Source organism: Cyphomyrmex costatus, unplaced genomic scaffold (assembly GCF_001594065.2).
Source record: "Cyphomyrmex costatus isolate MS0001 unplaced genomic scaffold, Ccosl1.0 scaffold18, whole genome shotgun sequence".
NCBI classification, from domain to species: Eukaryota; Metazoa; Arthropoda; class Insecta; order Hymenoptera; family Formicidae; genus Cyphomyrmex; species Cyphomyrmex costatus.
In genome coordinates this window covers 1,514,408-1,637,289 of record NW_017275824.1, presented here as the reverse complement: position 1 = coordinate 1,637,289, position 122,882 = coordinate 1,514,408, and the positions used below count along the sequence as shown (strand labels likewise).

Sequence of the window (122,882 nt, the reverse complement as noted above, 5' to 3'; positions counted from 1 at the left end):
ATCTCTATTTGAATATTTTTCTCGTATTCGATTATGATTAGTTAATTTTTACAATTATAATTACTGTTATATAACTACGCAATTGTAGAATGAGCTTAAGACATATGAAAATTCGTAAAGGTCGAATCTATTATGAGCTCGATTAAGTTACGTTTTATTTCTCTTATAAGTGGTTTAATACACATTTGATTGGCCCGTTATGATCAATAATATAACATAAAGAGGGATGATAAAAACGTTTTAATTTATCGTAATACAGTACGCGAATATTTCTTATGAAACTATATACGCTCTAAAATGTTCTCTATATATTATACAATATATATTTTTTTAATTTTTTTATACACGAGACAGATTTTTTTAATGTAGATTTATTTCAAAATATATTTGTGTAACCACAGATGTGATTGCGCTCGTAATTAACTTTTTTTTTTTAATTTATTGCTGTGTTTCCCGTGCCAACATTTACATGGCTCTTTTTGATTGTTATTTTTATTGTTTAAATTAATAGATATCTTTTAGTGTTGAATTTGAAATTTTTATTTCACTTTCGTTGTTAGTATTTAATTTTTTTTATTCGTAATGAATAAAACAATGCGTCTCATCATTCAGTTTATGATAGGAAATATCGCGTGCAGTAACTGTCAACGACAGTTCACGATATAACAGATATCAGTCGGCTGTGAAAACATTTTGCAAGATACAAGAGAGCTTGTCGAAAAACACAATGTAAAATTGTATGATTTATCATTCTATTTGCGCTATCGAGAATTATTTACATTATTCGAATAGATTCCGGTAGAGAGAAACGATACGCAAATTTGAGACATAAAACAGATTTCAAACTGTCGCACACATTGGTTTAACGTTACGTAAACAGAGAGGCTCTTTTACAGCAATATAACATTTCGACAAATGCTCGCTCGTTAAGCAACCAATCAAATACGCAGTAACTCTGTATATCGCCAATGCAAATAATACGAGCGGTTTTAACCAAAGTAATATCATGACAAAATATTTTTTGGAACAGGCAACGCGCACATTTTTTTTTATACGTTATAGTTTTTTTTTAATAAAATTGTAAATGTTTCTTTATGTTGCATGTTCTTTCATAATATTAATTTTAATTTTTTTATGTGTATTTATTAATAAGGCTTCTTTTTAAGAAGAATATACGTTATTTATTCGATATGAATATTCCACTTTCGCATTATTCCAAATAATGCATTATTTTTTGTAATATTAAATCCGATATAATTTATAAGTTGAGTGATATTGAATAACATAATTTTTTTGTGAAGCTTTAGTCTGTAAAATACCGGTTATTTTATTCTTAAAAAAATGTTAATTAGAATGTAAGTTGAATGTAAGAGGAGAGTAATAGAAGCGTAAACGAAGCTTCTAAATTAAAGTAACAAAACGTAAAAGAAGCGTAAACGTCTCTTTCATACTTCGTTGTCTTAATTTCCGCCAGAATTAAGCTTTGTTTACGCTTCTGTTATATTACTCTCTCCTTGCATTCAACTTACATTCTAATTTTTATTTTTTTGCCAGAGCGGATTTAATACAGTTTAAATTTAAGTATGTGTGCTTAAAATTAATGTAATTAAATAATTTTTTTTCATTTTAAAAGTCAAAATTTGAAGAACCAGATAATGTAACTTAGAATTAGGTAAAGTTATTAAAAAAACATTTGTTATAAACAATTATTTACAACGTGTTAAAGAAAATGTTCGGATCTACTAGATATCTACGAAAACCGATTAAGATTAAATTAAATTTTACGATTAAAAAAATTTAAATGTAATTTTAATTGATAGTATTTTTTAACATGAGAAATCAACGCGGATTGTTTAAATTTTCGCAAATAGCTATAATTTAAACGTACAATTTTTTCATTCGTGTCGAAAGTTAATAGAGATTGTTATCATTTCCGATCAATAAAAGGTTCGTCGTGCTGAATTGGCGCCTGTCTTGTACAAAAAAGGATCTACCTTTTATTGGAACGAATATCACAAGTTCTTTAAATGATCACATACAGTTGTCTCCCTTTTCTTCCGGATAGATAATTTATAGTAACAGAATCTGACAAGTTTAGGAGAAATTTATTTTTTCCTTGTAGAAATATTGAGAATATTCTTCAAGTTTTATAAATAGTTAATGAAAATAAAAAACAAGTAAAACGAAAAACTAAAACTGCAGAGATGCACAAAAATTATGAAATTTTCTTATAATTTATATCTTAAGTTTAAGGAAATCCTAAGATAGACTTATCGAACATTACAAATTAAAAAGTACTTTAAACTAACTGTATATATACATTGCAAATTCCTACTATACTATTCAAATACGCATAAAGAGATGCGATCGATTTAATGAAAAAATTCGAAAAAAATTTGAAAAAGATTGCAGCACGCACCTTTGTGCATATTTTAATTATGTAAAAAGATTTTATAATTTATACACCCAATTCGAAGTACTTTCTACCTTATTTTAATAATTTTATATCCTGTCTTCTTATCATTGTTTTTAATAATTTTATCGCTTTGGAGGTTTTCCTTAATAAATATTAACTTATTTCAACACAAAATTATTTTAATTAAAAATATTTACACAAACGAAAATAAAAATATTTAGTACTAAATAAAGTACAAAAATAGTGCAAATAAATAAATAAAGTACAAAAATTTAGTACTAAAGCTTAAAGAATTATTAATATTTGTATAAAGATTAAAAAAATCATTAAGTTCAATATGATAATTATTGATTTGATAAATGGAGGATGTTTTGTATGCTTTTATCCAACGATTTATTTACTTAAACAGATACATACTTGATAGTTTTCATATGGGTATACATGTATTGCTGGATTAGCATTGGGCGTGCTGTGCAATAAATCATTCAGGTGATTAAATATTTCCTGATGAGCCGCTGCGTGAGCAGCTTTTATTCGAATCTTTTTTGTGCATTACTATTGACAAAAATTGATTCTCACACATTTATAATACTTGGCTAAACCACAAGAGCAATACTAACAATAAAATAAATATGTCTAAAAATACGTTATATATTATCAATTAAATCAATTTTTAAAAGTCTTAGTAGCAACGTTTTAAAAGTTTAAAAGTTTAAAAAAGGTTAAAAGTTTAATTTAATTATAAAATGTCACAAAATATGCATTTATTTTTATTTACAAAGATCGAGAAGACAGAAAAAGAAGGAAATCGTATAGTGAAAGCTCATTTGATAATTATGGAATTTCCTTTAAAATATGATTTTTTAAATATTATTTATATATCTATTTTCCTACAATATCTTTTACTCTAAACTTATATTAATATGAGAAAAATCGCGGAATTGTATGCAAATGCATATATGAAGATATCCTAGAAAATTATTCGGATACATTACAAAAGAACATTCTAAAATAACTGTATTGTAATTATTGTGTACCTATGTTAAGACGAAGCAAGCTTAATGAATTAAAAATAACGTAATAGTTTATATAATTAAGCAGCTGCGCTGTGCATTTATTTCTCATTTTCTTTCATTGACGTCGCAACTACGTTTGCGGTGCCCTTCGAATGCGTACTTGCGTCACTTGTGGATATGATCGAGCCTCCACGGGGGCTAGAAAGATTGTGGCAATTCGTAAGAAAACTGATGACAAAAAGAATATTATTCGAGCAATTAATATCAATTGTATTAGCTCTGCTCTCCGTGTTTCAATTTCAGAGCATTAAAAGAAACTTCTCTAAGATTCTCCTCTTTCGTATCTCATTGCACTCGTAGATTGAATAAAACTATTGTCCCGGTTGATTTCACCCTATTCAATTTGTAATTTTGCTATTTTCCTTATTCCGAATGTGACTCCTTTACTGATAAACTCTCGCTAACACAAGACTCTTAAGCCTAATCTGTGCTTTTTACTTCCTTTCTTGCTTTGTATTACTTTTCTTGCCTTTTTTCTTCTTATCCTGTCTTCGTTTTCTAGCAGAAACAGGAAAAATTGATAAAAGTCGACGAATTTCGAAAGAGACAATAAGAAACACGATTGTCGATAAAACGGTCGTAAGGAGAGTAAAAAGTAAGAGGTAAGAAACAGCAAGCAAAGAACACTATAAATTATACTTTATTTTCACGATTCTCAAATCGAGAACCGCGATCCTTCGATGTCGCTATGCAGCAAACGTGCAGCAAAGAAATAATTTTGAATTCTCATGGATTTTACTCGACTTAGGATCGTTTATTCCATCTTTGAATAAACTATGTGATAATTTACCTGTTGGATGAACAAAAAAATAAAAAAGTAAGAGACTAAGACAATGAGTTAAAGTTTCTATTGAAAGGTGGAACAACCTAGCTTTACTCTTGGTTTTTTTTTTATTAAAAATCAAATAATATCTTTACTAATGTTTTTCCGAGTTATCACATAAGCAATCCACGAACAATCGTTGCAATTCTAATTTGTTACTTTCTTGTTAAACAAAAAAGTACACGTCAACGGACATGCTTATGTAGTCTGACGGCCGGATGTTCTTGATTCGACCAATGGTCTTTGAAATTTGATCCGGTGCTCGTAAAAGGGGACGAATTGGCATTTGTCTTCAGGAAATCCACGAGATTTTCTTCACAATGATACTGGTTATTACCCTAAAATATTTGATGGGTTCATATTTTTATATGTACATACATATACACACAAATGGGATTATTCGTGTGGAGCGTATCGGTAAAATAATAATACAACGTTTCTTTATTATTTTAAAATATTAATCAATGATACTATCTATACTTGTCTATACACTTATCTAGATACTTTTTCTACTTTTAAATTACGGAAAGAATATTAAGAATTTATGCTAAATATGGAGATTTTAAGATTAAATCCCAAATAAAATGTAATATTTCGTACATAATACAAGTGTGAGATAAGTTAAACTTTGTGAGAATTATTTTATTGTTCCTCCTTCAAATAACAAGAATAATAATATTCGAATAATAAAGCTTTTGCGCCGCTCTCGAAAGATGAAATTTGCTCAGAGCAAAAAATATCTCACAGTCTATTCAATGGAACTTTGATCAAACTTCGCAACAAAAAGATAAAAGAAACATTACACGCGCGCGTTGTTATATCGATGCGCTACAATCGCAGAAAAAGGAATGAAGAAAATGAGCATCAAATTGACGAGGGAAGCATTAGACGACATAATGAAATCGCGAAACAGACAATTCACTCCTAAAAGAGCACTCAATAAAAAAGCATGCAATAAGAAAGGCGCCGCAAATACTAGTACATTCGACTACATTTTTTATCTAATCAAGAAAAAAAGCATTACATAGTTCTACAATAAAAAATTTCAACTTAAAGAATCAACAAAATGATATTTATTTTGTAGAAATAATAAAAACGAATTAGTAAAAACGATGAGTGTATGTTACACGTGATAAAATATACATATACATAAGTTGTAACATTGTCTGTTACCAATATTCAAACTTTATCATTTTCGCCTTTTTCATCTGAATTTTTATCTTACTGAGTTAATAATGCTGTCAAATAGGACAGTTTAGAATTGCAAACGTCAAAAGTTTAAAGCGATAGCAAAAGTAAAGCTGTCCTATTAACAATACTAAAGTTAATAAGCGATTTATCGCAATTCTAGTTTCTCGTTTATTGCAATTTGTGCAAATAAAAATCCTTTAACAAACTCCAGCTAATGAATATAATACCTTACTCATGACGAAACAACGACCTTTAATTAAATTAATTAAAACGATCAAGGAGATTTAACTTGTTAGAGTCGCAAATTTCATTACTTTACAATTACATGAAATCCCCCGTGAAATCATCGTCTTGCGTAGATTATACAATATTGAACACTTCGCAAAGATAACCAAATTATATTTATCAACTTCCCCAATATTAGGCTTGAAGATTCGCCGACGAATTTTCTCATACTATTTGGAGCTCGGTGTTGCCGTTAAATGACTTCTCAACTTCAGTGGAAAGTCGTTCACAAGCATTACCCCTTTAGTCATTTCTATGATTTTCAGACGTATTATTCTTGTGGAGATAATTTGATTTCTGTCGAGATTGACATATTTGTCGAACAGGAATTCTACTGTCTTTATTATTTCGCTTATTAAGTGAAGAATTAAAAAGGAATTAAAATCGAAACGCTTATTTCTATTATATTTTTTTTTTCGTCATTATTTTACTGTATGAGTAATATTAATTTACAATTTTTAAGCATTACAATGCTGCACGCTCGCAACGTAAATAAATTTTCAATTATCTTCTCGTTTAATTGCGAATATTTAATTGGACTACATGAAAAACGATTATTGTTTTAGATCTTCCATTTTATATTTTTGCATTATATCTTGCCGCTTATTTTGTATTGTTTTATTCCAACATATTTTATTTTGTATTTACCTTATTTTGTATTTTCCGCTAACCTGAATGTATTCGGATCAAAATGCATTTTAATATTTGAAATAGATTTGGAATACATCCTCTCGTTAAGGTTGATTAGTACTAACTGTTGTGAACTAAATCCGATTGATCACTTGCGTTAGCCATTTAAACTTTAATATCGTACTGCGCGTCGTAAATTTTTACGTTCGCACGTGACGATTATAAAAGGTATAATGGGCAGTTTAGCAATAAAAGCTCGGATGCTAGGATAGAAAAGAAAATAAATGAATCTATATATATTCATCTCTGCATCATGAAATGTCATTTCAAATGCGAAGATGGCGGTCCTGACGTTTGTCGAGACTATGTCGCGTCTACAACTTTAAATTTGCCTCATAATTTTCTTACAACGACGCAATGAATAGCCCAAGTATCACATCATTCAGCAGCGTCACGCTGCGTCATAGGAATTTTATTTTTATGATAGTTTAGACTAGTCTGCAGTTCATGTCTTTCACAGTAAGGTCATGAAACAAGAAATAACAAGATACAGTGGCGATTTTTCGACGTTCAAAAAGGTGATTTATATCAGTTCGGGGGGTAGCATTAAGTTATTTCTATTATATTATATTTTTATTTTTTTTTTTAATTATAACAAGCATTCTGATAATAAGCTGAAGCCCGAATTTTAATATAACATGCGATGAAACATGAATAATATAAAAACGATTATTTATATCGCTTTTCGTAGTAATTAAAACGATAATTAATTTAGTTATACGTTACGTTTACATATTACGTGAATTAACATAATGTATGTAAAGTATAAAATTATATTGCTTATAAAATTGAGAATAAATTTTATTATTTTTCTCACACTATTTTACTATTGATAAATTTAATCCGTCTATAAGTCCGAATAAAAGTGTACAATCCATTCTCGTAAAAAGTTTTGTCGATACGTTAAGCTAAATAAGTAATTTCTATTCAATACGCAGGGTGAATTTCACCTTTTCATCTGCAAATAGACGATAGCGATTAGAGGTATATAAAGGAAGAATCGAAGGAAGTCCAGGTGGATATTATTGAGGGGAAATAGTAGAAACAATAACAGGAAAAGAACGAGAAAATAGGATAAAGCACAGTGGGTCACGTAGAATAAACGAATAAAATTTGCATCGATAGGACGTGCTGCACGTATACTAATTGGTCCATATTAAAAATACACACGATTCATATTTCTTCATTTATGAGGTCTTTTACCTTGGTCAAAATAAATTTTCTTGTTTTAATCTGTTTGATATATACTGGATTGTTTTAATCTTTTGTCCTCTTGTAAAAAAGTAATTATTAAAATTAATTTAATAAAGAAACAAATATTTTTTATAAATTATTTGATTATACATAACTTTGCATTTAAATTTTTTTAAATTTTATTAGTGCAAAAAATTCTGTGGAAAATTTTCATATCATTTTATTTCTTTTTCTCTTGTAATAATAAGTGCTTGTACGTTAGCGTACGTTTTGTACTTTTTATTTATCTTATATATGATTTCCATTTCTGGTTGATTTCATAGCGGCAGACTTGCAGGTGCCTCACCTTCCTCACTATTTGCGTATACCACATTTATCTTTTGTATATTTCTTCTCGATTTTTAATTTCTATATAACCTGGCATGTACATTGCAATAAATTATTATTATTATTATTATTAACTAATGTATCATACACGTACGCACACATATTTAGTATATAAAAAATCAAAATATATACTTTTTCTTTAAATAATGGAAATCATATAATAAAATTGATATTGTATCAACGTATAAAATTGCGCGTTATTTTTACAGAAAAATAAATTTTAACGACAGAGTTTTTTACAATTTAATTTATGATAAATTTTAGAATTTTACAATTTTTAAAATAACTTTTATTCTTGTATTTGATACATTTTGTAAAGTTAGCTATTATTTTTAAACCTTTTGTAACATTTCTTTTAAGAGATAAATCATGAATAATTTGGATCTCTTTCTTAAAGTCACTTCTTTATGTGAATATTTCAAGCATAAATAATATGCGTAATATCGAGTGACTTTTAATTTCCTGGAGGGAATGGTTTTAATCGATCTAGAAAATGCACTCTGTCACGTCGAAGTGGAAGTCCGACGAATACGAAAAGTACGGCAAGCTTAAACGAAGATAAAGGTCACACGTGTAAGTTCACAATATTGAAAAGCGTTCTTTAACGATCAATTGACCGGAAGCAGCGATGCAAAAGAATGGACACTGCTGAGGGAAAGTTGTTAATTGAAAATTACACTATTGAGGGAACATCGAAATTGGCAATTAAGCACTGTTACAGAGGGAAAACAAAAATTTTCAAGTAAATGAGATGTCTGCGTGATTTTGTGTGACAGCGAAGAGAGCTTAACTTTATCTTCACCATAAATTTCCCTTTACTGCGTCACTTTAGATCCCGCGAACGCAGCAGGTGTTTACGGACCAAGTTTACGATTAAAGCGCCTGCAGGATTTCTATAATTGCGTTGCTGCGACTTTCTCGACTTTTCTGTCAAACTTCCTTTTTTTCAGACGTACATATAATATATGTATAATGAAATATAATATTAAATTTAAATAAATTGCTTAAAATTTGTGATTCATATAATTTTTTTAAGAATAACGTTTATAACATTTAATACCATTTAACAATATTTGTTACTTTTAACATCATTATCAAAAACTTCTGCTCAAGTTTTTAAAACAACGGCTAAGTAAACGAAAATCTCTTTGATAAACTTGATGCTATTTTATTTATATACATTTTTATTATGTAAATTTAAAATATTGAATCAAAAATATAGGATAGTAAACTTTATAACGATATAAACTTATTGTATAAATATAAACAATATGTCTACACTTATAGTAATTAAATAAAATATTTACGACACCATAAATCGAGTTTCACACGGTGATACGATATAAATGTATAGATAATAGGTGGTCGAGATCTTCGCGCTGGCGCAAAACTCCCACCATGAATGTCTTTGGCACGCGCTATAGGGGCGATTCGACGTTTCCACGCCAAATCGAGTTCGGCTTTTTCCCCGGCATGATGTTGACGTTCTGATTTTGCGATACAGTGAAAGAGAAAAAATTACAAAAACACTGTGCGCGATCGTGTAATACAGTATGTACGCGTTTATTATTTTTCAATTTTGAATTTCAGTCATCGTCAAACATCAATAATAGTAGAAACTCCATAAAAAAAAGTGAAGAATTATATTATTATAGACAAGCTGACGCGAAATAAAATATTGCGATTGATGCGCGGTTAATTATCATATTGAATAAAATTCATGTATAACTAGAGAGAACAATTTTGTTTCCAAGAAACAAAAGTAAAAATAAAAATATAAACTAAAAATCGTACTCAAAATCTCACGTTTTAGATGTGTTCAAGGTATTGTTGTTTTGTTAAAGAAATGATACATGCTACATATTTTTAAAACAATGATTCATATCACGCGATATTGATGCTGTCACAAGATTAACGTTTGGCCTTCGTTCTCGTTTTATTTTTATTATCGTGAATGAACAGAGACATACAAGTGATGATATACCGTGAATCAAAGAAGTCAACACGAGTGCAAGGAAGTGCATTCTATTGCAGGGTGCACTTCTACACAGGTAACGCAATATAGAATATAATATATAACACATTTAATGTATAATATACATTAAAAATGAATTTTAATAATATTTTTAAATATATTAGATATCTTTCTATGTATATGCGTATTTTTATTTAATAAAAATTTTAGATCTCTTAACAATACTATATCGCTACTTTATTTAAAAAATAATACAATTAAAAAAACGTAACTTTCGAGCTATTATTATTAAGTATTACCATAAATTACAATTTAAAAAGGATAGTTTTTATTTTAAAAAAATTTTTTTTACATCTCAAAAACAGAGTTTTTTTAAAACAAGAATTTTAAAACAAAAACAAAAATGGTTGATTATGTTAAAAATGTATTCGTTTTGCTTATATTATTTAAGCAGTCTATAATTTTTTATTAAATTAAAAAATAATTTTTCTCTTTTTTCTGAAAAACTTAATTTTTTTAGTTGTGTTACTTTTGAAGTGAGGGAATAATATATTTACAGAAACAAATTTACAATTAATATATATACAACTAATATATTATATATTTACAGAATTAAATACAAATCTTAATTAGTATAAATTAGTGCTATTAGAATTGTCATAATAAATAATACGGGAAATAAAAGTAACTTTATTGGCGTATATATCTAATAATTGAAAACAATGAGCTAAAAATTGTCTTCTGGATGTTTGCGAAATCGCAATGCAACAGGTGACGCCAGACATCCAGGTCCGGATTAAAATTTATGATTGTCGCATGCATCATGCTACTCAATACGTGCGAGTTCGCTCCAGTTTCGAAGTAGATCGTCATGAAGATTTATGCGACCGAATATTTCCTCATGATAAACGATGACTTGGATATGTAAGACGCGTCCCTTTCCTAGAAAATAATCTAAAAGTGACCACATCATTGATCGATAATACATTCCGATGATATATCATCAGACACTCTTTCTAGCAAACTACCCTCTGTGTAATAGAAACACGGTAGATTATTATATCTGTAATAGTAAGGCAATTTCGTATTCCATATATATAAAAACGAAAAACTAATTGAGCATATACAAAAATGATATACATGATCAATATAGACAAAGCAAAAGAAACGGACTAATACATCTTGATGCCAGCGTTGCGAGAAAATTAGAAAACTTTAAACAGTTTAAAAATGATCTTACATTTTTATTTATTTTACTACAGAGATAAATGAGGAAAACGGTCGTTGTGATAAATAACTTTACTCGTTTGTGATAAATAACTTTGTTTTCCTACCAAGTACAGTTATCTACATTTCTGTGCTGTCAGGTCCATTCGATTTCAGTTCGCAAGATCTTTCCTTCTCATTTAATGCATAATGTATAGATGAAGTATGTACCTATAGACGAATGTATTAGATGCAGCGATTAGCGCTTTTTTTTTTATCAAGCAAAATGGATTGTATTTTATTATTTCGAACCACACAACACAACACAACCACACACACACACACACAACACACACACAAGTCATTATTTACATTTATACCGAATATTATACTTATGGTATTGCTGCAATAATTGGAACAAGCATCATATTATCGCATATGCGTAAAATTAAATATATTCAATCCAAGCTATAATTATTTTTGTAATTAAAATTGTAAATAAAATAAACAAAATCGGTATATCAAATAATTACAACTTGAGGAAATATAGAAAATAACTTTACAGTAAGTTTTACATGGTAAATGCAATTTGTATGAGATTCTAATTTATTAATAGGTAGTCCATGTTATTGATATTTAACGGTTTCAATGGCATTGGAAGCTGCAATCATGAATATTGCGCGCGATCATATCTGAGAGATTCCAATAATTGGATACAGAAACTATAATTGTCTTATAAATGAAGGAGAAGTTCATGAAGCTTGTCAGTAAACTTCTTTCTTAACATACTTTATGTAATAAAACTGAAGCAGAAGTTTATAATGAGTTTCATAATATTTACAATAAATTTCCTTGCTAATAATAAGTTTTATTTCTTTATGACAAATATTAATGTCCAATTTTTTATCCATTATAACTAAACATAAACTCAAGGAAGAGCTATGAAATTTTATTGTTATTTTAAATGTTAAATATTTTATTTGTATTAATTATATCATTACTGATGATGGTGCTAATGCAAACTATTAAAAATACCTTGCTAGAAAGATTAACGTTGTTTAAAAGATGTAAATTTTAACCTTGAAGACCGAATTCTCTAAAATAAATATAATTTTACAGAAAGAGCAATTGTGTCTCTGTCACAATTAAATCATTTTAGTTTCACTGTACTAAAACGTACAATATAATAATTTGATTGACTTCTCTTGAACTTGTTTGCTTGCGTTAGAGTCAAAAATATGATAGGATTTATTTTATTTTTAACTCTCCTAATTTCTTTTATAAATTTTATTAGTAATTTATATAATAATATGAAATATAATAAAAATATGTCTTCTTGATTTCAATGAAAAAAGGACTTTATTTTATTAAATTTATTATGACACTTTGATTTATTACAAAACTGCATAAATTTAAAAACTAAAGAATTACGACAAACTGAAAAATCTATTCGAAAATTTTACTAATTAAATCTTAGTATTACATTAATTTAAAAAAAAATTTTACATACACATTAAGCGTTTTATATATATATAAGTCATAATCCAATTATAATTGATATAATTGATATTCAATTTGCATCATCTCAATTAAAATCTCTTTCGAATACATATTGTGCAAACCAAAAACAAAATTCCAAAATTGTTAAATTAAAAATAACGCATAAGAAATTCAAGATTATAAAATAAAATTCAATTAAGTGATTGCGATTTTTAATACAAAAATAATTGTTCAAAATTTGCGTAATAATTTCGAACGATTCTTACACATCCTGTTCGATCTCAATTGAACAGAAAATTGCTATGCGCACGCATTATCAAGTGCCCGTGCCAATTTCACATAAACATCATTGTAATTAGAAATCGATCGGTCGAGACTGCATTTTCTCGACGTTTTGTTTCAAAAAACTCAGTTTAACGCTCTCGATTATCATCCATGGCTGTCAATCGATGTCACATTCTCGCGTTTCTCTATCATATTTGCACCGAGTTCGGTGATAATACGAATCCAAGTCGGATCAAATGACAGATTGAATTATGTTCAGCGTTGACGCCTTCCGAATGAGGGATTAATTTCCCGATCGATAGTAGTTGTTCCAACAAAGAGCTCTGTATGATAATGGAACTATAACATTGCTCGTTGCTCCAAACAGGATCAATGTGCGTTAATCTGGACCGCCTGTTGTTCCAAAGAGCCTTGTACATTGTATTGTATTATATTACTGTTACTGGGAATTATTAATATTTCCAAGATAGAAGTGCGAGGACTTGGTAATGTAATCGCGTAGACAATTTTCTTTTATAGAAGCCATACGAGAAAAGTGATGTTCGTAGAATCGCACATCAAGCGTTATGAGATTGGCTCACATCGATTCTATATAATACAACGTAAAAAAACAAAAGATTCTAACTATATGGATCTCGACAGCTTAACCGAAAACAACGCAACAGAATTTTATTACATTTTACTTATCGTGATCGAGATACATTATAAAATGTCTCGAGTGATTGCACTAAATGATTTTTCATTTTGTCATTTTAAAATCCTCGCATACGCCAATTTGTAAATAAAACCTGAATGAAGACAATAAATACTGCCATGAGTTGGAGCGTGTTTCTAAATCTTTAAAGCTTGACAAAGTGCGACCGTGATCTACTGACCGAACGACAAGTCAACGCCTGAAAGTTTGTGCCAATAAATTAAGAAGCGCGGACATGTTAGTCAACTGAATGAAGACATTTCTGTAACTCCGGAAAATTCTAGAATAAGAAAAGCTATGTGTGGTACGTGAGGAGGCACTTAATGTAGAAGATTTTCGAAAATTTTGTTAAAATAAATGATCAACTATATGCATTTATCGAGGAACTTTCCATTAAAATTTAATGTGATGCAAGTAGGCCAGATTATATATGTGTTATTTATAATCCAATCATAGCTTTTTGTTATTAAAATGTAAATTATTCGAGCTGACAGCATTCTTTGCATTTAAACACGTCAATGCAACAACTAAAGTAAAATTAAAGATCGCATGCTTTGAAATTATAATATTATGTAAAAAAAATTGAATCCGTTATGTTTAAATACTTTAAAAAAGAATTAGATGAAGATGTAGTACATAATGAAAATCATCAGCTTTATGCCCGAAATACACGACAGTTCGTTAACAAGATGCTCCAAAGTACAAGTGAATGAATTATACCCAAGAGAAATCATTCGCGTCGAAAATTGTATAGACGATGGAACGTAAACCAGATAAATCAGAGAATTTCCCGTCCTAGTTTTGATGAGCGGTTTCCAGATATTGTTCGACGACGAAGAAATTAACTATTCATTGTGAGCAATTAGAAATGTTGAATGTCAGTTGAGAGCACGATCTGCTTCAGAAATAGCTCCATGTGTTTCCGTTCTGTTCGATGAACGGCGTTCACGAAAGCATCGCGTCGCTGATTACAACACCGATATGAACGCAACAAGCGTGGAGATGAGCATACTCGCGCGCGCGTGGAAACGATTTGCGGACGTGATGACGCAGAACGAGTTTAGGACTCCGCCGAGAATGCAAGGTGGTGTGCCGTTCGCGATTTGTGACTTTTGTAAAGTGCTGGAATGTGTCTAGTTTTGTTTTGTCAAAGCACAATTGCCGATTGTATCTGCAGCTCATGTGGCTCGGATAAAGTCGGGATTGGTTTGTATCGACAGAATTGTTTAACCCTTAGTTCCGACTCCAGGGTCGTTTACGACCCTGCCGAATTTTCAAAGTGCTGTAGTTTTTGAAAACGGGTAGGGAGCGCGCATAAAAAAAAAATATAAAAATTTTTTTTTTTCAAAATATTACTATTGGGGCTTCAACTTGAAGGTTGAAGGAAGTTACTTGAATTTTTTCAGATTTTTTGAAGCGTTTTTATTGTCCCAAATAACGCTCGGACGCGAACGACCCTGGAGTCGGAATTAAAGGTGCCGAAAAGGACGGTCGGAACTAAGGGTTAAGTAGATAAATTTTTGTTCAGTGTTAAGAAAAAAATAATTACTGACAATGAGAGTGTTATTATTATTATTGGAAATATAGCCTTAGTTTTTCTAAACAATTTTTCGTGTAAACTTTGTGTATTGTGTACGTATATTGAAATATTATAAGATTAAAACGTGTCATAATTTAATAGCTTTTACTTTAATTAAAAAGTATCAAATGATCAATATAATTGATTTGTTTTTGTTAAATTATTTGAATTTATCCTTTATTTTTTTTCAAAAATGTATATGTATATTTATAGCATATATAAAAAATTAATGTATTAATAAAATTAATCAATAATTTTAGTGTTAAAATGTATTATAATATATAAAAAAGTTGCAATACATAAAAAAATTTCGATTTATGTATGTCTAACCACTTTTGCGCATTAATGCCGCGATTTTATTTTGATAAACAGGATTATACGCGTTTCTGTATATTTATAATCTCCATGGCATTTGTCGTTCATAGGAAAATGTGATATTTTAAAGACTAAATAGGTGATGGTACATGTATGGCTGAGAAATGGACCAGACTAAAGGCGATGCGTTAAAAGGTCAGAGTATGGTATTCGAAAAGCCATACTCTTGACAGAACAGTTAATATAATTGTAACAATGTGGAAAGCGGATCTTTGTTAACAAACAGGGATATCATATATGACTGGAAATCACATCGCATATTATCAAGATCTTTTTGAAGGCATCCACTTCTCGTTAGCGACGAATTTTGTGAATATAATTTTACGCGTTAATGAGATCATTGAGAAAGACAGTGTTCCTGGAAAATAGAAACTGATCCACCACCGACGTAATGAATGAAACTGTTACAATGCGTGCACACAGCGTGCACGTCACAGGCAGATGCTGTGCATTAGCAGCTACATTAGGATTCATCATATAATTAGCATAACGGACATAGATAATTGACCAAAATGAAATGATTGCGAGATTCACGATGTAGCAAGATAATCGACTTATTTCGTGTTTTGAACGATTCATAATACACAGAAAAGTTTTCTAGCTAAAACATCTAAAAATTTAGCTAGGCACAAATCTAAAAACAAGTTTCTGTAGAATGTTCAAACTGAATATTAAGATCTCGATACAAATTCTTGCATAACGCATAATTTATGAGAAAATGAGCCATCCAAAATTCATTTATTTCCTTCCTTTCCATAAAATAAAGAACTCTGATTGGTTGATTCTCTTATCTTATGTATTATGTATTATGCACAGGTCTGTGCTCCGGCTTTTAGAATGACAAAACTTTTTGCAGTAAGGCTCATCACGCTCGAGTTTCTTACGTAATCATTTTCACGGTTCAACACAATTATTTTCAAATGTATATCTAAATTTGTAGATGATATACCTAAATTTAACTACATCGTAGATTTATGATTTTGCTATAAAATTATAAATCATTCAGCAAAATCGTTCTTTCCGTGTGAATTCTTAAACGTCTCAGTCGACACTAACTGAAAGTAACATAACATTTAATTTCGCGCTCAACAAAATAAATGTACCATATTTTGTTACGGAATAGTTACATCATTAAGTGCGAAATTATTACGTAGGCGTTATACGAAATTTTCTCTAACAAAAATTTGCGCTACAGCTTACATCAATTACGAAACGTGCCATAGAGAGAGAACAATATTGCGTTTGTCTAATAATTGAGAAATTTACAGGCGGCTCTTTAATTCTCGCGTAAATTGACTGAAATTAATCGAAACATCAGGGAGGATACGAAATGTCGTCTTGTTAATCGACGGATAATGGGAACCGCTATCAATCCGTAATATCAGCGCCATAGTATCTTCTATAATACATTATTACTACATAAGTGCGGAAGTTGAGATAATCGTGATAGTCTTGCAAGATATACGCGATAATCTTGCTTTCAAATCTCAGTTACGATCATATCGCTCGATGTTTGCTTTCTCAAAACGTAAATCAGCCGTTGTCAAGCTGAAAAAGACACTTGTAATTTCAGATCAACACGAAGGTAAGCAGCGCTAGGATCTTATCGTGAGAAGCTATTCAACTCGTGGAAACACATTTACAAGATGTAGACTGTCAAGAACATCCATGGCGCATGTAAGCCGAGATTTCACTGACGGATCTTCACGAAAACGTCGATATTCTTCGGAGAAGACATCGTAATTGCATTCCACAGAATAAATCGCCGCTACGATGATCTTGAATACTTATGGACGAGGTTAAGCAACAAAAATATCGCAGAAAAAATACTCGTAACGCGGAGATATCTGCGCGTTCCAGCAGTCGATTTGAAATTTGACCACGAAATCCCAAATATTAATCTGCTTACCGTCTTTGCGAAGTTGACGCGTCTTGTGAAGTCGATTTTCGCCAATCAGAATTTGATAAAGGAAATAAGATGATCTCGACTACAATAGCAAATATCACCAGTACCCTCCATGGTGCGGCGGATTCCTGGAGATTCTCGAAAGATGAGAATCTTCAGGAACTTCGTTCCACGATCGATAGTATTATCCATACGAATCCGCGATACGAGAACTATTCGAGCACGATCGTCGCTTTTCTCAGAGATGAAAACGTGTTGGACCGTCGAGATTCCCTGTACATCGTGCTGCCGGTCACAGTGATCTACGTCGTGATCTTCTTCACCGGACTGATCGGCAACATCTCCACGTGCGTGGTGATCGCGCGCAACAAGTCCATGCACACCGCTACCAATTATTATCTCTTCAGCCTCGCGGTGTCCGATCTGCTGCTACTCGTGTTCGGACTGCCACCAGAGATGTATTACATATGGTCGCATTTTCCGTACATCTTCGGCGAGACATTCTGCATTATCCAGAGCTTCGCCTCGGAGACCTCGGCTAATGCCACCGTTCTCACCATCACGGCTTTCACCATCGAGAGGTGAGCTAAGAAATATTAGGATATATCGCGCGTACATTAAACCTGACTGTCATGGATACAACGACACTCGCCGATCCCATATCCTGTCAATCATTCAGTTTTTATCTATCGATATCATGTTTTTCTTTCTTTTTTTCACGAATCATGTGCAATAACTGCTGATGTAGGTATTTCAACTGAAATATCTATATCGCCAGTTTGATGAAGAAATCGATAAAATAAAATACGAATATAGAGAGAGAGTGAAAAGCTCGCGCCAGTTTGTCGGTTCTATCTGCGATTTTGACTGCGTGTGAACATCGATAATCCGGCACACTCACAGGATAGAACCATCGACGAATTTCAATCTTCTGGGAAACAAAAAATGTTTGCGCTTTTTAATATTTTCACTCCTTTTTTTCTTTGCAGGTATGTGGCGATCTGTCATCCCTTTATTTCACATACAATGTCGAAACTATCACGGGCAATAAAGTTTGTGGTGGCGATATGGTTGTTGGCCCTCTGCCTCGCCGTACCACAGGCTATTCAATTCGGCATCGTCTACGGCATCGACTACGCCGACAACGGCACCGCCGTCCTGGACAGTGCCAGGTGCTCCCTGCGCTGGACGCTGATCGAGCATGCATTTGAGATCTCAACCATCCTGTTCTTCGTGCTGCCGATGACGATCATCATTGTGCTGTATGTGTTGATCGCCATCAAGTTGCGACGTTCGAGCCTGCTATCCACCACCGTTAGTAAAAGGCATCATGTTCACGGTGTGTTGAATCACGTAGACAGCAGTAGAGGGAAAACGAACGCTCAAAGGAACGTTATTCGCATGCTGGGTAAGTGATGCAGTTGCTTTGATAGTCGAAAATTACAACTTGCAATTCAAGTATTTTTAGGGACGCGATTTGAGATAATTAAAATCGGTTTATCTTGATTCTAAGTCGGAACTCGAGAAGCCACTAAAGACTTTCAAGATCTGTCAACGAATTTACCGAATAATAATCGACGATACAATACAAAATTTGTAGTCATTGGTAAAAATTTACAAAAAATTTTGATCGCCTTATCTCGAAAAATGCTTTGAAAATCACAGTACGCCTAAGAAAGTATCCTAAGACAAAGAAAAAAAAGACAAGTAGATATTAAAACTATAATCTCCCATTAATTTTAAATAAGTTTTAACAGAATTTCAGTTTGAAACTCGATTCTGTAGACATAATTAAAACTTAGCAAACTTTATTTAAAGAAAAATTTAAACTCTAAGAAATTCGTCATTGTAATATGTCTCATTTGTTTACTTTGCACATAGATAATACTTGTGACTATATTTTCGAAGAAATATATCGAGCGACATAATTTAAGAAACTTTATGGCAATTAAATAATTAGTTACATTAATAAACATGCTAGAGCTGCGACAGTTGAAAACGAGTTACATATTCATCATAGTTCAAAATTAGTAAGAGAGAGAGAGTTCGCATAGTTTTACATGCAAATCATTTAAACGTATCACGCCAGACGTTCTCTTCTTATGAAAAGTTTAAATGAGCTTAAGCCGCTCAGTTGGTATATTGCAAATGCTTAGCCAGATATTCCTGCAACAATCTCGTGAAGCATTCAAATCTATGCTTAATTCTTCGAATTTCGCTTAACAGAACGTATCTGAATAACGTATATCTGGATAATGCTGCAAACACCTTGCTGCGCCTGTGATAATATGCAAGTAATTTCGTAAACAAGCAAGTGCTTTACGACAGAGAGATACTGAAGTTTCGGCTTGTTTATCGAATAAACCTGTATAAGTATTGCGTGTTTTCCATAAACTTTGAGAATGTTAGCGATATAAAAATCATACGAGCATTAATTGAATTTCCTAACTTTCGATTATAACATGTAATGTTATGTTAACCGTCAGTTAACATATTAATGTAACTAATGATTCGATGTTATTATTTTTTAAAGTTTATTAAATTATATATTGCTGTTGAATATATTTCTTTAAAAATATATTGTCACAAGTATTGCATACAAAGTGAATAAATACGATATTTTAACAGATTTTAATGATTGATAATTTTTACATAATAAGAATCACAATATTACAAATTATTTGATAATTTTATTGTCATTGTAAATATCATCTAAATGATATAGGTCTTGCATTTCATAAAAACTATAGTATGTGACACAAATTGAGTAAAATTATGACAAAGAATCGAGAGTCACGCAAAATTTAGCCCAAAGGTCGAATGTTTCCAGATGGACATCTTAAATAAAAGTCGTAGAAACGCTATTTAAAAAAATTAACGACTCCATTAATTCCAATAATTGCTATTAATTGCTTGATGCAAAATTAAATATCGCTGTGTTCTTAAATAAAATATGAGAATCAGATAAAGATAAAAGCCATTTCCAAATATAACTTGGGCTGCTAAAAGAGAACAACATTCAGAAGAAGCAGTCATAGTACGCCAACGATCGATTCTGACGGGATGTAACCTCCTGCATCAACGTGCCAAGCTTCGCAATTTTTTTTCAAAACAAAAGTGTATATATGTGATATCTGTTTTTATCGAAACGCACAGAGAGATATCAGAAAATATCTACCGATTCTTAGGAGGGGAACCGATCCTGAGAAGGGGAAAGGAGGATCAGACATTTGATCGGGTTTTTACGACTTCGCATAAACTTCTTCTTATCTCGATGTCGATTCTGTTCATAACGATGGAGCTTTATTACATGACTTCTACTTCACCTTACGAATTTCTGCTGTGTTCGACATTTAATGTCGAATTTAAATTGTAAGAAATTTTTCTTGGATATTTAAGTTTTATTTTCTAATTATCTTGATGTTATTTATTTTTAATTTTTTGATAAAGCGATATTATAACTTTGCAAATAAAAATTTAAGAAAACTATATGTGTGTATAACACAATTTTTGAAAAAAATGGCTTTCTTTCGCGCGCACACACATACTACAGTTTTTTTTTAATTCTATATTCAAAAAATTAGTACAAATTTCACTTCTCCTTCGCACATTTTCTCTTTTTAAAAAAATTTTTCTCAAAGAACTCTCTCTAATAAAAATTTAAAAAGTTACCTTTACAAAAATGAACATGTAAATGTTTCGACATCTTCAATTTTGTTTTGGATTGATTATATGATTTCACATTTCTATCCTAGGTGATTTATTAATAAATTGCCTTCTCGGAATATCTTGGAAGAAGAAAATTTCTATGCTATTTCCGTATTGTCCTCGAACACGTAATAGATCTTCTATGCCTCATTCTTACAATACCATGATTCGTTCGTGATACGAATAGGATATCGACGAACTCGATCTCTAGAAAAATCCATTGACAAGTGAGACAAGTCTCTCGAGACTGACCATTTTGTTCAGCAAGACAACGAGATCTTCAAACGCAAGGAGATTTGAAAACAGCCTATGTCTTGGCAAATTAACTAAGTGATTTCAAACTCGTTTAATCTATATCCGTATATTTTCACGACTATTGAACACGCAGTTAGATGAAATCAAATAAATATCACAACATCAAATGAATAACAAGAATGTATAGGCTATCCTAGGTGTTACGGCTAAATCTTTCATCTTTTGAAAACGTATTGTTGTATTTCATTTAAATATCTCGTATGATACTAATAAATTTTTTTTAACAAATTTTAAGAATTTCGTCTTATCTAAAAGTAAAATTGTAAATTCCAACGTTTTAATTATTTCAGAGTTAACCGTAGATTAAAATAACTCGAGCATAGTGTAAATCATTTTACAATGCCGTTGCTCCACTTTCTTAAAGAATAAAATTATATATTTTTTGTAATTTTTTAAACTTAACTAATACTATTAATTTGATGACATTTCAAAAATTTTAACCCAGAGTAACCATCGTATAACTCTTTTGAAGTATGACCATGAAAGGTTAAAAGAACTAAGCTTTTTTCAATAAAATTTTATTTTTTGCTGGATTTTAAAACGAATATTATATGAACGTAATTCAAAATTAAACGTATGACTAACATAATATTCACCAATAATTCATTAATTTGAATATGTTCGCTAATCTCATTATTTTTCTTGTAAAGAAAAGTCGCGCGCCGTCACATTCCCAGCGAATTGATCGCGACGATATTAACGTCAGCGCAAAGAAAAAAAGTCATTCAGCGGCGCCCCAACGCGTAGTGATGAATTTGAAATATGAGGGTGTATAAGACCCGAATCGTTATAGACATTTCTCTCATAAATTATCTTCTTTTTTTTTTTCTAAGTCGCTACGAATAGCTTCAAATTCGAAGGCTTGCATCTAAAATCCCAGAGAATTATTCCACTCGCATCTGCTATAATAGCTATAGATAAACGACATGCTGTTCTCGTCAAGCTTCTATCATTCACGGTGTCATGTGGCGTCGATTTCATTCTCAGTCTCATCGACAAGTCGCGTCCTCGATATCGTCAGACTATTTTTGATAATGTCAGTAAAAGAATTAAATCAATTATAAATAAGCCGTCACAACTTAATTCTAATGACAATAACATAATAAGAAAGAATATAAATTGGTTAATTATACCTTACATAAAAGGATTTTCGGAAAGATTCAATAACATTGTTAACGGACTCAATCACAAAATTGCTTTCTTTAGTATTAATAAATTGAATGATTATATTAAGGTACAAAAAGATTCTATTCCACACGATACAAAAATGAATGTAATATATAAAATAAATTGCAATGATTGTGGTGCAACCTATGTTGGACAAACTAAGAGGAAATTGATAACAAGAGTTAACGAACATCGTAATCATATACGGAGGAATACTTCTTCCAAATCTGTTATCACGGATCATAGGTTGGATCATAGTCATGAATTTAACTGGAATAATGTGAATATTTTGGATTGCGAAAGTTTTTATCATAAACGATTGATATCAGAAATGCTTTACATTAAGACACAAAGTAATGGTCTTAATTTAAAAACAGATACCGATGGTCTTGATCGCTCATACGCTAATATTTTAGACAAACTAATAAACATTAATTTGACCTACTTGTTTGTGGTCTGTTGATTTGTAATAACGGTCTTCATTATATCGTTGTACATCGTCATATACAGACATATTGACGATGAAATTTGATCAATGCGATTTCTGTGATATAATTGATTTTATGTCTTTTGTCGATCAACTTGAGGTAAGCTTATTGAGTATTTAATTTTTACTGTTTTATCAAATTTTATAATTTTTTAAAAAAAGTTTTTAATGTAATTTATAATTCTTGATTATATAATTCACAGACATACTCAATTATTCGAACTAATGTACATACTTTCACGTGAAGAAGTGATAGTCTTGCCTCAGATTGGTTGTATATTACATACTGCGGGACAACATCATTGTTTGCAACTCTGAGTAATTTTTAATTTATATTGTATTGTCGCTGATGATGATCCGAAACGAAGGATCGAAACGTTCGACATAATATCTATGTTATAGATTTTAAGATTATATTTTTACGCACTGCTAACAGCGTTGACTCTTAATAGCCTTTGTATTTACTTAAATTTTTGTATTGTTTTTGCTTTCAAGGTCAAATCTAGAGATAAATTTGAACGAAGTAAAAAGGAAAAGATATATTGGATAAAGTAAAATCTAATTCATAACTTTATCGATTTAACGCTTCTCTCTTGTAAATACAAGACAATACACATATTATAAAAAATTGCATCATTAAACCTAAATTTCGATTTTTTTATTATATTTTCTTAGATTATAAATTTATTAAAACAAATGTAGTCAACAACTGTTTATGTCTTTGCGTTTGGTAGTATGTAAATAATATATTTATAAGATGTAATTCGTAGACAATTGGAACTGTATCAACAAAATTAATTTCAACTCTCATCTGAGTTATCTTTAATGCAAAAGTCAGGTACAAACTTATACTCTCATTTATTAAAATAGTTATATAGAGTTCAACCGGAAATAATTTTTTTTTATTTTGGTTAAATCGAAAACGAATATCTGATATGTGTCAATTTCGGTTGAAACCGAAAACCGAAATTTTTTTATGGGAATTTTAGAAAGATCGTATGTTTATGCGCATGTATACATATATTATGTACTTCTTAATTCATTAATATCATAATTTAATTATTGAAACAACAATTACTGTATCCTATTAATACCACAATTTGTAGTAATTGTATACATTCTTAGTAGCAAAATTATACATTATATCACACAAATAATAAAATTACACAAGATATAAAATAAAAATCTTTTTTAAACGAGTCTTTGAGAAATCATTGGAAAATAAATATTTCAGTGAATAAGTTTTTAAGATTGTAAGAAGTACTCATTACAACTCGATCAATTTTGACTACATCACCTTTAAAATACCCTTGTAATTTCGATGGAAATCGAAACCTAATCGAAACTTCGATCTTTAACAGAAACTGAAACTTCAGTCGGACTCTGCAGTTATATTTACATAGTACATTAAAATCCTTAACGTACATATGATACATGGCTAGGCAAACGCAAGACGCGACTGTCATTGTTATGTATGTGTCTACAGGAGCATTTTGATGAACGACTGGTTGCATACTTTTGCTCGCGCTAACCGGAGCGATTCCAGTCTATTTTCCGACCAATCGGCTTACGTAAGACTCGAGTAATCCCCCAAAGTACCGAAGCTTTCACGTGATCGTAGGTCGCATCCAAATTTACTCCGCATTATTGTGGCAGTTTGTAGATCTTCCGGGTTGCAATTTATTGCTCGCGTAAGTACGTATCAAAAACGTTGTAAACTCCCGTTATATCTTTATTTCTTAAGCTTTGTTGTGTATCATGAGTCAAGGGGAAGTTATTTTAGAATCTCAGCCTCAGAAATAAACTAATACGATAATTATTACGTCAATGAAGATATAAACGATTATATATCTAAGGTCTAATAATTGAGCGAGAAACTGGCAACAGTATTTGCTATATGTAATTGTAATACAAATACTGTGTTTAAAATAAAATTATTTCAAACACATGCCCAGTTCTGTCAATACTTTTGCAGGTATTGTATACAATATACTAGAGAACCAGAAATACAATACAATTGTATTTTGTATTGCAGCGGAGCTTATAAAAATATTTTGTATTTTTTATTTTAAATTGGAAGATTAAAAGTATTTTATATTTTTTAATAATTTAAATAATAAGATTGATTGACAATCTTAACTTTACTTTCAGTCTTTTGTTTCGAAATAATGAAATATAAAATATTTTTATGTGCTACGCTAAAATATACAATTGAGTTAAAAATACTGTTTTTCAAATAAAAGTATTTCAAATACATGCTCAGTCCTGAGAATTGGTCTAATTCTTTGTTCTTATGTAAGTCTAACTCTTATGCAAGAGTACCATTCAAACATAACATCGAAAATAGCTGTAACTATGAGTAACACAAATCGGACATGGCAAAAAGCTTTATTTAGGTTTCTCTTATCAAAACATGAAATGTGTCGATCTCGAGCTTAATGAAAAAAAAGCGTATGGTAAAACACGTTTTTTACTTCGAAAATACGATTAGTATTTTTACAGTCCCTCTATGGTATTCTTACAGTCCCTCAATGTGTAAGAATTCTAATAGCGCTCTAGATTCCATACATCCTATCTCAAACATTACGTAGTAAGCGTAGTAAGCGTTACGTTACTCAGATAATCTCGATAACAACAGAAGGTTAACGTACTAAAAATATCTAAACGTTTCAGCTCTAACTTTTCATTTCTGGATATCGCAAAGGATTATCGGAATCGGTAATGATTGTCTGTTTGATTCTCATTTGCTATTTATATGTATTGATTTATCAATCTAGCTTGAAAAGGAACATTCAAGCGTATTTCGATAAATCATATCATTTTTTTTTTAACACAATAAAGAATTCTTTTTTTCTTTATCAAATCTGTCGAAAAGATAATGCGTATTTTTGAAAGAAAGGAAAAGTTTGTTATATCTTCTACACGAACATCTACGTTTCCTTTTCTCTCGCGCCGATCGAGGACAGAAATCAAATCCACTTCTCACAAAGATGAAAATAAGTAGAAGATATATTTGATTGGTTTCGAAAAGTTATGTCTATATTTAAGTGCGTAGTTATAATGGATCCTAGATGTTATCAAATCGTTTATTCAATACAAAACAAATCGTGTAGGGGAATTCACTATTCTTCATAAATCGTGGAGAGACATTAATGTTTATTTTGAGTTTTTGAATCTTCTTGAGATATTTTTCATTAAGAAATATAATTAACAATTTATTACAAATACACACGTACATAAAATTATATATATCTCTAAAAATATACATAAATTTGATATTAATAATTAAATTTTCACATATAATTAAAATAAAAAATTAATTTATAACATCTATCTATATCCATTTTAATAATAATTAAATTAATTTTAAATTTAATTTATGCTTATTTTTAGATATTTATAATAATTTAATTCTAATATATACAAATAATTATAAATTAAGATATATATATATTGATTATGTTTGAAATCACTCTTCTGTTGAGAATGGAGATACGATCGTGAATTGTCGATGATAATCAGACAACTCTGTTTGCACGTGGCGCATTTACTGACATTTATATAATAGAGATCACGTGCATGTATGTACATTTAAAGCCGCAAGCTTCCGCGCACGTGTATAATAAAATAAAAGTTTTATTAATCAAACAGAGCTTTTATTAACAATTGCGAGCTTTTAAAAATCATAATTACCGCTCGACATTTTTTCATAATAATTTTCTATGAAGTTATACATTTGAAGCTATACATATAGGTATAATGTTTATATATATATATATATATGTATATGTAACATTTACGATACATAACAATAACAAAAATATTTAAATGTAAATACACGTTTATCAAATTGACACAGAAAGCAATAAAAGATTTGATAACGGATGTCACATTGACACATTTTTACATTGACTCTGCATAGTATCCTCGTTAAAACGTTAAAACGTGCAAATCTGAATGACGACTAGATTCTTGCGCGAATCTGAAAACGAAAAATTGTTCCGATATAATTCACCTGAATTTACGATCACAGCGGGATCACTTATTTCGTTCTCGACGGCTAGATGTCTCGGCCGAAGCAATAATCGAAATAAAAATGTCGACCTTCATACCATTGATCGTGTGGGCGAATCTCGTTTGTCGACAGTACGCGTGGCAATAAAATTGGTTTCCTATTTGCAAAAAAAAAAAAGAAAAATACACATCCCTACCTATTTCCGTATCATCGAACGTTTTCCACCATTGCGACAAACTGTGATGAACGATGTTTCGAATTAACGCATCGATGATTCATTTGTGTTTTCAGTCTCACGACAAGCACGCGTATCTACGGTCGCAGTATCCCACAAATTGTGAAAGAGTTAGTTATCGCGATGTTTTTCAGAAATTACGAAACGTCTCTCCAAAGCTATTAAAGATAGAAGCTTTTTCATGAAAGTTTTAAAGTTTGAAAATGTCATATATAATGTTATAAACATTTTCCAGAGTTTGGCAAACGTTCTAAACAATTCTTAACATTCTATTTTTGTTGTATTTTAGCGTAACTTAGAAAAAAGCAAAATTCGTCAATTAATTAGAACGGTATTATTATATCAATTATTTATTTCTGAGTTTTTTGTTTGCTAATAATTTTTTCTTACAATTAAAATATTGCAACTGTTTTATAAGAAAAAAAAGAGTAAAGATTTTCTTAAATAGTGTGTTCTTTTATAAAATTTTATTTAAAAAAAATAATTTTATATAAAATTAGCAAGTGTTTTTAAAACGATTACATTTGAGTTATTTCTGTATATTTGCTGAATCTCGAAAATTGGCAAATATTTTCTTAATGCACAACTTTCTAAGCTTTTCCATTGCTACGTAGAAGTTTGTGTTAGATCTGGAAATATTATTTCGTCCTACATAACTCATTCGCTTTTTCGACAGCCGTCAGATCCTTCAGCTTTTAACATTTAAGCAAATGGTAAAAGCTGACGCTCTGCCGAGGACGAACGGGCAAAGGGTAAAGCTGCTCTTTTTATGTACATTTTTACTATCCTTTTCCAAATTTAGTTTTAATAAAATAAAAAATATTCGCACAGCGAATTTAGCCTCTTTAACGTTTACGTATTCACGCTTGTGATCGCTCACGCTTTTTTTTGTACATCCCAGTCATTTCCCGTAAAGCCTTTATTAAAGTCTTTTTAAAAACCTTCTTCAAGGATATGGCTGTGAAATTGCACAGTCATTTTTTCAAGATTAAAGTTTAGATCCTCTTCGTTTTTGTTTCTCAGATATACATAAAAGTAATCAGGGTTGGCAAAGACTAATATTTTTTTTTAATAGTAAAACATTATGTTTTTTTAAAACATGTTTTTAATGCTTTAAATACGCTTTAAGTAATAATATTATAAAAAACATATTTAAAATATATTAAAAACATTGATTAAACATGTTTTAAACTGTATAAAGCATCTTTAAAATATGTTTTTTACCAAAACCCTTGAAGTATATAATATGATATTTCGTGAAAAAATCAAGTTAGAATCGATGTTTCGATTTTCCTAATTTCTAAAGTTAAATTGTCTTATCTCTTGAAAATTGTTGTCAAATGCTCCAACAGTATGGATAGTGCAATGTAATAAAAGTTCATTTTCTTGGTAAGTTTCATTACAGAGTAATGAAATCGCGAAAGAGGTGACTTGAAGAAGCACTGAATGAAGGCAAATGGTCTCTGCGATGTTACTTGTCTGTATATTTTCCTCGATACATTACGGGAATCGTGAGTCGAAGTGGATTTGTTCGCATCTCATTATTGAAAAGAGCTAATTTCTTATAAATATTCTACAAAATTATTTACAATTTTGAAATTAATGACAATAAAGCGCACATATTTTACTTGTATTATTAATTGTTGTAATCTAAATTGGAAAAAAATATTTTTTAAATATTTTAATTAAAATATATGCTATTTTAATTAAAATTACGATAATTTTTTTATTTTATAAAAATTATAATATTTCGCTTTATATTTTATCTCTTACATGAAGAATCAGTAAAATCGTTTTGTTCTGCTTCTCACTAGTATTTAACTGAACAGGACGTCATTATTGTCTTTACAGTTGCGGTGGTGGTGGCCTTTTTCATCTGCTGGGCGCCGTTTCACGCTCAAAGGCTGTTGGCTGTGTACGCTCAGAGCAGCTCATCTGAACCGGAAGCTACCGTGGTTATAGTCTACACTACGCTCACATACGTGTCGGGAGTGTTCTACTATTTATCTACCACAGTGAATCCGCTCCTCTACAATATCATGTCTAACAAGTTCAGAGAGGCTTTCAAGGTGAGTCGCCTCTGAGAACTTTAATCATTCTTCATAGCTTTATTTCCCACTGGCAATTTCTGCATGAACTGGTTTATAATTAAATACTTATTATATATTTGCAAGAAATAAAATAATAAATTTTATATAGTAATTAAAAAATATTTTATCAAATATAATTAATATAGATACTTGATATTAAATATAATTACTTTTCATTATTTTTAATATTTTTTAAAATTTCTTATATCCCCCATATTTTGTACAATGAATTATTATAACATAGATTCTATTACTATAAATTTTGTTTTTTTCGGACATTATTATTAAACATCCGTTATACGGTCAGAATAAAATTAGAAGAATTAAAAATTTTTTGTAATTTTACTTTTTATCTTTTCTTCCAGTCGATGCTGCCCAAGTATTGCATCAGGAAGTTCTCGTCTCACAAAGTCATCCGTCGACAGCCGACTTATAGCAGCTTGTCACGGTATCAGAGGTCAATAAGACATCGATTCGACGATGCTCAACACTCGCCTTCGATATCCATCAGCGACGAACAGCAACGATTAACGCATATCGCACTGGCGAACATGAATTTTTGCGAGCCGAATGGATTAGTAAAATCGCAGAACGAGCGAGAGGGACGGCCTATTAAAGAAACTGTAGGCTGCCGAGATTATACCAGAAGAGTGTCCAGGGACTCCGATTGTAGCCAACTTACTATGATGACGACGTTAAGCAAGCAAGGTTTGAACAATGAGGGTAACAATAACACGAACGAGTGTCTATTGAGAATCCACAGAACACCAAAAGCAGTCACTTTAGGTAGCGTCTCTATTTATGCCCTCCACTATATTAATTAATCTTGTACTAATCAATGGCATGAAGTTTCTTAAATTTACTGAATTAATTATTGGACAACTTTTTTCGAAAGAGACACATCTATATAATGCGTTATACATACATAATTACGTTTGCGTAAAATATTATCTCGCGAATATATAGATAATATTTAGAATACTTTTATTTAATCTTATTTTATCAAAATACGTATCTTAAAAAAATATGATGTAATGCATACATATTAAAAACTTCAAATAAGTATAAAAACACTGCTCTTGAAACGCAAGCTTATCATTTTGAAATTAATAAGCAAACTCTCGCAAATTTACACGTAATTATTTAGAAGCACCCACGGTCCAGCTTAGACCGCTACGACATTGTCTCATAATTTAGCGGTCCAATAAGAATTGATTTTTGATATTTTTACTCTTTTTTTTTATTAATACTTCTTAACTTTTATTCATATAAATCCGACAGATTAAGAAAAAATTTCCTACCACTATTTCTAGCAGGAATCTTCACGGAAAGACTGGGCTTTGGTACAAAAGGATTCTTTGCGCAGCATCGAAAAAATTTATCGGACAGCCCGTTGAAACTAAAATCGGAAAACGTCATTGCAATGCGACCACGATTTCACAGTCATCCAAGCATTGAAAGCACCAATACAATTAGTAACTCCAGTCTTCAGGACTTCGACGAGACCGAGTTCACAGGAACGGAGTCGTCGCCTTATATGGGTGAATTAAACTTCGAACTCGTGACTTGACGTCCATTTATCCCAGGAGAATGCCGTCTCTCGAATTAAACGCCGAGCTCAAATCAAATAATACTCTTTGGTTGGGAAACCGCAGGTTTGTACAAAGTTCTGATCCAAGAAGAGGCCACAATCGAGGCAAATTTTGATGCAACACAGATTTAGTTGTGTACTAAACGATGCATAGTTGCATTATAGGGATGAATCAGCGGAACTTGACTATCAGAGATGAGAAACTATCACACAGAGTTATTGCAAGAGGAGAAACCGATCCAATCATTACTATCATATGAAAATATGCAAAATATGTGGAAATTAAAGATAATGTAAATAAATGACATCAAAGTCATTACTTGTGGTTTGTGAATCTAAAAGGAACGCTTATGCGTGTTTATACTTCATACAAAGATCCCAGCTGGAAATTTTAACATGGACACAGGATGTAAAGCATGCGTGGATGTTTAATATCTAAAGTGCGTATGTATACGAATATTATACTTCTCTGTTTATAGCACGGCTGTTAATAAAGCTAGTCTTCTCTGCAAACGCGAGAGAGAATTTGCAGATGCAATTTCAGCGTTCCTAAGAATATATATATTATAGTAAACGTTATGATATTTTCGTTAATAAGATTCTCATTAATAAGAACGTCATTATAGAGGTAATCAAAGAGAACGTTCTGTCAAGACCGGCATGTAAATACATAAGCTAGCTTTTTATTTCCTATCCGTCGCTGATACTTATATATTTTGTGATAAAACAGATTGCACAATGGCTTTAATGTTATCGCAAAGACTCGTGCAGTCGTACACAACGTATGCAGCCTGCGCAACTTATTTATCTCAAGATAAAGAACTTGTGTAAAATCGGAACTGCTGCAAATATAATAGATGTACACTGCACAAAGGCGCAATAACAACTGCTAAATTAATTTTAATTGTTATCAATTCTCCATTTCTATAACATTAATTGCGTATGCTTGCTTCTGTTAAATTTATTTTGTTTTGAAAAAGAGAAACTATTATAAAATCTGAATCTCTCTTTTATTGGTTGTTTATTTCCCGATAAAACTAAAATCCTTCAATACATACAAAACTATACCAAGCTAATATTAACACTAAAATATCGATCATGTAACACTCCCTAGGGCGAAAATATGAAAAGTGAAAAATTGCTCCATCAGCTTCAGTGGTATAAAAATTGTCACTCTTTTTCCAGATTTTCGCCTCAGGAAAAAGTTAAAATATCTTGCAATTAGAACGAAAAGTATTGCGCTTTTTCTAAAGATATTAAAAAATTTAATTTGAAAAATAACTTATTTAAAAGATTGGTAAATAAAAATATTAAGGACAGCAAAATTTTGTTTACACATGGACGCTTTATATGTGAGTGGTGGCCTTGCACAAATTACTTTAACGTTCTCAACGAAAAGTATGTAACTGCAAAATCATATATATAATTTCTTTAGCACCTTTTACAATAATTTTTTTTATGTTTACTCTTGTTTATCAATTATAATTATAGTAAAAGATATTTTTAAAAAATACAAAGTTATTCGCGCGCGCGTGCGAAGTGTAATATTTTTTCGAAGCACACCGTTAATAAAATTGCATTGAAAAATATCTCTGTTACTACAAATATCCAAAAATATAATTACGATGTTTATTATTGATATTGTCGATGTAAATAATTATCGTACATATATGTGCAACTTTGAAAATGAATTTTAGCATTTATTTTTATACATATATATGATCAATGTTTTTCTTTTGAAAGAATAAATAAACAATGAATCCATTTGTATACACAACAGAACTGTACAATACGTATGTATATATTGATTAAATAAACACATGTAACAATCGTCCTTTCCAGAAGAGTGCTTTTAAAGTAGCAAATATACTCACATTATAAACCTTTGTCATTTCAAGAACTTTATATAAAAAATCCTTAATTGTAGAGAAAACTTTATTTCAGTCTCTCAACCCTAAGAAATAATAAAACATTATTCTAAAAAGAGATAAACAATAACAAATTCTCACCAATAAGCAGACAGTTTTATTAATTAAGAAAATATAACTTTTTTGTTTGTTATATGTATATAGAAATGTTAAAATGTAATGTTAAGTTACGGAGAAACTAACTTAATACACGCTAGATTTTTACTACACAAAACATTTTGATCTAAAAGACTTAATAAAGAATGACATTAATAACATATGGCAAGAACAAAAAGTACAAAGTTATAAATTTTACGTACTATTAAATTTTGGGTCGCTTTTCAATGTAAGCTTTAACCTTGGGCAAAGCGCGAATCTTCTCTATTAGTTTCTTCAATTCTGGATGATCCTGATTCACATCTCTAGTCAGAATAAAGCTTAGACGTTCAGAATATGCAGCCCACATGAAATCCGGCCACGACAGCTAAGATAACAAAAATGTGTCTTTAGACTTTTGCAAGGTAAAATTAACAAAATAAGCATCATTATAATAGTTCGACATAATCGATAATAATCGATCATTACTTTGCTATTGACGAAATATCCGCCATTATTCTTAACTTGAGCTTCGAATTTGTCAAGGTAGAAGAGCAATTTTTGGAAGGCGATCTTCTTTAAATTTGCTTTGAAAATGGGGTCTTGTTCCCAGTAGTATTCGCCCATAACTACAAAAATAAATCTGAATTAAAGTCAAAGAATCATCGATCTGCGGTATATTACTGTGAGAAGAGCTTGAAAAGCATTAGAGCAATAGCGATAAAATACAACAATCATTCAGGAAATGCACAAATTGTGAATTCTAAATAATTTCCGTTCTTTTACGACACCTTATCTCATGTAGGATCGCTAGCAGTTACAACAAAATCAATACTTAGTCCGACTATCAAATGAAGACAAAAGTTCTGATAATACTGGGTTATCACTGGTAAATGAATAGCTAACAAATGACAGCCAAATTTCTGTCAGCCAGCACTGGATTATCACTGGCGAACTAAAATAACTGATTAAAATACTTGGCCGATTGTAAGACCCTGTATGGATATCTTGTAACAACAACATTGAATTTCTCCGTTTATACAAGCATATATTGTGTCGTAATAATTAATCTGCCGCCAGTGTGAAAGTATTGAAAAGTTGTGTGCCCGTTTTCAATTAATTAATTATTAGGTGGTCATTCTTCAGCTGATCACCGACATATTTTTACCTCGTCTTATATCCTCCATAGAATCAACTGTGGCATCAATCTCCATAGCTTCGAACTCGTTGGACCCGTATAAATTACCCTTCTTAGCAATAAAGCGAGCGATAGCTCTGGATTGATGGTATATCTTATCGTCTATTTTTAAAATTGGCAGTTGACCCATGGGCATATCTACAATTTGCAAATACGAAAATATGTTTGCTGTTAAATTATTATTACTAAATGGTATTTCTTTCTAGAATATATTTACGATAGAAAACATACCTGGTTTATGCTTCGGCCACTCTTCATTAGTAAGTCTAATATCTTCGAATTCAATACCGCAATAACTTAACAAGTATCTGGATGGTTCTCCAACGGCTCCATCCTTAAAGTACGTTAACTTGTACATCGACATAGTCTAAAAATAGTATAGACATAAAAATAAATTCAAAATATAAAGATTAGCTTGTTTTATGACAGTAAACGAGGATACTAAGACCATGGTATAAATACTATAAATCACTAAACACCGATGTCGTATAATATTATTATTGACAAATTATATATATAATATATTCACAGTAATCACATCAAATATCACATTGGTAACTTTAATTAGTACTTCAGTTCTCTTTAATTAACAATAATCAATAACATTAAAAAGAGCGAAGTAAGAGTCAAATTACAATTAAAAATCTAAATTTCTCTGATAATTTATTTTAATATATTGCGAAGAATATCACGCGATTTTGGCGTTTCGTCTCGGCTTCCACTGGACTCATCAGTAAGGCATTATAGTAGAAGCCTATCTTATTCTGCACACCGAGAGGAGGAATTTTTCAGATTATTAGAGTTGCGTTGCAAGACCGATAATTGGCGGCAGTAAACTTTTATTTTAGATTCATGTATTATCTTTTTACGTATTATCTTCTATCTGAACATTTTATATTTATTTTGTTATAATACTTTTAAGAAATATTAATTTATAAGTGTATCTATTTAATCAAAAAATTAGTATTACCAGGAAATCGTAATTCTATTATTACTTTTGACTTATCTACTTACTCGATGTAACACTATTATGTTGAGCTCGCTGAAATATAACTAAATTATTATATTATTGTGATAAAGCAATACTTCTTATCTAACTGTTCAAGGATGTATAGTTTCATCAAAACTATTTTCGTAATATTTTGTTATCTAGTTAAAAATTACATACAGTTACAAATGAAATTATATACAAATTAATTATTCTGTCTAATCTGTTATTGCAATAATAAACTAATTTTTTATTGCATATACTTTTATGAAATAAAAATAACGATAAATATAAATATTTATATATACAAAATAGATTTTTTATATTATTATTTTTATTTATATTATTTATATATAATTTAATGATGTTCTGATATAGACCGAAACGTTTATATTATATTGACTATTAAGAATTAAAATTTATAATCTGCGTTTTAGTTCAATGTTCTTTCTAAGATTTTAATTTTAAACAACATATTATTTATGTATGAATGCAATCATAGTAATAAAATATCGAAATAATTTTGCGCTCTTATATATTATAAAATAAAACGACAGTACTATGCAGTATTATTGAAATCATATGTTATCATATATGGTGATATACATTAATTGATAATTAATTGATAATTATACACGTTTTCAAACAAATGAGTAAGAAGGGAAGAAATATAAGAAGCAAGTAGTACATACTTTTATTGAGCACAAAAGATTTTATTTTATTTTTATTTCTCTTTGGTACGTAATAATATTAAATATTATTAAATTTTGTAGAAGAAATTAATGAAGCTATTCGGATGTAATATATAAGCAATTCTTTTATAAAAGGTAGCTTTAAAGTAGAGTAATTAGTGACGAATAATGTCGCAACACATGTAATAAGTCAAAAAAATAAATCTAATCTAAAATTATAAATTGTTTTATTAAGTAGTGCAGCGTAGCAAACTTTACAATTTCATAGTCTGGTCATTCGTTCGTTTGATTGTCCATCTGTAAGATTGTTCAAAATAGGTATTTAATTATTTTAAATTCTAAAAAAAAAATAGGTCAATAAAGAGTATGTAATTTCAGATCACAATTTTATAATAGCTTGTAGCCCTTCTCAACATATTTTTATTTAATTTTAGAATAATTTATTAATTATTTTAAAATTGTGATCTAAAATTACACACTCTTTATTGACCTATCTTTTTTGTATTGTTGTTTAGTAAATTAGAGCTGGATATTTAAAATTTTTTTAAAATTCTGTTTTTGTAAAGCAGGTAATTAAAAACCTTTCGTCGAGACAAAGTATGAATCGAATTAATTGACATAAAGGAGTCAAAGATCAAAGCCAATAAGATCTTGAGTAATGTAAGTAATATAAATATATACATATATATGTATACACATATAATATATATATATGTATACATATAGCTTAAATTTTTCCTGTTTTCAGCGGTAAATATTTAAGATTCTTAGATTTACTTTACTAAAAATTTTAGATATCTTAAATATTATATTATAATATGAGAGTCAAATAAGTTGATTGTGAAAAAGCCAAAGATCAAGGTCAATTTGAATTTCTCCTAATAGTTTATTATAGATTTTTTCGCTGCATTACTTACAATTAATTACTCGCGTGTTACAAAGGGTTTATTTAAAATTCAGTTTTAGGTCGCTTTTCAATGTAAGCTTTAATCTTGGGCAAATCGCGAACTTTCTCCGTTAGTTTATTCAATTCGGGATGATCCTCGTTCGGATTTGTAGCCAGGACAGATCTTAGAATGTCACAATGTCCAGCCCACTGGAAATCTGCCCACGACAACTAAATAACAAAAAATATTTTAATTTCTTTACGAAGATAAAAGTAACAAGTCTCCCACTACATTACCTTACTGATGAGTCTAGTAGTGGAAGCCGGGACGAAACGCCAACTCGTGATATTCTTCACAATTCTTATTTTTCATAGATTTAAATTCATTTATACTTTAAATATTATAATTTAATAATTTAATATGTCTTTCAACATATTATTAAGATCCAATTTTAGATGCTATAAGCATCAAAAATTGTGATATTACTACGGTAGTTGATTAGATTTGCGTTTAAAGTTCGACAAAAAGTTCGACGCGCAATAATGGGGGGAACTACTTACGTAGTATATAATATTCACATTTTAACATATCTTATATGATCGCACTAACAACAGCTGAAGGGACTCTCATTTGCCGGTATTATTCTTGTTATTTGAAACTTTCGAGAGTCATCTTTAATTGATTTGTTGAATAAATTATTACTTTGCCACCGACGAAATATCCGCCATTCTTCTTAATTTGTTCTTCAAACTTGTCGCGACAGTGGTACAATTTTTGGAAGACAATTTCCTTGAGTTTTGCTTTGAATACGGGATTTTGTTCCAAGTAATAATGACCCATTGCTACAAAAATAAATTTGCTTTTTGATTTTTGTATTGGAAGAAAAAGAGAATTTTTATGGTAAACCCCGAGAAAAGCAATAATTAAACAACATGTAAAAACGTTCAGAAAATGATTAAAGTATTAGGTGTGTCGGAAAGTTCCCTCTATCTAGCGGCGAGTAGCTATAGCTGGAACTATCGATAACTCTACCCAGTAAGCAAGGAACATTACATTAACATTTTGAAACATTGATTTTATATGAATTTTATCAACGTTATTACGTAATGTGATATAAATATTGTTTAAATATTGCCGAATAATATGATATTTTTCAATATTTAAAGAATATTTCCGTAATATTATTTGAAATGTTTTATAAATGTTGCTCTAATACGTTTATTTAGATGATGTCAACATATATGCAATGATATAAGAATATATTGTCAACGTTCTTACATAATATTATATACCATAAATGTTTTTAAAATATTGCCGAATAATATACCATATTTTCGATAGTATCAGTATCAGTTCACCCCTTCCCCTCATGAAGTGAACGGCATGGTTCACGAAACGTTAGCATTAATAATGAAGAAAGATACGGCGATAACCCACAAACTTGGATCCTTATGTAACTGATGATCTGTAATTTTCTCGTATTTGCTGACTACCGAATTTTTTACCTTGTCTTATATCCTCAATGGAATCGACTACAGCATCAATCTCCATAGCTTCAAAATCATCAGACCCATATAAATTGCCCTTCTTGGCGATAAATCGTCCGATGGCCCTGGACTGATGATATTGCTTACCGTCAATTTCCAGTACCGGCACTTGTCCCATGGGCATATCTGCAATGTATACAAATGTTATTAGATTATTGCAAAATAAATGCGAGAATAAAATTTAAGATTGTAAAGTAAAGAAGAATGTAAAAAATGTTTTGCCCATGTTTAGCTTAAATACAGAACATAAATTAATTACTAGAAATTATCCATATGATAGTAAAAAAAAAACAATTCTTTGGTATAATTAAATACTTAAAGTTATTTCTCAAAAATAGACTTCTTTGCATCCTCCTCTTATAACACGAATTAATATATATATAAATATATTATTATATGGATTTTCAAACGTCTCAAAATTATAATATATGAAATAACATACCTGGTTTATATTTTGGCCAATCATCGAAGGAGATTCTAATATCCTCGAATTTGATGCCACAATAATTTAGCAAGAACCTAATTGGCTCCCCAACGCCGGTAGCATTAAGATACTTTAACTTATACGTTGACATGTTCTGAAAATTATTAATATATAAATGTGGAAAGTATAAAATATGAATACATAAAGTAAGATGAGATTTTTTATAAACATATATATAAACGCAGACATTCGCGTGACATGTATAAATACAATATAATAGCGTGTTATTTAAAACATTTATATATAGTAAAAGTATTAATACTATACATTTCACTCAATATTTAACTGGGTCTTCTGAAAATTGATAAATATAAAAACAAATAATATATATGTATATATAAAATAAGATTTAGTTTGCTCTCTTAGCAAGTCTAAACGACAGCATACAAAGTCATTTTGTAATGCGATAAGCACAGGCAAGCAACCCATGAACGCATCAATTGATGCTTCTATATAACAGTTCCATATAACAGTTCGGAGCTTCTATGTGACCACGTCAATGCTTGATTATCGTATTACAAAGTAGCCTTGTGTGTAATAATGCTTCAATATTAGCTTTAATTTTTATTGAGAGTTTCTGCAAATAATTATTGACCATTAACTATAAAAATGATAAATATAATCAAATTCAGTCTTTATCGTTTAATTTAATAATTTCATTAATGTTCTTATGATATCAATATTTTATATTTATTTAAAAATAAACCATTTTTAGAAGTATTAGTTCATTAAGCAGTATTAAGATAAGTGTACTCGATTATCAATTCTAAAATTTCTCGTTACCTTGCAGTTTGTAATCTTTGTTATCGAGACTTTGGTAACCGATGCTGACTTGATCACGGATTAAGAATGACTGGAGAGCGTTTCATTGAAACAGTACTGCGTATTTAATCACTTGATGACGTGTCTTTTTCATAGAAAGAATTATACAGAAATGTTAATTTTACACACACACAATTACAAAATTATATGTAGCAGAATGCACGCACGGAAAGTTGCATTCTAAGCAGAACAACAAATCGCTATATAATATAATGTCGTAAAAATATTAAAATGAATAGTAAGATTTATAAGTGATCGAAAAGTAACTTTAATAAGCATTTTGGAGTCATTTCAATGTTATTTTAATATCATCATTTATCTTGCTTAAATATAACACAAAAAAAAAGAGTAAAATTTTTTATTTTCTAGCAAGATGCGCGCTAATCACAGGATAATCATGCAAATTATATTATTGCCTGTAGTAACAAAACACATTATAAAAATAAATAGAATTATTGTCGCATGTAACAATATTTGATGCGTATTCTCATTTTCTACATCAAAAACAAATTTCTTGGTAGTTTTTAAATTTTATTTTTAACAACTGTATACGAACATTTAAAATATTAACCATTTTGCCGTTAGCTAATATTATATCATATTTAAACCGTCTTTATATAGAAATTTATATGTTAACATATAACAAATCTCTCTCTCTTTCTTAGATATTATAAATATGAATTATATATGTTAATATACTTTAGATATTATAAAGACGTCCAATTTGAGAAATCTTTTAGATTCATCATTTTAGTGACATCTTTTTGCTGTCAAAAAAACGTCACATCAGATAACATTTAGATATCTTTATGTAATCTTTTAGAGATTTCTCTAATGTGCAATTTTTGAGAAACCTTTTAAACATATTATTTTTGTGATATATCTCTCTGTTCTCAAACAAAGGCGCATTAGATAACATTCATAGTTATCTTTACGTAATCTTTTCGAAATTTCTCTAAGTTATCAGATTCAAAAATGAGATATCTTTTAGAAACCTTTTTGATAACATATTGTTATTTGGATGATAATAAATGCCAAAATTTGACATTCGGACTTTCGCAATATCTTCATTCGTAAGGTATGTAGGTAAAAAAAAACAGTTTTATTATATAATTTGAAATTTTAAGTAAATTGAGAATACTGAATTAATCGCTTAATTCAGTCATTCATATTGAGATTCGATAATTTCGGGTACTCGGAAGTCACCGACTCGCGTAAAGAATACGGTGCGATCTCGCTTCGCGTTCACTTGGCGCGAGACTCTACTGTACCTTTTTGAAATTATATAATGTTTATAATATATATAATTTGATAATTATACACAATATCTTTAAACAGATAGAAAAGAGGGGATTTTAGAAATAAGAAGCGACAAGCCGTATACTTTTATGCTGCGAATGAAAATATTTTATTTCGTTCTCGTATTATATTATTATGTTTAATACAATTATGTAGTAATACTATTACGTTTCGCAATAATATTGATTGTTAGACTGTAAGGAAATAGAAGTGATTTGAGAGTAATACATTAGCACGCTATTCATTTTACAAAACGTTTTGAAATAGAATAATTATTCAAAATGTTGACGCATAATAAATCAAAGAAAGAACATAAAAGTATATAAACCGTTTTATTTACAATTGAGTCGTAGGTCGCTTCTCGATATAAGCTTTAACTTTGGGTAAAGTGCGAACTTTCTCCACTAGTTTCTTCAATTCAGGATGATCTTTATTCGGATCCCCGGCCAGAATAAAGCTCAAATAATCAAAATATGCAGCCCACACGAAATCTGCCCACGATAGCTAAAACAATAAAAATGTATTTTTGTTTGTTTACGATGATAAATAAGATCAGTTATAGCTTGGCATGTCATTGAAAATCATTACCTTGCCACCAACAAAATATCCGCCATTCTTTTTAACCTGAGCCTCGAATTTGTCGAGGTAATAGGGCAATTTTTCGAAGGCAGTTTCTTTGAGTTTCTCTTTGAAAGCGGAATCTTTTTCCCAGTAATATTGGGATAGTGCTACAAAAATTAATATACTTTACGATTTTTACTTTGCATGGATAGAGAGCTATTATTGTAAATCACTACAGGAAGAACATTTAATTATACAACGCACGATAATTAATAAAAAAATATATATTAGTAACTTTAAAAAAACAACAGCTCTATGAAGCGACAGTAACACTAAAGTCCTATTTAATATATGCGCAACATGTGTGCAAGATGTACTGACTACGTGTATAATCCCGTCGCGTCGCGTCGGCGCGAAAGACACGAAAAGTCATAGTGTGTGTAATTATCATTAAATCATCAGATATGATGATTTAATGATAATTATCATCTTTTCACGTTTATTGTACTAGCATATTTACCATGTCTTATATCATCCATAGAATCAATAGTAGCATCGATCTCCATGGCCTCGAAATCATCAGATCCGTATAAATTGCCCTTCTTGGCGATAAATCGTCCGATGGCCCTGGACTGATGATATTGCTTACCGTCAATTTCCAGTACCGGCACTTGGCCCATGGGCATGTCTGCAATGTGTAAAAATGTGATTAGATTATTGGAAAGCAATATTTGTTTCATGCATATGTTAGAAATGTGACTGAATGATCATAAAACAATAAAACTTGCTGACAGATGTGAGAAATTTACTTTGCAAAGTGAATATTATTCAGGTAAAAGTAATTGAAATTATGATCTTGTAAATATGCTGAAAATATTATAATAGCGTATATAATAACATACTTGATTTATGTTTCGGCCAATCATCGATGGCAACCCTAATGTCATCAAATTTAATGCCACAGTGATTTAACAAGAACCTAATTGACTCTCCCAGACCGGTAACGTTGAAATATGTTAACTTGTACGTCGACATTTTCTGAAAATTGTAATAATATAAAAATATATATACAAGAATGTAAGTATAAAATAAGATTGACTTTTAAACAAGTCTAAACGAACATAATGTGCCAATAAATTCGTGCGATAAAACATTATAAAACATTATAACATATTATTCGAAATACTCGTGGTTAATACAATATATAATATACCATTTTCAGTCTTTATTTAGATCTTTGTCAAACAATTGTTGACCATTAACTGTAAAATATTGATTAGAAGTACAAGATTATTCAAGATAATTATCGGTGTTTTATTAACTTTTTCCGGATAGTGAATTTAACATATGATTCCCAAACAAACAATTTACATTTAAAAAACGTTTAAAGTGTTTTTATGCTGTACAAAGACATTATAAATAGTTGTTATTAATATTAAAATGTACATTTACTAAATACGATAGGAATATCTGTGTAAAAACGGTATTTTAAATTGGCATAAAAAATCGTTTAATTTAAAGACATTATAAATGGTCGGTATTATTTTATATCTATTATCAAGAGTATACTTTATAATACTATAATAATAACAAGAAGAAAATTTAATTTGGCTAAAAAGGAGTCAGCGCGGTAATATGAACGCAAATTAATAGAAAATATCTTTAATAAAACATATGTTGTGTAATTACATCGACGATTGGACATTTCAGCTTTAAATTTTTAGCCATCCTCAGCAAACATTAACACAGAATATCCTATTATCCGTCTGGAAGCACAATTGTCGGCCAAAGAAACCATGCTTATATTGATAACGAAATCAGGAGACGCGGTAATGTCTCCTGCCATGTTCAAAAAATTATTAGTTAATTTAAGTTTAAAAGATTAATAATAGACTATCTCGAGCCACCAAAGTCCATTTTTGGGAGTGCATAACTATTAAAATACAAAAAATTTTGAATTGTTCGTAACGTCTCTTTCTTCTCTGTCCGTCCGGTCGTATTATAACTTTGTAACGTCCTCTCTCACCTTTCACTCACACCTCCACCAACTTCGATCCACCCCACCCCCACCCCCACCTCTCCTCTCCTTCGTCGTATTTTACTCTCAATACCGCGTTGACTTCTTTTTAGCCAAATTGAATTTTCTTCTTGTTATTGAAATATCAACAGTTCCTTATTAATTATTGTATTCTTTATAATACTAAATGTTGTTTTACGCGTTTGCGTTTTCGATTATAACATCTCATCTCCAAATTGTGCACACACTTTATACAATATTTTGGTGGCTGTAACAATTCCGTTCGTAAGAAACTTGATCGATACGTAAACTTAAACCACGCGTTGCATAATTGCATTCGATGCATTTTATTATTCAGATATCGCAACAACTACTACAGAAATAACTGCCGCGAATCCACAACTATGCAAGGCAATGGACTGACACTCCCACCTGTCATTCACAATCAGTGTAAATACGTTTACTAACCTTGATTTTATTAATACAAAAAGAAAAAGTTTTGTTCATATTTAACTGAACCACCCTGTATATTTAAATGCAATATTTAAATTAAAGTTTTACCATGTATAAGAAGAGAAGATGGGTATATCATGACCCATACAGATATGATTCTTCGAAATACCTCCACTATTAGATAGCGAATTCTAATGAGTATTTATGAAATCATTTGTTTAGTGGCTCGTTACTACACAATGATATTAATACACTTATACACTAATAATAGCAAGCATACACTTATACACAATAGCAAGCATTTATTTAAATGCATTTTTATTATACTTTCGAGCATTTTGAAACGTGAGATATAATTTTGCTTGATTTTGTTTTAAACTCATGTGCATTATCACATGAATATATTATATGTAATTTGGATGAGAGTTATTTGTTATCTAATATTTTATCCGGCTGTACTATTTTGAGATATGCAACGTTAAATAATAGAGTAACAATTTGCTAATGTAGTTTCCTAAGCGTACTGATAATACGACCTATTTTAAGGTGTTCACGTAATATTTACCAAAGTATTCGATAAGCGCATAACTCTGTTGCTAATTTACATATAGTTCACTCACATTAGATTCCGTGAATTTTTAGTACTAACAGCAAATTATATTTATAAAAATTTATATATACGTATATACATTTGTATATATTTTGCAATATTTTTAAATATAATTTTAACTAAGTACTGTTTTTAAGGAGAATCAATTTTTTGAAAATTTGTTTTTGTGTAAGGGGCCACATTACCGCCACTGTTTCTTTTTCAATCTTTTTTCTTCTTTTACCTTTTCAAGATAATTCTACAAAATTTAAATGAATAGCTATAGCCTCTTCCTCTAATATAAGACATTAATTTGAATATTGTATGGGGGCGCCAAATAATCTAACGTCGTCCCTGCTCTCACTATTTAAGGTTTGTTCACGTCACATGCTTCAATGTATTTCAGTATACTTCTAACATAGCACCCACTCATTTTCCAATGCATGTTGACGCATGTGACGTGAACAAATCTTCAGTTTAAGTCGTATTATGTTTACGATAATAAAAATTATTCCGAGATATCGTACGGAGGAGGAATTAACAAATCATATTTCAACAATTTATCCATTTAAGGCAATTTAATTCTTTCTTTGTCTGAAATTTCGAAGCGATTTAATTCTATAGCAACGTGGACTTTACGCAAATACATATAAGTTAGCGCGTAGTTCAAAACAAAATTTTCAAAATCCACCAAGTATCTTTATAATTGTACTATAATCGTATATTAAACGTATTTTTATGTAACTCCGAAAATCATTTTAAATAATACTGTCAAATTTTATATTTAACATTATATGTACCTGTCTTTGATATTTAATTACATAATTTAATTTAATCCTTATGACAGACGCATACACACACACGCACACAAAATTCTATTTTACATTTATTTAAAAATGAATTAATTTTCAAAGTATTAATTTAAGTAGTATATTCAATTAAGCATATTTACTTACCTATAATTATTCTAGAAGCAGGTTACGAAATGAAGATACAATTCCTTATTACCTTCCAATTTAATCTGTATAAACCGTTCTGTCGTAAAAACTGAAGTTCTGACGATCAATGCGGAGCAGCTCGCGAACCAAGAGCGACTGAGCATTTGGTTTGAATGATATCGTGTTCCTATAGTTACTTGGGAACATACGGCCTTGTATTAAGAGGAATTTATACGTCTTGTTTTTTGTCACTCTACACTAGATTTATACTGAAACCTTTTACTTTTACCAAACTTCAAATATACAATATATATCTATTAGATTTTAAATATATTGTATATTTAAAATCTATTATCTATATATTTTAAGTACTACAAACGTATTAATTCATCCATAGAGACAGAGAGATAGAAAGAGAGAAAGGAAGGAAGAAAGGGAGAGGGGGAGAGAGGGGGAGAGAGGGGGAAGGGAAGAGAGAGGGAGAAAGAGAACAGACCTCTGGAAAAACACTGAACGCGCACAATCACATATACAAAATTATACCTAACAGATTGCACTGCACATTAAGCGTATAACACATTGTAACATAACATAAAAAAAGAATCTCTTATTTTCTCACGAGATCGAGATGGTAATTACGGATCTGCATAACTGTGACGCATAAAATTATGTCGGAACTTATCATTGTAATAATTAACAGAATATTTATTATAGTCCCATGTAACTTTTTAGTGCATATTGATCTTTTTCCGTTAGATTACAAATTATTTTTTAATCATTTTTAGCTTTTTATTTACTAGCAGATGTTCAAAAAATGAGTATATTTAACTTTTAATACATTTATATTTATTTGCTCTATTTTTAACCATTAGCTCTTATAAGCCCTTAATTTTTTAATTGTTTTAAACTTCAAGAATCCTTTATTATCTTTTTTCTAAAAAATTGGTATTATATGTATTATAGCAATGATTAAAAAAGTAGCATTAGCCAACATTACATTATAAAATCATATAATAAAAATGAAGATAATTTTATAATACTATTTATAATACTATGTTATTAGATATTATTAAAATTGTCTGTGACATACACAACTTGATAATTATTCGCAAACCATTCATCCATATTGATTATATTATTGAGAAGAGCAATTTTTTAGAATGATCTTTTTTTAAATCTTACTAAAATTTCTTAAAAATGATGTAAAAAATAGTCATTCTGTAAGAAATTTCCTAAAAGAGCTCTTTGTATCTGTAAATACTATTAATAAGCAATTACGCGACACCGATAGTAGATAGACGCGACAGAGGTCTGCTTCTTGTAAGTAAAAGAAAAATCATACAGAATTGAATGAAATTAAAGGCCTGGCATAATGAAATCTTTTACTCTTATTCTAATTAGGAGAAACGATTTTCAGAAACGAATCCTCATAATTAGAGTCTATGATTAAAATGAAGAAGATGTATTTTGACAAATGTAATGTCGTTAATGTAAAAAATTATTTTAGAGATCTATGTGATATTTACATACAATATTTCTTAATATAAACATTTTCTTGACATAAAAGATCAGATTTAGGCATCATTTAAATGACATCTTTTTTCTTCTAAAATTGTTTTATTAACACTTGTTTATAACAAGTGGCAAAAGATATTGTTTAGTGACGACCATTGCCGTTTGTTGTAAACATTGCGTGCTTAGAGATAATGAACGCGCGAGGGCGGTTATACCCAACCGCGCGCTGGGTATGTTAAGTTAGCATCCCAACTATAGTACTCAGGAGTTCTGATTAGAGTTCCCACTTCCTTTTGACGAGACGAAGAGTTCCCTATAGTTAATAACAAGAGTTCCGCCCAATAAACATTTTTTTTACATTTTTTAAAAATGGGGTGCTAACTTTTTAACGAAATTCAAGGTCGCATAGTTCTGATCAGCTTAACAGAATTATTTTGTGAATACCTAGAGTTCTTGATATATAAAAAACATTTTTGAAATATAATAAAGTTTAAAAAAAATAGTGGAAACCTTTGAAAATTTTTTTGAGAGTACCGAGTAGTTCTGAGTAGCGTTTCTTATAGTTCTCGACGAGTTCTATCGAAAACTGTAAGGTGAAAAAGCGATTGGACCAACGGTTTGCAAGATACAGCGACATTTGTCAGAAGATCAATAATTTTTAGAGTATATCTCGGAAACCGTTGGTCCAATCGCTTTGAGCCCTGATACTTTTCGACAGAACTCGTCGAGAACTGTCCAGAACTCCGAACAGAACTACTCGGTACTCCCAAAAAATTTTTGATCAAAAATTTTTTTCCAAGTCCCACGTCGGAAAATTTTTTCATTAAGCAGACTCAGAATTTCGACTCAGTTTTTAATCAGGTATAGCGCTATATAATTAGTTGGCGTTATTTCGGTTACACCATGTACATAACAATATTAAGAGCTATTTGAAATTAACATTAGTATGTGTGTGCACGCTATTCTTCTACAAAACGCTTCAAAATAGAATAGTTATTAAAAGATATTAAAACAGATCAAAAAGAGAGCATAATATTATTGGTGTGAGTTCAGAGAGACATTATATTTTTGTTATTATATCTTAATTCGTTATTTATTAGAAGTTGTAAAACAATTGAAAAACAAGGATAAAATAACACAAACAGTGCTAATATAAGCGTCGCACCTCATAAATCATTTTACTTAAAATTGAGTTTTAGGTCGCTTTTCGATATAAGCTTTAACTTTGGGCAAAGTACGAACTTTCTCTACTAGCTTCTTTAATTCGGGATAATTCTTGTTCGGATCCCCTCCTATTGCAGAGCTCATATAGTCATAATATGCAGCCCACAGGAAATCTGCCCACGACAGCTAAAACAATAAAAACATATTTTTGTTTGTTTACGATAATAAATAAAATCAGTTATAGCATGGCACGTAATTGAAAATTATTTACCTTGCCACCAACAAAATATCCGCCATTCTTCTTAACTTGAGTTTCGAATTTATCGAGGTAATAGGGCAATTTTTGAAAGGCAGTTTCTTTGAGTTTCTCTTTGAAAACGGGATCTTTTTCCCAGCAGTAATATTGGGTTAGTGCTACAAAAATTAAATTACTTTACGATTTTTGCTTCGCATGGATAGAGAGATATTATTGTAAATCGAGAAGAACAATATTAATTATCAAAGACAAATTGGAGAGAATATAGGGCAAGAGGAGTCTTAATTGAGTCTTAATCTTTTATTATTATAGCGAATATTAATTATACAACGCACGATAATTAATTAGAAAATATATATTAGTAACTTCAAAAAAACAACAGCTCTATATGAAGCAACAGTAACACTAAACTCCTATTTAAAATATATGCGCAACATGTGTGCAAGATGTACTGGCTACGTGTATAATCCCGTCGTGTCGCGTCGGCGCGAAAGACACGAAAAGTCATAGTGTATGTGTCATGATTATTTAATGATAATTGTCATCCTTTCATGTTTATGTACTAGCATTTTTACCTTGTTTTATATCGTCCATAGAATCAATAGTAGCATCGATCTCCATGGCCTCGAAATCATCAGAACCGTATAAATTGCCCTTCTTGGCGATAAATCGTCCGATGGCCCTGGACTGATGATATTGCTTACCGTCAATTTCCAGTACCGGTACTTGTCCCATAGGCATGTCTGCAATGTGTAAAAATGTGATTAGATTATTGCAATGCAATATTTGTGTCCATGCATGTGTTAGAAATGTGACTGAATGATCCTAAAACAATAAAACTTGCTGACAGATGTGAGAAATTTACTTTTACAAAGTGAATATTATAGTATTCAGGTAAAATTGAAATTATGATTTTGTAAATGCTGAAAATATTATAATAGCGTATATAAGAACATACTTGATTTATATTTCGGCCAATCATCGATGGCAATCCTGATGTCATCAAATTTAATGCCACAGTGATTTAACAAGAACCTGATTGACTCTCCAAGGCCGGTAACGTTGAAATACGTTAACTTGTACGTCGACATTTTTTGAAAATTTCTCTAAATATAAGAATGTATGTATGAAATAAGTTGACTTTTAATCAAGTCTAAACGAACATAATGCCAATAAATACAATAATACGTAACTACGTATAAGTCAGCGAAAAGTTCAAAACGATTCAAAATTTTGCTATCCTCCAATATCATTATAATTATATTATAATCGTAATCCTTATGACAGACACACATATACACACACACACACAAATTTTCTATTTTATATTTATTTAAAAATGAATTAATTAAGTATTAATTTAAGTAGTATTCAAATAAGCATGATATTTGCATACCTATTTATTCTAGAAGAATGTTACGAAATGAAGATACAATTCCTTATTACCTCTTACAGTTTAGTCAGTATAAACCATTCTGTTGTAGAAACTGAAGTTCTTACAATCAATGCGGAGCTGGTCGCGGACCAAGAACGACTGAGCGTTTCGTTTGAATAATTTGACTGCGTTCAGCAGAGAAAGCAGATTTGCAATTAATGTAAAATTTTTTAATATGATTGGTCTTGCCCTTATTTTCTCAATATATATAAATGTATAAGCCAATCATATTCAAGAATTTTACAACAGTTGCAAAGCTGCTTTTTCTACTGAACGCAACCATTGTATACCCAGTTACTTGGGAACATACGTCCTTGTATTAAGAGGAATTTATACGTCTTGTTTTTTGTCACTCTACACTGGATTTACACTGAAACCTCTTACTTTCACCAAACTTCACATATATATCTATTAGATTTTAAATATATTGTATATTTAAAATCTATTATATTTTGAGTACTACAAACGTATTAATTCATAGAGACAGAGAGATAGAAAGAAAGAAAGGAAGGAAGAAAGGGAGAGGGGGTGAGAGGGAGAAAGAGAGAGAGAGAGAGAGAGAGTGATAGAGGAAGGAAAAATGAGAGTTGATAAGAGGGGGAAAGAGAGAGAGAGGGAGAAAGGGAAGAGACCTCTAAAAAAACACCGAACGCGCACAATCACATATACAAAATTATATCTAACAGATTGCACTGCGCACGAAGCGTAAGTATAACACACTATAGCATAACATAAAAAAAGGATCTCTTATTTTCTCGCGAGATCGAGATAGTAATTACGGATATCTGCATAAATGTGACGCATAAAATTATGTTGGAAATTATCATTGCATATATTAACATATAATATACAGAATTGATAGTTATAACCCATATGAAAAAAACAGTGAAAATTTTGAAAAAATTTTAAAAATTGAATACGTAACGTTTTACGGTATGTAAAAGAGGATTAGAAAGAAGAAATCAGCGATAAATATGCATTTTTATTAGATGGAAAAAATTGTATTTCCTTTTTACATATATATTTTATACATGATGTAACCGAAATAACGTCTACTAATTATATAGCGCTATTCGAAAGTAACATTATTAGTATGCTATTCTTCTACAAAACGCTTCAAAATAGAATAGTTAGTCTCCATTTGTGTTCGCATAACTTCGTAAAGAATTAATCAAATCAAAATACCAATTACGATTTTCGAAAATAGAGATTTCAAGTTTTAGAATACTTATGTTGGAAATTACAAATTATTTACGATCATTTTTAACGAAGTTACACTCTTTTGAAATTTACCTATTTTGAGGGAGGCAGGATATGCTTTAATTTTGCTGTTGAGTGTATCTTCGTTATTTATTAGAAGTTGTAAAACAATTGTAAAACAAGAATAGAATAACACAAATAGTGCTAATAGCGTCGCATCTCATAAATCGTTTTACTTAAAATTGAGTTTTAGGTCGCTTTTCGATATAAGCTTTAACTTTGGGCAATGTACGAACTTTCTCCACTAGCTTCTTTAATTCAGGATGATTCTTGTTCGGATCCCCTCCTGTTATAAATCTCATATAGTCATAATATGCAGCCCACAGGAAATCTGCCCACGACAGCTAAAACAATGAAAATGTATTTTTGTTCCTTTACAAAAGTAATAAAACATTAAATGATCAATAGCACACGCAAATTGACATCAACGATTATATACCTTGCCACTGACGAAATATCCGCCATTCTTCTTAACTTGAGCTTCGAATACGTCAAGATAGTTAGGCAATTTTTGAAAAAGAGTGTCTTTGAGTTTTGCTTTGAAAGCGGGATCTTGTTCCCAATAATAAAGAGTCATTGCTACAAAAAATAATTTACTTTACTTTTTTACATTGCATAGGAATATATAGTTTCCATTTAAACCGCCAACCGCGAGAAGAGCGATAATTATTATATAACACGCAACAGTCATTCAGGAAATATATATACATATATAGCTTGTTAACTTTAAATAACTGCTTTATACGAAGTACTTTACAGCAATAACATTAAACAGAATCTTAGTCGATATATGCGCAATACATGCATTAAATTGACTAATTCCGTTAACATGGAAAATTCGAGAAGTCATAATCGCATATTGGTTTGATGGTTATATAATTATAGACAATCTCTGGCTCTCTCGCGTTTCACCATCAAAATTTTTACCTTGTCTTATATCTTCTATAGAATCGATTGTTGCATCGATTTCCATAGCCTCGAACTCATCAGATCCGTATAAATTGCCCTTCTTGGCGATAAATCGTCCAATGGCCCTGGACTGATGGTATTGCTTACCATCAATTTCAAGTACCGGCACTTGTCCCATAGGCGTGTCTGCAATGTGTAGAAAAAATGTCATTAGATTATTACAGAATAATAAATACAAAGAGCTTTAGGAATCGATGCAAAAACAGTGTGCAAAAATATTTTAATAATTTACTAACATCAATTTGTTAAATTCACATATAAAAGGCTCACATATATATATATTTTGTCTTTATTTTTTTTTTAATTAAGAGCGAAGTTACTTGTTTATTTTTGCTTTATAGCAGAATAATCTATTCCGTGTATGTGTTTAACCTACAGTTACGTGACTAATGCGGTCGTAGAACAATAAAACTTGACGATAAATGCGAGGAATTTATTCTGCAAAGTTTCATGAAACACAGTTTTATTTTGCAAAATTTTATAACCCGAATTAATATTTAGATGGAGGAGTAATCGAAATTATGACCGTTTTATAAATTTTAAAATAATATCCTATGAAAAGTAACATACTTGGTTTATACTTCGGCCATTCATCGAAGCTAAATCTAACATCCTCGAATTTGATGCCGCAATAACTGAACATGAACCTAATTGCCTCCCCAAGGCCGGTAACGTCGAAATATATTAGCTTATACGTTGGCATGTTCTGAAAATTATATAAATGAAAAAATTGTAAAATATGAATACTTAAAAAAAAATATTTGATATTTTTAATAAAAGTCTAAGCGTAAACATTGACGATAACACATAATATCTATAATGTGTTATTTAAAACATTCATAGTAAAAATATTATCACTGTACTTCAAATATTTTACATTTATTTAAAAATAAACAATTTTTAAAAGTATTTCAGTCAGGCGTGTCGAATTAGCTGCGAAACCAAAACACAAACTCATCAACAACAAAAATTCAATATATTGTAGTAATGTAAATAAACGAAGGTATAATCACTTAATGTAATCGTGAGATAGAGTGTCCGAAATTATGAAATTCATATCAAATCTCTGTACTACTGTAACTAATAATTATTACATAACTACGAGAAATAATTGTGCAATATTGGATAAAAATCGTTTGTTTTACTAAATAATTTTATATATAGTGAATAATTAAAAAAATGATTTGTTATCAGATGAAATTAAATAAAATCATATAATCTATAGGACAATATTTCATCTAATGATTATCCAGATTTCGAGAAAAGTACAAATTGTTGATAAGCGTCGCTCAACGCTTTATGGTTTCTAAAATCTTACTTAATCGAATGTTTTTGCATTATTATTGATAGCCTTGTGTTTTACTCCGCAGCTAAAATTATAATAGATATATACCTGATTTTAATAGTATTAATAATATTCGCTTATATATATTTATTCTAAAAACAGGTTATAAAATGAAGAAGATATAATTCCTCATTACCTTGCAGTCTGTAATCCAATCTTTCGTAAAATCAAGACTAGCAATCGACCCAGAACTGTTCGCAGACCAGGAACAACTAACAGTGAGCGTTATTTCGTAATTTGTGAGCGTTAGATCTGTAATTTATATTCCCCACCGCACATTTTATATTCTATGAAGATATTTTATATATATATCCGTTAAATTTTCAAGTGCAATCCTAGAATTAAAACATCTCAATAAGAAATATACAAAATATCTAATAACCCAATCAGCACATAGTATTAAAAAAATATATATATTTCTAAAATATTTTTTTACATTAAATATTTAAAAAACGTTTTAAAAGCATTGCCTGCTGATTGGAAAGATATATAGAGATTTAGAGTTAACAGAAGTTGAGATTGATTATAATGAATTATAACATAATAATATAATAATTGTGTTATGTATAAGCTTTTTTAAATGCATAGATATATAAGTTTTCTAAAACATATATTCAGACATTTGCAATTGATAATAAAATGATTATGAAATATTTTATCCGTAATAACATGTTATGTATAATTGTGCAATACATTGCAATTTGCATATGTATTTTACAAATACTTGTTATATATTTACTTCAACGATCATATAATTATTACAAGATTTATCAAAATTTATCAATGAAGCGCGGTATTGACATTATCTATCATGTAATACACATGCTATATACCATTACATAAAAGATAAATGTTTCATGATTCCTCGCCTTGCTATTAATAACTTGTTATGACTTGCAAATTTTATGTGCATAAAACTCAAAAGAAAAATATGATGAATATAACGATAAAAATTGATTATAAATAAGCACTGAATATATTAATACCAATTAACACAGTGTATTATTTTAATACACTATGTTATATTATTATATATAACATATAGTATTAATATATATATATTAATATAATTAACAAAATTTTAAAAAATTATGAAATTAAAAAATTACTATTATTTTATATATTATTATATATACATATATATGTATATATATAAATTATTAAAAAAGCACGCATATACTTAATAATATTACAAAAAATAAGTGACAGATGATGCAAAGAATTGATTAGCTCTTTTTTCGGTTCTTTTCTTGAATTCGAATTTTTATTTTCTTATCAATATGTCTTTTAATATTAATCGATCATTATATATTATTAAATTTGTAATTAAAAATATTTTCTATATATTATTATTTCTGTATTTATAAAATATAGATTGTAATAGATTTTTGAGACATACTTACAAAGACGATATATGTATAAAACTTGAAAAAGAAATTAATTAGAATATCTTTTTTTCGAACATTTAACATATTACAAAAATATTCTTAAGAAAAAAATTCTGTTATTGTGTAAATTACAATTAACATTTTATCATATTTTCTTGTAGAAAGGCCAGTGTATTCAATGTAATTGTCACATTACGGCATAAAAAAAATATGTACACATAGCCTTCTCACGTTACTAGTTGCTCGTTGTCGGTGAATAGTCATAGATCCCCCTCAATTGTATAACTATGTTGTGTGACCTTCAGTTGCATTACAGTTATACGCAGAGATAATATAGCACCTAGCAACCGCGAAAGCTATATTATGATACTGAAAAGACACTTTCAATGCTCTATCTGTGTATAAAAGTAGATAATGCATTATCAATGTTTCGTAATTGTTAAATTAATTACGTAGCATTTATTTTATTTACCATACACATCTCTTTTATCAACAGCACTTTGTGAAAGCAGATATCTTTTATGAATTACATATGCGACCTTATGGCTGTTAAATACTTGATTGCGCTTAACATTGCTGCTGATTTTCTTTGACGTAAACATTTAACTGGATGCTTAACTGTAACTAAACTATATATTTATAGCAGTTTAAATACAAAAATAAGTTTATTACGAAAAAATAAGAAAAAAACAATGATAATATAATTATATAAGGCTCTGTAAGTATAAAACAATATAGATATATATAATAAGGGCAAAGAATCAGTAATGTAAAAACGGTTTTAATTTAAATAATCATAATATAAAAGTTACAAAAACAAAACATATATTTCGACTACGATCGGATTACAAATATTAATATCATTAAATTTCGTGTTACAATTAATAAGAAAAAGTAATGATATAAGTGAATACAGAATCGTATAGATGGATGATAATAAATTAAACGGATAGAAAGATATAAGACCTTGTAAATGCGAAAGAAATCAACAAATTATCGATTTGTTGAACTACAAGATTACATAATAAAAAATGTTTTAAGATATAATCTGACGTTATATTTTTATTATTGTCAATACTCGTAACAGTCTCCAACAAAAAATTAAATATTCATTTGTATCTCAAAAATATTGATTTAGATCCATATAAGTGCATGCCTGCCGTAGATAAATATAAATATTTAAAAAAAAAAATTTTTTTTATTCACGAATCAAACATCATTGAACAATAAAATAACAACTATTCTTTTTTACCTAAACATTCAGATACTAAATATGATATAATGGCACCATCTCACTAGTAACTTCAAGCTTCTGTCCGCAGTTTACAAATTAAAAAACAATAACATTAATATATGCAACAAAAGAAAGATAAATAAAATGATACATAGTCCAAATCGTTTTGGTAAAGGAAATTTTCACTATTATTTATGAATATATGAATTCGTCTATTCGAAATAAAGATCTCAATACATCATGATTTGAATCTGCTTTCAAAGAAATTTCTGTTTCTGATACGAATAGAAATTAAATACATAGAATATTTACTAACTTTGTCGTAAGTCTCGTATGATATTGATAGTTTACTTCTGATTAGTCGATTTTCGAAGATTCCCAATCGTTTTTGCCGGTAAATCCGCATTGTTCCATATTATCAATGGTGATTCTACTGATAGTAGAATCAACTGCTCAGCTATTAAATTCTTCTACTATCTCTTTACTGTTTTAACACACCTCCACCTTGTATCATTGAGACACGACTCATTTTCAGGAGAAAACTTTCGAAAGATAAAAATTGCTTGATAAATATAGTCTAAAAAATTTTAAAAGCAAGGACAGTCCAATTTTTCAAATGTGCATTAATCATTCTTAATTATAATACATCATCTCCTGATAATTTTTTATTTAAAATTAGGAATGAAAATGCATTATAAATAAGAAATTAAATAATTGGAAAAGTAAGTTTCGCAAATATAAAAGAAATCAACAAGAAAATAGTAAAAGTAGATTTATTGAAATACAAAATTATATAAAGAAAATAATAGTTTGTTTTTCGAGATTTAATTAGAAACTATCTTATTACAGTTTTAACATTATATGACATACAACAATATGAGTAATATTCAGCCTTCAACGCGTGTTAAAAAAAAATATATATATTCAGTGTATCTCTTAGTTTATGAATCAATCATATATGCCTTCCAAACATAGATATAGACGCGTTTAAAAAAAAAATCAATATTTTATTAATCATTAAGGAACACTGCTGAAAAACCATTTTACAAAATCCACGGAATTATTTCGGATAGACTGATGGCGGACGCTTCTCGAGCCATTTCTTGATAGCCGGTAATTCCTCAACTGTCTTTTGGAGTTGTTTCAGATTCTTATACTTCTCGACGATGTCCTCCTTCATCATGTGATTCAAATATTCCAAAAGACCGACGAAAACGAAATCGGCCCACGTCAAAGAACCACCGACAAAGTAACCGCCATTCTTCTTTACTTGTGCGTCTAAACGCTCCAAATAAAATGGTACTGTTTCCATGGCAGCTTTACGTTTCGCATCTTTAACTGTTTCATTGCTTTCGTAAAAGAAAGCAGCAATATCTAATACAAACAAGGAAAAAGATAAATAAGATAGTGACAATTGTGACAAACAGCTTGAATCCAATATTTGAGTAAATCGAATTTAACGCAAGTATAAAAAATATATTTCTTATATTATCATTGCAAATAGATCTGTTTGTATTATTGAGATATAAAGGCATGAATATCATGATTCAAATTTATTTTAAAACTAAATCTCCCTTTCCGATAAACAAGTCAATATTGTATAAACAGAATATTATACTCACTGGCGCGTACATCATGAATGGTATCGACGGTCGCATCTATTTCCAAAGACTCCCAATCGTTCTTGCCAGCAAGACCACATTGCTTCGCCAAATAACGGCTGATAGCTACGGACTGATCGATTTGCTTTCCATCTACTTCGAGTACGGGTACTTTGCCGAATGGTGTACCTGAAAGATGAAACGAATTTAACATGCTGTTAAAATTGAATAAAATTCATAATAGATATTATGAACGTCTAGCTATCTAGATTATTGTGACAAATTTGTATCTACAGCAAATATCTTTTAAGAACATACATTAAGAACTGTGATAGTTAATAATTATGATTATATAAATATTAACAGTTATGGTAAATATGGTACAGTAAATTATGGTTATATAATTATTACATAATTAAAGTTAAATACACACAATTATATTTTCAATTTTTATATGGCTTTATGTTGAAAAGTTTATGTTTTAAATTCTATTATGTATTAATTGATTGACTAACTTGAATGTCATTAATTAAAAATACATATACACTGTATTTACATTACAATACTGGTTTTCCTATTACAATACGTAATAAAAAAGAAAAGGCTCTATTGTAAAAAAAAATATCAGTTCTGTTTTGTGTATATAAAAAAAAACTAAAGGTAAACGTCTCGTTAAGAATCAAACTGGCATAATCCCAGCATCAAAATATTTTGTATTTAAAAATATTGTAAGGAAGATTAGTCGCCGCTTCAAAAGATAATGTAACGACTATACTTTTAGAGATCTGTTATCTGTTCCTAAATCGGATTTCAAGGATTGAACTGGATTAAATTCGCAACAGGTGAATAGTAATATATACTATTAAGATTAATCAAATGTACATACTTGGCTTAAGTTTTGGCCAATCCTTTCTATCGAAACGTTCATCTTCAAACTCGATGCCAGCATAGTGAAACAGGAAGCGAATTGGCTCAGCCAATGCCGAGACAGGGAAATAAATCAGCTTATAAGAAGGCATGTTGCTAAAAGAAAATACTCATTATGTTTTTCTTTATCGTCATGATTTTAAGAATATAAAAATAATTTTATGCGGATATATATATAATACGCTTTAATATTCTCAGTCTTATTAAAGAAGTTTGTTAAGACTAGTTTCAACTTTAAATTTATTTTTTATCAAAATATATTTTATATTAAATATATATAAATTAAAAGTTAAATACTAGATTTTAATTCTCCTTCTGCAATTTGGGGTTTTTTTTGGTATGAGCGAAATTTCTTCTAAATACTACTGATTTTTGCTCAAATTTCATTTCTCATAAAAACATTTTCATTTGAGTTAAAAAAACTATTATACTTGATAATGTAATAAAGATGATGAAAAACAATTATAAATTTTTTAAAAGTCTAGAATAATAAATAAATAAAAAACATTGTTAAGCTAAACAAAAAAGACTCGAATGAGTAAAACAGAAGGAATAAAAACACAATTACAGACGGAGGGTTAAAATTAATTTTTAATTAATATTACCTTTAAACTAGATATTTAAAGCCAAAATTCAAAACCAATTTTTAATCAATATTGTTGTCCAACCATATTAAGTTAAAATTTTAATTTAAAATCTGAATTGAAATGAAATTGTCATCAGAACAAATTAAAAAAAATTGAATATATAATTATAAAATCATTAATTAAATCATTAATAATTTTATATACTATTTATTAGAAATAAAATTATTATATGCGATGTTGTAACATAATAAATTTTAAATCTGTAAGAGTTCCAATTACGTTATATAATCATTACAAGTCCTATTTTCTTATCATTCTTATCAAACTATATATACACGATTAATCATATTGCACAAAATTTTTTAAACATAGCGTATGTATATTCTTTTTTCAACTTTCATGCTTAAAACACATTATACATAGTAATATCCCAGGTAGAACACATAATGTGTGTGATACCCTAGCCGTAGAACGTCATCATAACTACATTTATCATTTAAGTGAACTTGCAAATGACAAATAGGTCATGATGACGTCCCTATATTATTAACTTATGTTTGACCTGGAATATTACTGCACAATATGTTTTACCTACAAAAGTTGCAAAAAATTCTTGTGCAATATGGTACCATATTTATAGATTGTAGAATGTGAAATCTTTACATATATAGAGTATTCATAGATTGATAATGAAACTGGATAAGAATCCATATAAAAATATGAGCTTTTATTTAAAATATATTTTGCATGAGATAAGAAAATATATGCATATTCGATTATAGTTCTCAGATTTTAAACGATAATTCTCATTAATCATTATTTATAAAATATGCTTTATGAAATAAGATTCTAATCTCGTTATTTCGATTCTAATATTGGCGACGCCATTGTTGAGGCGTTTCCTCTTGTAGTCCTCTATTCGTACTTATATTTTCGCAACAATTTTCGAATGCCATGACTATACCGAATAATTCCCCGAATAGACCTTGGCATTATTATTGCTTCGTCATGGTGATAAAACTAATTCATCCGCTACTATAAGCCGTTAATCCCTATCAATTAGCTGGGCGGTTACCACAAATTTACTTTTGCTCGACATATTAACGTAATATTGCGCACAGTAAGATCTCGGCAGTCTCGAATTAATTAGTGTCGAGTATAAGTCTGAATACGTAAGAATAACAGAATTCTACTTACAATTTAACAAATTCTGCGAAGATGAAAAGGCGTTTATTGTGCAATCACCAACGGCGTCGTAGAATCAGGCCAACCGAATAGACCTCGAAGGTACAACAACGTAGAATTTTTGCCGGCAGCCGGCTAAATTCCTCTATTTATTATCTCCCTACAACTACAGTCCTTGTCCCTACTACCAGTTCGACATCCCCACCGGTCTCCACTCGCAGCCAATAACTGCGTTTGGGAAGCCACACTATCGAGGCTATCGTGTTGCTACCTTTATCATTCATTCATAAAACAAGGATAGATTGATGTAATAGCGCCTAATGGCGCGCTCCTTGAATACAGCCTTTCATTTACAGACGTGACTCACTTTCGAGAGCCAGAAAAACGATTAAATATAAACAAGCAAAAATTGCTTGTAATAATTTAAAAGAAAAATATTTCACGTTCCAATTTTTCAAACATATCATAGCCATTCTTTAAACATCTTTCAAGTATTATTCTATCTTTTACATTGTACTACGTACACATAAAATATGAAACTATATCTATCGTCAAACCGGTCAAACAGCTCGCATCGTGAAAGTGATGCTGGCAAAAATAGACTATGTAATGTATTGTTGAAAAATGGATCAGGAAAATTTGGAAATATCCATTCAAATCTTTTTCATATTCAAACTCAAAAATTATCACCCATATTTATGATATGCTTAATATTTTAAATTAAATGTAACTTGCTTCACAGTAAAGATATTCTTCAAAATATTGAAATATAAAATAAAATTTTATTCTTATTTTCACAAATAAAATATATACATTTAAAAACATTATTTTTTGTTATAATATAAAAAAGAAATTTATGTAAAAAAAAGAAATAATAATTTTAAACAGGAATGGGAAATTACTATATTATCGTTACTTTTGTCATTATATTTTAAAACAATTTAACAAAAAACGTTGCAATTTTGTTATGACATTAACGACAGCGAACTGAAAACTAAGACTAGGAATATCACTTTGAAAAGTGACTTGTCATCATTACGCATATATTGAGAATAGTAGTTCATTTCTTATATGTCGAATCGTTATTTTTAAAAATAACGAAATGATATATTTCAAGTAATGAACTACTTTTTTCTCTCTCTCACAAAAAATAATGTATGATGACAAGTTTTCAAAAGTGACATTTCCAAAATCTTAACTTTTAATTATCATTACTGTCATAAAAAATTGCAACGTCATTACAAAATCGTTGTTTTGAAAAGTAATAGTAAAGATAACGATAAAAATAACTTCCCTGATCTTATATACATATATAAATATATATCAAATGACAATAAATATAACGTCAATTTAGTTGCTGACACGTTTGAATACTTTTAATAAGGGGATATTTTAATTTAAGACAATTCGAAAAATGAATAAGCCGCATAGGTGCAAAATGTATTTATTTTATCATGTTGTATACACGAATTAAATCTTGCTCAATATATGTATATACGTATATGTATTTGTCAGTTATGAAATTTATAAAAATTTTTGACGTAGAATAGAACTCATAAAAATTCATAACTGATAGAACTTTCCCTGATTCAACAGACGAATCATCTACGTAATAATTACATAATAATTACGTATATACAGAAGTAACAATTCAATCATTAAAATATAAAGTTATACGTACACACATATATATATTATATATATACATATATGTATATGTATATTTTTGTATAACAGCTATACAGAATAAAAATATTCTGTCGTATAAAAATTCTGTACGATAAAAATTTCTAATAATCGTAAGATACAAATATACATTCTATACCCATCTTCCCATATTGTGACGTAGGTACAATACAATATACTTATCTTAATGTTTACTGAAAGATAAAGCAGAAATTAACTTGGAAAGAAAAAAGGCACTAGGAGTGATGCACAGATAACTTTACGCAAACGCTGATATTTATCAAGCAAAACTTATTTGTTACAAAAATTATTCTTACATGTCTCAGCTCATTTTTGAGCCTTGTTCAGAGACAATGAAAAATTACATAAATAAAATCCCTTTTTCTTTTCAAGTTAATTTTTAATTGTATGGGAGTTTTTGTTATCAAAGAATTATTATATAATAAAGCAGAAAGATACGTAGCTACACTCGAAATGTAAAATACATCTTGACAAGTATTGTTAAAAAAAAAAGGGACATTTATCACAGTAGTCTTGATTCGCATTTCGCTCGTACGCTTTCCTAAGTGTGAAACATCTGCCCGATGATGGAGAAGTTCCTGACGGCGGAATTTATTTCGGAAATATCAACATTCGGGTGTAGACCCGGTGAAACAACTGTGGTTGCGTTAGTCGCTGCTTGCGCGTTCATTCGATGAATATTATCCACGTAGTCTTTGTTCGCCTGTACATTCAGAGTACTATTAATGACGTTTAGGTGAGTCTGAGGCAGCGTAGTGATAATAGGAGCAACAACTGAAGAAGTGGATGCCATAGAAATGCAGCCAGTGGTCTGAGGGGATTGATTGTAGGAAACCTGTTGCTGTTGCTGTGCATTTTGTACAACCCCCGTCTGATAATTGCTGAATTGCGCTTTGCATTTCTTCTCGTGTACGAATAAACTGCCAGAATGACTATACGCGGTGCCGCAGATCTTACATGCGTATGGCTTCTCGCCTGTGTGCGTAAATCTGTGCTCCTTCAAGTACTTCAACCGACGGAACGATTTGCCGCAGGTCTTGCAATGATAATTCGCTTCGCCGGTGTGCGTGGTGATATGAGCCTTGAGGGTGCACGATTTGGCGAACGCAGCGCTGCAGTATTGACAAACAAAAGGCCGATCACCCGTATGAGTCCTCTCATGATTGATGCAATTCGAGTTGGATGTGAAGCCACGACCGCAGTACTTGCACACATGCGGCTTGTAACCCGTATGTGTTCTCATGTGGAACATGAGGCCAGTATTCTGTCGAAACGTTTTGCTGCATATGTGGCATAGAAAACGCTTAAAGTTCGCGTCCTGCTGCTCCTTGGCGCGCTCATGAATTCGCAGATGCTTATGCAGCTTGATCTCCTTCTCGAAGGACTTATTACACTCCTCGCAAGTATACGGCTTTGACTTTTCGTTGCCTTTCTCCTGATCCTTGTACGCGCAATTACACACGGTACCGCAACTCGTGCAGTATTCGTTTTGTCCACCGTGTGTGTTCATTTGATGTTTCAACAAGGACTTCTTCGTGTCGTATGATTTTCCGCAGATTCTACATGGAAACCCCTTGCCCTCGTTGTCAGAATCCAATTCCTCTCTTATCCAAGTGTTTATCAGCTTGATGGCCGACTTATCATCAGGTGGCTTCTGCGGCTCTAAACAAATCTTGGTTTCATCATGACCGTACCGATCCATGTGGCTCTTCAACCTATCTTGTCGAAAGAACTTCATGTTGCAAACGTTGCAAACATATTTCTTCTCATCGTGTATTAGTAGATGACGTTGAAGCGACCTTTCCGTACGATAACTCTTGCTACAATGTTTGCAGTTGAAGAGCGACGCGTCATCAAAAGGCTCTGTCTTGTCATCGCTGGAATCACTGTTCACTAAATCCGAATCTCTTAGTTCCACTTTTGTATTGTTACGTTTTCGCAGCTCTCTTGTACTACCGTCGTTTTCACTTTGAAATTGTTCATCATGTGCCACTTCTTCGTCTTCGTCCAACGTAAGCGACATTTCGAAAGACTCTGGATTATTTTCCAATCTTCTTTTGTCCCGTATTTCTTTCAGTATAGAGAAAACGTCCTTAGGATATGCCTTCTTGTGAGTATTCAGATGCCTGACCATAGTGTCGATCTTTCTGAAACTCTTGTTGCAGATTTTGCATAACACTGGTTTTGGCTTCTCCTTTGTTCTGTGCAGATTAATGTGTTTATGTAATTTATCCAGACAGAAGAATTGCTTATCACAGCTATCGCATTTGAACTTTTTATCGTTATGAGTCAATGTGTGTCTATCTAAAGACTTTTTACTGGAATAAAATCTATCACATTTTTGACATTTATATTGTAACTCCAGTTCGGACGCTCTGTTCATCCTGCTGTGGACATTTCTCACCTTTGTTTGATACTCGCTATCGCTGCTGTCGCGTTTGACGTTTAAGCTCTTTTTAATGTATCGTCTCTGTCTCTCTTTATAATTTCTCAAATTTTCTATAGAGGTGACTCTTTTAAACATAGTCAATCTTCTCGTTCTACAGTTATTCTCGTTTCTGATTCTATTAGCTATTTTGTCATGTTCTATTTGTTTATATTTATTACCGAAGCCTAAATCTACTTCATTGTTAACTGAAATATCCTGTTTGATTTGATCAAAAGCATCTGGTATTTGTTCTTGTCTTATAACATTTGATTGCATTATACTTTTTTCCATGTTAACTTCATTATCTGTACTTAATTCTATGTTGTCACTCAAATTGATTGCATCCAAGATAAAAGATTGGTCAGTTTGACAACATTGGTCCTGCAAAAAAGAATATGTCAGCCTGAACAGTATTGAAATTATTATTTTAAATAGAAAAAATAAAAAAACTGTATTTTTAATCGCATAAATTATCCAAGTGTTTCAGTTTAAATTTAAACTATTATCAAGTTTATTGTTCCTTTATCTACTTAATCAATTGTTAATTCTAAACCAGTTAGTTACTTATTATTATTTTATTCATATTCAAAAATAAAAGTACTTTTGTAGAAATGCTGGCAATGTTTGTTCTCAAAACTTTTCCATACAACTTCCTGAGTTCTACGTCTGCTTTCTGACACTGTTTCCTCAATTCGTAGGCAACATTGACTTTCATCACACATTCAAGGCAGATACTAGTGGGCAGGCCATCATCCTCCAGAACCTGAATAAGAAAAGAGAGCGACTCGTGCTTTGTATGCAAAATAAATAGAAAGCGCAGGTGGAAAACAAACCTCCACGCCGCAGCATAGTTGCAACTTCTCGGACAATCCAGAAGGGTTCTCCGGATCGTCCCAGTTTCTGCGGAAGATGCATTGGTTGTTGTGATCCACGGTTAGGCAGACGCGGCAGAGGCTGGTGTCTGGATTCATCAACATGCCGCTGTCAATCTGCATGGAGATCGACATGTGCGGACGAGCTTTCTCTCTCCTCTACGTCGTCGTCGTCGTTTCCAAGGGAACGCGAACGCGTTAAACGTTCGTCGAGCGTTTTCACGAGCTCGGCGAGCCTCGGCGCAACATCATCATCGGGAACTCCGTAACACTGGCATACAATCGCACACAAACACACACGTCGTATCGTCACTGCTGTTTCTCTTTTCCTGATGATTGCATCCCTGGACGCGGTAGTTTCATCAGCGCGGTCTGCTGCCGCTTGTTCGAACTAGACTGTTACGGTTTGCTGATCAGCTCGACACAGTTTGACATTTCAAGGCATGTTGTAGTTAACGTGCCTCTGTTTACTCTGTTTTGTTAGAAGACTGTTATTCTATCATCATTATGCCTGTAAGTCCTGACACTTTATGCCAACGCAAGCAAACGATGTTTCAAGATAAACATGCAATGCTAAAGGGCGTCACCCATAACCAAAGTGCAACGTCTCTTCTTTTCCAGCATGGATTTTTGCTATTATTTTTTTTCTTTTTTTATGAAATATCTATAAAATAAAAATTTCTTACTCGTATAGATTATATTATAATTGTAACAATTTTTTAAGACTGAATAATAATGTAGAGCCAGCTTGTTAGACCAAAGTCTATAATCAATATTTATAGTCCGTTCTTATTTTAAGATAGTTTTAAAAGTAATGTCCAAACACACTAATGCTGCCTCCTAATTGATGGTTTGACATTTTAAGTATTTAAGACAGACTTAAGAATTTACTATAAATAGAAATAGACTATAAATATCAGTCTATAACAATCTGATTAGATTAGTCATCTGTCTTGTTTGTAATATCTCAAATATTTCATACCTTATACATTGCTTATAATATTTTAGGCGTATCACTCAAGTTTCACAAAGAGCCATGGTACTATTGGAAACATGGCATTGCTGCCAATCAAAACCACATTCAGGGGTCCTGCACCTCCTTTCAACAACAAAGAACAAGACATCATTGATGAGGCATTATATTTCTTCAAAGCAAATGTATTTTTTAGGACATATGAAATTAAGGTATTTAAAAGTCCGATTCTATCATGAGAGGAGATATAATTCCTATATATGTCAAGTTGTACTTTCATTTCAGAGCGAGGCTGACAGAGTTTTAATTTACATCACTTTATTCATTACCGAATGTCTGAAGAAGCTACAAAAGTGTGCGACTCAATCACATGCTATGAATGAGATGTTTTCCCTTGCTATCTCTAAATTTGATATCCCTGGTGATTCTGGCTTTCCATTGAATTCTGTATATGCCAAACCAAGCAGTCCTGCTGAAGCTGGTAAATACCAAACGCATAATTTGGAAATTAACAACTGATATATTCTATAATATATCACTTCCAATTTTAGATCTCATGAGACAATATCTTCATCAGATTAGGCAGGAAACGGCTGTTAGAATTGTTGAAAAAGTATATGGCGAGGATGGGAAGCCGAGTAAATGGTGGCTCTGTTTTGCGAAAAAGAAATTCATGGACAAATCATTATCTGGACCCGGTCAATGAGTTATTTCCTTTACGTTGTTTTAAAAATATACATAATTAAAAAATAAATCGGTTATAAAAATTATTTTTATTTGCTGTTTTTTCGTTATATTTCCTGCTTTGGATTTTTTAATTAAGATTTCATGGGTACAGAAAAGGAAATTAAAGAATCTAAAATTTTACAAGTTTTAAGAAAGAGATATTTATTTTTTTTACAGGATACGTCACGATATTGATACCAAGTAAGCAATAAAATGATGTATCTTGTAATGTACAAATTACAAACAAAATAATTATCGCTTTCTGCGGAGAGACAGTGTGTTTCGTCTCTTCCAGGCTGCACGGCGCGAACCACCAATCGTTTGCGAATAGCGATGTCCTTTACCCAATCCACGAGAGCTTCTGCCAGCGGAGGTCTTACCGCGAAGCTCACGGTGCTTATGTACCGCATTGCAGACCCAATTTACCTTAGGATCATTACGAATTGCCTGGAATGAAATCAGGAAACGTTAAAAGTATACACGACGAACAGATCTCTAAAAAATAATTCTTAAAATTTATGTTGTGTTCAGACATCCAAGGAAGATAAAGAATCATGGATCATTCATTGGTAATATAAAATGTCATCATATTATCAAATAAAAGAAAGTATTATATATCGCATATAATAATAATGTTAATAATAAGAATGATAAAACAATCATTTTGCTTTCCAAGCGAATGAAAGCTATAAATTAGTTTTGAATATTACCTTGTGAGCAGGATCGATCAGAATAACTTCATAATATTTGTACGAAGAGTCTTGAGCTACCCAGTAACTGTTAAGCACTCGCAATCCACCGCAACGGCGGCCAACGCGTTCCTGCAAGGAAACATTGTTAGTAAAAAGTCCCAGCAAAAAAGACTGATAACTATTAAATTAATAACAATTTCAGACATCCAAGGAAGAAAAAGAATCAATGTTGTTCATTATTAACAAATCTATCATCATTTTTGGAAGTATACAAATATAAAATTTAAAAAAGATGGTGTTTTAATTAATATTAATAAAAAGTTATAATTTCTGTAATTAAAATGTCTGTAATCAGAAAGTACAACTGCTTCCCCATTTTAAAGTAAGAGTGGTGCATGGTACAATTCATCATACATGATTTCTAAGATCATGTTTTTATGTTATTTAATTTTTTGTATTCAAATATCTCACCTCAGCAACTGACTGCAATTTCCTGGTTGGTTTCAACTGATTGACACCATGGCTCTTGGGCTTGCCATAAGTTGCACCCTTAGGAACTGGACGCTTGCGTCCACCACGGCGTACACGAATTCTGAAGATAACAAAACCTGTACAAAAATAAAATTTTGTGTTTATTCTCTATTTAAGATCAAATATTCATAAAATAAATTTACCAAATATATCAGTAGACATAGTAGGTATAATTCTCCCCACAAAACTGTCAGAGTGGTGCAAGTACAAATCATCATTTAATTTTCACTTAGAATCATGCAAAATTGCATATATTCTGCTATCAGCCGTAATAAGGCAATTATAACAATATCGTTATTATATTATGTGTTAAAGAATTACTTATTAGTTCAAGTGTAAACTAAAATTTACTAGCTGTGAAAAATATACTCAATTTTTATAAAATAAGTATACAAGATATTCAAATCTAAAAGATACAATATAGTTTAACAAAATCATATATCTCTCTGTCATAAATTATGAGAATATGCATTAGCTGGTATTCACAATCCATTCATATTTACATTTTTTTTTAACTGAACTCTGCATGATTTATCTATCCTCTTTTTTGCACATTAGAGAAAAAGAGAGAAGATGAAATACAAATTCAATTTAAAAAAAAAGAAAGAACAAGCGTTTTAACTTTGAATATTTGAATATTCTCAAATTGATATTTTTCTATGGGCATGTTTTCTATCTGGCAGAGGTAATGCATACCTTGCTTGGCTTTGTAACCCAAACGACGGGCCTTGTCTGGTCTAGATGGTCTAGGAGCACGGTGCATCTTTGTTAACTGGCGGTACTGCCAGCATCTGATGCGCAGCAAGAAGCGGAGCACATCGCTTTGCTTCTTGCGATATAGCTCCTGCATATACTTATATGCACCCATCGCGGATCCCTAGATACAAGTAATAAATAAGATGATTAAACAATATTATTATTTATGATTTGTATAAAAATTTCTTATAAACAATTCCTTCTTTTTCTAATAAAAGTGTATGCATTTAAATCGTTATTTTCGTCGGAGATTCGCTTCGCGAAGTTTATTCAAAGGAGAGAAACGTGGAGCATGAGTGCGGCAGGTATCCTCGAGGTTAGCGTTTCCATCGCGATGACTACGATAGATCAATGAGAAGGTCTATGAAAAATATGAGAGACTTCCGAATTAGGAAGTTTGATGAACAATCTGCCCATATTCCGACGCTAATAAAATCAAGGATGGTTATAATAAAATACGATTTACACCACATATCACTCACCCCACGCGAAATATAACGGAAGGAAAGGATCAGCTCTTTCTTGCTGAGGGAGCCACTCTCTCACTTAATTAAGATGGCGCGTTCCCACGTCACGCTCAGAGACCTCTGAGATGCGGGACGAGAATCGCTAAAACAAGCATCCGTCGATATCCGGAACAAAAAAGATAGCAGAATACGAAATATCTATATATTATACATATTTTTTTCATATTCTTTAATTTGTATAAAAATAAATCGTTATTTAAAAATAAATTATCATTTATAGATATATGTTCAGACAGTGCAGGAACAAAAAACAGATCCTGGATATCCAAAAAGAATTGTGACACCGAATATTTGATACAAATTCCCCAAAATTCTTGAAAAAAAGAAAATGCGAGAAAAAAATAGCGATAATAAATAATTATCTGTAGAACTGTAGAATTTTTTCAATACAGTTTCAACGTATAATCAAAATTTAATATTAATAAATTTGACATGAACAATAATGTCTTTTGTCGATCAACTTGAGGTAAGCTTATTGAGTATTTAATTTTTACTGTTTTATCAAATTTTATAATTTTTAAAAAAAATTTTTTAATGTAATTTATAATTCTTGATTATATAATTCACAGACATACTCAATTATTCGAACTAATGTACATACTTTCACGTGAAGAAGTGATAGTCTTGCCTCAGATTGGTTGTATATATTACATACTGCGGGACAATATCATTGTTTGCAACTCTGAGTAATTTTTAATTTATATTGTATTGTCGCTGATGATGATCCAAAACGAAGGATCGAAACGTTCGACATAATATCTATGTTATAGATTTTAAGATTATATTTTTACGCACTGCTAACAGCGTTGACTCTTAATAGCCTTTGTATTTACTTAAATTTTTTGTATTGTTTTTGAAACATTTAAGAGTCTATAATTCAATTATATTATTAATTTATTAATTTTTTATGAACAATAACATTTTAGTATTTTTCAGTGACAAATTTATTTTGATCATCAACACAAACCGCTGTACAATGAAAAAACCACATAAAACTGGACAAAAAAAAGTTCAGTTGAAAAGAATAGAATTCTGCATCAATAATGCAAACTTTCAACATAAAATTTTTACCAGATGTATTGCTGGATATTAACGATAAGCGGCTATTATGGTCGGATAATAAAAAAAGGACCGATACTGCAGGTATCTATTTTAAATATCCGATGCATCCTGAATTTCAAATGGCATAAAATATATGCTTATAATTGATTATCAATTATTGAATTCATTAACTTATTATTTATAAACAACTTAGTTTATATACATATAAATTTTACATCGAATGTCTTTTAAAAACACAACTTATTTGTATAAAGGGCAAATAAGAGTAAATAACAAAATCACCGCAGTTCTAAGTGCGTTACAATAATTTAATGTTCAAAAAACTATTCCAAGTTCCGGACGTTTCGACTTCCAGTCATCTTCAGCATACAGCAAAATTGATTTAAGCAATGGTCATTTCAAAAAATCCTCTGGTCAGTCAAAAACATGCAAGTCCACCCAAATTTCATTGATTGTTATTTACTCTCATTTGCCCTTTATATAAAAACTTATAATAAATAAGTTATGTTTGAATTTCAAGAGTCCATTCAAACTGTTATTATTTTTTGTCTTTTAAAAATATTTATAGGAGTTTTAATTTTATTAAGTCCATTTTTTTTATATCTCTCACAATTTCTGATACATTTAATTGATGGTAATTTCGATTTTATTCGATTCGTTTAATTTTCTTTCTAGCAAAGAGCAGCCATTGTATCTCTATAATAGCATTTTAATTTTTTTAATAGCAATAATTTTCATCTTTTTTACAACTCTAAATAAAACAGAAAGTATCTCAGCCAGAAATAATTGATCAATCAACGTCAAATTGATATTGATTTAGCGTCGATCAACATCTATTTGACATATCGATCGACCAATTATTAATTCGAATAAAATATACGTTTATTCGATGTATACATACATTGAAAATAAATAAATAAATAAATTATATATGAGAACTATATAAGTATTATTGTGCGATAAAAATTTATGCGTTTACACATTTACTTTTACACCTGTTTACACCCTCCACGGAAGATTCCGCGGCGACGAAACGGCGCGGTCGCAATATCGAGCGACCCGGTGACCTCTGCGACTGGTGGAATTGATTATTTTTAGGTGAGAGAGTGAATCCCCCCTTTGAAATGTACGTAACGTTAGTTAGACATAACGTCCGACTAAGTAGTCCATCATGGAGAGTCGCTCAGGTAGCATAAAGGACCCAATGTACTATCCGGAAAATGACGGTACGTCGAGTGGTGGTGGCGAACAAGACAAGAGTCAACGCAGCTCGCTTGGCAGCCAGGAGATCAGCCTGGACGACAACAATGCGCTCAAGGTACCGCGCAAATTCATCACCAACTGGCGACAGGCGTGCGATCGTACGCGAGATCGGACCAAGGACCTTCTGAAAAGATGGAGAACGACCAGCAGCAACGTTGACGAGCTCGCCGTCGCACCTGTCGTCGCCCCCGGACTGGAACAGCCCAGTTGGAGCGTGCACGTCTGGAGTGAGTCTGGAATGAGTCTTAATTTGTTAATTTTAATCGTTACTCCATAGATCTGTTATTTTCAGCTAAAGTTCTTGCACAGTTCATCTTTCTTCCTTTTTTTTCCACGAGAGAAAAAGAGAAAAGATGAGCCGTGCAAAAAGTTCAACTAAAAAGAACAGGTCTTATTTTTACTAACGTAGATTAATTTTAGTTTAACTTACTTTTATTTATATTTTTCTAATTTTAAAAGTTAGGACAGGGTAAAAAGTAAAGCTCGCAGCACACAATGTTTATATTTTCTTGCTCGATTGAATGCGTTTTACTAAATTACTAGAAAATTATTATTATTAATATATATATCTAATTGATTTATTTACTAATAATATTGTATTTTAATTATTAATTAATTTATTATCATTGTATTCTTACGTCAATGAGGATTAAATAATCAAAATTAAAATTAATTATACAATTAACTATCATGATCTATAGCGACCTGGGTGAGCCGCTTTCCGAGTGACGACAGCTTGTCTGCCATTGAATTCAGTAAAAGTGGAGGCTCAGAGACCTTAGCCCCCATTCAACGTGATAAATTCACTCACTTTTTTACGTATCTCTTAGACCACGATAGAGATGGTTACATCAACAGGAAGGATTTTTCATTACTTTCCGAGGTAGACTCTGCTTTTAAAAATTTGATTTTTTATTCGTTTTTAAAAAATAAGAGTATAATATTTTTAAAAAACTCAGTTTTTTAATATTAAGGGGTTGCATTAAAAGCCGCTGTTTTTTTTGTATTTGAGCATTAATTTCAATAACAAAAATAACAAAATATATGAATACCTCAATATTAAAGTATTTTCTTTCGGAAGCTATAACTTTTTGCCACTTTTCTGGTAGAAGTTGCATTCCGCGACGAAAGAATAATCTGTCTTTTGAGCAACCCATTTAGCAACCATTCAGTCCATTCAGCAACCCGATTTTTGACTTCGCTATAATTACGGAAGTGTGTATCTTCTAGACCTAGAGCGTATTGCATCAATCGGACAGACGATAATCGCTTGGTGTCAAGTCCAGAGATACGCTGGATGCGGAAGAACCTCCTATTTGAGATCCATCAATGTTTATTTCACAACTATAGCAACATGGGGCCGAGCGTTATCATGGATATGATCAGGAGAAGAATTATCTTTCGACGATTTGATGCAACTAATGATCGTTTTTGCATCAAATTATCATTTAAACGCTCCAATTGTTATCGATAACGCTCGGCGGTGATTGTTTCATTCGGGTTCAACAGCGGCTTTTAATGCAGCCTCTTAATACTTTCTCTTCTATATTTCTATGAAAAAAAGAATAGAAGTCTTTAGTAAAATAACGCACTACAATTGTACATAAGAACCGATATAAAAAAAAATTTTTTTATTTTAAATCTATAATTACATCTAAAAATAAAACCGATAATTGTCGCAACATTTATACAAAAAAATAATTTTTTTTCGGAAAGCGTTTGAGAAGATTTGCTGACTGGTCATGGAACGGTCCAGAGTATCTAAGGCTCCTAGAGATTGAAAATGGATTTGCCGGATTGATCCTTCAGGATAAAAAAGGGCCCGCGGAGCCAGATAAAAAGATCGATCTCGACGTCTGGTTATCCTGGTGGGCGCAGATCATCGCACCGCCGGACGGTGCTAGTTATAACGATATGCCGTTTTGGATCAAAGTAATGCCCAGAGTGTTTTTCCTCGCCATAAATAGCTCTGGAAGCGGGATGATCAGTAAGAGGGAACTCGCGGCCTTTTATGGTTCCGTGGTCGGCTTGGACACCGACAGGATAAACAAATGCCTGGATATTGCATACAATTCTATGACTTCGGTTAGTTAGATTTTTGAAATAATTTCGTAAGGAATTAAAATTGTAATTTGATGCGACTAAATTTTTTATCTGGATCAAGCAAATATATTTTTTTGAATTTTTGATAACGAGAGCTTAAAGGAATAAAAATAGATTACAATTTAGAGGATTAAGAAAAGTTATAACTTTAGGATGTAAAAAATCTTATACACAGTCTACAATAAACTATTAATCTATAGATCCACAACCTTGCTTTCATCTAGATCCGCAACCTTGTTTTAAAAGGCCGTAAACTATAAAGCTGTAAGAAATTGATCAATCACAGTTGAATATGAGAAAAATAATCGATTATGATCGGTCAATTTCTTACTAGCTTGATGTTTTTCGATTTCTTAAGGTAAGATTGTGAACCTAGACTAAAAGCATTATTACAAAAAGTACATTAAAAATTATTTTATAATTCTTTATTAAATTTTTATTATAATACTTCTTTATAAAAGCAATTAATCCTTAATCAATAAAATTTATTAATAACGATAAAAAAAATTTCGTTTCAGAACGGAGATCATCCTCTTGGCTGGGCACAATATCAATTAGTATTTGCCAATTTCCTGTTTGGCCGCGGCCCGTTTGGACCGGGAGAGCATTTCCTGGGTATGACGGATGCTTGCATAATTCGTGGTAATACCATACCATTCCCCATCGATTATTCCGCAATGAACACACCACGGGACAAATTAGAGGTGTATAGTCCCCATTGCAAGAGCAACAGGCGAAGCGTCGTAGTCTAACGATGAAATCATTGTAAGAAAAGTTCCTCTTAATTAGTGATGCAAAACGTGCACAATCGTCCCTTGAGTGCCTAATACTATGTGTCATATGCTGTACATGTTTGATACAAATTTATTTTAGTCAATTACAAAAAGAACTCGATAGGAAAGAATTGAAGGAAATTATATTGTCCATCTTGCACAAGTATGTACAAAAAGCTCGATAATCTGTTAAGAACATAATTAGTGGTATCACATCCTAATACACTGTTACACTGCCATTTATACCTTATGGGAACATCATCACGGAAAGAATAGATTGGGTGGTTCAGCAAAACTATAGTTTGCTGCACGATCAACTCTTATAATGAAAGAAAGATTTGGTGGTTCAACGAAGAAATTATATTTGCAAGTAATTACAATAAGTTGCCAAAATATTAGGAACAGTGCGATTTTTCTGTTATTTTTATGTATGCAAGTGCTTTTTAGTGAAAATATGGGTTATTAATAAATATAGAAATTCATTTTTATTATTGTTTACTATATATGATAATTTTCATTTATAATGGAACAAGTTTTCTTTATTACATTTACAAAAGTAAACGCTATTTTAGCATGTTTTATTAAAAAATTTTATCTTACATATATGTATATTAGATTGACTTTTATAAAAAATCATTTTTGCGGTATTAAGAGTACTATTTTATTATAACTAATGTGATTACCTATAATCACCATTTTATTCAGCGGTATAATTTTGCTATTTTAACACATAAAACTGACTGTCCATATACATATATAATACTACGATTATAGATTTGCTGAATCAATAAAATTTTTAGTTGTTTTAACGAATCTGTTTTTCCGTGACAAGTATTCCTTACACATTACGTACGTGTGTCTAATTCTAAAAATAGAACACAAAGAGGTTTAACTGATTAAATAAAAAAAAAACGCAATTAAACGCAAGTGTTTGACTCCGCAAGTAGAAGTATTGTATCGTTTAACGAAGTGAAAAAAGAGACTATTACGTACTTAAAAAATTTATTTCAAGCGCTTGGCACTTAGTACTTCTTACACATCGAAGTCACCGCAACACGTGGATGATATCACGTGAAAAAGACATAACTTTTACTACAGCATATCGATCATCGACGCGTAACGGTGAACGCGTTTCTATGTCAAACGATTATTATTATCTACGAATAATCAGAAAATAACGATGACATTTTTTCGACTATCCACATATACTTATATTAAATATAAACAACTCTGTCCTCCTTTCGTTTCTGTCTCCTTTCCTCCCGATCCAACGTGTAATAAGGCAATATACGGATCAGGTAATTGGATCACATACTTTCGAACATTGATGTATCGTTCATTGTCCCCGATGGCAATCGCATCATTGCGCATGACGACGAACCGACGACGGAGATTCAATAAATGCACCAACAGTGTTATGACAATCGGATATTCTAGTACTTTGGCATTTTCCTTGTTTCTTTTTTTCTTTTATGTCGTCTTGGCCCATACCGCCAGCACGTACGACTCGATCTCGCATTCGTTCGTTCCCTTTTGGATCTTAAAGAGCCCGTTTTCTCCCCAGTTGTACCCCCAAGAGTTTACAACCAGCTGAAAAAAAATTAAATTTAAATTATTTATCATTTTACATCGCAATAATTTGCAACACGTTCTAACCAGAAATGATTAGCCGTTCAAAGTCGATTTATCTAATTATTCCTAGCGGAGTTAATTGTTCTTAAATTATTTCCAACTTTCCAAACGTTCAGATATTTTTATGGTATTCAATGATCACACGTATAAAAAAATGATATACACTTGTGTGCCACTTTTTGAACCTTTTCTTTTCTTTTTTAGACCGTTACAAATGTTATCATGTGATATGAGTGTGATATCGTGTAAACTTACCCAATATTTGAGCGGTGGACCGCGATAAGACCTCTCCTCGCCCCAACCGATTATTCTCACCGAGTGATAACCGGAATCGTGTAATTCCGCACTTTGAGAGTGCCTATATACGCCGCTTTTGTAAACGAAGAAGTCTTGGTAAACTCTCATGGTAGCTGTAAAAAAAAGACATTACTTTAAATAATATTCTCTTAATGTCGCAATATTATGCCTCCTTTAGCGGAACATAACGACTTTAAATGTTGATGCATCCTATAAAGGAAAACAAGAAAATTAAAATAATGCCATACTGACTGAGTTATGAATAAAAAAAGAATGACATAAATTGTATCAGTAATCGGCCAATATGATGTCACATTGACATTATTTTGATTCTCCTTGCGATTAAAAAATTTCAATTAATTAAGTGACCATCCGACAATGAGTTGTAGCGGCTACCTTGTACTGGTCCAGAGGTCAGGATCTCCTGCATAATGTCAGTTTCGTTGCCCAGGCGGTAAGCCGGCCCGACCTTGTATAATTCTGTTCTCAGTGGATTTGGTGGCTTTCGACAACCGGCGGCCTTTAGGTTGCTTCTTTTACGTAGTTTGCATCGCTCGTTCTTACCGATCCAAGGATAACACTCCTTGTCCACCAATCTGTGACAGGAGGATTAATGATATTAAAAAAAATCACGTGTTTGAACAGAAACTCACTATTGTACGTTATATATTAAAGCGCCTTTTTAGACGTAACATAAAATAGTAATATATTAAGGATTTCTTTAATCTCTTTAAATTAATCAAAATGTTGAATCAAAATGATTTATTTTATACATATATGTATACTTATAGTTAGTACATAAAATAATAAAATCTATGATCAAGATTGTGTGTACAATTAAAAATATTGTTTGACATTTAAAAGAGAATCTCAGCAAATTCAGTCACTTGCATTACAATGCATATTGAAAGTTATTATACATGAAATGACAACGTTAAATGTAAAAGCATAAATATTTTAAATGACTAAATGACATAATTATATTATTTAATACAGTGTACATGTATTGTTTCATTGAAAAGTTCATTATGAATATTACGCCATTACATTTTTTCTTAGATATCTTATATATATATAAAAGCAGCCTTTAATGCAAAACTGAGCCAGTAATGCAAGTGATTGAATTCACCATAAAATTATAAAAAAAGTACCCGAATTTTCTCATGAAGAGCCAAGCGCGATCAAGATAACCGCCTCTGCAGCCTTGTTGTCCTCTGTTGTTGCAAGAGAGCAGATGTTGGGCACTCAGCTCTGCGTCCTCAGCACCTTTGCTCATGATCGAGAACCTGTCAGTCGCAACGTTGGCTGTGGATATGGCCCAGGACGCACCGCACCATCCTTGATCGTGGACGCCAGATATGTCGCGTGACCAGCGCGTCCTGGAGTCAAACTCCCGTGGTAGTGCATCCGGGTCGTAAATGCGTCGCACCGGGATCATTTTGTACACCTATGCAAAAGAAAGCAGTGCATCATAGAACGAAATGTATTTATAGACACAACATTGAATCAAATAATAATTAAAAATCTCTTTAATTCTTCAAGCCAATCTATTGTCAAATGAAAGTGATTCATTTTATACTTGTAGTTAATGTATAAAATAAAATCTGTGATCAAGATTGTGTATAAATTAAGCGAGCTTTAAATGAAATGGCCCTGGGGCCTCGCGTGTTCCATTCACCTACATATTATACATTGACGGATTTCATTTATGATCGGGGAAAAGATATTCGCGTCCTCGGGCAATGAGTTCAGATATTTTGGAGGACTAAAAGACGCTGCAACGTCATTCTTATTCATAAGAGCCCCGCAGCGAAGTACAAAAGATTACTTTACCCATTAGAATTTTAACTTTGATCGCGCAAGCCAAGCAATTGACCTAATCTTACATGCAGGTATTGCGACAGTTACGTGTTAAGGTTGCCTTATTTTGAATTCATCGAGTATAAAGAGAGTTTCGTGCACAAGTCCGCTGTATAAAAACTGTTCGTACCTACAGCAATTTTTAAATTTGTCTTCTTGAATAATTGATTGCCGCTCTTAGACGTATTCTGCTGTGATCAAGGCGTTACAAAGATTCATTGTCGAAGGAAGTATCCCGTAAATGTTTTATGCAATAATTTATGGAAAGACTTTTAATTATTTAAACTCAATCTCGATAACAACTCTAAAACACCTACGGATTGTGAGGGATTGAGAGTGCCCAGACGAAGCTCCACACCTTCCCGAAGTGTTCTTCCCCAGAATTCGGAATAATTGCCTGCTTGCCAACCTAGGGTATGCCCTTGTAAATTAAGTTCCTCCATTAATTCCGGCTCGATCAAACATCGATTCTCCTCGCAGAGCACTTCGGCGCGCTTACCAAGCGAGGAGCATTTACTGCAAATAAAACTTACAGAATTAGCACGCATATTTTTTTTCTCATTTATTACATTAAAAAGCAAATATATTACCATGTGTTACAATTAACTTTTAACGTTTGCCCGTGATTGTACTCCCTTCCATGGAAAAAGCATCCTGGATTAACACACGAGACTTAGAAAATACAAACTTAATATATCAATAATAAAAGTTAACAATTTCAATTATTCATATATTTGGGACTTATTTTCTTCAAATACATCAAATTATTATAGTAGATTACATAAATGCACGTTTAAATAGATATACGAACTTCTTATTTCCTCGGGTGCTGACGTGGTCGACGGCAGCCCTCTGCAGTGATACCAGTAATCTGGACAGCAGTCCTCTTCACGAGTTCGGTTGCAAAAATCGTCGCAGTAGCACAACGTTTTGAGGATCGGCGCGCTACACTCATCCTGTCGTCCTGGGCAGCAACTGCCTTCAGGATACCTCGCGGCACAATACGGTCCCGGTGGCAGTCCAGAATAATCCGGAATACCTCTCACGACAGAGGGTAAGAACACAAAGGCGATGAATACTAAATTTTGGCAGTGTGCGGTCCACATCCTGAAAGGATTATATATTATATTTTATAATGGGTACCTTTACTAATTTTTTTTATGTTTTTTTAAACATTTATTTATATTTTTATGTATTGTGTTTTAATTTCACGATGTACTTTTATTTAATTTTAAATATTTTAATTTACTCTAATGAAACTTTTCTCAAACTTTCGCTAACTTCGCGCAACTTCGAGAGACACACCAGTGTCACATAACCAGGTGTGCTCAAGCGGTATGTAGGGTTCGGTAACAACTGGCAATTGACAACAATAACGCTGCCAAGAGTTTGCAATGTTGGGGCTGGCCGCGTCATCCCGTCTGCTTTGGAACAACTTCAAGGTGTTGGCAGCTTAAATGCCGCATGATTCGTCATGAAACATTCTAGAGAGAATGATGGAAGTCTTTCTAGACTTGTGCAACGCGTTTTCACGCATAACATTCTACCCGACAAACCGTTCACAATCTCTCTCTTTAACTTCTAATTCTTTTAGTTCAAAAATCTGTTTTTACAGCTATATCTTTTTATAGCTTTTTCATAGATTTTATAACTATAAAAATTTATAGTTTTTTATAACTTTTACTTTAAAAGTCTATTTTTTATAGCTAAACTTAGTATATTAATACTCTTTATATTTAAAATGTGAAATAGAAATATGTTTGAAGTTCCACGAAAGGGAAGAGAAACGTTCCAGTCTACTCTAATGCAGCAATAAAGAACAAACCTTAGAAGTCGACATACGAAGTTGCGAGAATTTAATTTAGACGATATTTATAAGATTATTTGTATCTTCTCTCTTTCATGACTTCTACAATGTTTAACCTTTGGATACTTATTATCTTTTTTATTAATTTTATATTTACTTTATTAAAAATTGTGTAATCAAAACTAATTGAAAAATAATTAGTTAAAAATAACATCTCAAAGCTGAATTAATTTTTATTATAACAATAAAAAAATGTAACTCTATTCTCTTTACAATCAATCTCTGCCAATAAGGCAAATATACATATATATATATATATATATATATATATACATCGAGAAATTTAATAATTTACGATTAGATTGAAACAATTTGTTTGTTGACGGCGATTCAACCGTTTTCATCGCAGCAATGAGTCTAACATCTGTTGCCTACACGATCGGTCCATGCATCATCATCTATTACGGATCACGTAACTCTGAAACAATCGAGTGTCACCCGAATCAGCTGCATTATAATATTAATGAAATTTACCAGACTGGAACGAGGATTGTGATTTTAGCTTCCTGAGTTCGGACAGACACACGTGCTTGCGTAACGATACCGATTTTCCAGCCAATGGTGCTTAATTAAATTTAAATACGCACATTCACTTCTCTGTAAGATCCAAATGCACACACACAATATACGTAGTAAAATTACACATTCTTTAGAAATAAACATTTTTCGTAAAAAGAAATAGGCACAATATTTACGCGTTAGCGAATAAAGCTTAATTGCTTTTGACTTCGACTCATCTCTTTCGACTTTCACATCTCATTAAACAAACTCTGTCTTTTACGGAATAGATGGTTTTGAAATATCTAAAAATTTAACTAGATACAAATCTGAAAGTAATTTTATTGAATAAAAATAATCATATAAAAGCAAGTATTTAAAAAGAGTAGCTCAATTTTCAATCTTCAAGAGTGAGGTTTTACTCTTCAACGTGACACTTCACTCTAAAAGTTTTAGAGAGTAAGTTTTTTACGTATAAATATTATTTTAATGGTCCAACAAAATTATTCTTAGATCTGTATCTAGCTAAATTTTTAAAAAAAACTTCAGCAATATTCATTCTTTTTGTATTCTTAAAATTATAGAAAAATTGATTGAAAATTAGTCGAAGAATCACAGGACGCGGAGGATTCGCGAATCTACATAATCCGTATAACATTCTTATAATACATGAAGCGCAAAATTATTTTACTCAACGATGCGTACTCCAATGTGCTCCTCATTCTACATGCTTCCGAGAACTGCATCGGCAGCTTGCTTCTGTGCGCGTATGGACGAAGGATTTCTCGAGTGTCCCCGATCGCGCGTATTCTTCGCGGAGACGAGCGCTTTCATAGAGAAGCGGGCAATTAATGCAAATAATCTGTCGTCGCTCGGGAACACATAAGTGGGTCGTCCGTTTGACCCGTCTTTCCCCGACACGCCACAAAGTGTCCTCAAGTCATCTTCGCGCCATCGACGCAATAAACAGTAATTTACCCACAAATAACAAATTTAAATAAAAAAAAAAAATGAAAATTATCAGGGAGCCTCGTGATCTCCAGATCTGTGACTCCGTCCCCTTTGTCCGGCAAGAAGAGCAAATAATATCAATTGGTGTAAAGACTAAACGGAAGATCGTAAAACTCTAGTTAAGAACCAGCGAGTTGAATGAAAGAATAATGGGCGCAACGGTGCGTCTACGAGACAGCTGACCCATAACATCAGCGTCGCGCCCTACGAAGGTCACAATAAGGACATGCTCGGACGAAGGAATGATAATTAAAAACTGAGTCCAAATTAAACGAGCTTGCGGCCGACGAACAACCCCGAGATGTATCACCGACCCCCGAGTTATAAAAAAAATAAGTAAATTGGAGAAGAGGAGACTTGATACGGTTTTGTTTGGCGAATTTATAAATCACCGATATCTGCGTGTGGAATCTCAGAGAATTGAATTTGCATTTTGAAATCTCTCTCCCGCGCAAACGTGCGGTGCCTATGTTCGCTCGTCTGACACATGAAAAGAATTTATACGAAAGATTTTGCTGAAAAATTTGGTAAGAAACGAAAATAATTTTATTGGGCCATCAAAATAATTTCATATAGGCATTTCAAGCATGATGAGCAATACTATAAAAAAAAATTTATATTTTAGTAACTATATTATACACAGTTTGAGCGTCCTATATAATTATTTTGATGATCTAATCGAATTATTTTTAGAGCAGCTATCATATATCTAAGTTTTTAAATAAAATTTAGATGTTTTAGCAAAACTATCCTTTCTATGTATTTCTAATCGTTTGAACGCTAATATGATAAATAAACATGAAGAGATATAAGATTTGTTTTCTACAGCTGTGAACTAGTATACACACACCTTTGGAACTTCAAATGAAATAGGTATGTATATGTTTGATTTGTTGAAAATGAGAAGGAAAGTTTGGTGCAATCTAATGCAGGAATAAAAAAGAACGTAGCTTATACGAAGAGAACATTTTGTCAAAGTATTTTATAATATAGCTAGATATAGATCTAAAAATAATTTTGTTGAGCTGTCAATATAATAATGTAAAAAACTCAAACATGATAACAATCTTGCCAAAAGTAATCAACTTAAGCGTTACACATAATTATTTTTAAAATTAATGACGGTAAAATAATGAGTTTTCTGTGACTCTCGAAATAAATACTAAATTTGAGACAAATGAGAGCTGAAAGTTCTACTTGAAGGTCAGCTACTAGGTCTCCAGGAGGAACAACGGAAGAAATAACAGAAATTAATCGATAATAAGTTCTATAAAGTGAAATGCGAATCGCCTTCATGCGCGGCTCATCTACTCGAGAACTAAACTCACGAATTCTGGATGCGGTCCAAAGTTACATCATTCGCAGATTTGATATATTTTGCGATAACGGGAGAATCAAATCACCGGACGCATTATTAGATAACTAACGTTTTGCTGCGTAACTTCGTTGGCATGCATCGCAACAGCTGTTTAATTTCGATGCACTTGAAATAGCGCGTTGAAAGTTCTCCACTATTTTCGTTTTGGGCCTCTCGCGCGTTGACCATGGCACGAGACTCCAACGAGCTAAAATTGCTAGAATGTTAAGTTACAATAATACAAACACTTATAGTCGAACAACCGGCGAATAAGACCGATGAGATCTGAATACTAATTAATGTAAGTAGAGTTGACACACTGACGGAGACAGACAGTTCGCTTAACCGGCTGATTCCGGAGACTGGCGCGACTCCAGGAGTATTTCTAAGGTTACCAAGGTTAAGATACATGGCTTCTAGGACCTCCAAATCAATAAGCTACTTTAAAGTCAGCCTTGAAAATGGAGTCAATTTAAAATCCCTTTGCCGTAGGGAAGATCACAGATTGTATATTTTTATTAGCTGCCTCTTTCTCTTCTCTGGCATCTCATAAATTCCCTTCACCAAAGGTCGGGTTAGCTTATAACTTATGAGAAGAACAGTGTCTTCCCCTTTTGTATATTGATTTTATTTGATTGATTGTCTTCGAAATATACGTTCGATTATAATTATTAGCCGATTATGTAAAAATAACTTTGTTTTAATTAAAAATAAACTTGGCTTTGTGATATATTAGATATTTTCAAATAAGAAAAACAATCCTATTTTCGGTCGAAGCGAATCTTGGTGCTCAACAGCATTCATATGCAAATTTGCAAATACATTTTTCAGTTCCATAAACTGCGTACAGAATTGGTTTATCGAATTTGGAACAAATCGAAAATTGAAATCATGAAATAACATCACAAGTTACATTGATAGTCAGTTTTTAATAATAATGCTAATAATAGCGTTATTATTAAAATATATAGAACTAAAAATGTATTTGCAAATTTGCATATAAATTTGATTAAACACCAAAATTTGCTTCGACTAAAAATAGGGCATATCCGTTTTATTATTTAATTTTTATATTCTTATCGGTATATAATTTTAATTTATAATTATTAAATATTTTCATTATTTAATCAAGAAAATTTGCTCGTTTTTTTATCAGTGTAAAATCAATAAATAAAACAAAATAACTTTTATCGATCAGTATGATACTTTATGAAGCTATAATATATTATACTTGATCGATTCTGAACCATCGCGCAAGCATCGCCGATCGATAGTAATTTTTTCAGTGGCACAGACCAATTTCGTTATCATCTGGCGCGCGCAAAAATCGAGCTTTATAGGCGCGTTAGTAAGTAACGCGAAATATTAATCAGCAGGTAACACGTAATATTAACCAGTTATTTATCAGCTATTATCGTTCATCACCGCACGACAAAGCGTTCTTGACCCGTTTAGCCCCATTAACAGCGAATTCATATTGCAGCCGCGATTTGATCTTACCCACCTACAACGGTCAGACGTCTGCACGGTCGTCGTTAATTACTCGCGCGAACCTCCTTCTTCGTGTCTGAATTGCACGTGATGCTGTTCGTATACCGTAATGTTGCTCTGCACAGACGCAAATAAGGAGGCACATGTCGCTTCCAGGAATATCGTTTTCACAATACGTACCTCGGTGTCCTATTTCTCGCGTTACATCAGTGCTTCCTTCTGTCTGTTTGTGTCATTATTTATTTATTTCATTTTATCATCATTATTATTATTATTTATTTATCAATTCCCGATACAAGTGACACTTTCCTTTGGCAAAGATCAAATTGTCTAAACCGGTTTATTGCATCTAAAGATGTAGAAATGTGTAAGCTTTTACGAAATCAATGCAGTCCTTAAGACCTTGAAATATGTAGGAAAATATAAACGTATCTATCAATGAAATTGCCCTTTATTCTCTCCAATTTATATTTGAATTGTAAGGAACCTTAATTGATTTTATTATTATAAGATTTAATTGAATTTTCATATATTATACTTTTTAAAACTTCTTATTGTATAGATAAACACTCGCAATGTGTTAATTTGTTTTAAAGTAAAAATAAAAATTTTGTTGTAGGTTTTCGTGAAGGACAAATATAATTAAGTAGTATGTTAAACATATAACGCTGATAAAAATCATCGGAAACAAAGTAATTTAATTATAGCAATCAATGTGTTAAAAAGGTTATCTCTCTACGGTACAGCATAAAGTATACGCCATAAAAAAATCATGAAGTAATTTTCATTCACACTTGTATCGCTCCTTGATTGAAGCCGAAGCAGTAGCGGTGACGAGTGAGATCAGCACAGGCGAAGCCGCGCGTGGCGTTACGAGTGACGTAGCCTCCCTGATTAAATGCAACGCGCGTCTCCGATTAGACGGCCAGAGCGTAGTCTTTACATCATAATTATAGATTAAATTCCATAAGCATCGCGTCAACTTGCTCGCGCGTTCGCGCCACGCCATCGGATAGAAATGAATTAATCGCATCTTTCACCGAGCAAATTATTTCTTCATGCTGGGAAGTCGGAGGTTGTCACTTCCGCAAGTCGTGGATTTTTCCTCACTTTTTTCGTTACACATGCATCACATCCGCCTGTCATCGAATTGGCTGCGTGATTCATCCGCCGCTGATACAACGCTCTGTTACGCGTGTAATACTTATAGATTATACGTCAATCGACGATTGTCCTTCAAATTATTACTCTTGATGAATACACGAATACACCTCTCTTTCCTTGGAAGGAAGGGTCTTCTGTTCAACAAGCTTTCAGCGAGTATGCAGATTTTGATATGAAACCAGTATCTCTTAATTCTCTTTAGCTCATCAACGTTTAACATTCCAAACTTCCGCATACTACATTTATCTCGTAATTTTCTCTTATCACATAAAAAGAACGATTTTACTGAAGTACCTAAAAATTTATTGTAGGTAGTTACAAATCTGAAAAGATAATTTTATTAGATTATCAAAACAATTATGTAAGACGCGCTTAAGGATAATGAGCAATGCTGCAAAAAGTTTTGACTTTTTAACGACCAGTTTAAACGTCCTACATAATTATTTTGATAATATAATAAAATTATTTTCAGAGATCTCTCTCTGAATCTAGCTGAATTTTTAGAAAGTTGTTCCTTCCATACATTAAGAGAAGTGATTTGTGATATACAATTTACAAAAACTTTATCATTTTTTGATTAAAAATTTATTTTTTAATAAAAAAAAGTATTTTAATCAAAATTTGGTTATTCTAACTTCTTACTTTTTAATTTAAAAAGTTTCTGTAATATCATACATTTCTCTCAATATGCACATATTACGTATATCTTATTCATTTATTCCTCGCATTTCCTGAAGAGAAAATTACATTTGATTTTTACTTACATAAAATTTTTTAACATAAATAAAATTTTAAAAACCACAATGTAGAACGTGGCAGAGCTAAATTTCGTCAAAGAGGACAAATTTCGAAATTTCTATCGGCAATCTTTCGCTTATACTAAGCAGATTGACGACAACGTTTGCATATATGCATAAGCTGGAGGGCATTCTGTAATCCCTGGCAGCCGACTGATTATTAAGCGCGCCGTTAAACGCAATGACATAACACGATATCAATGCTCGCGTCAGCGGTCGTAGACGACCGGCGTACAGAACCGGCACGCGTAAACTTTCTCGTATCATCTTCTTTCACGAAGGATACTGGGCGCCGCAGAAAAAGTTATGCACATTAACACACATTCTTCAATATCTTTCTAATCAGTATCAATTTTACAATAATTAATCTTTCTCTCTACTTTGCTTCTAAGTAGCGTCGACAGTTTCTTTTAATCTACGATATACGATCAGCTTTATTTGTCACACGGATTGCAGGAATGTAACTTCACAGAAATTTAAGAAAAAATTAATTATAATCTTTCCCTCTACTTTTGCTTCTAAATAGCGTCGAAAATTCCTTTTAATCCACGATAGACGAAGCAGCTCTGGTGCATTTATCTCTACATGGATTGCAGGGATGTATTTCGAGAGAATGACGATCGTCCCGAGGGAAAAGATTAAAGTGAGCACGTATCTACTTCTTTCGTGTAGGTATTTCTGAATGCGTTCGAGCATTCTGCCCCGCCGGATATTGGAAAAATAAACGGACCGACGTATAAAGCCCCTGCTTTATATTCTGCTTCTGCTTATTTTTATGGATGGTACAAAAAGCGTATACGGGGGAGAATATATCGGAATTAAAAGATTCTCCCGCGATTCACTCTTTGCTTTTTTTTTTTACGGCAGCTTTTTTACAAATGTTGACGAGAATCGCATCTTTCTTTTATGCCCGTTCTCGACGTGGAGTAAGCTTGAAGCAAATAATAAGTATAGCATTTGATTGACTCTGATCAACGCAACTACGGAATTTTTCATGTTCCCTATTTCTTTCTTGGACAAAAACATGCTCTCAGGAACTTTGTTCTCGAAAAATATCATATACAAAAGACTAGAGAAATCTTTCACACAACATGAAATATTTTATAAATTTTTTTTTTATGAAATTTTACTAAAATATAAATTTGTCCAGAACATCAGAGTTTTTAAAATATTATTCCTTTTTATAATATCTATATACCATTTCTAAAATATTTTTGTGTTAAATATTTTAATGCAATATTAAAAAATGTTTATGTTTTACAAAGGTTTACTAAATATCCAGACAGCACAGAACATTCATTGGAGAGAGATATCCAGACTTGGTTTCAATCTGGTCCAGACATCCATGGACTTAGTACGAATGTTTTAAAAACGTACATTATTCAATATATATAGTATGTTTACATTTGAACATTTAAAAAATGTTTATCTCATGCAAAAAATTTTCTAAGTCAGCTCGCGACGTGTTGCTTTCGCTAACTTGCCAAGTGAAATTTTTTTTAAGATCGCACGAGGAGTTTTATTTTTGTTACCTCCGGTAACGCAAAAATTTACCAAATTAAAGCTTAATTCAAACAGTACGCAACAAGCGGCAAGCGTCAAGCAACAATATTTTGCTACTCGCAGTGATAACAGTTAGAAATATTTTGCTTTCAGCGTGCAAATTTGTCTGGTTCGCAACCTAGTTGTGCTCTGTTAAAGAAATACGTTTCTGCATGAGAGCTTTCGACCCACGCATTCATGGTCATCGCTCTCAAATCCGAATCGTTGTGCAGGATCGGACAGCGATCGCCTGTAAGCTCGACCTCTTGCGTCAACACTAAGACTTGTGCCAGCTGATTCATGCTACCTGCTTTTCTCGTTGAATGAGGAACGACGGGCAACAAATGTTACGAATGTGGTACGAGAAATTGTGCGAACATTTTGCACCCCGCGAGTAATTCCGTCTGTCATCACTTTTTCTAAATGAAGAATTTATCACATTTCAGTTTAATATGTCAATACATCTCATTGTCACTTGAAACTCTCTATTGGAATTCAAACATAATATTTATGAACTTTTTAAATATAATCTTTTTTACACACACAAGTTAATTTTTTTTAAATATAATTCTTTTCATGCGGTCATTTTCAAATATAGTTGGTAGAAATCAAATTACATTTATACTAATCCAGTTTATTATTAGTTGTGTAAGACTCTGTTTTCCTTTTCACACGTTTTAGGCTTTATATAAACGGCCCGTTGGCTTTTCTTTTGCTCGCGCCTCTTTTTAGCGTTTATAAAATAAATTTTACACTCTTCTTTTTTAAAACCTGTTTACTGCACGGCGCGCCACTGTTATTCGCGGCCCTACAAATTGTTAATACTAAAAATAGCGTGTACGTCATATCAAGCAGGACAAGATGATGCGCTGTTGCCCCAAATTCCGCGGTATTATAGGATGTTTGCGTTCACATACCTCTCGAGAAAGCACTCATTTTGGAATAGCTTGTAACTTATACGTGATGTATGCGCCATTCCGTTGATTTAAATGAATTTATCATCATTAAAGGTTTTCATCATCCCGAGATATCACTTTGATATCAAAACAACGCTAAGTTTAATTAGTAATTATACTAGTAGCTCTTTAAAATTTTTAGAGTGGATTGCCACTTTGAAATCTTACTTTTAAAGATTGAAAATTGAACCACTCTTGTTCAAGGCTGGCTCAATTTTACTCTTCAGAGTGAGATTTTATTTTAAAGAATTTAGAGAGTATATAATCAAAATTTCATTAACATCATCATGCTAAGACTCAACGTTATTTTAGAGAACGCGATTAACCTCAAGAACGCGTATCCAAATCACGTGTCCGACACACATCTCGTGCTGCAGACATTTATCACGCCTCTGTAACATCGTAAACTGATTTATTGGACGTGATTAATAGCCTGCAATCCCTAATAGCCGTTCAATGGCGGTGCCTATGATAACGGTAAGTCGCAATAAGCGCGTCCGGTTAATTTACAGTAATGAAGTATATCGATCTTGCGAGTGTCAGTGCAATCTGACACTCATTTATGATGATGGCATGCGTTATACATATAAGTTCTTAGCTCCATTAACGTACGTACTTTTACACGTCTACGCGTAGATAAGATAATGTGTGTGCGTGTGAATAAAATATAATAAAAGAGTAAAATAAAGTAATAAAAAAGAAAGGCAGGAAGATCAACAAACATGAGCACGTTTATCAAAAATCTTAAAATTTAAACCAGTTCATTTTAAATTTTACAATAAGAATTAAACTAGTTTTCACCAATAAAATCATAGGAGGAACGTTTTAATTGTACTGTTTCATCAGCCCAATAAACCAAGTAATAAAATAAAATAATAAAAAAAAAAGTGAAACAAAACAAAATACATAATTTTTCTGTAATTAATATGTACAATTTTTCTCTAACAAATAAAGTAAAATATAATATGCTCATCATTTTTTCTAACCGAAGTGTATAATTTTTTTCTAATTATTGTTTTCTCGATAATAATTTTTTAAAGTTTTATTGGAGCTTGGGTTATTCTGTCGTGTTTATTCTGTGTTTTCTTTTTATTACGGTTTAGAACATAAACCATGCCCGACAATCAAATGTCAGCGCTGCATACGTAAGTAAATATAACGAACAATCTGCATACTCCGTCTTTGATTTCATTGTAAAGGGATATCTGTATCTTGTAACTGAAAACTCCCGCATTTATTTTAATATCCCCGATAATTAACAAAATTTTGTTTATCATATGCTCCAGTCGATCGTATGCTCAGTGATACTTTCGTCATCGCAATCGTAACGATGGGATAATCGTTCAATTATCGTCGCGGGATATTCATTAATGCTTGCCAACTGATGACTATCGACAAATTGCGGACACGCCTGGTACCGCACTTTGCTGCCGGTGTCGCGATACCGATCTCTCTGAGAAGTGAATTATAATACATGCGGGCGGTGTCGGGGATTACGTCGTAGCGTTGACGCATACTCGATTATGAAACTAACGTGTGTCGCGCACGTTCTCTGAAATAATCAAGACTCCCGTCTCCAGATTAATAGACGCTTTTGACAAAATGTGTTAAATGAAATACTTTTCATTAATATTAATTTTCATCTACCATAAAGTAAAGTAACTTTAAAATGAGTAGCCAGGATTTTCTGCGTAGTGGAGGAAAGTCAAATTAGAGTTGTAACTTTTAATTTGGGAGAAGAAAGTCGAGTAGTATGGATTATTGGACTTGTTTTGTACTTTATATTATTATTTTTAATTAATAATTAGCAATTAAATACAAAATCATAAATATTTAATTATTTTTATTCTTTAAAATTTGAAGGGCCCCCTGCCTCGTCTCCCTTGACTACATCTATGAATTTTGATTCACAGTCGAGATAACTTTAGACCAAATTTTAAGAAATGTTTACAGCACATATGTAAAAAATCAAGACATAGAACATAAGATTTGGAACATTTGTAAGACGTCTTATGTCTTAATTTTGACATGCATATTGTTTAGATTTTTTGAGCTAAAATTATACTATATATTAGATTGATTTAAAGATTTTAATGAAAATTGGCTCATTGCCCTTATTTCATTATATTAGTTGCTTAAAATTATACTGATTTTAAGACGATAAGAAGTTTTTGCAATACCATTTATTCAGATATGGTGAACGTTAAAGTCACGTTATTTTTTTCTTTACAACTAATTAAGGAAAGAATAACGTGACTTTTGTGTTCACCGTATCTGGATAAACGGTATTGTAAAAGCTCCCCCTAATGTTACCCTATCTTACGGGTATTTTTAACGTTAATTTTTTTTTAATATTTGGATATTATCTTTCACGAGCAATGCATAACGAGAAATTCCTTGTGAGATCGCGACGTCGCAATTAATCTTCAAAAATTGTCGAGCCACGACATTCTTGATAAGCATTGTGATAAGCATTTTACCTCATGGAGTCAAAGCCTGACCTACATCTTCTTCGTTTTGATAACCGACCTTTTCATTAACGCGGGATTAACGCGAGATTTATCCACGCCGCAGTCCGTCCATCAAAAGATGTTTACTTTTCGTCGCGACACGCGTCGGGAAGATTATTAATACGGTCGCTCGAAGTAGAACAGAATCATCGGATGGAACTTCTTAGTCGCCGTTTTGTTTTGATGATGCAACTATACCGTGAGAGCTTTAATTGCGCCTATAAATTTTGCTGCTGTCGACTTCTGCATGCAACGGCTGAAGAGTCAACGAAAGGCATAGTTTACAAATTAATACTGATTCAGCTTGAAAAAGCGCCGATGTCTTTAAGAGAAAAAATCCTATACACATTCGGTGGCAGCGAATTTTTGTGCTTAATAATATTCCTACACTGAGAGAAAAATATGCTAAATTTTAACAAATATATTTATTTGGATAGGGTTAGTTGAATATTTAATATTAATGTAAACATTATATTTAATACAAGAACGATTAATTTTATTTAACTATTATGTTTTTATTTAACAAATATTCATTTTCAGAATATAGGATTTTTTTCTCTTATTTATGTTATATATTTCCATTTTCCCGATCCATTTTCCGTTTATTATTCTTCCTAAAAAAGAAATATAAAAGATATTTAACCATTATCCGTTTTTATCAGATTATTATTTTAAATAAAAAGAGCGGATTTATTGCAGGGTACATTTTATCAAAGCTACTCTTGAAATCAACTTGATTAATCTTTTAAAAAATATAATAAATAGGTAAGTTTATTTATATATTTAATTTATCTTTTAAACATTATCGAAATAAAATTCTTTCCACATAAAATAAGCGTTTCAATATAATTAAATTTATTGTTTGTTAGAAGAAATATAATAACATTTTTTTGCGAAACGCACATTGCATGCACATTTCTACCAAGAAAGCGAAATGTGTAACACAGATAGAATATTGATTTTCAAAACATTCTAAAAATTTTCGTATTTGTCGCATGAAATGGAAATAAGTCCGTTCACATTACACGTGCACGAGGCGTCAAGAAATATTTGAAATACGTCTGTGATACGCTCCATTTCACCAAGGTGACATTCCTTCGAGTGTCCGTAGATAAGGAACAATGCGAGATCGTATCTCAAATTTTTACTTTGCAAAGCCTAGAGGCATATTTTTCATCCGCCATCACCGCATTTTCTAAAGCAATTACGAAAAAAATAGATTGGATAGTTCAGCAAAGCTTCTTGGGTAAGTTCAACATCTATAACTAAGAAAAGTTGATGATTTAACAGAGGAATTATGTCTGCAAGCAATTATCAATAATGCTAATTCAGCTAATTTTTTGCTACAATAAAAATTGCTAATGTGACAAGTTTTCTTCCTTACTGCGGCAAAAGTATGAGCCATAGCTAGCACATTTTGTTAAAAATTTTGGATATTGAATTTCATAGAAAACTGTCTTTGCTGTATTAACACACATTTACTGTGCTTTACAACAAATATGTTGTAAATTATACCTATGTAACTGCTAATTTTATTTAGCTGTAACTTTGTACTTTAATATAGAAAACAAACTTAATGAAATTTTAGTTATTTCAATCTTTTTTCTTATAATTGAAAGTATCGCAAGAAAATGCTGGTATAAATGATCTTTCAAAAATCATATCTCCTTTCAAAGTTTTTCTAACTGAAATTTAATGTTTTATCTGTCAAATAATCTGTCATTAAAATTAAGACTTTCTGACATTTTTATAGCATTTTGCAAGGACGAATTGCGTGTAAAGTTTTGCGTTGACATCTTCCCGTTGCGTCGTCGTTTGTCGCAGCCTTGTAATGTGGTTTACAGCTCCGCAAGCTGTTTACAATTTATCTAACGTGTACTTATAAAGAAGTCAACGCTATTAACATGGTACACCCGATGCAAATTGAAATATTACCATATATACAAGCAATCGACGCAGAGTAACAAGACTGCGGCTTGTTATTAGAGTGAAGAAGTTTGAGGAGTGTGTGCGAGTTTCGAGATATTTATCACAACACATCGTCAGCAATGTAAAGAAAAGTTTACAGCTTAGGGCCTCTTAAAGCAAGATTATAAACCTAAACTAATGTATGGTAACATTACTCTCTAAATTCTTTGAAGTAAAATCTCAATCTGAAGAGCGAAAATTGAACCAGTCTTGAAAAGAAGTAGCTTAATTTTTAATCTTTAAGAATGAGATTTCACTCTTCAGAGTAAGATTTATTCTAAAAGTTTTAGACAGAAAAATTATGTATATTGTAACATTTTACATATTATCATAATTATGATTATTACTGTTATAATGTTAGTAATAATTATTATAAGTATAGTTCTATTAACAAATATATATACACAAAAAATGGCTATAAATCATAATTAAATTATAATATTTACAATAGTTTATAGTATACAACTATAATTTTAGTCATTTTCGTCCACCTATATATACTATTTATTAATTGAACTATCATACAATATAATTATTATTAATATTATAGCAGTAATGACCATAATATTACTACAGTCACAAATGCCAAAAATCATTCTCTTTACAATCTATGAATTTCTCGACACTCTTTCGACCAACGAAAAACTTTGGTGCTGCTATTTTTTCTTAATTTAATTTTACTCTTTTTTTTCCTGTTTCTTTCTCGTACTTATCACGCGCGAAACGCACACGCCTGCTCTCTTCGACTTAATCGCCGCCAGATACCGGTTGCATAGAGTTACAAGCTCGTCGCGATATAAATTTCTCAGCTAAGAATGCGCCTTGATGAGGTTCTTCTTACACTTATAAAGATAATACCAGCGAGTAAACCGTTATAAAAAAAAAAACAGAAGTTGAGAAAAAGAATCTTGGTCCTAGTTGATCCTTTTGGCGAAAATCAATAGAATGTAGAATATAAACACGAATCTATTCGATTTTTACTAATCGATCTCTCGGTTCTGATCACGATGGATTGAAGCGTCGCCTTCTTTGGATTTGTGCTATTGGATTGATACTATTTGCGGATTAAACCGATAACAACAGACAAATCGCTATTTAAGTGGCTGCTATTCCGATCGTGCAGGTCGCGACATCGGGATATCAAACTTGCGCGTTCACACTTGTCAAAGTTCGTCTGCGGATAATTCCCGTCGTACGCATGTACCCCGCATTTTTTCTCGTCGCTGACTTCATCATTAAGATCAAGCGATTCTAAGAACAACCAATTTCTATCAATTTTTTTTTGCGTTAAACTAAACGAATGCACTGCGAATCGTTTAATTGAACGAAACTATTTGATTATCCAAGTGAGTATTTTAAGATCTAAATTGGTGCAAATTGAAATCCAATCGTCAGCTATTTTAAAAAAATCCAAATGATATTCATTAAATTGTTCAATTATAAATTTTTAAAGTAAATATTATAATTGGATATTTTATTCCTGGTATTTTTAGATAATGCAAATAATATAAGAACTCATAACAAAATAAATTTTTTTAAATATATAATTAAATACGTTTTATTTCCCCGATATTTTTAGAAAACGCAAATTATTATTACGGTTAATAAACGCGAGGATTTTATCCAGACAAAAATTTATTATAAGCAAAATTTTATTTTGCCAAGCGATATTTTATCTATTCATAGAGAAATAAAATTTCATATTTTCCTACAGCAATCACTTTGACTAAAATAGGTTAAACGCACATAAATACGCAATAAATCTTTTTGTTTTTGTCACCAGAATGTTTGAGAAAAAAGATGGAGGAGAAGTAAAGCATTTATTCATTTTCCTTTCACGACGTATTGACGAATGGCATCAGCGACTGATAGCAATTTGATAAGATATTCAAATTCAGGTCTCTATTCATCAGTCGCGACAGAGAGATAAAACTGGCGACCGTGAATGAAAGTGAGAAAAGAATGCAATTAGCATTATTATATCTTAAAACTCGGTTATCACCAATTTGTTTGATAAGACCAATTCATCGACCACGTGTGCGTTGTAGTAAATTTAATTTCAGACACACTAAAATTCGAAAATTATGGTTTTATAGATATTTAATTTTTCACATTAAAAATCTTTCTCTAAGAGAAAAATTATAATTATTTGTATTCAATTTCCATCATTCATTATTGTAATAATTTGTGAATTTATAGTTTCAGTTTCTGTGTGAAAAACTGCTACTCGTAAGATCTGTAATTGACAACTATTTACAGAACTTCGACAAATTTCTGAGCGATTTTTCACTTGTCACGGTGGCGTTCATTCTCGGTGAAAATGAAAATCAATCGTGCCTTTTACAGCACCATTCAACAATTTTGCACCACTTACTCGAAAAACAGCGAGACTCTGTCTGGTCCAAATCGAGGACTATCTTCTTCGGCGACTGTCGGTTCGCATGTGCCTTGTGCGGCCAAGAACGATTGTGGCGATTGTGACGAGTGGAAAAAGAAAAGAAAAAAATAGAAAAAAAAAAGAATTTTTTAAATAATAATTGTATTCGATGGGAAGGACTCGGCTCTCGAGACGTGGGATCGATCACCTCGCGATCGAGGAAGATCACGGGAAAGAGAGAAAGAGAACACAGCCGGTGCTGGCGGCTCGAAAGCGCGAGCCTAACTGACCCGCGGAGACGAGAGGTAAACGCAAGCTAAACTAAGTCTCGGTATCACAATTCGGTTCGAACCGCCACGCGAAGGAGCGGAGAGCAGCGGCACGGCCGAGCGACATGTGTGAGACACGATCGGCATGGTCTACCACCCACCGGATCTCCTTGCCGCGCGACGTCTTCTTCCGTCGTCCTCGTCATCGCCAGGATGACGAAGGCGCGGATGATGACGGTCGTCAAAGGCGGGAACGGTATGCGTGTCGCAGCCACAAATCGCGAGTGGAGGAGATTGCGCTTAAAAAACCACGCATAAGGTAGATCGGCGAAGGACGATCTAGGTGGTATCTCCTATAGTATTTCCCGGCACAACGAGCCAGTGGTGATTGCCATGAAACTGTAACAAAGCGATCGGTGTTTATCTCAGAGATGCCGTGTAAAACTTTCGAGAAGCCGCGCCAGGGAATGCGGTTGACTTAAGTCTGATTGCACCAACGGTTTATTTTGATCTTAAGCAGGATTTAAAACTCTCTCTCTCTCTCTCTCTCTCTTGTTTCCTTTCTGGTTCTTTTTATTTTATTAGATTGTTGTTTACATTTTATGTTTTTTAAGTCTTGAAAAAGAGAGAGTTTTAAGTCTCGCTTAAAGTCAAAATAACGTTGGTGCACAATCGGGCCTAAGCCTCTCAAAGTGCCAGTCCTATAGTTAAAGTTATATTTCGAACCTATTTCTAGAACCAGGCAACCCTCCAGCATCGCTATCGGGCTGCACTTCTGTATGAAGACGTTGATAGCATCTATACTGGTTCATGCTGGCTAATCCCACTTTTAGGAGCGCGTGTATATACCTAATTAATATTCAAGGATCCGCGATTGTTACTCGCTTAGCGAGCGTACTTGATCTGAGATAGGAGGTCATTCTCCCTATCATCTATCCATGCAACAATTCAATGTCATATGGATGTCCAAACACTTTTAGTTGTATGTACAATGTATTAAAATTGTCTGATTGAATATAATTATTTTTTAATGAACAGTACGTTCAATCCCAAATAACACAGAAAAATTTGAAATTCTGATGTAGAAGTTTTTGGGAGCAAAGAGAAGGGCAAATTATACGATGTCCATACAATAAATGTCGATTCCCAGTGAGAAATGACTCATTGAATTGATGTCGAATGATATCGATATGATGAATTCAATGTCGAATGGATATCTAATTGACGGTCATTTGGATCGTTGCATGAGTCTCTCTCTCTCTCTCTCTCTCTCTCTCTCTCTCTCTCTCTCTCTCTGTTTGTTTGTCTGTCTGTCTTTTTCCAGTGACAGACACAGGCGCTCAATGTCGACGACAATAGATCTCAAAAATGCATCTGGGACCAATCAGTGAAAAAGTCTCTCTCTCTCTCTCTCTCTCTCTCTCTCTCTCTCTCTCGCTCTCTCTCTGTTTGTTTGTCTGTCTGTCTTTTTCCAGTGACAGACACAGACGCTCAATGTCGACGACAATAGATCTCAAAAATGCATCTGGGACCAATCAGTGAAAATGATTTTAATTTCTGATTGATTTGAAGCTTGAGTCTAAGATAACACGGCGAATAACACGGATGTGCTGAAACCTTATATTGGCACCATTTTGTCAACCGGATCTGCCAAAACCAGCTCACTTCCGACAGGATTTGTCATTGACGAGACGCGCGCAAAAAAAAAAAGCCTCTGCAATTACTCCGGAGAGGATAAACTTTATCCGGACGCTGAAACACCACTCGCGCTCGCATTTTCCGCGAAAAGATGCCCACAGTTATCTCGGGAGGACAATATCATCCCGTAATAACAACAAGAATGGCAAAGAATACCGCGTGATAACGAAAAGTCGCAGAATGCCTCGTGGAAATAAGTGAAGCATAAGCTGTTTTGCAAATTGGATGTTAAGAATAATTAAAATACATTTAATAATCTATTAAGATATTACACATATTATAATATGATTTAACTAACACAGGGTTTTTATCAGTTCCGAATTTAACTAAAAAAGGTATAAAACTAAGAAAAGTAATGTTACACAGTTTTATATATTAAAGTAACTTATAGTAAAATAAACAATGGGGACCAAATCAAACTAAATAAAATAAAAAATTTTTCTTATTATAAAATTTTCTTATTATAGTAATTGTGAAAATGTAATCATTCATATCGTTAAGGTTACAGAATAGATTCGAACCCGGTGTGAATAAAATAGATAGGTGCGAATTAATAGATTCATGTTCGCGCCCACTTCGAAAAGATGCCGACGATGCAGATCGCGGATTGTTATCGTATTATGATTAAACATAGATTCACGCAGTTGAAATGTTGACACCCAGCGCTGATAACAAAGACATTCGCGAAAAAACATTTCTAAATATAAAGCGAACATTTTTCGAACAAACGCAAAATATCGCTCAGAGGCAGCGAAGAAGAAAAAACAATGATGAACGTATTTTCGTGTCTTCGCCTTGCTCTTATTCGCTCGATCTAATTTCGAAGTTCGAAGTATTTAAGACGATTTTTTCGCCTTGATGCCGAAAGCTTTCTGAATTGCGTTCGTAAAACCGCAATGCGCGAAATACTGGAGTGCTTATCGAATTTGATTGTCACGTCGATAAATAATTACGATAACGTTGGTCGGATAATTTTGCCCGGCAGTTTAATCGACGATGACGAATTCATCAAGAATGCCGGCAAACGAACGCTACGTAAATAAACCGATCGAACTTTCACTGGCTACGTTCAACAAAAAAAGTATAGCTTTGCAATTAATATTATTATTAATTTTGCAATTATTGTAAGATTTTTTAATTCTTATTGTTGATACACACGATTGTGTCTTGCTTCTTTTTTGAAATATTAAGAGCATCAAGTAATCATTTATAACTTCTATGTTACAATTTTTTTAATACACAACCTTATAAATATTTTCTAAAGGCGTTAGCTAAAGTTTATGTAAACATTATGTAATAATTTCTGTATGTTTTTATAAAAATGATGACAATTAAGAATATGAACGATCTATCGTCGGTATATATAGTAAAAAATCAGAAAATTATATATACTAATTGTAAATATTAATATGATGAATTCTTAGTTTCTTGCTAAATCTAAATGTATAACTCAATCATATTAAAAAATCTTACAGCAGTTATACAAAGCTGCTTTTTCTGTTAAACACAGCTACTATATTTATACGTGAAGTAGAGAGTACGTGGATCTAAAACATTTAATTTTCGAAATATTATATCAATAATAGCAAAAATATTGCAGATACCTTAAATGAAATTTTGAATAGTAATCTACACGCAAGTGAAAGGAAAAAAAATAAAAAAAAAACTGGGCTCGTCCGGGATTTGAACCCGGGACCTCTCGCACCCTAAGCGAGAATCATACCCCTAGACCAACGAGCCACTTGTTGTAAGAGTCTTCCTTCACAAGGTATATTAAGGAATACCGTGTGCTCCATTTAATTTTTATTATTCTACACTACATATATGATAGATTTAGATTACGCATTCTTTAATATTAATTTTTCTACTCCATTAGAAAGAATTAAACGTATCGACATCTTTCTCAAACTCGATACTTTAAAGAAAAGACTGATATATTCTAAATTACTTCAATCTTTCTAAATCAATAGTAACAATTTAATAAAAAAAAAAGGAATCTATTTTTATTACAATTATGTTTGAAACAAATCATTCATTTGCTACACATAAAAATATAAATAAGTTTTCCAGAACATAAATTTAAATCTTTTGAAATTTTCAAATTACATACATTAAATTTTAAAATGTTCTAATTTTAATTTTAAAACGCAATTTTGATGCAGTTAATTATAAAAGAATAAAGTATGTACCTTTTTAAGTTTTAAAATACATTTTTCTTTTTTCTGTTTGTTTTTGCCATTTCTTTGTTGTAATTGTAATCATATTGCTTATTTGCTGCACAACAACAAAATAATTAAAAAATTGTCATTTTTGCAACAATTTTTTGATTATTTTATTGTTATAACAAATAATCGATATAACTTTTAATATATTATTTGACAGATCACGCTGATCCTCTTGTTATACCAACCAATTTTTTATAAGAAAATAGTGATGATATCGCATACCTACTTTTCTTATCAGCCTTAATCTAATTAGTGATTATCTTTCGCTTCGATCGACATATAAATGCATTCGACCTTTTGTCTCACGCTGATTACGTAACAAGATAAAATCTACAAAACGAGACTGAATTAATTCTCTCTCGTGAATGAGAAGGATCGCCCAGAAATGCTGGAGGCGATTCTTGTTCTGCGTCTCTGATTAACGTTAATTGCGTATCGATAACTTTTTCTTTTGCCGGCCCGGCCGGTCGTTCGCTTCTGTCGTCCTAATCCGGAACTCGTTCCGAAAAATATCCGATTGATTCACTTGTAAACGGTGCGTGACCAGGTTTTCGCAGTCATTTGTATAATTAAGAAGTGAAAACGCTCACGAAAGATTGCGCGATGCGATAAATACTATGTGGGAGTAGAAACTGATGTAACTATCTAACAAAAGTGTTGAATTTTCCATTAGAAACGCAAATGTGTTTCTTGGAAACAAACTGGTCGACTCTACAAACAGTAACAAGTTTAATTAATAAAAAAACTAAGCAAAAATTTTGTGTATTTAAAAATAATAAAAATTTGTGTTTTTAATTATTGCATTATTAAATACAGTTCCAAGTATCAGGTAATTTTAGTTAAGTAAAAGAAATGTTACGTCCAATCAAAGTGGATCTTAATGCTTAAATATTTCAGTGTAAATTTGTGTACTTACTTATATTCAATTCTGCAAACCACGCACCGAAATTATTTAAAAATATTCAGTTTTTTTCATAACTTTTTGTTGACGGTAACGGGGAATAAAAATATAGAAAATCCACAAAACTATATAACGAATTGAAATCAAGAAATGTGTGTAATATGATTAGTCTTGCTCTTAGTTCCTCACTGGATCTAAATGGATTATATTCAAGAATTTTACGACCGTTGCAAAGCTGCTTTTTCTGTTGAATGCAGCCAATGATTATACCGTATGTTAGACCTAAACATGAAGGTCGCGATAGTGTAAACAACTTATTTCTCATGTTTAGATAAAATTTAGATCAAGTGTAGGTCGTGGACTAAACTAGACCAATATTTAATCACAGAGTAGATTTTGTAAAAATTTAATTAATAAGATTTTCTATATATATATTTATTTATGGAACATCAAAATGACGTTAAAATGAATTTCAACTAGAGAGGGGGGGGGAAGTCGAAAAGTAATTATTTTTATATACTTTTAATAGCCATTTTGACTTTTTGTTCTGCTGAGTCGCAAAGCTGCAAAGCATTCATCATTTTCGCATATTTTGTACACGGATAGGATGATTTTGCTGAAGTATCTAAAATTTTAGGTAGATACAGATTTGAAAATAATTTTGTTCATAATCAACAAAATAATTATATAGACATTATAGACGCTTAAGCTGATTACAAGAATGTCAAATTTTTTGCAGCATTGTTCATCAAGCTTTCATCATTCTATATCTATATGATGATTCTTATGTTAGATATACTCTTTAACATTTTTAGAAAGTATTTGTGAGGTTGTGTATTAAAAAATTGTATATAAATGTCAAAACTTAACAAAACTCGATTATAATCGGCTTGAAAGCGAGCAATCGAAAGAAATCTCTCTTCCTATTTTTTTCGCATTACGTATATTTCTCTTCGCCAAGAGTTTCAACGCGACTTGAAATTCTCTTTTCCTTTCGGCCAGTCGTTTGTTTAACGCGCGTACCCATATTTCACTTTGATTATGTTACATCTCGTTTCGGAACGACAGGCGGCAGCTTGCAGCGTTCTCGCGCCCGTCTATATATTTCAAATCTCACAAATAGATCGCATCATCTTCTTTTCGCTGGTGTGTTGCAAGTTTTAACGCCCCTGAAAATATGGGTCACGCACACAGAGGGAGGATCGTTTTTAAGTATCCATAAATTTTTGCCGATGTAGTATATATAGGCTACTCACGTCGTGACGGGAATGTTCTTGCGGAAAGAATTATGACTCCCGCGTTTTCCAAAACACGCGTGTGTTTTGTATAACGCAATAAACGGATGATGATTATTGTTGTCAATAAATTATATATTTTTATATGGTGAAATTTCTTTCATTATCGCAATATTTAACTCTAGATATTAAATCGATCGAGTTTATTCTTTATAAATTTCTTAATTTCAAATCGTAACTTATCGATTTTTTTTTCTCTACTTTTTATTCTCTACTCCCACCAATCGAAAAGTAATAAAAAATTGTTTATTAGAAAATGAAAAATTTATAGCACACGTGCCCTATACATTTTTATTATTAAGTGAATATCAGGACACAGTTTTTATATTAAGTACCTTATGTGGTTCTATTACAGACCTGCACTCAAGCAGGCGCCGTGGCTTAGTTGGTTAAAGCGCCTGTCTAGTAAACAGGAGATCGAGGGTTCGAATCCCTCCGGGGCCTTCATTTCACGGTAATCAATCGTGTGTTTTTTTTTTGTTCCTTTATATTTAATTTTTCCATTTTCAAAATATGCGGAATTATACAATTGCTTAGTCGTACTACGTTCTTTTTCCATAGTCAAAGTAGGTACACAATTAGTTGGAGAAAGAAAGAAAGAAAATGAAAGGTAAGTTCGAAGTTCAGCTTTTGAGCTACTCTTGCATCAAGCTCTTTCTCTCTCTCTCTCTCTCTCTCTCTCTCTCTCTCTCTCATACCGTTTTTAACTTTCTTTATTGTATCACATTATTATAAAACTGTATTTTTTCTTTATGTTATGTTATTTTTTGTATATTTTCTTATGTTCTTTGTAATATTGCTTTTTTTGTTTCGTTTTCATTTTCTTTATATTGTAATTATTACTTTTTCTCTTTTTTATTCATTACTGCTTTTTATTTATTTTTTAAATTCTTTTGTATATATATTTTAGAAGGTTTGTCTTAAAACATGATAATAAACACTTTATCTGTTCATCTGTCTATCTCTAACTCTCTTCTTCCTTCTTTTCTCTCCTAGTAACGCAATTTATAAGCGATATATTCGTTAAATATTAGATTTTTTGATACGTATTGGAAATATATTGTCGAACATGGTCTAAATATTAGCTTTAAATCTAACGTACAAGCGTTGCTGTAATATTGTACACTGTAATGTTATCTCTCTATCTATTAACATTGAGTAAATATTGTAATTTTCTCTCTCTCTCTCTTTCTCTTTCCTTTCTCTCTCTCTACCTATCTACATATCTATTTATTTATTTATCTTTTTATTACTAGTATTATAAAATATCCTTTCTTTCTTTTTTCTCTCCCTAAGATTCCATAAAAAAAAACTTTATAATAATCGCGCGGAATATATCGGCAATCAGAATTGCTTTATTATAAACGCACTTTTACCTGTTTTACTGATTTTTAAGATATATGATACTTCATGAGGTATGTACCATATATTCATAGAACTTCAATGAAATTGCAGATCGAACTCAGCACGTCGAAAGCATTTTCGGATTCAAATGGAATTCGCATTCTGTCCTAGACCATCGACGTAATAATAGAATCTAATTTCCTGCTCAAGGTATTGTACATTCACGTACACCCGTTCTCAGTAAGCCGGCGTAAATGCAGCTTACGACTCGTAAGTGTATTTATAACTGCTTAACGTGTAGATCAATTGCAGCATTGCGTCGTCTACTTGCATTCGTGTCTAAATTAAAGCGCGGTCATTTCTTAGGTATGCGTGAAAATCACTCGCGGCTTTTTAATCGAGCGAAAGAAAATTCTATAGCGTTCCGGCAAGAATCTTTATTATGAGATATGCAAAATTTTTTTAAACGATCAACATTTAATAGACGTTTTCATAATAATCGGAACATATCAGATCGGGTCAATATTGAAATTCAATATTGATTAGAGAATTCAAAGCGTCTATTTTCAAATGCGAGCCAATATTGGTGGCCAATTTTACGCCAATATAATTGTGCCAATGATTTGTATTACTATGGAAATACCGAATAAATTATTATATACAGGAAATATATATATACAGGAAATTTTAATTAAAGGATCTAGCTACGGATTTCTAGAGTATTTATGTGGAAAGTTTTAAGAGGCTTTGTCAGAAATCTCTTTTCAATCTTAAAAAATAGAAAATTTTCCGAAAACTACTATTTAGAGATACAAAGTAAGAACTACATTTCCATATAAATTAAAACCTGTTATAATTCTATAAGATCTACATACGTCCTAAAAAGGTTCAAAGTAGGAACAGAATTTCGACTCAAAAGAGCTAAGAGGATTTGTACATTAAACGTAATTTTATACAAATTTGCTGATTTATTAATTTTTTAAAAATGCATTTCATAAAATATATATATCCATGAACTTTAATGAAATTACGGATCGAACACTGATCGTTTGAGAAAATTTACGTCTCTTGTTGTTCGGCGAAATGATCGACGTTTCTCATTTGAACATTTATTGATCCACTCTAACATGAGTTATTAAAATCACTTTGTTATATGACGAGCTTGCGAGAATCAAAACACGCCTAAATGGTGTTAATGTTTTTGTTACATTGTCGGTCTCTCGCAAACCTTGCATTCTTTGAGCAATTGTGTTGTATGAAACCGATGACCTGCGCGACACAAGATAGCTTGATCTTCACCGTGACTTATAAATCTGTCAACCATAATTCGCCATCCTGCATTCTCTCCAATTTCGTTGAAAAAAAAGCGTACGCTGAAAATCATATATATTATAGTATATAACGCTTGTGTATAAATGGTATTGTTAAAGCACGATAGCATTTAAATGATAACGTCGATTTTATCAAAGCGGCACGACCAATCTATTTCAACACGATAAAGCAACGTCGATAAATTCATTCCTATTATTGCTATTTAATTTGGCACAAAGCATTCAATGCATTTGTATATATTATTTCAATAAAAAGAAACAAAGTAGTCAATAAAAGTCCATGCGTTGTTGATACTAAACAGATCGTATTGTGCTTAGCATCGCTTTCTCGATCAATGTATAACTTTTTGCGATTTTATTTGTACTAAGAAAAATCAAAATCCATGGTCGAAACATTTGCACTTTTACATATAATTGAGAGTTACATGTTACATTTTAATAATAAATATTTATATTGTTCAACAATCGCGTGAGCTTATATTGGCTATTTATTGTTTTTTTTCATCTTCATTTATTTTCATTATACATATTTCGTTATTTTTCTCTGCTACGATCGATTGATTATATGTATATGTTTGGCGAATTTATCAACATGTTTTCTAATTAATATTCATTTCTATCAATATAGATTAGTGTTGTGTATCCTCTGGAATATACTAATCAATAATACGTACCTACTTATTTTAGTAAAATAAAACTAAATTAATTAATTCGATTTTTCTGGAATTTTAATGCAATTCGCTGAAATTTCACTAAAAAATGTTTCAAAACGAAAAATAATTTAACATTTCAGTAAAGTTTCAATGAAATATCAACGAAATCTTTCCTCCAAGGCTGTACATTGTTTTCCAATATTTTTCGCCAATATCGGGAAATAATATACAACCAATAAAACATTGGGTAAAAATTCAATCTCCATGCAATATTGGTACAATATTGTTGAAAACTAATATTGACTAAATATGATTACGTTACAGTATTGAACCAATACCGGAATTTCAATCCTTACCTAGTATTTAATATTAGCTATATATTGTTTCTCAATATTGCGTCAATACTATGTACTACTAGGGTTAACTTTAGTCTCAATTTTGTCTTTTTACCAATTATTATTAATTAGACAATATTAATACTTACACTTTTATCAATGTAAATTAATTTTAATCTCTGTGCAGTTTTATTTTTCTACCAATTATACTTATTAATTATACAATGTCAATATTTACATTTTTACCAATGTACATTAACATTAATCTCAGTTTTATTTATATTTTATCTTTTTCTAATTTTTGTAACTGGAAAAAAATACAAAGAGTAATTTAAACCGAGATTAATCTACATTTACATTGCAGACATAAGTCATAATTCCTGCGGATTTCGGTACAGGATTTTGTGGAATCGCAAGAACAGGATTTCCTGTACCAAATTCTTTTTTGAGGTCTGGCAATTAATTCTTTCCGCCGTCAAATTTGCGGATCTTTTTGCGGTTTTACGTTTCGACGGTTTTAAGTTCCGTCTTAAAACCGATCATTCCTTGATTCATGATAACGAGGAGAATGTAAATGTATTACATAATTCAGTTAGATGAAATAACAGAAGGAGTAAATTGCATAAATTAAATTAATCAAATTTCTCTGTGAATACAAAAGCAAAAGGTGTTTAAAGGTCCCTTTAATCGATAATCGACTGCGGTATCCTAGCAACCAAACAGACGCGTTTATCAATATTGGCTCCTATCGGTTGCACACTGTGCCGCACATTCGATATACGAGAGCTCATCTCCTCTACAGGCACTTAAACATTGGAAGTGAAGTGTTTGTATAAACGATGGGTAATACTGAGAGCAATGTTGCAAGCAGCGTGAAGAAACAAACGGATACATCGTCCATCCTGCTCTATAAATTAGTCGACTTGAAGGGTGAGCGAAATAACAAAATGTACAATACAATAATCAATTTATTTCTTTCTTATTTAATTCTCACAAGTACAAGTGGGTTCATTTATCAGAATGAAATAAAATAATTACTATTTTATATAATTAACAATGAAATAAATATAATTCATGAAATGCATATGCACTGTATGTAAATAAGTGAGTGTTACATCTACTTTGCTTTACACTTGAAATATACTGAATAGGAACGGAAATATATTGAAATAAGAGAACGAAAAAATGAAAGCGCTGCATTTGCCGATTTTTGACGCGCATTTCGCGTTGTCAGCGTATATTGGCCGCCCTCGACGAAAGCTGGCTTTTGACGCGGCTTTCGCGGTTTGCTACGACGAAGAATATGACATGCCGGGCAAAACGAAGGCACATAAATAGAGTTACGTCTGGCGGAGTAGATTCAGCAACATGCCAAACGTTCTCGCGGTCTTTTGAAGATCCGTCGTTTTTAACCGATGGCTTTCGTCATTCACCATTATTTACAGCGAGTAACAAAAGAGATCACTATCATTATCAACGACTGCGCCGTAAAAATTCAATGACACGTAGATAACGTAAATACGAGACGTACACAGAAAGAACAGTTTTGTTGAATATAAAAGTATAACTAAATGCAAATTTTGAAAATAATTTTATCACAAAAATAATTACATAAGAAATTGATTATAAAAATATGTCAAAAATTGATTGCTAGAATATAATATTTGTATATAATTTTTATTGCATTGCTCGTCATGCTTGAGTTTTCTATGTACATATTTTTATTATTTGTATCTAATTAAATTTTTAGTTATTTCTACAAAATTGTTCTTTCCATATATAACTTGTTCGCGAAAATTCTGAGATATAACGATCGCACTCGCGGAGGAAAAGGTCCAATTAGATTGCATGGGGAATATTATTTATCATCACTTTCTCCTCGTTCGACGTCGAGGGCTCGTCCAAATGTTCCATAATCTGTGGATTGTCCGAAACGAAGGAGGACTGCATGTTATACTTTCCCATCTCGGCCTCAAACAGAATATTGTTTATCTGATGCTGTGCGACGAGTCTTGCACGCACGTCCACTATATTCTTCAGCCGAATGGCGACGTGCTCGGCAAAAACCGTAAATTCGTCACGGCTTGACGGAATCTCCTGAAATCGTGGAAAGAAAAAGTGATGTCGATAGGACCGAGGACTTTTACAAACAGGTCGTATAGATCGAAAGTTTTCAACATGGGACACGTATGTACGTTTGTCATATCGGGATTAGGAGATCTTGCGAATTCCTATACAATGTAAACTCCTATATACAACATAATAATGCGCTACATCACGACTTTTATAATTAATCCGATAAATATCAACTATCATGACATTATATCGATATTATAATTTCTTATTCAACAATACACGTATAATATAACGCACACATGTTATACGTATTAATTATTATAATACAATGTTGAATATATAGGAAAATATCATATTGATATAATCTTACTGTTAGTTGATATTTATTGGAAATTAATATATTAAAAAAAAATGAAATACCTGCTGCTTCCAATTAGAGATGGGCGCGGGATTCTAAAAGAAAGACATCGTGAATTAATTAAACGCTTATGATTTCATTTCGCGAGAGGTGAAATAACGCGATTCGCGACATTATTTTAAAAAATTAATTGCAAGGAAAGAATAGTTTTGCTGAAGTGTTTCGAAATTCAGTTAGATCTAAAAATAAATGTTATTGACAAATTGATATTATATTCAACAAAGTTCCAATGAATAACAATTCTACAATATAAATTTTTAATTAGAATAATCTTATTGTTGATATTATACAATCATTTTCTTGAAACAATTATAAAATAAAATTCTTTATAGTCTTTATAATATATATCCTTACTTATTAAAACATATAAATTATAAATTTTGTTGAACCATCAAAATAATTATGTAAGATGCTAAAACTAATTGCTAGAACGTTGAAACTGTTTGCAGAATGTTTATGCTTTTGAGATACAGAATTGACAAGTAGAATTGTTGCAATTATCATTTAACTAAAATCCTCCCTTTTCAATCATGTAAGCTTATATACTCTCTAAATTTTTTAAAATAAAATCTCACGAAAAGAACGATATTTTGCTGAAGTATAATATTATCTAAAAATTTAGCTAGATACAAATCTGAAAATAATTTTGTTGAACATTAGACAAATAATTACGTAGAACATTAAAACTAATTGTTAAAATGTTAAAACTATTTGCAGTATTACTCATCATACTTAAAGCTTCCACATCATTATTTCAAATCTGTATCCAACAAAATTTTTAGGTATTTCAACATCGTTTTTTTTCATATAAAAATGGTATAATTTTCAATTTTTATGAGTGAGAGTTTACTTTTTAAAAATTTATTCTAAAAGAGTAATATTAATTTAATTTTAATTATATTACTGCAAACCGTATGCTAATTGTACGCAAGGGAATCGCGGAAAATTCACAGGAGCTCGTGGCGCACCTGCTTTTCCATGTTCGGCGTCTCGCGATTGATTCGCAGCAGGCGCCCTTTATTCAGGAAAGTCAAGGCCTCGTAAGCAAACCACTTGGGCTTGATGACACTGCCAGGATTTGAATCAGCTTTGAGCCTGCGTTTCGCGTACGCTTTGTGGACCGACATGAAGTGAGTCTTCAGGCTCTTCAGTTTCCTCTCCACTGTCATCACGTCGTATCCGAGCTGACAAGTGCAAACCGCAATGAGATAAGAGCGCACCGTACATTCTTGTTTTTATTTTGTTTTTCTCTTTTTGACATTCACGTCATCGCCAGAACACGCCCCCGACGGTGGATTCGAAGGCACGTTACATAATCCGGTAATAAATAAGTGAAGCGTGGATGCTTTTTGCGCGAACCGTTACGCAAACGCGGTTTCTATGCAACGCGAGAAATTCGCTTTCTGTTTACAGCGGGCACAGCGGCGGCAAAGACTCTCCGTGCGCTCGCGATGCGCCAGCATTGCGCAACGACTTGCGCAAGTGTTGGACGCGCGTGTCTGGAATACACTCCCGAGATGTATTTTGCACCCGGCCTAGCGTGCTTCTGGCGCACGTGCGTGCATCACGAATTATATGTATGATACACACACAGAACGCGAAATATATATAGGAGTCAAAATAAAACGCTTTCTTTTCGTTAATTAAAAATTATCATTAGTTATAACGCAACTCTTTAAAAAAAAAAAAAAAAAGAACATTGCTCGTTTCTTTTTCTCTTTATTAATTTATAATATATCCAGATGTATTCTAAAACATCTAATTTTCTACGCATTGAAATAAAACGTTATTGAATGTCCGCGACATTGATATTTTTGCAGGGTCAAAAATTTAACGAATGTGTTGACACGTTTTAAAAAGGACGCTAAGTATAGTTTATAGGGTTAACTGTATATGTGAGGTCGGGACTGGCGCACCTCGTCGGCGATTTCCTTCCACGCGTAGATTCTCTTGCTACGATCAGTATAGTCCGGCGCATTGTGATCCCAGAGCAGCCGCCTCGCGCGATATGCACCGATCAACTTTAATATCGTGTCCTGTCTCCACTGCGCCATGATACGCCGTATTGGCCGCACCGTGCCACGTTTAATCACTGACAGTAGCCGCGATGGAGATCCCGGCCGCTCGCTCTTCCCACAGACTTGCGCCAGCAATTGCCGCGACGGTGCATGCAATACTTGCACCAGACTGTACAAGATGGCGTTGCATGTGCTTTGATGTGCCGACGACCTCTTCCGCCGTCCCACCATCAATTTCGCACATGACACAAAACTTGTTGGAGAGAGTCTTCGGGAAAGTAGGGGAAAAGAATGTATCGTATTTTGTGTAAGTCTACTTTCTGTAGCTGTAATTCGTGTATATTTTTAAAACTTAAAGTGAAATAGATATATACAATATTTGTCAAAAACGGAAAAATGTTCTAGTACAGGAATGAAAAATAGACTATTTATTATATTTCTTCGCCTTGAACATCTGAGAAATCGCATCGAAAGATAATCTTTTTTTAACGTAGAAAAAATCTTGTTTAAGAGAGAGAAAAGGATCTTCTGTTTAAAACCGGTTACTATAAATTATAAATCACAAATCAGTAAAATTAAGTTAAAATTGTATAAATTTATATAATAAATTTTAAATATAAAATATAATTTAAAAAATGTTTACAGAATTTATATATAGGATATTGACAGAAATAATTAAAGTTTTTTGGATATAGAAGGTATGTGCCTTTTCTATTATTTCAATTTCTTTAATTATATGCAGTCTGATAGCATTTACCAATTACGCCGAACGTTCTTAAAGTGTTCTTTCTCTTATTTCCGGATGCGTTCAACGCGCTGTTTACAATAATCTCGTTAAGATTGATGGTCTAGAGTAAGTGTCCCTATATTATCTGCATTGACGTGCCTTTTATTATATGTTTGTTTCATCTGTATAGTTGGTACTTATCCATTTATAGTCCGTTTATAGTTCGAGCGCATGTCTTGTCTGATTTCTTGTATACATAAAATAAGAGTGTAAACACATACATATGTGTATACATATATATATACATTATATATATATATATATGCGTATTACTCCCGAAGCGAAGAATGATTTTGCAAATATAATTTATGCGAGTTGTGTGATACAATCGCCACAGCCTTATTTGCTGCTTCTAAAGTCGTAGGACCTGCATGTTGCATGATTAAATTATGAATTCTTACAATGTTTTCATGGATCTGTTATATAAGAGAACTAGAACATCGTGATTTTATTCTTTTGATCTAAAGCACAACCATATGTTAAATCTGTTAGAATCAGTACAATGTGTGTCATTGGGTCATTGATTTGCATAAATCTTGAGCATTTAAGTTTTAGAGTAATAATAGGAAGCTGAGAATGATTTTAACAAATAGATCAAAATAATCAATTAAAAAAAATTAACAAATCGTTCAACCAGAAGTCATCATTTTGTCTTTCAGGACGCCATAAAAACTCTTTTCTTGACTTGAAGTCTTCTTTAGGTTTGAGTGTTTTGACATCACCAGTCGACAGATTGCATTGATTTACCACGCACAACGTAATTGCACGTGTCATTTTTAACCAGTGCCGGAAAACGCCGAGGGCTCCTTGACCGCGAAAATAGGAATGCCGTCACGGCATACACGCGTTCCTAACGATGCGCCGCGAGGAATTGACGCCAATCGAGATGGCTCGCGAGGGCCGCCGAGCTCCCTCCGCTCTTTGCTTCTCTTCCGCCTCTCCCGTATTTATCATCCGTGAGTCACCGCACCGATTCCGACGCTGATGGACGGAGTTCTAATGTATATGTGTCCGATATAATAGCTTTCGGGCACTCGACATGATCCAAATACCTACACTCGTGACGCAACGTGCGTCCACGTGCCGCTCGCCGAATTAATCCTGTACGGTCGCGCGACCGTAAATCATCGCGGACCTTCTACAGTCGTCTCTTCCGAAATTCGCGCCGACTTTCGACAGGGATTTCCCGCTAATGACTACTGCACTCAGAACGCACCTGCCGCGCAGCGGAAATTATCGTGAAAGCTAATCAGTTTATTCCTTTTCCATAAAAGCGAAAGCATATAATTGGCTATTGTGCTAATTTCTCCTCGGCGGCAAGTGTTACCGCGTCCTGTTTGCCAGAGCCATAATATTTCATACGATATCTTTCATTTCTGAGTCAAGGCACGTAAGATTATAAGTTAAACCTATGGCATATGATGAGATTTTTCCGGCTGAATTGTTTAAATTTTAGTAAATGATTAGAATAACAACACACTTGTTGGATGACTGTCGAACGATATTGGACGACGCGCTGGTATAAATTTACACCGAAATATTTAAGGACCAAACTCTGATTTAAAATATAAGTTTTCTCTTATTTAATTATATTTATTCTTATTGGTCTAAATTCTTATTACGATTAATTTATTAACAATTAATTTAGTTGAACTATATTTATATTGGATTCTCAAACATAATAAGCCATATATTGCAAAAAGTTTTGACATTCTAATAGCCATCTTGAGTGTTCTGCATTATTTTGGTGGTCTAACAAATTGTTTTCAGATTCGTATTTATTTAAATTTTTCAATGCTTTAGCAGAATTGTTATTTTCGTGTAAATATGTGATATTTTCAATGAATATGACTCAAAGAAAAGCCGAATTTGAAATTTTATGTATTATTTCTAAATAAGTCTTAAATCTCTTTTACACGTCACTAACTGTTTGACTCTGTTTGACAACTGTTTTGACTAACGCTATGTTCATTATTTTGACTTTTTTCATTTTAAGAAACAACTTTTATACTTTTATATTCTTCATTTTTTTTTTGTCGGCTGTTTCGCAAGTCCAATATTTAGCTATCTAACAAGGTTTGTAGGTGGCGGATTATTGGTGGACATGATGAAAAGAGCCTCGCAAACCAAGCAGTATGCGGAGTTGGATCACGCGATGAGAACGAAAGTCGAGCCGTTTCTATACAACAAAGGGAAAGGTAAATGGATACCAGTGGAAAAATTGGTCCTTCTACGAAATAAAGATCGTCCGCGTCATAAAATGGTAAGCGACTAATTTCGCTACTACGCTATCGATTACGATATCGGTGTTTCAAATGATTTTTCTTTCGCACTGTGCAGCTACCGCCTTTAAAAGCTATGGAAAATCCAGCTGATTACGATATTGATAAAGACATGGGCGATGAGGAAGTTGATGAAGCTAAGATAGGTAATATTGCGATGAGTTTAACTTCGTTCTCAGCAAACATCAAGTATAATAGTAACACAATTGTCATTAATTAATTATAATTTACCATTTATTAATATAACTATTCCATGTTATATAATTGTTATATTATATTATCACTGTATTATTAAGTGGAAAATTATAACAACTAACAATTATATTATTGTTAATTGGTATTTGCTAGTTACAATATACATCATTAAACTACGCAAGCATAATTCTACAGTTTAAATTACGTGCAGAATTGCGAGCTGTATAAAAATTTATCTAACAAATAAATATTCTTGATAGATAAAAGCAAATATAGATTGGTATGTTGGAATCTAAGCGACAGAGGTGCTGTCGGCGAAACCATTTTGCATTTGTGCATGTTGCATGCGACCGCCATCCATGCTGATTTGGCAAAACGACTGCTGCGTTTCTATCCGAATCTTATAAATGATATTTATCTAAGTGACGAATACTATGGTAAGTTTGAGTCTTCCTGTGATTGTTATGAAACACGTAACGATCATCGATTATGAAATGGATTAAATGCTGTGAATTAAAGCTGTTATTGAATCTTCTTCATATAAGGCAATCTATAGATTGTGCGCGTAGAATATCCGTTACCGATAAATTCCCCGATAAGTATTCCGATTAAATTATTTATTCATAGAATATCGCTTACATAATGGATGGTTAGCATTTCCAAGGTAAACCACTTATTCCCTCAAGGGGCTTCCACGGCTTTTATAGATTTTCTAATCAAGAAGTTCTTTTGAATTCAGATCACGTAAATCTTTCAACAAAACGTACTATTGCAAAAATATTATTGCAGATGTACAAGATTCCATTATTTCGATAACGAAGTATTTGCAATCTAATGTTCGTAGAAACAGTCTTTCTTTTTATCAAGGAACACACTCACGAAATTTTAAAATATATTTATGGTTCACCCTGTATACGAATATAATATTTTAATTCATACAAATGTAATCTAGTTGAAAAAAGATTTGTATCTCTCTTCGGTCTTACAGTTTTATATATGTACCGATTTATTTCGGATTTAGGAGAAAATGTCTTGCATATCGCTATCGTAAATGAGGATCCATCGATGGTTAAGTTCCTTCTCGACAGCGGAGCAGACGATCCGCGCATTATTCACGAAAGGTGCTTCGGCAACTTCATGAGCCCAGAAGATCAGAAGCCGTCAAGGTTTGACAATATGGACCACGAGTGGGTGTGTGTCTCACCAGAAACCAATTACAGCGGGTATATGCTTTTCTTTTCTTCAAAAGCGACATCAAATTATCGTTACCTCTCGCTTAACGATGAAACAAAAAGAATTTCATTATGGAGGATTCTCTCTTTAATTATAAATTATTAATTTTGAACAACAACATTTGTTTTGAGTTCTAAATGTGATCTAAATATCGCAATTAAATTCTTCGAAACACAGACTCGATCATCCGAGATTTTAACATATCTTGTCAAGACGCGTCATATCAAGAATGTAATGTAGTGTCACATGTCTATTCAATAAAGTTAGACGATCTATCTTATCATTATGTCCATAGATATGTGTATTGGGGAGAATATCCGTTAAGCTTCGCTGCATGTCTCGGTCAGGAAGAGTGTTACAGGCTTATATTAGCCAGAGGTGCGGACCCTGATAAGCAGGACACGAATGGCAATACTGTTATGCATATGCTGGTGATATACGAGAAATTGGCGAGTATCTCTTTCTTCGATACTTTTATTCATTCTCAAAAAATATTGTCTATAAATAATTGACTTAATAAAAATCTGAATGATTGATTTAATAATCCCGTCAGTAAAAAATATCGAAGCAGACTACCGTTTACTTAAAAAAGTACAAAAATTTATTACAAATAATTTAATGGCATTTGTTGTTTTTTTTATCTTCAATTGAATCTTAGGCCACGTTTGACATGGCTTACGAAGTAGGGGCTTCTCTCGGTATAAGAAACGTTCAACATCTAACTCCGTTGACCTTGGCTGCAAAGTTGGCCAGGATTGAGATGTTCTTTCATATTCTGAATATCGAAAGAGAGATATACTGGCAAATCGGTAGCATAACTTGCGCAGCCTACCCTTTGTCGCAAATAGATACTATCGACGTTAATACGGGGACAATCAACAATAATTCCGCCCTGAATCTAGTTGTCTTTGGTGTAAGCGAATAAATTATGCTAATTATGTTTTATCGTTAGAATATACGCACACAGAATGTTTTTACATTTTTACGATGATTGTAGGATAAAGATGAACATTTAGAGTTAATGGACGGCGTGCTAGTCGATCTTTTAAACGCTAAGTGGAATACCTTCGTCAAATCCCGGTACATATAATAATAGAAAATATAAACACTTATATTTTCTATATTTTCACTTCCACAAAAAATTGAATTAAATTAAAAATTCGCATTGTAAAGCCTATTTCTTGATTAAATATAAAAACTAACTACATATGAAACAATTATATGCTCAAATTGCGGGATTTTTAATTTTTAGATTCTACAATCAATTCTTCCTCTTCTGCTTCTACTTCGTACTGTCGCTGATTAGCCTCACCCTTCGCCCTGGTCCGTCTACCATAGAAACAGACGAAAACGCAAACGATACGTCGACTAGGACGAATTCCTCCAATATAACGGAGCCTATCATTCTCAAGACTTTCCAAAGCTCGGATTTGTCAGAATTGGTTACAAATAGCCTCGTGGCGGCTTTTACCTCGAATTTCAAATCACCTTTAAATATGACGCAGGAATCACTAGAGAAGATCCAGCTGCAAGTAACGTCAAACATCACGTCAGCCCTGAAAAACATTTTGCTTTTAACGCTGAACGAAAACGAGGGCATTCTGAGTCCTCCTGACGAGGCCGCCATTCATACGCAGTGGTATACCGATAGCTCTCCAAACGCATCGGACTATTTCATGGATACGTATAATAAAACCGATGCGAATTCAACTGCCAAGACCATCATTGACGGCGTCGCGCGATCAAAATTTAATCACGACTATTGGTACATCAAAATATAATTATATTATAAAGAAATTTACATTACACAAGAAATATTATAAAAAGCTATGGATGAATAGCGATATTAATTACATGCACACAGCATAAAATATTTCATTGCAATATGTGAAATATTTTAGAAAGTAATTTCTCTGCAAAATTTGTCGTTTTACAAAATCTGTTTAAGCAGACTTAGCTGTTTGCGTGTATATCGCATATTAATGTCGTAAAATAAATACTTATTTAATAGGTGGGGCGATTTCTCGGAGGAGTGCAGACTGATGCAGCTGTCAGAAATGAGTGCAAAGATTCGTCTAATTGCGGAAATTTTTATGTTCATCGCAGCAGTGCTCTACATCTTGGCTGCGTTACGGGAAGCGAGATTCTTAGGTCTTCACATGTTCATCGAAAATCTCGTAAGAGTCATTCAGGAAATTATTTTTGATATATTAGGGGGTTGCATTAAAAGCCGCTGTTTTTTACATGTTTTGAGTGGACAAAACAGCGGCTTTTAATGCAACCCCCTAATATATAAAGGCAACAAAAGAACCGTATTTTAATAATTCCTGAATTTTCAAATCGACTATAACTCTGTCATTGCAAATCAATATTCGCGGATGTTTTCCATTTAGTGATACAAATCGACACAAGCATCATTCTATCTTTCTTAATAATCCATAGTGATGAGTAATAAAGATAGAACGACATATTGATTTGTATCACCAAATGGAAAGTACCCATTGAGTATATTGAAAAAAATATTTGGTAGAAAATGGACAAATCAGAAAGAAATCACATCAGCCAGAATTCCAATTATCACAACTAGAATTCTAGTAAATTTAACCAGAAAATTCTGATTTATCCATCTTCAATTAAAATTCTAATTAATCCAACAGACAATTAATTAACCAGACATTTTTTTTCTTTTATTATGAATGAGTCGATTTATGTAAATTTATTATGAATGAATCGATTTACAGCAAATTACGAAATACCGTAAGAACGCCACCCGTGTTAACACGAGCGCAATTTTTAGATGACAGTGCCGTCACGTGTGATGTTCCTGATCTCATGCTGCATCCTGATGTGGTTCCCGGTTCTGCGATTTACCTGCTCCGACGAGGTCGAAGATATACTAGCGGTCGTGGTGATGCTGACGACGGCGCCGTACTTTCTGTTCTTCTGCCGGGGTTTCAAGACGGTCGGACCATTCGTCGTGATGATTTACAGGATGATCATGGGCGACCTCATCAGATTTGTTTCCATCTACCTCGTCTTCGTCATGGGATTCTCTCAAGGTAACGTGTGGCGTTTCGAAAAAATACGAGTCCTATATTTTCTCTTTTGATTTCACGCAACACCTGTTCCATTTATCTCTCTGAATGAGGCATGTCCCGAACACAATAAACGGATAACCTTGTCGCCGATTATCGTAATTGATAATCGTAGCTGTAAGAGACATAATGGCACGTGCAAGAGACGAGAAACATCATCAATTCCACTGGTGACACACCGACGACGACTGGCCGGTGCCTTATTCTATTAATTCTCAACAATTGTTAATTAGCCGCTGGTATAACGGCATCTGCATCGGACACGCGTAATGTCGTGTGACCTAATCGACAATTTTACTGGATGCTGCAAGGCGACATTGACACACATCACTCGACCCGTAGAAGGTCTCCTGTATTAACGACGGGGAAGAAACCACAGAAGGAGGCGCTACGCCGAGGTCTTAAGATGCGTTAAATGATGCGACGTACGCCGTTATGCAATCAGCAGCATGACCGCAACGCTATGTGCCATTGTGTCTTACTTTTCGCAAACAAACGACCGCGACGTAGCGCCGGCACACTGCTTGAATGGACCGTCTGTTTGTTCGCGAAGAGAGAGATATGATTTTTAAAATACTTCCTTAAGACTTTCTCAATAAAAGAATCTTCTAAACTCGCTTATAGATTAATATACGATCCATGGCGATCGATTAATTTAACGCCGGAAGACATCATCTTAACCCTCCGGAGCTGATAGTGGATCTATTGGACCAATACTGAGAAAAAAGTGACTATAATTGTAAGGTAAAATAATTATGATTAGGAGCTCTATTTTTATAGTAATTATAATCATATACCTATGATAGTTTTCTCAAATATGAAAAAATTGTACTAAATTATAATAGTTTTAAATATTAATATAGTAAAAAATATCAAGATGTATATGTAAATGGTAAATAAAATAAATATTTCTATTCAGTTAATACAATTATAATGACTATTATAAATAATAAATGAATTAAAAAAAATAGTTAAAATCAGTTAAACAAATATATTCATTATAATCACGCAAATTTGAATCATTATTAAAATAAACTTAGTATTCATTTTTTCGTACTTACGAGTTATATTATTCTGATTTCTTGAATTAATGCCTTTTAATGTAAATTAAATGATCTCACTGACTCGACATCTGTAACCGCGTTACGGATTTTGACGTCAGCTTCGGAGAGTTAAATTTCCGCGATGACGATTTCTTGCGTATCTTCAAATATAGGCATCACACGCAATGTAAACACGCTGTTAGAATTATAGATACCTAGTTTCTTCACAGCATATTACATCATATTCCTGTCGTTCGACAATCCGAACACTCCAGAGGGTATCGACGACTCTATCTCGAATCCGATGCCATCACCGATGGAAAGTGTTATGGCGATGTTCCTGATGAGCATGACGAATTTTGGTGATTACTTTGGCGCATTCGACAGAACCGAGCATGAATTCGAGGCCAAGGTATACTTTACTTGCCGTCGCTCAACGATGTGCTCAATATTCATAGATGGAAGTAAACAATACCATCTTTCATGCCTTTTAATTAACATTCACATGATGTGTTTTAACGACAATTAGATAAGTCGCACAAATTTTTCACGTAACGAATGACTCACTCGCGCTATGCAAAAGAGCGCCAAATGCAGCACTAGCGTTACAACGATAATTGCTATTAATTGCAGCTGCTGTTTGTATTGTACATGGCGATCGTGGCAATCTTGCTTGTAAACATGTTGATCGCTATGATGGGCAACACTTACCAGAAGATCGCAGAAACCAGGAACGAATGGCAACGGCAAGTACGTCGTCAACGTTTCGTACCGCGTACTATACCATTTGACCTAACGAGTACACAATATTCCTGGAATGTTATATGAATATTATTTGCCATTTTTAATATTCATGTTGTAACATAATATTCATATAATAATTCTAGAAATATTGTGTCTTATGTAGGATAAATTTTCCATTTGAGCTGTTTGATATTTTGAATATAAACAGATATATCGCCATAAAAATTATACCTTTATTTATTACACGCATTATTAACTACGATCAATTTATTAGTTCTCAATTGTCCGTCAAGATATTTAATTTAATATTTTTAAATATGAAATTTCATAAAAAATAAAAGGATTTTATATTTTTTTAATATTCTTTATTTAGTAATATCTGTTTGGTTTCTCAAATCTATATTTATAATATTCTCAAATACTAATAAATTGGAAAACAATCAATAATGTATAATATGTCATAAAAGTTAATGAATTTTGATTGGAGTATAAAAATATCTTAGATGATTGTTTATATAAAAAACAAAATAAAATAACTACTCGCGCAAGTTAAGCTCTACAAAAGCTGATTTCATTGATTGCTTTGTGTATGCCAGTGGGCGCGTATAGTTCTGGTTGTGGAGAGAGGCGTGAGTCCTGCTGAAAGACTGAGAAAGTTGACAGACTATTCTCAGCCCATGTCCGACGGTCGTAAGGCATTGGTTCTTCGATTAAATCAAACTGTGAGTATTCATAAATCTACGGGTGAGAACAAACAGTTTTTCTATGTCGATGGTATCGATTTTAGGAGGAGGACAAGGAAGAGATGAAGGAGATACTCGAGATGAAGAGAACTCACGATAGATTGCTGAAGAAAAGACAAGACAGAGTGTCAAAGGAAAAGATTATATCTGAAACGGAAGCCATTATTACCAAGAATTGAAGTAATAAGCATTTTTGCTTATTTCTGCACTTTATATAATTATATATATTTTTTAATCGTAATTTATTTATTTATAATTTTTAATTACAAAACCACATAATTTTTTGTACGGATTATGAAAAAATAAAATAATTATGGAGTGGAGCAAGTAATATTTTAATCAATAGATCAAGCTGATACTAGAGTTGCCATGACGACAAACCGTCGTGTTATCATGTCAGACTGTCTTAGAATTCGAGCAGAAAACGTGCTGAAAGGAAAAAGGACGCACTATGAGTGCATTAAAAGCGTCGATAGACTATAAGAGCTTAGAAAAGGAACTTCACGCAGCTCTCGCAGCTGATGAGTTATATAAATTACAAAACGACGCTAAAATTCGCGCGATTGAACAAGCAGTGCCGACATATGAGCACTTCAGACAGATGGTGACTGTAATTTTGGTTATTTGTCATTACATAAGAAATTTTGAATGTACAAGGTCGTACTTTAATTTATGTTCAAAATTTAATTCGAGAATTTTTCAACATTGTAATTAAATTTATACATATATAATTAATTAATTATTATTTGAAATAAGTTAAATAAATATTTAAATGAAAATTAAATTAAATTAATAAAATTATTATTATTTAAATTAATAAATTATAATTTTTTAAATTTTTTAGTAAATTTTAAATTAATTATAACGGCAGGTACATGGTGCTCATTTAAAACCTTTGGATCGCAACGACATGAAACCTAAAATTGGTGTACAGTGGAATCCATTAATTAATTCTGCCAAATCTCATGACTCAACTGTGTTAGAAGCCTTAAAAAAATCGACACGAAATAAAGATAGCAACGAAAGTATCTTGAAAAAATCTCGGAAAACGTGCAAGGACTTTCTACAATCGTGGAAAACAATTACCGACCATTCCGAAAAGTTTACCTATGTTTGGAATCTAAGGTGAGAATCGTAAGACACGTAATAAAAGAGTGTCATCATATATTAGTGGCGTTATTCTTGTTACAGAAACGATCTGCAACATCACGTCTTTTGGGTGGAAATTCCGACATCTTTTCTCGGTGACTTTGCAAACGCATGTCTGCAGCATTTGTCAAAAGTGGATGATATAACGCCAGTTATAGAAGTTCTCGGTAAACTGAGCACGTGTAATCGGTTCGATTTGACGGTATGCTTCATGACGAGAGATGAGAAATCTATGTGCGAACGGCTTTTCCGACAATTGCAACTGAAAGGAAAGTCAGATGAATCTTTCAAAAGTACGATCAAATCGTTAGCCGCAAAATATCAGGTTAATCTTGATTAACAAAGTGCAGTGTTACTCATCTGACAAATAACATTATAAATAGACGGGAGTGATAAAACAAAATATATTATTATTATTATTATTGTTACTATTACAATAATCTATTTAAAATTAATCAAATGTCAATCAAGGAATACGTGATTAAAATAATGAATTGTACGTTTCACAAAATAATATTTACATAGATAAACAGGACATATGAGAAACAAAATAAATAATTAAAAACTATTACTAAATTATTATTATTATTATTATTACAAATATAATTTATCTAAAATTAATGATTAAAAGACTAATCGAAGGATAATAAAAAAAAGCTGTATATTCATTTTATAATATATATCATCCACGGGAGAGATGAAACAGATTAAATAATTAAGGACTATTGTTAAATAATTATTATTACAATTGGAATCAATTAGTCGATAAATATG

General features: G+C 31.9%; 12 protein-coding genes and 2 non-coding genes across 17 annotated transcripts in view; 6 read left to right on the top strand and 8 right to left on the bottom strand.

Annotated features, from left to right (window-relative positions):
• Positions 1-17,654: 17,654 nt before the first annotated feature.
• Positions 17,655-31,591, top strand: LOC108772126 (neuromedin-U receptor 2). Its single transcript, XM_018537580.1, has 5 exons — positions 17,655-18,163; positions 18,572-18,990; positions 29,361-29,578; positions 29,965-30,385; positions 30,916-31,591. Exons 1-5 carry the CDS (start codon positions 17,655-17,657, stop codon positions 31,167-31,169), a joined length of 1,821 nt encoding a protein of 606 aa, XP_018393082.1. The 3' UTR covers positions 31,170-31,591.
• Positions 31,592-33,029: 1,438 nt separating this feature from the next.
• LOC108772111 (uncharacterized) lies at positions 33,030-39,840 on the bottom strand. Its single transcript, XM_018537564.1, has 11 exons — positions 39,773-39,840; positions 38,948-39,083; positions 38,464-38,631; positions 37,661-37,800; positions 37,025-37,188; positions 35,406-35,433; positions 34,623-34,758; positions 34,362-34,529; positions 33,683-33,822; positions 33,418-33,581; positions 33,030-33,144 (listed from the first exon to the last, which is right to left on the bottom strand). Exons 2-10 carry the CDS (start codon positions 39,078-39,080, stop codon positions 33,420-33,422), a joined length of 1,239 nt encoding a protein of 412 aa, XP_018393066.1. The 5' UTR covers positions 39,081-39,083; positions 39,773-39,840; the 3' UTR covers positions 33,030-33,144; positions 33,418-33,419.
• A 1,370-nt stretch (positions 39,841-41,210) lies between these two features.
• On the bottom strand, positions 41,211-49,709 carry LOC108772110 (uncharacterized). The gene is made up of 8 exons (XM_018537563.1): positions 49,562-49,709; positions 49,179-49,346; positions 48,619-48,761; positions 48,369-48,533; positions 42,574-42,709; positions 42,192-42,359; positions 41,699-41,838; positions 41,211-41,614 (listed from the first exon to the last, which is right to left on the bottom strand). Exons 1-8 carry the CDS (start codon positions 49,692-49,694, stop codon positions 41,447-41,449), a joined length of 1,221 nt encoding a protein of 406 aa, XP_018393065.1. The 5' UTR covers positions 49,695-49,709; the 3' UTR covers positions 41,211-41,446.
• A 1,468-nt stretch (positions 49,710-51,177) lies between these two features.
• Positions 51,178-53,816, bottom strand: LOC108772211 (glutathione S-transferase). The gene is made up of 5 exons (XM_018537701.1): positions 53,749-53,816; positions 52,838-52,973; positions 52,226-52,393; positions 51,738-51,877; positions 51,178-51,642 (listed from the first exon to the last, which is right to left on the bottom strand). Exons 2-5 carry the CDS (start codon positions 52,968-52,970, stop codon positions 51,475-51,477), a joined length of 609 nt encoding a protein of 202 aa, XP_018393203.1. The 5' UTR covers positions 52,971-52,973; positions 53,749-53,816; the 3' UTR covers positions 51,178-51,474.
• A 3,304-nt stretch (positions 53,817-57,120) lies between these two features.
• On the bottom strand, positions 57,121-65,721 carry LOC108772210 (glutathione S-transferase). Of its 2 annotated transcripts, XM_018537700.1 has the most exons (6): positions 65,503-65,721; positions 65,271-65,432; positions 62,796-65,050; positions 58,722-58,858; positions 57,857-58,024; positions 57,121-57,608 (listed from the first exon to the last, which is right to left on the bottom strand). In XM_018537700.1, exons 1-6 carry the CDS (start codon positions 65,674-65,676, stop codon positions 57,295-57,297), a joined length of 3,210 nt encoding a protein of 1,069 aa, XP_018393202.1. In that variant the 5' UTR covers positions 65,677-65,721; the 3' UTR covers positions 57,121-57,294. The 2 variants fall into 2 exon arrangements, with proteins under 2 accessions (XP_018393202.1, XP_018393201.1); XM_018537699.1 differs by lacking the exons at positions 62,796-65,050; positions 65,271-65,432; positions 65,503-65,721 and adding an exon at positions 60,547-60,675.
• A 73-nt stretch (positions 65,722-65,794) lies between these two features.
• Positions 65,795-67,220, top strand: Arpc3A (Actin-related protein 2/3 complex, subunit 3A). Its single transcript, XM_018537663.1, has 4 exons — positions 65,795-66,054; positions 66,550-66,726; positions 66,800-66,995; positions 67,066-67,220. The coding sequence occupies exons 1-4, from the start codon at positions 66,049-66,051 to the stop codon at positions 67,218-67,220; spliced, it is 534 nt and encodes a 177-aa protein (XP_018393165.1). The 5' UTR covers positions 65,795-66,048.
• A 214-nt stretch (positions 67,221-67,434) lies between these two features.
• RpL15 (ribosomal protein L15) lies at positions 67,435-69,755 on the bottom strand. Its single transcript, XM_018537597.1, has 5 exons — positions 69,702-69,755; positions 69,160-69,340; positions 68,404-68,540; positions 67,951-68,061; positions 67,435-67,687 (listed from the first exon to the last, which is right to left on the bottom strand). The coding sequence occupies exons 2-5, from the start codon at positions 69,329-69,331 to the stop codon at positions 67,493-67,495; spliced, it is 615 nt and encodes a 204-aa protein (XP_018393099.1). The 5' UTR covers positions 69,332-69,340; positions 69,702-69,755; the 3' UTR covers positions 67,435-67,492.
• A 2,224-nt stretch (positions 69,756-71,979) lies between these two features.
• Positions 71,980-75,357, top strand: LOC108772136 (uncharacterized). Its single transcript, XM_018537595.1, has 4 exons — positions 71,980-72,298; positions 72,773-72,954; positions 73,788-74,156; positions 74,693-75,357. Exons 1-4 carry the CDS (start codon positions 71,980-71,982, stop codon positions 74,924-74,926), a joined length of 1,104 nt encoding a protein of 367 aa, XP_018393097.1. The 3' UTR covers positions 74,927-75,357.
• Positions 75,358-75,932: 575 nt separating this feature from the next.
• LOC108772123 (uncharacterized peptidase C1-like protein F26E4.3) lies at positions 75,933-96,568 on the bottom strand. Of its 3 annotated transcripts, none has more exons than XM_018537577.1 (8): positions 96,272-96,568; positions 79,548-79,843; positions 79,327-79,390; positions 79,054-79,252; positions 78,028-78,323; positions 77,273-77,472; positions 76,835-76,989; positions 75,933-76,537 (listed from the first exon to the last, which is right to left on the bottom strand). In XM_018537577.1, the coding sequence occupies exons 2-8, from the start codon at positions 79,840-79,842 to the stop codon at positions 76,418-76,420; spliced, it is 1,329 nt and encodes a 442-aa protein (XP_018393079.1). In that variant the 5' UTR covers position 79,843; positions 96,272-96,568; the 3' UTR covers positions 75,933-76,417. The 3 variants fall into 3 exon arrangements, with proteins under 3 accessions (XP_018393079.1, XP_018393080.1, XP_018393078.1); XM_018537578.1 differs by lacking the exon at positions 96,272-96,568 and adding an exon at positions 81,798-81,820; XM_018537576.1 differs by lacking the exon at positions 96,272-96,568 and adding an exon at positions 79,986-80,334.
• Positions 96,569-99,909: 3,341 nt separating this feature from the next.
• TRNAP-AGG (transfer RNA proline (anticodon AGG)) lies at positions 99,910-99,981 on the bottom strand. The gene has a single exon. It is a non-coding gene; the product is annotated as a tRNA-Pro (tRNA).
• Positions 99,982-103,032: 3,051 nt separating this feature from the next.
• TRNAT-AGU (transfer RNA threonine (anticodon AGU)) lies at positions 103,033-103,106 on the top strand. The gene has a single exon. It is a non-coding gene; the product is annotated as a tRNA-Thr (tRNA).
• A 4,058-nt stretch (positions 103,107-107,164) lies between these two features.
• Positions 107,165-121,350, top strand: nan (transient receptor potential cation channel subfamily V member nanchung). The gene is made up of 16 exons (XM_018537706.1): positions 107,165-107,255; positions 113,709-113,887; positions 113,965-114,052; positions 114,362-114,538; positions 115,123-115,324; positions 115,630-115,783; positions 115,993-116,247; positions 116,332-116,414; positions 116,587-117,099; positions 117,346-117,511; positions 118,132-118,393; positions 119,703-119,884; positions 120,106-120,222; positions 120,813-120,938; positions 121,004-121,139; positions 121,306-121,350. Exons 1-15 carry the CDS (start codon positions 107,165-107,167, stop codon positions 121,136-121,138), a joined length of 2,730 nt encoding a protein of 909 aa, XP_018393208.1. The 3' UTR covers position 121,139; positions 121,306-121,350.
• LOC108772215 (uncharacterized) lies at positions 108,114-110,977 on the bottom strand. Its single transcript, XM_018537707.1, has 4 exons — positions 110,736-110,977; positions 109,788-110,003; positions 108,822-108,854; positions 108,114-108,422 (listed from the first exon to the last, which is right to left on the bottom strand). Exons 1-4 carry the CDS (start codon positions 110,871-110,873, stop codon positions 108,165-108,167), a joined length of 645 nt encoding a protein of 214 aa, XP_018393209.1. The 5' UTR covers positions 110,874-110,977; the 3' UTR covers positions 108,114-108,164.
• The window catches only part of LOC108772213 (probable phospholipid-transporting ATPase IIB), an 11,487-nt gene continuing 9,920 nt past the window's right edge, over positions 121,316-122,882 (top strand). Inside the window, exons 1-3 of the mRNA XM_018537705.1 lie at positions 121,316-121,563; positions 121,831-122,084; positions 122,151-122,310. Of these exons, the coding sequence (XP_018393207.1) occupies positions 121,411-121,563; positions 121,831-122,084; positions 122,151-122,310 (567 nt within the window). The 5' untranslated portion in view covers positions 121,316-121,410. The remainder of the gene's footprint in view (positions 121,564-121,830; positions 122,085-122,150; positions 122,311-122,882) is intronic.

Excerpts from the sequence above, each read along its gene's own strand:
- LOC108772210 (XM_018537700.1), bottom strand. The coding sequence starts at position 65,676 with ATGTCGATCTCCATGCAGATTGACAGCGGCATGTTGATGAATCCAGAC. Across the intron at positions 65,051-65,270 it reads TTGCCAGCATTTCTACAAAA|GACCAATGTTGTCAAACTGA; the intron begins GTACTTTTATTT and ends TCTTTTTTGCAG. Across the intron at positions 58,025-58,721 it reads TTGGCCAAAACTTAAGCCAA|GTACACCATTCGGCAAAGTA; the intron begins GTATGTACATTT and ends TTCATCTTTCAG.
- Arpc3A (XM_018537663.1), top strand. Across the intron at positions 66,727-66,799 it reads TTAGGACATATGAAATTAAG|AGCGAGGCTGACAGAGTTTT; the intron begins GTATTTAAAAGT and ends CTTTCATTTCAG. Across the intron at positions 66,996-67,065 it reads AAGCAGTCCTGCTGAAGCTG|ATCTCATGAGACAATATCTT; the intron begins GTAAATACCAAA and ends TTCCAATTTTAG.
- LOC108772110 (XM_018537563.1), bottom strand. The coding sequence starts at position 49,694 with ATGTCGACGTACAAGTTAACGTATTTCAACGTTACCGGCCTTGGAGAG. Across the intron at positions 49,347-49,561 it reads TTGGCCGAAATATAAATCAA|ACATGCCTATGGGACAAGTA; the intron begins GTATGTTCTTAT and ends TACACATTGCAG. Across the intron at positions 42,360-42,573 it reads TTGGCCGAAACATAAATCAA|ACATGCCCATGGGCCAAGTG; the intron begins GTATGTTATTAT and ends TACACATTGCAG.
- nan (XM_018537706.1), top strand. The coding sequence starts at position 107,165 with ATGGGTAATACTGAGAGCAATGTTGCAAGCAGCGTGAAGAAACAAACG. Across the intron at positions 107,256-113,708 it reads TAAATTAGTCGACTTGAAGG|GTGGCGGATTATTGGTGGAC; the intron begins GTGAGCGAAATA and ends CAAGGTTTGTAG. Across the intron at positions 115,784-115,992 it reads TGGTGATATACGAGAAATTG|GCCACGTTTGACATGGCTTA; the intron begins GCGAGTATCTCT and ends ATTGAATCTTAG.
- LOC108772126 (XM_018537580.1), top strand. The coding sequence starts at position 17,655 with ATGATCTCGACTACAATAGCAAATATCACCAGTACCCTCCATGGTGCG. Across the intron at positions 18,164-18,571 it reads ACGGCTTTCACCATCGAGAG|GTATGTGGCGATCTGTCATC; the intron begins GTGAGCTAAGAA and ends TTTTCTTTGCAG. Across the intron at positions 30,386-30,915 it reads ACCAAAAGCAGTCACTTTAG|GAATCTTCACGGAAAGACTG; the intron begins GTAGCGTCTCTA and ends TATTTCTAGCAG.
- LOC108772136 (XM_018537595.1), top strand. The coding sequence starts at position 71,980 with ATGGAGAGTCGCTCAGGTAGCATAAAGGACCCAATGTACTATCCGGAA. Across the intron at positions 72,299-72,772 it reads TTGGAGCGTGCACGTCTGGA|CGACCTGGGTGAGCCGCTTT; the intron begins GTGAGTCTGGAA and ends CATGATCTATAG. Across the intron at positions 72,955-73,787 it reads ATTTTTCATTACTTTCCGAG|CGTTTGAGAAGATTTGCTGA; the intron begins GTAGACTCTGCT and ends TTTTTCGGAAAG.
- LOC108772111 (XM_018537564.1), bottom strand. The coding sequence starts at position 39,080 with ATGTCAACGTATAAGTTAAAGTATCTTAATGCTACCGGCGTTGGGGAG. Across the intron at positions 38,632-38,947 it reads TTGGCCAAAATATAAACCAG|ATATGCCCATGGGACAAGTG; the intron begins GTATGTTATTTC and ends TATACATTGCAG. Across the intron at positions 37,189-37,660 it reads GATATTTCGTCGGTGGCAAA|TTGTCGTGGGCAGATTTCCA; the intron begins GTAATAATTTAT and ends TTTGTTATTTAG.
- LOC108772123 (XM_018537576.1), bottom strand. The coding sequence starts at position 80,152 with ATGACGCGGCCAGCCCCAACATTGCAAACTCTTGGCAGCGTTATTGTT. Across the intron at positions 78,324-79,053 it reads CTCTCAATCCCTCACAATCC|GTGTACAAAATGATCCCGGT; the intron begins GTAGGTGTTTTA and ends TCTTTTGCATAG. Across the intron at positions 77,473-78,027 it reads CTCTTCATGAGAAAATTCGG|ATTGGTGGACAAGGAGTGTT; the intron begins GTACTTTTTTTA and ends CTCCTGTCACAG.
- LOC108772211 (XM_018537701.1), bottom strand. The coding sequence starts at position 52,970 with ATGCCAACGTATAAGCTAATATATTTCGACGTTACCGGCCTTGGGGAG. Across the intron at positions 52,394-52,837 it reads ATGGCCGAAGTATAAACCAA|ACACGCCTATGGGACAAGTG; the intron begins GTATGTTACTTT and ends TACACATTGCAG. Across the intron at positions 51,643-51,737 it reads GATATTTCGTCAGTGGCAAG|CTGTCGTGGGCAGATTTCCT; the intron begins GTATATAATCGT and ends TCATTGTTTTAG.
- RpL15 (XM_018537597.1), bottom strand. The coding sequence starts at position 69,331 with ATGGGTGCATATAAGTATATGCAGGAGCTATATCGCAAGAAGCAAAGC. Across the intron at positions 68,062-68,403 it reads AATTGCAGTCAGTTGCTGAG|GAACGCGTTGGCCGCCGTTG; the intron begins GTGAGATATTTG and ends GTTTCCTTGCAG. Across the intron at positions 67,688-67,950 it reads TGATCGATCCTGCTCACAAG|GCAATTCGTAATGATCCTAA; the intron begins GTAATATTCAAA and ends ATTTCATTCCAG.
- LOC108772215 (XM_018537707.1), bottom strand. The coding sequence starts at position 110,873 with ATGGCGCAGTGGAGACAGGACACGATATTAAAGTTGATCGGTGCATAT. Across the intron at positions 110,004-110,735 it reads GGAAGGAAATCGCCGACGAG|CTCGGATACGACGTGATGAC; the intron begins GTGCGCCAGTCC and ends TGCACTTGTCAG. Across the intron at positions 108,855-109,787 it reads CGCCGAACATGGAAAAGCAG|AATCCCGCGCCCATCTCTAA; the intron begins GTGCGCCACGAG and ends TCTTTCTTTTAG.